The 121,896-nt window shown below is 48.6% G+C and overlaps 4 protein-coding genes across 4 annotated transcripts; 1 reads left to right on the top strand and 3 right to left on the bottom strand.

Annotated features, from left to right (window-relative positions):
* Window positions 1-2,935: 2,935 nt before the first annotated feature.
* Prox2 (prospero homeobox 2) lies at window positions 2,936-26,032 on the bottom strand. The gene is made up of 5 exons (XM_052185412.1): window positions 25,906-26,032; window positions 11,908-13,379; window positions 7,124-7,231; window positions 5,237-5,431; window positions 2,936-4,832 (listed from the first exon to the last, which is right to left on the bottom strand). Exons 2-5 carry the CDS (start codon window positions 13,195-13,197, stop codon window positions 4,647-4,649), a joined length of 1,779 nt encoding a protein of 592 aa, XP_052041372.1. The 5' UTR covers window positions 13,198-13,379; window positions 25,906-26,032; the 3' UTR covers window positions 2,936-4,646.
* A 5,790-nt stretch (window positions 26,033-31,822) lies between these two features.
* Dlst (dihydrolipoamide S-succinyltransferase) lies at window positions 31,823-56,989 on the top strand. The gene is made up of 15 exons (XM_052185406.1): window positions 31,823-31,936; window positions 32,456-32,489; window positions 35,985-36,033; window positions 40,479-40,534; window positions 40,661-40,735; window positions 40,915-40,970; window positions 41,335-41,446; window positions 44,500-44,652; window positions 45,330-45,406; window positions 46,287-46,384; window positions 50,887-51,017; window positions 52,370-52,443; window positions 53,009-53,092; window positions 53,609-53,776; window positions 55,453-56,989. Exons 1-15 carry the CDS (start codon window positions 31,874-31,876, stop codon window positions 55,585-55,587), a joined length of 1,365 nt encoding a protein of 454 aa, XP_052041366.1. The 5' UTR covers window positions 31,823-31,873; the 3' UTR covers window positions 55,588-56,989.
* Window positions 56,990-57,624: 635 nt separating this feature from the next.
* Rps6kl1 (ribosomal protein S6 kinase like 1) lies at window positions 57,625-74,195 on the bottom strand. Its single transcript, XM_052185407.1, has 11 exons — window positions 74,127-74,195; window positions 72,587-72,871; window positions 70,600-70,724; window positions 69,542-69,634; window positions 63,124-63,171; window positions 62,662-62,794; window positions 61,404-61,997; window positions 60,984-61,076; window positions 60,779-60,861; window positions 59,402-59,497; window positions 57,625-59,125 (listed from the first exon to the last, which is right to left on the bottom strand). Exons 2-11 carry the CDS (start codon window positions 72,849-72,851, stop codon window positions 59,015-59,017), a joined length of 1,641 nt encoding a protein of 546 aa, XP_052041367.1. The 5' UTR covers window positions 72,852-72,871; window positions 74,127-74,195; the 3' UTR covers window positions 57,625-59,014.
* Window positions 74,196-89,180: 14,985 nt separating this feature from the next.
* Window positions 89,181-100,050, bottom strand: Pgf (placental growth factor). Its single transcript, XM_052186771.1, has 7 exons — window positions 99,674-100,050; window positions 98,533-98,572; window positions 94,305-94,501; window positions 94,028-94,107; window positions 92,213-92,242; window positions 92,072-92,131; window positions 89,181-89,924 (listed from the first exon to the last, which is right to left on the bottom strand). The coding sequence occupies exons 1-7, from the start codon at window positions 99,749-99,751 to the stop codon at window positions 89,921-89,923; spliced, it is 489 nt and encodes a 162-aa protein (XP_052042731.1). The 5' UTR covers window positions 99,752-100,050; the 3' UTR covers window positions 89,181-89,920.
* Between the last annotated feature and the right edge of the window lie 21,846 nt (window positions 100,051-121,896).

Raw genomic sequence — 121,896 nt, 5'->3', positions numbered from 1 at the left:
TGGCTCACAACCATCTGTAATGAGATCTGACGCCCTCTTCTACAGTGTCTGAAGACAGCAACAGTGTACTTACATATAACAACAAATCTTTAAAAAGAAAATCCCTGTGCAAGGGTCATTTGACACTCTCCCCTCCCAAAGGGGTGACATCCTACAGGTTGAGAATGGCTGTTCTAGGTACTTGTTTATTCTCTTCAGGTTAGTATCATCTAATATAGAAATTGTAGGTGAGCATTTTATAGATATATGTGTTAAGTGCAGGTACCCAGGTCTTGTAGGGATTGTGACCTTGGTCTTGGTAGTCAACTTGACTGGACCCAAAACCATCTAGGAGACTCATCTTTGGGCAGGCATGAGAGAAGTTATCTCTATTAAAGTTAGCCTCTGTGAATGTCTATGAAGGGCCAGCCTCTGTGAATGTTTATGAAGGGCCATCTTAGTTTGGACTGCACCAACCCCTGAGCAGGGATCCCAGGACTGTCAAGTGGAGAGACAGCTGGGTACTAGTATTAGTTGTTCTCTGCTTCCAGTCATAAATGAGATAATGTCCTGCTGCCGTGACTTTAGTGATGATGAACTATACCCTTGAATTGTGAGCCAGAATGAATCCTTTCTTTCATTGCTTTTGTGAGGGTATTTTATTACAGCAAAAGAAACTAAGACGGGGCTGGAGAGATGACTCAGCGGTTAAGAGCACTGACTGCTCTTACAAAGGTCCTGAGTTCAAATCCCAGCTCACAACCATCCGTAATGAGATCTGATGCCCTCTTCTGGAGTGTCTAAAGACAGCTACAGTGTACTTAGGTATAATAAATAAATAAATCTAAAAAAGAAAAAAAGAAACTAAGACTGTGGTATTACTAGTTACTAATGTAGGTCACAGAAGCTCTTTGTATTAGTGCCTGTGACTTATTGTATATCAGACTGAGAATATTATGAGAAATACCATGTTCACTATATTGTAAGCTCTTCCCTAAGCTCTAATCTAAAGGAGGTTAGAAACTGCAGAAAATTTGCAAAGGGTGTAGCTCCGTGGTGGGGGGTGTGCTTAGCATACATGATGCCCAGGGTTCAGCTGCTGGAACTCCTCTCAAAAAACAGGGAAGGAGGGAGTAGAGAGCACTTTTCAAATGTGAGTGTACATTGTTCAGTCAGCCTGACAGACCCATCACTATAGCCCTCAGAGTTCTTACCTTCTCAGTGTTGAGAAATAATGTTGCACTATGTGAGGTCCATGCAAATACTTCACAGCTTGTATGAATCCATTAAAAGATTTTGAGTTTCACTTGGGGATGTGCATATCCTGAAACTTTAAGCTACTTTACAGAACCAGTGGTTGCACCTCAAAACGGGATGGGGACTAGAGTGGATAATTATGAAAATTCAGACTATAACTAAGTAGGAAGAAAGACAGACAGACAGACAGACAGGAAGAGAGAAGATAACTTCTGATAACTACCCAGGAAACCAATGAAATTTCAGTTAGTTGGATTCTATTTTTGAGATAAGATCTTACATAGCCCAAGCTAGTCTGGAACTTGCCCAGACTGGTGGTATCCAACTTGCTGTGTAGCCAAGTGTGACCTTATATTTATAATCTTCCTATCTCCCAAGTGCTTGAATTTCCAACTGTGTGCCACCATACTAGGTGTATGTAGTGCTAGAACCCAGGGCCTCGTGAGGATAGAAAAGCATTCCAACTGAACTAAATCCTCATCCATGAAACTAGTTTAAAATAGACCTTCAAGCTGGGCCTGGTGGTACACACCTTTAATTCCAGCACTTGGAAGGCATCCTAGTCTAAATAGTCCCAGACCACCCAGGACTGCACCTAGGAAGACCTTCTCTTGGAAAAAACTGTCTATATTGGAGCCACGATATAGACCTTTATTAAAGAATATTCTTTTATTCCTGCCCTTTCTTTGATAAAAAAAAAAAAATGATTCAGGTACTTACATACCTAGGAGAAGCCTTTGGCTTCCTACTGTTTGAGTCTGGCCAGAGTTGTACATATGATAAAATGTGTGAAATAAAGGCTTTCATGTCTGGCAGGGTGCCTGTCACCCCTGCCCTGGAGAGGTGGAAGGATCCCTGCATATTTAAGGCCAGCTCGCTTTATATGGCTCATTCTAGGCAGTTAGGGTTCCTTAGATAGACTTGCCTCAACAAAAAGTTTCCTAGTGGATCTGTTCTATGGAAGAGCGTCAGAGAACTGCCTGCTTTTGATGGGTGATTGAGCACACCCCACAGCCTATGCCTATTGTCTGCCACTGAAGGAGTATAGCACTATGAGTGCTTGAGTATGTCTGATTGGGGAGAGATTCAGCACCCACATACACCTTAATGGAAAAATTGACCAGACCTTTGGCAGTATTGTGACTCCTGAAGGAACATAACTGGCTCAGCTCTCGCTCACAGTAAGTTCCCAACACCGACAAAAACATACTTGGTAGAAACAGAAAACTGGAGTAAGACAGAATTCTTGAGCTGGCAGGGCATACATATTTATACATTCTTCTGTATCAAGCTCAGTGGTTAGAGTGTGCTTCCTGGCAAGGCTGCAGTACACAGCTGTTTTCAATTTGAGCTAGCATATTTTTCCTTCATCTAATTAGCATTCAGGATAAAGTCTGCAGCCCTGGAGATGGCCTGGCTCAAGTTTTTAAGACAAGCTAATGGAGCCCAGGTTTGGGACAGGGCAGTCATACCAGCTTATGGAGCTGTCCTCTATGAATGTCTTAGTAGGTGTGTAATATTGCTCTGGAAAGCTATTTGTTTCCAAACAACTGATGCCTTTGCACGGGCTACTCTGTGCTTGTGAGTATTCAAACCTTAAGTTTGGCAAATTCTTTGGTTTTGATGAAGGGGGAACCTTGTGAACACAGTAATAAATGAGAGCAGTACTTGTATATAATTAGGTTTATTGAGGGGCATTTCAAATAAGACTTGCCCCAGGTGTGCTGGTATGTAACTTTAATCCCAGCACTCTGGAGGCAAAGACAAGCAGATCTCTGGGAATTTGAGGACAACCTGTTCTACATATTTCTAAGACTACATAGACCCTCTCTCAAAAGACCACACACACAATTCTTAACTGGGAGTAGAGTTCAATGGAAGTCAATGATAGAACATATACTTACTAAGAGGGAAGGAGGCACTAGGATCAACAGCTAGTAAAACAAATGCCCCAAAACCTTAAGTAATCTATAAAGATTAGATTTGCTTAAGTATGTTTTGTTTCTTCTCTCCACTATTGAACAGAAAACTCAGAGGAAAGACTTTGCTCATATTGATAGTCTGACAGGTCCAGCAATAGCCAACACCACCATCCATCAAGTCACAAAGGTAGGGGAGCCAGATGGGGAACTTGTTCTAGGTTGATAGCAGGGAAGGGAGCTACTGTAGGCACAGTTGCCCCTCAGTTAGCACTGTGGAACCTGAAGTATTTTCCACCCTGCCCACCTTCAGCAGTGCTTACAGGCGTGGTTCTGACTAGAAGACAGTTGTTCCACTATGTGGGTGCCTTGTCTAGGTGCTCAGAGTCTATCACAATTGTGTTGGACCCGAGGGGGACTATGGATGTCATCTGTTCATCTGTGCGAGTTCAGTCATAGACTGTAATCATTTTGGAGTAGGAAAATCTCCATTTCTGCCTTTGTCCAGCCCTGTCATCCATGGCCTGTGAGCCCTGTAGAGTTTCCTCCACAGGGTAAACAAGGTAGACCAGATGGTCCCCAAGGCCCTTTCTGGCTTTCTCATCATGAAGTTCCGTTTTTATTTATATATATTTTTGTATGCATAGGCAGTTGGGGCACCGGTACATAGGTCAGGTACATAGGTAGGACTGTCAGGACTGCTAGCTGACCCAGTGCTCCAGCAGACAGATGCAAGCTGCAGCCGCAGTGCTGACCGGGGAAGCCAAGAGTGAATGCCCTGGGTGATGACACACTCCTGAGTGCCAGCCTGGTCAGACGGCAGTGCCGCCCGGCAGGTGCCCTGCTGGGATGGGTTTTCCTGTTGGAGATGCTGAGTGGCAGCATGAGTCCAGCGTACCCAGCCTCTGGTTCCTCCACAGTCCTAACCAATCCCATACCCTGGTGTAAAGATCAGTGAACTACCCACAGTCCAAAATTTCTTGGGTTTTTTTTTTTTTTTTTCAAGGTAGAGTTTCTCTGTATAGCCCTGGCTGTCCTGGAACTCACTCTGTAGACCAGGCTGGCCTCTCCAGTGCAGGGGTTAAACCTGTTTACCACCACCACTTGGCTATAAATCTCCTTCCAGAGTTGCAGAACTACCAGGGAATTAATCAGTGTCACAGCACTTAATGACTTTTAAGTCTGCTGATTCCAAACTTGTGTTCCTTTCCCAATAGACTACAAACACACTGATAGACTTAGTTGATGCACTGTGGTTAAGTCTCTGATGATTCAATATGGCAGTTGTGCCTGTGGGCGGGGCTCCTCTTGTGCTCTTATGTGACTACAGCTAAACTGCCATTTATGACCAAACGTAGGCCACCCTGAGCCTGTCTGCTCATTTTGTTTGATCTTGTCTTTGCAGCCAAGGCTGATCCCCCTGCCCCCACCTCTCTCTCACCTTGGAATCCCAGGCCTGTGCCATCATACTTGCCTTCATTGTGTTTGATCTTAACTTGGAAACAGTCCTGGGGGATAGTTGGATGATTTGAGTATCTCTGGGATATCACTGTCCAGTTTTGAAATGATTTTGTAAATGGGTTTCTTCCAGGAAGGATCTGAATCTTTCCCTGCCAAGACAGCCCTGAAGAACTCCTGTAATGTCAAGGTGGCAATTTCCAAGAAGCAGTCTGGGACCTGCAGCCCCAAAAACACCCCCAAGAAAAGAAAAGAAATGAGCTTGGAAGTGCTGGCACCATGGAGAGCCCACTGACTGCTGCTAGCTGTTGCTCCCTGCTGCTGATTCAGAGTATCCCTGCCCTGCTACCCTGGGTTCTGCAGCCTAGGACTGCCCTGTTCCCTAGTGGAACACAGACCTTAAGTGACCATCTAGGGAGACAGTCTTGGGAGCGGGTATTAGAGTCTTTGAGGACTTGTTGGTTCCACCAGCTGGGTGTTTTAATAACTTCGAAGTGAGAGATTTGAAGTTTCTCTTCCTTAGCCCTGTCGTGAGAAAGGCTGTCCTCAAGCTTATGCCTGCCATCTGCCAGCCATTCTGAGAGCACACATCGTAGATCTGTGGGACCCAGTGCATGTCTTACCTCTATGTCATTCCCCTTGTTATAGTGTGTATTGAGAACTCGAAAAAGCTCCGAGTCTCGGAGTACTGCCAGCGCCTGGGCGTTTGTGACACCATCTGAAAGAGCTTGCCGGGCATACTTCTCCATCTGGATGTAATAAAATTCACGAAAGTTGCTGAACCACTTGATCATCTGGGAGGTGATGCAGCGGTTGAACTGTGAACAAAGGGTTCATCAAGTCAGATGTTTGCCACGGCGTGCTCAGAGTCAGAACTGCCAGTGTCCACTTCAGTGCGAGATTAATGTGAATTGGTCTCAAGCACTAACCATTTTTCCTTCAGAAAAAGAAGCCACGGGTATCGGCCAATCCCGTGCAAACCCAAAAAAATCCAGGGTTTACTGGAAAATAGATGTTATGTCTATAAGAGGATTTTTAGGCTTTTGTTCATGTGGCTAAGCATGACTTTGGGTTTGTCCCTTAGAGCCCAGAGGGGCAACTGGTCAAGGGGGACGGTAAGGATGTGGATCAGGGAGAGGTCCCCTGACAACTGGAGTTTCAGAACAAATGGAAATGTGAATCAGTGTTTACCATGGGGATCGCAGAGACTGGTCTGAGGTATCCCAAGTGCCCTTACCTCACAACTTAAGAGTAGTGGGTCTCAGAAACTGCCTGTGGGTCAGCAGTGTTTGGCTCTTACATTCGGTTTGACTTTCCTTACGGTTGCACTTGATCTGTATGCATTTCTACTCCGTTTTGAGACACAGCAGTCTGGATGTAAGTCTGATGATGACTTATATTTTGAGTAGGGTTCAAACCCATGTCTTTATACACACTAGACTCGTGCTGTGCCACTGAGCTACAGCCTTAGCCCCTACATGTTAGATATTTCCTCGCCTCCCTCTCTCCCCCCCCCTCTTTTTTTCCCAGTCAAGTTTTCTCTGGATAGCCCTGGCTGTCCTGGAACTCACTCTTGTAGACCAGGCTAGCCTCAAACTCAGAGATCTGCCTGCCTCTGCCTCCTGAGCACTGGGATTAAAGGCATGCACTACCACCACCATCTGGTTCACATTCTTTTTCTTAAAATAAAATAAAAAAAAAATATTTGGACTGAGCCTATAGGTGGTGGAGCTCTTGCATACTATGCCCAAGGCCCTGGGTTTAACCCTCAGTTGTTTTTTAAAGATTTATTTATTTGTATGTATATGACTAAACCTGCATGTATGTATGTGTGGCACACATGGCATGTAGTGCCTACAGAGACCAGGAGAGGCATTAGCTCCTCCTGTACTGGAGTTAGGGATGGTTGTGAGCTGCCATGGGGGTGCTCCCAGGAGCAGCAGCAAGTGCTCCTAACCCCTGAGCCACCCCTCTAGCCTCCTTCATTCCTTATCTAAGGGCTCCACCAAAAAGTAATTCCGAGACCAGAGTCCACTTGCTGCCATCACTTTCCTCCTCTGCCTAAACTTCCATTTACTTCTGGGATTGTCACCTGCCCGACAGCTTAGGCATTGTGAAGCCCACTCTTTCCTAGGGCAAGGAAATCCCAGGATTTTTTTTTCAGGCAGTCTTAGAACTGGAGATTGCATCTGCTAAGCCTGGCTGCAGAGCTCCGCCAGGTCTGGTGTGAGGAGAGGCGAGCATTTCCAAGGGGAGACAGTAAAAGGGGGAAATGATCCACTCTAAGCCAATTCTGTTATTATGACAATAAAATCAGGAGGTTTACTTTTTTGTTGTTGTTGTTGTTGTTTTAAAATGTGGTGATGTACACATGTAATTCCAGTAATTAGGAGGTAGAGGCAGGCAGTACCATGAAGGGCGCATGAAGACCTAGGACTTGCCTCACACTGGGAACAACACGCAGCCCCTGAGGAGTCAGACAGAGGCTGCAGCACAATGTGTGACTTTACCTGGACATCAGGGAAATAAGCTCTCAGGAGGCTGGAGCTGGGGTACCTTGTGAAGAAAAACATTAGTTTGGCCTTCTTCAGGTGTCCAGGACTTAGGCCTTCCTGGATGTGTTTTGGTGTCAAGGAAAAGAGCATTTTTAAAACACGAGCTTGCACCCTGTGCCAGTGGCATCTCCACAAACATGGGGAACGTTTCTGCAAGACATGTGGCAAGCACCAGCCCTACTGAGTGCCGTGGCCTAAGAAGCAGGGATTCCTGCCCAAGGAAAGCAGCCCTTGTGACTGGAAGCAGCATGGATTACTAGAACTACCAAGACTGTCGAGCCTGTTTTAAACTGTGGTGATGTACACATGTAATTCCAGTAATTAGGAGGTAGAGGCAGGCAGATCAGAAGAAGTTCAAGGGCATCTAGAGACCTTGTCTCCAAAAAAAAAAGTTAATAAAATAACCTGTTCATCAAATAAGTTTACCAGATTATCAAGCCGGGTGATGGTGGCGCATGCCTTTATAGTCCCAGCACTTGGAAGGCAGAGGCAGGTGGATTTCTGAGTTTGAGGCCAGCCTGGTCTACAGAGTGAGTTCCAGGACAGCCAGGGCTACACAGAGAAACTCTGTCTCAGAAAAAAAAATTTTTTTACCAGATTATCCAAGTAATGATTGTCTATTCCCTGTGGTTTCTATCTTAGTTTTTTCCTTGACAGACGGGGCATTTCTGTAATTTCTTTATCTGGAAGCTGATGAGATAAGCCAGAAGCCATCCCATCTTCCTGTTGCTCGGTTCTCAAGTGTCATGGGGTGTAAAAGTCACACCTCATGGCTTGATTAGCCCTGGCACAGGTTCTGTAGCCTGGGTGCTTTCTCAGAATGGGCTGGGAGAAGACAGCTCTGCCACAGACAAGCCACTTGGAAACTTTAGGTAGAGACTTTCTTCCACTCAATATTCTATAAATAAGAGAGAAGTGACTTTGTGACTTCCATTCTGGCCTTGGGAAGTGTGAGCCAGTAGACATCTAGCCAGACAGATGTCAGGTCCCATCGTGCTCCTGCTCTCCTGAGAAATCTGTGCCCTGGGCTGTGTTTGCCATACCTAGCACATGGCAGAACTTGCCCTTGTCTCCTGAGCCACAGCTCCAAGGTTGGGTCCCCCATGATACCTACCTTTCCTTTCAGAATTAGTTTGTGCTCAGCCAGAGCTCGCAGGCTCCCTGTACAAAACTCTATTGTGACATTAAACTCAATTACTATGGACGTTGTCTCCCCTCTAAGGCTGTGAGCTCCCTGAGGGCAAGGGCTTGATCTTATCTCTGCATGCTCTACTTACCCTTCCCAGTGCCGGGAATGTAGCAGAGGTTCAATAAATGCACATTAGAGGAGTGAGTGGATGGTCAACACTACTATATACTTATGGGAAGTTATACTTCAGGGCCACCTCTTCCCCAAAGACAGTTTGCTTCCTTTTAACTCTAGCAGGGGTTCTGTCGGGCTACCCCCTAGTGCATGTGAATGTCTAGTGTATGCAGGGATGGTCCTAAGGCTGCTAAGGAACATTCTACAGAGTAACCTTGGGTATCGCATCCATTCATTGTAGTTGTAGGACAGTGGTCCCAGGATGAAAAATCCACAGAATGTAGCTGGCTCAGGTGACTAGTCTGTCTGTTAGAAGACCCTGCCCCTTCTTCCCCTAACCCATTGGTTCATAAAAACTGAAAATCTAGATTTAGGAACCCAAATTTCCTACGTTATGGTGCTACTGATTTGTCCACGTGTTAGCTGTGTGAGTTGGGCAAGTCACTTCACTTCTTTCGGGCTCCTTTCTAAAGTGTAGTTAAATAGTGGTTAGAATTTGAGCTGGGCAGTGGTGGCCCAAGCCTTTAGTCCCAGCACTTGGAAGGCAGAGGTGTATATCTGTGAGTTCAAAGCCTGGCCTTCGGAGCAAGTTACAGGACAGCCAGGGCTACACAGAGACAAGTACTGTCTCAAACAAACAAAAAACCCTCGTGCGTGGCCACCAGATCCTGGGTTTGAAACCTGCATCATTTGCCTGTTTTGTGACCTTGGACAAGTTAGTCTGCTCCTTGCCCTTGCCTGTCAGATACCTGCTCCTCAGCCATAGCCCTTATCTGAGACTCTGGGCCAAGTGGAGTTGAGTTCAGAATTTCTGTTATTTTATAAAAGGCTAATGTGGCCATGGGGTGGCAGCGGTGGGGGGGGGGAGCGGGGGAGGGTGCTAAATGGGAGAAAGTCTATAAATAGCGTCTAGTGAGTTGCACCACCAAAAATATTTGTTTTGATCTTAGGGCTTTTAGAGTGTGGTGTGGTGTGATGGTGATCATGTTTGTGATCCACGTGTCACAGAGAAAGCCCTCGCTAAACACTGCCATCATTATTATCCTGCCCGGCTGCGAGGGATGCATGGGCACTGCACACTTCCACTTCCTGTGGCTTTCGTGGCCCATAGAAAGCAGAGTGCATACTCCAGGCAGCGTATTCAGGGAAGGAATGGTTGCAACCACACTGGAGCTAGGGCTGTCTTAGGATCGGCCCCCAAACCCTAGCCTCGTCCTCCTTCACCAAGCAGGGACAAGCACACATAGGTGCCTACAAATATTGGCAAATTGAAGGCTGTCTTCTGTGGAGGTTGAGGATCTCTCATTGAATCAGAAACTCAGCATTTCTGCTAGGCTAGCTAGCCAGCAAGCTCTCAAGCAGGATCAACCTGACTAGTCACTGGGTTACAGGCATGGGCAGCTGTGCCTGGCTTTGTTACGTGGGTGCTGGAGATTCCAGCTTAGGCCCCATACTTGAGGAGTGAACCCTCTTGCCCAGAGAGCCAGCTACCCATTCCCAAGAAATTAGTCTTTTAAGGAGGGTCTTTCAATAGGGAGTGTAAGCCAGTAGTATCTTACCAAAGGCTCAGACAGGTAGCATTTTCTATACCCAATCAGTATACAGGATATTCTTAATCCCATAGATGGAATGGTGGAGAATAAAGTGATTTTTAGCATTGCTTTTAGGGTTTTCTAGCCTTCAGGGAAGCCTGGGCTTTGGAGTGTCCAGTCTATGACACCAGTTGTGAACCAGCTATGAACCAGCAGGGGGCGCACATAGCACTTATGAAACAATGACTGGGCCTGGCCCCCAGGCATTAGGGACTTGTAGCCAGCTGCTAGGCATAAAGGTTTGTTTACAACTTCAGCGATATGAACCTGAAGGCTGGGCTTCACAAAGCCACTGAGAGGCTCTCTACCCACAGCTTGCTTTAAAAAAAAAAAAAAGGCAATCCAAAATGTGCTTTCAGGTACACTAATTCTAAATGCTGGTTGGAAGGTTCTTTAGCTCTTAAGAGTTCCGGCTTCCTATATTTTCTAGAAGCTTCGCCTCTGACTTGAACACAGTAAAGGCTCTGTGAAGTCTCACAGTTAAGAAACTAACCAAGCTTCCTATTTTTCTAGTTTAAACTTCCAGGTGGGTGGTGGTGGGGCACGCCCTTAATTCCTGCAGCCAGACGGGAGACAGGGACAGGTGCACCTCTGAGCTTGAAGCCAGGTTGGTCTGTAGAGTTCCAGGAGAGCAAGGACCGCACAGAGAAACCCTGTCTCAAAAAAGAACAACAAAAACCAATATGCCGAGGATTATTAAGGGAAACACTGAGTGGGAGCTGGGGTGTGATAGAACGCACCTTTAATACCAGCTCTTGGGAGCAGGTGGGTCTCTGAGTTTGGGGCCAGCCTGACCTACAGATTAAGATCCAGGATATCCAGAGGTACTATCTTGGGGGGGGGGACAATACAAAGGAAGAAAAGTGGGGGAAAGCTACAGGCCAGCTTAGATGGCATGGGGTTCCCCAAGGAAAGTCTTTTCTGTGCCCAGCCTTTCAGCTGCAGTCCCTGCCTCCTCTTTTGTTGTTGTTGTTGTTGTTGTTGTTGTTTTTCAGAGATAAGGTCTCTGAATATTCCTGGCTGTCCAGGAATTCACTCTGTAGATCAGGCTGTCCTCAGACTCTGCCTGCTTCTGCCTCCCAAGTGCTGGGATCAAAGGCCACACCACCACCGCCCCAGAAGGCCTCCGCCCTTCCAGCTGCTCGGAGGGTGGGAGCGGGGAGCATCGATTCTCTGAGGGAATTCCCTTTCAGCCCTTGGTTCTTGGACCCTTATGTATTCATCACGACTACCAGAGAACTGTGCAGACCTTCTGTGTGGAGGACTATGAGGTTGGGGAGGTCAGACCTCAAATGAGGTCGCCCTTTGACCGTCTCTGCCTGGGAGAATGGACAGCTGGTAGCCCAATTATATAGAGTTCTTTCTTCCGCGGGGTGTTTCTCTTATTTTTGGAAGCCCATTTGAGTTTAAAGTGAGCAAAACAAAACCATTTCAGACCCAAAGGAGCAAGCAGGTCGACTACCGCAGACTCTGATGGGCATAAAGTAAATGAATCGTCCTGAGATACTCCAATCCTAGAATACAGTTTCCCCTTGGTTATGAAATTAATAGGCTTCGAGGCTCGAGAAAGGGGGCCCCCATCAGCATATTAAGGAGAACCTAAAAAGCCAGGCACCGTAGCTCATGCTTCCAAGCCCACCACTTTGGAGGTTGTAGTTCTAGAACTGCCAGGATCGGGGCCAACCTGGTCTAAAGTGAGCCCCTGTGAACAAAACAAACCAAGAACCACGGGGAAGTTAAAGTCATTCCCTGTATAACTGCGACACGCCCCCTCCCTCCTCACATTCTGGTTTCCTGTTCCTCTGGGCGGGGACCACGACACATCCATGACCAGTAAAGGATATGTGGATGGAAGAGAAAGGAAATGAGTCAGCCAGGCCCTGCAGCGTGCCCTGCTCCATCTTCACAGGCGGTAGGAGAGGTTGGCTCTCCAGGTGGACCGGGGTGAAAGACAGGGGGCGCTGCTGCTGGCTCAGCCCCCACGGTTGCTGGCCAGACTCTGGGGAGGTGTGACTTTGAGGGGACGCATCCTGGGGAGGGCTGCTGCTCCAATGGCCATCGGGCCCACGACCCAGAAGCTGCCTAAGAATCTGATTTTCCCAGATGTGGGAAGGTACAGTTGTCAAGGGACAATTTGGTAGGGGACTCTGATATGATCTGGGGACTTCTCTTGGAGAGATAGGACAGGAGAAAGAATCTAGAGGCCTAGGCAGTGTTGAATTGCCCGAGGGAACCCCCGCTTGTGGCTGGACCTTTCTGGGCAGGGTGGCAAGAGCAAGTGGGTCCTTATAGGCACTTCCCCCTGGAGGCGAAGGCTGGCTTCTGCCCTCTGATGTTGGCCGCGGGCAGCTTCGATCCTGCTGCGTGAGATGGCCCTGCGGATCAAGTAGCACCTGTTGTAATACGGAGTCCACAGCGTGGGACACAGCCCTGCTCAGTTCTTTCTTCAGAGTCTCCACCAATGCCCGAGGGCCAGAAGGACAGAGCTTAGGCTCCTCTGCCTGCTGTGGGACCTCAGCTGCTCCAGGCTTTACTGCTCCGCAGATGTCCTTGCTAGAACTCGGGTGAGGTTTGTGCTCCACGGTCCACGCACTAGAAGGGAAGCCGCTCCTCGGCTTGGCCCTCGGGGAGCTTTTCTGCTCAGTGCCTCCGGGGCTCTGCGCTGGGGCTCTGGGCTCAGCGGCCTGGAGGACATGCTCCTGCAAACGTCTTAGCTGTTGCTTCAGCAGATGAAGCTGTTCTTTCACCCGGGTTCCCCGCTTCTTGGGCCCTCGATCCCGGGCAGGGCTAGGTTTCAGGGGACCTTGGTGCATAGGAAGGCTCTGCTTTCTCTTCCGCTCCCGGACCTTTTCTGGACAGAGTGAGCGCTCCCTGGCTCTGCCTGACACCAACGAACTAGGAGAGAGACACATGCCTCGGACAATGGTCTCTACTCTGGCCCTCTTTGCCTGGATATGCTCATCCCAAAACCAATCAGCATCAGTGAGGCTGGAGCTGGGCACCTGACCACTAGGAAAGGAGTCTCCGCCCACCTCTACGGTGGATGGCCTCCTCTCCTGTTCCATGCAGATTTCTTCTGCCAGGTGGGTGCAGCTCTGAGACTGAGGAGGAAGCAAGACAGCAGGTGGATCCATCTCTTGCCTCTCCGGATGCTCATACGGTGCTTCCAGAAGGAGCCTTTGAGAGTCCTGCTAAATTGAGCAGCGGGAGGTGGGCCACACCGTGTTGAAAGGTCTTCTTCACTCGCAGGAGGGTGAGAATCAACTGCTTCTGAGATTCAGGAAGACCAGAATGATGGACCCTCTGGGGCAGACTCCTGAGGCCAAAGACAAGAAGAAAACTATAGATATCAGTTTGAGCTATGCTTTTCAAACTTGAATAGGCAAAGGAATCACTTTGGAAGCTTGATCAAGTACGGGTTTCAATTCAGCCAATCAGGAACAGGGCAGAGATTCTGCATTCCCAACTAACTACGCCATGTTCACTGGGGCCTCACTATGAGAAGCTTCCAGAAAACTTCTTGGGGAAGAATATCTGTTTGGGCAGAATGCTAAATAATGATAGCAGGGTGTGGTGCTGCACACATTTAATCCCAGCCCTCATGAGGGAGAGGCAGACGGATCTCTGTGAGTCAGAGCCAGTCTGGGCTACATAATGAGTTCTGGGACAGCCAGAGAATGCCACACAAGGAGACCCTGTGTCCACACAATGACAAAGGATGATGACGGGGCCAACTGAACAACTTACCCAACATCCCCGGGCTCTGAGCCATGGAGAGGTTACTTGGCTACACCATCCATACACAACTGGCAAGAGGCAGGTTGAAGTCAAACTAAGCCTGGTCAGACCCACAATGAGTGAGAGCTACAGAGCCACCTGGGTGCTCCTTTAAAATAGCAAAGTCCATTGGTTTCGTTAGAATAAATAGGGCCCTGGTAGTGGGCCAAGAACTCCCCACCCCAGACTGGGTCTCCTGTAGCCCAAGGTAGCCTTGAACTTACTATGTAGCTCAGAGTGAACCTGAACTTCTGATCCCCCTGCCTCTATCTCCTGCATGCAGAGATGACATGTGAGCACTCTTACCAGCAGAGCTACATCCCCAGATTTGTTTGGGTTTTGAAACAGTGTCTCTCTGTGCTAGCCTTGACCTGGAAATCTGCTGCTTCAGGAGCCCAAGTACTGAGAGCTACCACACACCTGAACCCAAGAATCCTATTTGAAACAAGTTTGAGAGTGATTGATATTTTCCTGCAATGCTGGCCTGCATCTTTGAAGCCAGATGATGCACTGTTAGCTTAACTGTCTATTCAGCTGCTACGTATGGAACACCTGCGTGGGTCAGGCCTCTGCAGTGGAAGGGCTGCAGTGAGTAAGACCAGAAGTCTGCTCTCAGGAAACTGTGGGGCTAGGAAGGGAAGCAGAAACCTGCTCTGAGGTTATGAGGCCTCCTATGAAGAAATCACATAAAGAGCAGAAACTGGGAGAAGACGTAAGAAGAGAGGTATCTTGGGAAAGGCACTCGGAAGTGCTCTGCCCACCCAGAGTCGGCCAAGGAGGTTTCTAACAGAGGCAGGACAGACGAGAGCACAAGCGCTCAGAACTGCCAAGCCTTCCCACATGGCAGCTCACTGCGTCTCACGCCGATCTGGTTTCTGGATTCTTTTCCCTCTTTTGTAGACAAGTAAACTTGGGCTTTGTGATGTCAAGAGCAGCTCCTGGTTACCAGAATCTTCTGACCCCAGCCGCACTTCAGCCCCCTCTGTTTGATTGGTTTCTCTGTCCATTAAGCGGAATCACCATTTTCTACAGGAGATAAATGGATTTCCCTTCTACAGATTTCCACCTTTGTTTGCCCCTCTTGAACCAAATACTGGCTGAAGGAGCTGAAGAGGTGTGAGCAGCAAAGTACTCCGCACACGAGCATGAGGGCTCCCAGCCCCCGCATCAAACCCAGGTTTGGTGCTGTGGACCTGTAATCCCACCAATGGGGAGGCAGAGACAGGAGGATTTGGAGGGCCTGGCTGGCCAGCCAGTTTAGCTGAATCAGTGAGGTCCGAGTTGGATAAACACAAGCGCGCATGCGCACACAAACACACACACACACACACACACACACACACACTGTCGACAGTGGAGAGCTGCCTTATTTCTGCCTCCTATTCCCCTGAGGCGGGCTCTTCTGTTGTTTGCAGGCTGCCAGTGATATCTGCCCCTGGCTTCAGCCGCCACCCCAGGCTTCCGGAAGACTGGCAGAGACACTCAAGTTCCCCATGCTCTGCAAAGGAGCAGAGGGCAGTGGCATCGTGGGGAAATATACCACTGAGAGAAAGCTGGGCTCGTGGGTCAGATTAATTAGGGGATTTTCATTTTGAATAAGACATTCGTAAATTATTAAATAGCCAGGTATGATAGCTCAAGCCTTTAGTCCCACTATGTAGTGAGTTATCCAGGGGCTACACAGTGAGACCCTGTCTCAAAAATATTTTTTTTAAGATGTATTTATTATTATAGGTAAGTACACTGTAGCTGTCTTCAGTCACACCAGAAGAGGGCGTCAGAGATCTCATCATGGTGGTTGTGAGCCACCATGTGGTTGCTGGGGCCTGAACTCAAGACCTTCAGAAGAGCAGTCAGCGCTCTTAATCTCTGAGCCATCTCTTCAGCCCTCAAAAAAAAAAAAAAAAAAAAAATATATATATATATATATATATATATATATATATATAATATATATATATAATATATATATTATATATTACAGGCGTGCGCCACCACCGCCCGGCTCAAAAATATTTTTAATTAAAACAAAATTAAAGATTTATTTAGGTATGTGAGTACACTGTCACTGTCTTCAGACATACCAGAAGAGGGTATAGATGGTTCTGAGCCACTATATGGTTGCTGAAAATTGAACTCAGGACCTCTGGAAGAGCAGTGATTGCTCTTAACCACTGAGCCATCTCTCCAGCCCTAATAAAAAAAATTAAAAATAGCCGGGCAGTGGTGGCACATACCTGTAATCCCAGCACCCTGGGAGGCAGAGGCAGGCGGATTTCTGAGTTCGAGGCCAGCCTGGTCTACAGAGTGAGTTCCAGGACAGTCAGGGCTATATAGAGAAACCCTGCCTCAAAAAAAAAAAAAAAATCCAAAAAAAAACCAAAAAAAAAAAAAATTAAAAATAGCCAGGTGTGGTTGTGCGCACCTTTGATTCCAGCACTTAAGAGGCAGAGGCTGGCAGATCTCTATGAGTTTGAAGCTAGCCTGGTCTACAGAGCAAGTACTAGAGCAGCCAGGGCTACACAGAGAAACCCTGTCTCAGAAAAAAATATATATATATATAATATAGTTTTTTTCGAGACAGGGTTTTTCTGTGTAGCTCTGGCTGTCCTGGAACTTACTCAGTAGACCAGGTTGGCCTTGAACTCAGAAATCCTCCTGCCTCTGCCTCCCAGAGTGCTGGGATTACAGGCGTGCGCCACCACCGCCCAGCCAACAAAATAAATATAATAAAAATAGATGACTTGAAAAACTAAGACAGACTGAAAACTTCATTATTGTTACAATTGTAATAATAAATGTTTGCCCTTGTTGAAGAGAGAAAAGTTCCTTAACTTGTGATAATTTGACAATTTGACCATGAATATTATAATATATATATGAAAAATTTTAAATGTTTACCTTCTTTCTAGTTATGTGTGTGCACATGTTACATTTATGCACAAGTGCATATGTACTTGTGCGTGTGTGAGTATATGTGAGTGTGTGTGTGTGTGTGAGTGTATGTATGCATGAGTATGTATGAATGTGTGTATGTTCATATGAGTGTGTGTGTGTGAGTATATGTGTGTGTGAATGTGTGTGAGTATATGTGTGTGTGAATGTGTGTGAGTATGTGTGTGTATGCATGAGTATGTATGAATGTGCATGTACACATGAGTGTGTGCATGAGTGTGTGTGTGTGTGAGTATATGTGTGTGTGAATGTGTGTGAGTATGTGTGTGAGTGTGTGTATGCATGAGTATGTATGAATGTGTGTATGCACATGAGTGTGTGCATGAGTGTGTTGTGAGTATATGTGTGTGTGAATGTGAGTGTGTGTGTGAGTGTGTATGCATGAGTATGTATGAATGTGTATATGTGCACATGAGTGTGTGCATGAGTGTGTGTATATGTGTGTGTGTGTGTGAAGGTGTGTGCTAGTCTGTGTGCATGCACATGTGTGCATTCACAAGTCAGGAGAGGGCTTTTGAGCTCCTGGAGCTAGAGTTACAGGCAGTGGCAGTTGAGAGCCTGCCTGATAAAGCTATGAAGAAGTGAACTCTGGCCGGGCGGGGTGGCGCACACCTTTGATCCCAGCACTGGGGAGACAGAGGCAGGCAGATTTCTGAGCTCAAGGCTAATCTGGTCTACAGAGTGAGTTCCAGGACAGCCAGGGCTACACAGAGATATCCTGTCTTGAAAAACCAAAATAATAATAATAATAATAATTTTTAATTTAAATGTATGAATACTGACTAGAGTCACCTTCTTGGGCAGTAAGGAGGTGAGCTCTCTTTCATATGTGAAGAGAATGGCTTAGCTTACCCTCGCAGCACATGGGAGGGTGTCATGTGGTCAGGTGTGTGCTGTAAGTTCCCTTGTGGTTGATGCTGCTTTCTCGGTGATGTTAACCATGGCATTAATTTTCTTTTTGTTCTTTTCTTTCTTTCTTTTCTTTTCTTTCTTTCTTTCTTTTTGGATTTGGTTTTTCAAGACAGGGTTTCTCTGTGTAGCCCTGGCTGTCCTGGAACTCACTCTGTAGACCAGGCTAGCCTCGAACTCAGAAATCCCTCTGCCTCTGCCTCCCAGAGTGCTGGGATTACAGGCGTGCGCCACCACTGCACGGCTGGCATTAATTTTCTAAAACGTGGGTGTGTTATGTCTGTCCATGGAGTCAAAGCATCCCTGGCTTCCCACCGACTGTCAGCTGTCTCAGCTTCCTGTGAATGTGGCTCCAGGGTGCCGGCCTCTGCTCTTGAGCAGTCATAGCCATCACTTTCCTTGTCTTTGGGTGAATTGGTCCTTCTGCTCCTACTCTTTCCCCTGGCCTTTTAGAAACTTACAACACAAATTGTGTCTCTAAAAACATCAACTCTCTTCCATATAGGTTTCGAGCTCCCTCTTTGCACCTCCAGGAGAGCCTGATCGCCAGTTTTCATCAAATGGATGCTGGGTAATCAGTCTCTTCATCTTCTCAGTGTGGCTCTGCAAATCCTCATGCTCCACATCCATAGATTCAATCACCTGGATTGAAATCGTCCTTTTGAGAAGGTGTCTGACAGGGCCTGAGGAGATAACTTAGGCGTTGAGAGCCCTGCTCTTGCAGAGGACCTGAGTTTTGTTCCCAGCAGCCATATCAGCTGGCTCACAAACACCTATAATGTCAGCTCCAAAGATTTAATGGCTCTGGCCTCCGTGGGAACCTGCAGTCATGAGGATGTAACCACAAACCTGGTCTCATATGCATACACACGCACTTGTGTGCATACACACCCAATTGCCAATTAGAAATAATAAAAATTTAAAAAGCATCCAAGGCCAGGAGAAGAGAGTCACACTGGCAATCTTGGTACTTGGGGACATCGAGGCAGGAAGCTAAGGAGCTAGAGTCTATCCTCAGGTACTTAGTGAGTCTGAATGCAGTCTGGACTACAAGAGACTCTAGCTCAAGACAAACTGAATTTATATTGAACATGTAAAGTTTTTTCTTTTCATTATTCCCTAAACAGTACAGTTTAACAACTCTCCACGAGGTGTTCATATTGTTCTAGGCATTGTATGTAATCTGACAGCTGGGGTTGGCGTGTTTGGAACCAGTCCCTCAGCAACCCAAAGGATTGCTGTCCTTTATTTCAGTTCCCTTAAGCATCTACCCCAGAACCCTGTGATGAACAAAGCAAGCCTTTAGTCTCAACATGTGGGAGGCAGAGGCAGGCCATCCTGGTCTACATAATGAGTACCAGGCTAGCCCAGGCCTATATGTGAAACTCTGTCTCTAAAGAAATGTTTAATTAAAAAATTTGAAAATAGATGACTTGGAAAATTAGCAGAAAGATGAAGACAAGTAGATGGATCCACTGAGTACACACACATACACACACATGCACACATATACACACATACACATGCACACATATATACACATATACACACACATACACACATGCACACATACACACACATGCACATATATACACACATACACACATACACACATACACACATGCACATATATACACACATACACACATACACACACATACACACATGTACACATATACACACACATACACACATACACACACATACACACATGCACACATACACACACATGCACACACATATGCATACATATATACACACATACACACATACACACATGCACACATATACACACACATGCATACATATACATGGCCTTTTGCCAGATCTCTTTTTCGATCATCGGGCTTGGCAGTGAGTGCCCAAGGCTCGAGTTTGTTAATGAGGCAACAAGGAACAGAAATACTTTGAGACTGAAAACTGAAACTCCGCTTAGACTCCACATGGTCAGATGTCTAGACATGTTTACAGCCACGTTTGCAGGACGGTCATGGAAACAGAAGAGCTCTGCATACTGAGAAAGCAGGGGCCTCTGTGCAGAGGTCGGCACACTGCCCTGAGCCTCTGTCTGGCTGAGCATGGACAAAGCACTGATGATCTTTGAAAGTTCACTGGCAGTGCTCCCATATGCAGTGACATGGGCAGCGCTGTAATAGTCACAGACTCAGAAACGGCTCCATTGCTCTCCTGAGATCAGGAGAACAACAGGGGATCAGCTTACTTCCCAAACACAGAAATGTATTAGGAAGAAAACAAAAGCCCTCTAATGTCTTCTCTCAGAGAATCGCCGTGACCATTGTGGTGTGCATTGCTTTCACCCAAATTTCTTTCCCTGTGTGCATAGAATTTTACATAATTTCTTATAATAGTGTCATTTTGAAAATTAAAATATTATTACAGATAAATTCTGTAGTCTCCCATTTTTTCTTTCATGCCCATGAAAGATGACAGTAATTATAGCTATTATATATGATAATAAATATTATAAGGTAAAGTTCTCTCTTAGTCACACGTAGTGGCCCATACCTTTATAGCAGGTGAATCTTTGTGAGTTCAAGGACAGCCTGGTCTACTTCGTGAGTTTTAGGACAGCTAGGACTACATAAGGAGACTCTGTCTTGAAAATAAAACAAAACAGCTCTCTCTTTGTAGCTAAACTCCTTCCTGCCTTTTGCTAGCATTGAAGTACAATGTGCATTTTGGTCTCAGTACAGTGTAAGCATTGATGCCCTCCAAGCCATTTCACTAGCTGTGAGAACTTACAACTTTCCCATTTGTCTGCTGGGGAAAACCCTAACTTCTGAGAAGTTTTTCAGGATTCTGTGACCTAACACTGGCTTGTTTTAGAACAGCTCCCAACCCATACTGATTACACGGAAGTGTTAACTATCCTATTATGAACAATACAAGCCTTAGCATTCACACATGTATGGTTGAGAACTTCACGTGTGTGTTTGTTTGAGACAGTGCCTTACTATGCAGTCCTGGATGGCCTCCCAAGTAATGGGATTAAAGTCCTGAGCCACCGTGCTCACCTTCAAATCGTTTTTATTTTTAGATTGATTTATTTTATTTTTTGGGCCTGAGTGGATTTGTTTGTTTGTTTGTTTGTTTTGTGCACTATATATATGCCTGGTGCCTGGTCAGAAGAGGCCAGTAGATCCCGTGGAACTGCTGTTACAGACGTGAGCTGCTATGTGTGTTGGAAACCAAACCTAGATCTCAAGTGCTCTTAAGTGCTGAGCATGCTCTGGTCCCTCTATTTACTAGGTTTTTTTGTTTGTTTGGGGTTTTTTTTTGTTTTGTTTTGTTTTTCAAGACAGGGTTTCTCTGTATAGCCCTGGCTGTCCTGGAACTCGCTCTGTAGACCAGTCTGGCCTCGAACTCAGAAATCCACCTGCCTCTGCCTCCCAAGTGCTGGGATTACAGTCCTGTGCTACCACACCTGGCTCTATTTACTAATTTTGATACATTTCTAGAAGTAGTAATACTGTATCAAAAACTAAATATCTATTAAACTTTCATACTTTTTACCCAACTGCCCCCCAGAAATTTACCAGCAGACCAAGAGGAACTGAGGAGTGGAGGGAAACTTTTAAGCCTTTACTCTAACTTGGTTGAAATTTTATAATGTGTCCAAGTGCTGGGGCAGTGGTGGCACATGCCTTTAATCCCAGCACTTGGGAGGTAGACGCAGGTGGATTTCTGAGTTTGAGGCCACCCTGGTCTACAGAGTGAGTTTCATACAGTCAGGGCTACACAGAGAAACCCTGTCTTGAAAAAAAAATGTGTCCAAGTGTTTGCTACTTTTGTGTATAAATGCACATGTGTGTGCAAGTGCATGTATGTGTGTGTATACTTTTTTTTTTGATTTTTTTTTCGAGACAGGGTTTCTCTGTGTAGCCCTGGCTGTCCTGGAACTCACTCTGTAGACCAGGCTGGCCTCGAACTCAGAAATCCGCCTGCCTCTGCCTCCCAGAGTGCTGGGACTACAGGCGTGTGCCACCACTGCCCAGCTGTGTGTGTATACTTTTAATCAGCTCTCAATTTTCTCTGTTAACATGTCTCTATCAAAGAACCTGCCACCTCTACTTCCTCAGCAACTCAACTGACAATGTCATTTAAATCTTTGTCACTTTGATGGGTGAAATTTTAAGGCATGAAATCCTGAGTGAATATGTATTGTTGACCTGGGTACAACCATACCGAGGACCCCAATACCCCAGTCCCATGGGAGTGGCAAAGCCTCCCCTGGGTAAGCCTCAAGGGGGTGGCAAAGCTTGCTCTGGAGTGCAAATGTTGACAGTATGTGCAGAAAATTTCACTGTCACCTCCTCCTTCCAGATGTTCACAGCTGGCTCCTTCCAAGATTAGCTAAACCTTCCCCTTGTTCAGCTGTGTACCAGAAGCGCCACCTCGTTGTTTGTCTGTCCGTAGTAACCTGCCCTCATTTTTCAGCTGAATGCAGTAAGCCAACCCCTCTGTTCCGATGGATTGCATAAGCATGCTAAGCCTCTGGGGATGCTGCAGCGGCTCCATCCAGGAGCTCAACCCGCCCAATTCTAGATGTCCTATGTTTGACATTTCTTCACTGCCTTACTGCCTTCCTTAGGTCAAACCCAAGCTGTGCACACGTGCAACACAGATTATCTCATCAACTGTGCTTCTTTTGTTTTCCTTAACCTTCATCATATATTTTTAGGTAACTATGCGGCATATATGAAGAAATCTGGGGCTGGTGAGTAGCTCTGTGGTTGAAGAGCTTGCTACTCAAGCATGAAGATCAAAGTTCATTTCCCCAGAACCCTCATAAGTGCCAGGTGGGTGTGGCAGCTCACGTGGAATCCCAGGGTTCAAGAGGCAGAGATTAGACACCCCAAGCAAGCTGGCTAGCTAGACCAACCAAATTCGTTATGTTACATACTGTGGGTAGCAACCGAAGAAAACAGTCAGCATCAACCTATGACTTCCACATGCACATGAAACCACACACAAACATGTACCCACATACATGTAAACATACATACACATATGCATGCACACTGTACAGTTAGACATACACACATACACACTTGCATAAGTCAAAAAGAAACTTTAGAACATTTTTACTTTGAATGATTTTATGCATACAAAGTTAAAAGAAAATTATGATGAATTCTATGAATGTATGTCAAAGATGAAAATTAATCCCATATTAATTTAAAGCAAGGGAATAGGTTGACTTTATAAGCATGACAGTATCTGATGTAACCATTTAAAAAATTATACTTGGAGCAGAGTTTATATAATACTATTTTATAATAGCTTGGAGGTTAAGAGAAAATTAGATATTGAAAACACAATAAAGGGCTGGAGAGATGGCTCAGCGGTTAAGAGCACTGACTGCTCTTCCTGAGGTCCTGAGTTCAAATCCCAGCAACCACATGGTGGCTCACAACCATCTGTAATGGGATCTGACACCCTTTTCTGGTGTGTCTGAAGACAGCTACAGTGTACTCATATACATAAAATAAATAAATCTTTAAAAAAAAAAGAAAAGAAAACAAAATCTGGGCATGGGTGTTTACACCTTTAATCCCAGCACTCAGACGGCTAAATAAAAGACAGTGAGTTTGAGGCCAGCCTGGACTAACAGTGAGTAGCACCATCCTTATCTCAAAAATACGAATAAGGGTTGGTCAGATAGCTCAGAAGGTAAAGGCGGCTACCAAGCCTGATGACCTGAGTTTATCCCCAGGATCTACATGGTGGAAGGAGAGAATTAGTGAAGCAATTTGTGAAATAGTGGGAAATGAACACAGGATTTTGTAGCTAAGAAGTGAAGAATGTAGCTGAGGTTGAATGTCAAGGGAGTGGTAGATAAAAGAGAGGCGGTGTGCATTTCCCCGCAGCTGATGTGCTGGGGACCCCTGGGCAGGCTGTGCAAAGGAGCATCTGGAGTCTTGAGTGCTGCAGTTGCTCCCCTATACTCCAGCCCAGGGCCCCTCGGGGAGTCTGCTCATCTTTCAGATATTCCTGGCGAGCTCCCAGAGCTCTGCCCAAGCTGGGGGACGGGATGGCTGCTCAGGGGGCCAGCTCAGGCTTGGGCGGCTCCTCTCAGGCTGTGTCTCCCTTCTGTGGTAGAGCAGCTTTAAGCCACAGCATATTCCAACCAGGACATGGGAACCAACTGGAAAAGCAGATGGGTTCCGGGGATCCCTTGGGTGAAGGGCATCTTGGGAAGCCCGAGAGATGCTAACTCATTCCCATGACTGTCGCTGAAGTGAGATTCAAATTTATACAAAGAAGTTTATTCTTATTTCCTTGATGAAGCTCCTGCCAGATTCCTGTTAGAACAAATTAGGACTTGCTTTTGCTCGTTCCTTCCCTTGACTCCATTATATTTTAACTGGTCTAGCCTTGTGTCTTGTCAGTTGCCAATCACGATTGCATTCTGAGAAATATGGAGCAAAGTGTCTTACCCCATTCACATGGCAGAAGACCAAAGGACCCCTCCTCCATTGGTGATTGACTCATGATAATCGCCCTCCTCCATTGGTGATTGATTCATGAAAATCACTCTTCTCCATTGGTGACTGACTCATGATAATCGCCCTTCGACCACACTTACATGAATGTCTGTTTTCTTCACCTGTCTGCCTAACAAACCTCTCACCTAAATAGCCAAATACCAGGCACAGCTAACGGTAGCTGACGACATAAGACCTGCTCAGGGTAGCACATCTCAAAGTCCTGCGGTGCCTTCTGGCTGTACTGAGGTGTTTTCATTCATAACCTCATCTCTGTCATTCTCCACAGTGAGATGCCCTTGGCGGTGTCCTCACTCCAAATTGCATGCACTGATGGTAGGAATGGGGTTCCTACCTCCGGGCCTCATCTGCACAGCCCTCTCCACAGGCAGGAATTGATTCAACTAAGTGAGAAGTCCTGGCGGCCTGAAGTCCTGTTGACCCTGATTTTTAGAGCAATCTAGGCTCCTGGGCTTACATCAGAATGGTTAACTCTTTCGTGACCTTATGCAAGTCCTTTCTTCCTGCCTGTTTTTTGTTGTTGTTTTGTTTTGTCTGTAAAACAGGGTTGACCGTAGTCAGTCTCCTAAAGCTGTGACTCCTCAGGATACCATGTAGTCAGTCATGTCTAGGGCCGGGGCTGGGAATAGGTGCCTCTTCCATTGCAGTCTCTTCTCTTTCTGTGGCGGTTCAGAGACCCCCATAGCCACAGAACTGTGGCACCCATATGGGCTTAAGGAGCAACTGATACAGCAGTTTCCAAGTCTTACAAACACTGACCATTAACAAAACGGAAAGGGGGGAGGAATCGCTGACATTTTATCTGAGCGATAAGGGCACAAAAAAATAAGCATATACAAAAACTATAATCTTCTAACACCTAGATCCCATAAAGGAAAATCTTAACCACCCCATTTGTCACAGGAGGGAGAAGGACATTACATACAGATAAACTTAGCTGGGGGAGCACGTCTGTCCTGCCTTTTGTTATTTCCCTGGAAACTGATACACGCACCATAGACCCTGGGTCGCCGTGGCATGTCTCACTTTACAGGAGCCCACAGAGCCAGAGCGGCATGTGAAAGATACGACCTACGACGATACCTCTGGACATCAGAGATGCTTTGTGCGGCTGTGTGGGAGACATACGGGAATCTGGGATAGAAGTAGGGGTCTGGGCTCTGCCCTCAGGAATTGGCCCTGGAGCCGGCACTTTCTTTCAGTTCCATTTTTCTGAAATGGAGATGTGATCATCAAAAAGATGGTGTGAGACCCTAAGGAAAGAGGAGCTTCAATTTGTCCCAGATATTGGATATGGCATAGTTTGAGGAAGTAAACTCAGTGACTAGAATTCACTTGAAAATATTTCACCCCTCAAAAAATAAAGCAAATGTGATACAATAAGTTAATATTTGAAAAGGTTCATAATAAGGCCAGCCTGGTCTACAGAGTGAGTTCCAGGACAGCCAGGGCTACACAGAGAAACCCTGTTTCGAAAAACCAAAAAAAAAAAAAGAGAGAGAGAGAGAGAGAGAGAGAGAGAGAGAAAGAAAGAAAAAGAAAAAAAGAAAAGAAAGAAAAAGGTTCATAATAAGCATTCAACAATTAATAATAATAATAATAATAATAATAATAATAATAATAATAATAACGGACCGTAGCAAGGCAAGTGGAAGGGATGGCATTACTTACTGAGAAGTCCTCAGTGAGGCCTGATCTCCATTAGTGTCTTCACCAGCCTGGGCAGGCTGGGTGAGGGTCAGGAAGTGATTTTGGTTTCCTTTCTTCCTCCCCCAAGTCAGCCAGGTGCTGTGGCTGGTGAGGGGAGCCTCCTGTCCCTTCTCAATGCAAGTCACTATCTGACAGACCCAACCCTACTGGGGCCCAGTGGGCTGCTTAGCACAGCCAACCAGCATGGGGGGCCTTATGAATATGCAAATTGGAGCCCCCGAGCTGGTTGGCTGACCCCTGTCATTTCCCACCTCCATGGCAAATCAGGTTCTCTGAGAGCCCCGCTCACAGGGTTTCTTGAAATGCCTTCTTTTCCATCTTTGCTAAGAATTTTCAGAGCCCTTTGAAGGTTTGGAGTGGATTGCTAAGCGTCCCTCACTGCTCTTTGTCAGCTGCAGACCTCTGCCTCCAAGTTCTGCTGTGAGACACCTCCAAAGTGACCATCTTTCTTCAGACCCCTCCAGCAATCTCCGGGGTCTGAATTCTATCTAACACCAATATCTCACACCTCGGATCTCACGAAGAGCAGGATGTGAGGCCTGCCCCAGCAGTAGAAGTTGGAACACTGGCTGGTTGTTGATGGGCCCCGGCTCTGATGGAGTTGAGGAGAACCGGCCTACATCCAAAACATCACCCAGAATTTTCCATCTTCTCCACTTCATTCTGGGAAGTGAAATGAGTGTTGTAAAGTTCAGCAGTGAAAGTCAGTGCACCAGGCTGTTAACGATAACTCCACAGTTAAGAGCATCTGCTGCTCTTCAGAAGTCCCGAGTTCCATCCCTAAATTAAACTTTTAAAGCGTAAAAGAGAGAGAAAAATCAGTGCACTCTCGCTCATCTTATCAACATGAAGTAATCCTCAAAACATAACGCAGAGTGAAAAAATCGGTCACAGAGTGGTACAAGGACTGCAATTCCATTTCTATTATAGTAAAAAAAAAAGCTCCCTCCCCACAAAGGATGTGGGCTTTCACTATAGATAAATCTATTCATTGTTTTAAGTTATAACTGCATATATCAACAGATGAAATCTGGGTACCATTGGTATACACAGTGATCCTATACAGGCTATAGTCCATATTTTAAAGGAGCCTAGATTTGGAAGGATAGGCTATATAGTCCCATCCAGTACTATTCATATAGACACACACACATACACACACACACATATATATATATGTATATATATATACACACACATATATATGTAAAGGTATATATGCATATATATAATATATATATATGTAAAGGTGTGAAGGTGTGGTTCAGACCATATACAGAGATATTAGAGGACTTAAGGTAAAGAGAAAGAACGTTGTGTGTAGCCGGGCAGTGGTGGCGCACGCCTGTAATCCCAGCACTCTGGGAGGCAGAGGTAGGTGGGTTTCTGAGTTCAAGGCCAGCCTGGTCTACAGAGTGAGTTCCAGGAAAGCCAGGGCTATACAGAGAAACTCTGTCTCAGAAAAACAAACAAACAAAAAAAATGTTTTGTGAATTATTCAAGGTGAACTTACCACTGAGCTGTTTCCCATTCATAGAACTAGTTAATCCTATCTAAAGATCACAAAATTTTTGTGTTGTTTGAAAGTGTAGATATTGGGGACTGGAGAGATGACTCAGCGGTTAAGAGCACTGACTGCTGTTCTAAGGTCCTGAGTTCAAATCCCAGCAACCACAACCACATGGTGACTTACAGCCATCTGTAATGAGATCTGATGTCCTCTTCTGGTGTGTCTGAAAACAGCTATAGTGTACTTACATATAATAAATAAATAAATCTTTAAATAAATAAATCTTTTTTAAAAAAGGAAGTGTAGATATTTAAAATTTTTTAAATATAAAAAACTTAGAACAAAAAATTATGTGTATGCGTATGCAATATTGAGGCTGTAGTGGAAACTTGAACTCAGAACCCTGGATCCTGCTAGCACTTGTTTCCATGGGTGCCTGTCCCTGTAGGCCAGTGGATCTCAGCCTGTGGGTTGTGACTCTTTGGAACCTGAACAACCCTCTCACAGAGTCATCCAAGACCATTGGAAAGCACAGACATTTATGATTCGTAATACAAATTCAAAATTATAGCAAAATTACAGTTATGAGAACCGCAGCTAAATGCTGTGCTTAGAGAGACTCCAAACTAGGAGAATGTCCTAGCTTATAGGATTGCACCTTGCAGAGAGTGGAAGCTCATGGGTTAATCTCAAGGAAATCAATTTCAACCTTTATTCTCGAAGGAGGACTTTGAATGCTATTTATCACTATAGATTTCATACAAAGGTTTTCGTATGGATTAAAAAAACATTTTCTGCAGTCCTGGGGATTAAACCTAAGGTATTAGACACGCTAGGCTTTGGTAAACGGTCTACTGTCTTCCCAGTCTACTCTCTTTTTTGAGAAAGGATCCTGATACATTGCCCCAACTGGCCTTGAGTTTATCACTCTCCTACTTGGATCTTCTTAATTCTTAGATTATAAGCATGCGTGAACATGCCCAGCCCAAGACTATAAAATCAAAGATGAATTTGGGTGATCAATAAAACTCCAGGAGATATGCTTGCCATATTATACCTCAGCTTGAGCTTCTAAACCTTAGAAAGAATCTCAAAAATAAATAATAGGAACCATGAAAAAAATTATGTAACTATGAGAGGGAGGCTGGAGTGTCAGAACTTAGCATGCAGGAAGTGCCATGTCCAACCCCCAGCACAAAACAAAAGGATTAGGCAACCAAGAAATGTTAGCAGCAACCTCAGCAGCTAGAGATAGATGTATCTCCTGGCTAGTCTTGGATTCCTCAAAAAGTGTTGTGAGCACGGGAGTATGTAGCCATTCCTCAGTTACTTAGTGGCGAGCTTCGAGCACACAATGTAGAAAGAGAGTCATTTCTTCTTTGTTCCCCTCCTGATTAGTCAATAGAAGTGACAGGTTTGTTGGTTTTGTTTTGTTAATTTTATTATTTTTAATTTTGTGTGTCTGTTGGAGGGGGGAGGATGTGCAGGTGCCCATGGAGCCAGAGGAGTTTGATCCCCTGGAATCTGAGATAAAGGTGCTTGTAAGCCACCTCATGTGGTGCCAGGAACAGAACTCTGGGCCTCTGGAAGAGTAATGAATGCTCTTAAGCACTGAGCCATCTCTCCAGCTCCAAGACAGTTCTAAGCAAGTCATCACAGTAGCAATGCACTGTAGTGATAGAGACACACTACTTTGGAAGCACAAAGTACCTGCTCACTTTGCCAGAGAGGAATAGGACAGGTTTCAGGAAGAGATTTAAAGGGGAATGAAAAAGCCCCTAGATAAGTAGGAAGGAGCAGCCCACACAGACATGGGGAACGAGGGGTGAGGTGGAGCAGATGGCCAGCAGGGAATTATGGACAATGTTCAGCATCTGTGAAAATGAGGACGAAGCTCAGAAGTCGGATTATCAGGTGCTGAGGAGTCTGGGCTTTATAGTCAGGCAGTTGCAACTGGAAGATTTTAAGCAGGGGAGTGACAGGATTAGCTCTGCACCGCGGTCTTTAACAGAAGTGTAAAGGCCGAATGGAGAGAGTGAAAGTGGAGACTTAAACCTGCTAAGGAAGCTTTGGAACGAACCAGATGAAGGGCATTACAGGCCCAGTGAGCAGCAGCTGGGAACGGATGGCTTCTCTATTTCTAGTCAGAGATTCTGCCCAATGCTCCAAGATTCCAGTGCCATTGTATCCAGGGTTTGGTGAGTGGAGGCTTTGTGAAGGTTTTGAGAATTAGGCAAAATAACTCAAGTAAAAGAAACCAACGGCACTAAGTGGTTCGTTCATTCACTCATAGATTGATTTGATATTTATTCAACTGAAGCTCATGGAATACTTCTGTTAGGAAGTCAGGGTTAAAGGCCTAGGGATTTAAGAGCAAGCAAATAAGGTGGGATAAGGGTAATGTTAGGATTCTGTCTAAGGATTCTCCACACCACCATTACCTGGCAACAGCCAGGTAGGCCCGGCCTACTATAAAAAGGGCTACTTAGCCCCTCCTCTCCCTCTTACTCTCTCACCTCTCTCACACTCAGCCTCTCTCTTGCCCCTCTTGGGCTCTCCTCTCCTCTCTCCATGAGCTCATGGCCTGCCTCTGCTTCTCTGCTCTCTCCCTCTCTCTGCCTCTACTACCCCTTAACTCCCATCCCACGTGAAGGGGCTTAAAAAGAGTGTGGCACAGCAGTGTGGGGGAAGGGGGTGCCCAGGCAGGCCCTTGTCCAGGCACCTCTTCCCCCTGAGGGACCACACACACACAGGCATGGTATCAAATAGAGTTTTTTCAGGGTAGAGGGTGGGAGTTAGTGGTAGAGAAAGGCAGAGAGAGAGAGAGAGAGAGAGAGAGAGAGAGAGAGTAGTGGAGGCCAGCCATGACCACATGGAGAAAGGGGGAGGAGAGGAGAGCCCAAGGGGCAGAGAGGTGAGAGTGGGATGGAAGAGAGAGGAGGGGCAAGTGTCCCCTTTTATAGTGGGCCAGATCTATGGGGCGGGGCATACCTGGCTATCCAGGTAGGTGTGGGGTGAAGCTTAGACAGAATACCAACAACACGCCCTGAATAAACTCAATTCTTTTTTTTTGTTTGTTTGTTTTTTTGTTTTTTGGATTTGCTTTTTTCAAGACAGGGTTTCTCTGTATATTCCTGGTCCTGGCTGTCCTGGAACTCACTCTGTAGACCAGGCTGGCCTCGAACTCAGAAATCCGCCTGCCTCTGCCTCCCAGAGTGCTGGGATCACAGGCGTGCGCCACCACCGCCCGGCTAATAAACTCAATTCTATACTGTGCCGGTGTGTGTCTGGTCCCTCGGGGCAAGGGATGCCTCGGCATGGGCCTGCTGGGGCACCCCCTTCCCCCACCCCGCCGCAGAATATATTCTCTAACGTCTTTCTCTTTTTATGATCACAACAGGTACCATGTGCTTTCAATTAAGGCAATGGGCAGACTGGTTTAGCCAAAGCTGGCGAGCAGGAAGCCTACGAGTGTTTCTACAACCTCTGCCAATGGGGTATGGCATTGAACAAAAGCGTAACCCTCCTAAGATTCGTATGTCACATTCCCAGAGTTGGGTAAAAATCTCAACTTCCAGAGCGCACAGGATGGGTGGAGGACAGTTAGCTTGGCTGCAGAGTTTGTTTACGAGCAGGAGAAGATCAGGAGATGAAACACAATGAGGGTAGTTGGTGAACTCTTAGATCTTCTTCAATGCGGTTCCTCTTGTTGTGGTGATCCCGGGCCATAAGATTATTTTGTTGCTACTTCATAACTGTAGTTTTGCTACTGTTACGAGTTGTAAGTATCTGATATGTTGGATATCTGATATCTGATTCCGCTGAACGAGTCCTTGGGCCCTCCAAAGGATTGCGACCCACAGCTTGAGAGCCGCCTGTCGTGAAAGGATACGTGAAATGCCCTTTACACGTTCCAAGTACTATAGTCTCTTGAGGGAATGGGGAGCCAGGAGCCAGGGCAGTGAAAAGTGCGTGTATATACTTGAGTTCCAGGCTCAGAGAGGCAGCGTCAGATGCCCCAGTCCACATAAGTCTAACCACCAGCCTGAGGTCCGAGTTCCTAGCCAATGACCTCTCTGCCTAGGGTGCAGAGGCAGAAAGGCTGGGGGGGGGGGCAGCAGAAAACGGCGCCAAACACAACTAGCTCTGTGGAAAGGTAGGGAAGGCTTAAACCTGGGGGCGCTCCGATGGCCGGATGGTTGTCCTCAAAGAATACAAACCCCAGCTGGCCTGCTTTTGACAGCGCCACGGATGCCCCGCGCTGGGACCGCTAAAGATGCTAGGCCGGCACCCGACACGGTTAGTGGTTCGCTCCGAACACCCCTCGCTGCTGGGCTGGTGCTGCGGCCGGTCTCACTTCCGGTTGTTGCCGGGCCCTATATCCGGTGTCCGCCCGCCCTCCATCCCGCTGCCTCCGCGATGCTGTCCCGGTCCCGCTGCGTGTCCCGGGCGTTCAGCCGCTCGCTTTCCGCCTTCCAGAAGGTACTGTCTGGCGGGGCCGAAGCTCCGATGGGTGCCGAGCCTGGCTGTGGGCGGACGGGCAGGCTGAGGGCAGGGACGCTGTGCGCTGGCCAGGCCGGGCACCAAGGGCACCGGGACGCAGAGGCTGCCGACGCCCGCGGAGCCGCCCAGCCGCGTGTACGGAGCCCCGGAGCCCTTGTCCTCTCCCAGGCAGCCCGCGCCGGCCGTTTCCTGCTGTCCCGGACCCTTTGCTACGGGACTGGGAGCGGCGCCCGCAGCGACATTGACTTAGAGCTAAGAGAGGAGGCACGGCCCCCAACCGTATTCCGCGGCCTGAACCCCCCCACCCCCCGCGGTCTCCAAACCAGCGCTTGTCAGTCTCGTGGGGAGGTTGACATAGTTTGGTCGACTCGGTGTTCTGCATTTACTTTCGGAGTTAAGAGATTCACCTGTCAGCAGCACGATAAACGTGCACTTAAAGAAAATGTTTTTCCCTCTTTTCATTTTGGGTGACGTCGATAATGTCTTCTTTCTCAACAGGGGAACTGCCCTCTAGGGAGACGTTCCCTGCCTGGTAAGTTCTGCCCTTGCGGTCACCTAAAATGCTCTTCCCGTGGGCAGAGCAGTGTGTGAGGAAATCTGATGTTTCTTCTCATGGTATTTAAAGACAATGAATTCAGATAGGTGGGAAGCAAAATACTCTTTAAGTGTAACGGCTGTCGTGTATTCGCTGGGCGCATGCTTTACTGGGTTTTGTTCAGTTTTTGTTTTTTGTTTTTTGTGGTGCTGAGGACGGAACCTAGGCCATGAGGGGTGAGCACTTAACCACTGAACTACACTACCGGCCCCTGGTTACTGAATTCACGCTGTCATGCACTGAGCTAGGCACTCATTAGAGATACAACAATTAAAACGTCTTCTCTTCCAGGAGCTTAAGGCTTAAGGGAAAGGCAAGGTGTAAATTGTTGATCAAGTGATAATCAAATCTGTAAGTGCTTGGAAACTTGAGTGTGGACAGAACAGGTTTCTTTTTAGTAGGTGACATTAAAGCTGTGGTTTGAAGTATGTGACAGAGTCAGTGAAGGGTAGGAAAAAGATAAAGGGGAGGAATGTATAAAGGCAGTGAAGAAGAAAACAGGTGTGGCATCCTTTTGGAAACAAAGTGACTTGCCAGAAGCCATTCCTTAAAGGAAACAGTATCTGGAGGTAAACGGTGGGGTTGGGGCTGTTGGAAGTTTAGATGTGTCGTGTGCCCCCCCCACCCCCCACCCCCGTATTTATATTTCTTTGTGTGTATTGTGTGTGTGCTTCCTTGGCATTATGTGCCCATGGAGGCCAGAAGAGGTGTGGGATCCCCCAGTAATTGGAGTTACAGGTTGGTTGTGAACTGCCTGATGTGGGTGCTGGGAACTGAGCCTGGGTCTCTGCGGGAGCAGTACTGGTTCCGAATCCCTAAGCCTGGAAGTTTTGATTTTCATTCTCATAGCTGGGTGTGAGTGGTTGTCTTTTGTAGAGGGAGAGAGAAAGTTATTAACAATCTTCCGTAGCTTACTTTTAATCAGGTGTCTGGCAGATATGTATTTATCCACCTATCCACCCCCCTCTTTTATTTTTGGGGACAAAGTCTTGCTGGGAGGACTGGCTGACTAGAGCTCACTGTGTCTATACCAGGCTGCTCTTGAACTTCTCTCTGCCTCAAAGAGCTGGGATTACAGCCTTGTGCTACCACATCTGGCGCTGGCAAAGTATTTGTTGAACGATTCAATCTTACTGTATGTAGGCTTTCTTGTGCCAAACGTTGTTCTGAATGCTTTCTGTGCAATTTTGGGTTAATCATAACCAAGTGAGATTTAGTAGCATATTCCTAGATTTCTAGGCCAAGGTCACTCAGGCAAAACTATTGGATAAATAAGGCCCACCTAACTCCTTCCGTGGCCCAAACTGCTTTGTTGAAAGAAGTGTTCTCATTTACTTGTGGACTCAACAGAGTATGGCTGTCTGAATGATAGGGTCTGATCTAGCCCAGGCTGAACTCAAACTAGGTAAGTAGTCGGAGGCCGCCATTTTACTTTTGATCATTCTGCCTCCCGATCACAGGATTGCACCACCATGCCTGGTTTTATGTAGTGCTGGAGATCAAACCCAAGACTTTGTACATGCTATGCAAGACTCTTACCAGTCATCTGAGCTGTGTCCCAACAGACTAGAGTGCTCACTAGGTTAGCTGCTAAGCTAGGTGGTAGGGGTACAGACGGTCTCTGTCTTCAAGAATCTCTTGGGCTAGCTGGATTTACAAAGCAAATACACATTTGTGTACACAGAGGGAGAAAATAACATTGTGGTTACTAAGTACGGCTGAGACATGAGGGCAGCATGATAATAAAGCCCAGCTTGGGAGGTTAGAGAAGTGACATTTAAGATGAGACTTAAAGAATGCATGAGTTAGCCAGGGAAATGCTATTCCAGGCAAAGGGAATTGCTTGTGTTTCCAAGCAGGAAGAGACTCGACCAGGTGTACAAATGGTAAGCTGGAAATCCAGAGAAGGCTAGGCGGAGGGCCGAAAAGTGCTTGGACTTTATCCGAAGCCAGGAGGACGTAAGGTATCAAGCACAGTCCATAGTGCACTCTCAGTTGTGACCTTTCTGTTCAGCTGGGAAGGCTGGAAGACGCCACAAGTATTTTCTCCACTTTTTAAGCTGTGAGGGAAAGGAAAAGCCTTGTGCTTAGGGGTGGGCATCTTGACTCAAGTGTTCTGGTTAGACTAATCACCAACCTAGTTGTGTATGAAATAGAAATAATGGCAGGTGGCCATTCTACTTCAGGGAGTTGCTACTGAGGGTGGAAAATGAAGAGGCCATTGTGTGAACTCTCCTTATAAGCCTAAAGTACTGTACAAATAAAACTTTTTGTAGGATAAATTTTGTACGATTCCAGTTTCCAAAAAGCTGTGTGGGCCGCTGTGTTCTAGTTCAAAGACAGGCTCGGCTTAGACTCAGCCCTGCACTCATTGGCTGCTGGTCATGGAGATGACTGGCTGACCTGACTCTGGCCATGTTTGTGAGGGAGTGTATGCATGTGAGAACCAGATATCACTCAGTTGATGTCGTCTGTACCCAGAGCGTAGGAAGGGTTATTAATAGACACAAATAGCAAAAAAAAACATAAATAATAATATATTCTGAAGAAGCAGCTGTGGTTAGTAGATATTGGGGAAATGAATTTGTGATAAGGACAGTTGGTTTAGTGGGTAGGGACTCCCCCCTCTCCTTCTCCCTCCCTCTCCCTCTCTTGCTCAAGAATCATTTTATTAGAATTTGAGAGAAAAATGGCAGGTCAGGCAAGCTGAATCTGGCAGCTGCCACATGGAGGGAGATGACCAGGCCTTTTGCAGTAGGGTCCAGGGAAGCACACATGTTCAGCAGTGGAAGTTGTGGGCTAGCAGCTATAGGAAGGGCAGGGAGTCTTCATAGAAACAGTAAGAAAACCCAGAGTGTCATGGAAAGCATACCATGCTTAGACCTTTGGGCAGTGTCAGAGAAAAGGGCAAGTTACCCTTTTTGAATTGGAACTCACAGGGACTCATCTTTTATTAGGAGTGAGTAGGTGGAGACCGTACAGCAGAGGAAGGTACGCTGACAGGGAGGATGCTTTTTGCTCAGTTGTGGACAATGGAAGACCCTAGGCCTAGAGTCACCTATATAGTCTTTGCTGCCAGTTCCCTTTGTAGCCTCATCCACTACACCCAGATCAGCTCCTGCCTCAGGTTGTATGAAGTCACGGGACAAGATGTCATATGTCTTACTTTCCAGTTCCAAAGATAATAGAGACATTTTATTAAAAGGCTGTGCATCAGATTGCTTTCCCCTTCAAGTGCACGTCCTCTCTTAATCACCCATATCTGTTTGCTGCTAAGAAGGCAGGTAGAAAGTTTGAGAAGCAGGATTCTAAATGATTATGTTATTGCCTGAAGTGGGTACGCTCTGCCTGGGATCTGTAGGATGAATAGTTCTCTTTAATATACTGTATAGATTAAGAGCTGTTGATTGAGAGTTGTTTTGTTTCTTGCAGGGGTCTCCTTATGTCAGGGACCAGGTTACCCTGACAGCAGGAAGATGGTGTAAGTATCACTGGGTAATGCAGATATGTGGCCATGGTAGATTTATTTAGACACAGATTCTAAATTTAAACTAGAGAATTTCTAGAACTGGAGGATGTTTTCACAGACCTCCAGTTCTAGAAATTAAGGGCATTAGGTTGAATCCATAGACCCAGCCTGGATGGTCATGGTCATTTTTTTTAAAGCTGCAATTGTGCAACTCTCTGCATTTCTTTTTCTTTCTTTCTTTCTTTCTTTCTTTCTTTCTTTCTTTCTTTCTTTCTTTCTTTCTTTCTTTCTTTCTTTCTCTCTTTCTTTCTCTCTCTCTCTCTCTCTCTCTCTCTCTCTCTCTCTCTCTTTCCTTCTTTAAGATTTTTTTTATGTATATGAATACACTGTAGCTGTCTTCAGACACACCAGAAGAAGGCATGGAATCTCATTACAGATGGTTGTGAGCCACCATGTGGTTGCTGGGATTTGAACTCAGGACCTCTGGAAGAACAGTCAGTGCTCTTAACCCCTGAGACATCTCCAGCCTCAGTCATTTTTATTATAATCTACCTTTTTCATCAGTTCAGTGGTCAGGTGTTGGATCAAAAGTATATTGGACCTTCCCAAGTAGTTAAAGTATAATGAGTGTTAACTTGAAACTATCTTTCTTCTTATTCTTTTTCTCTTTTCTTCTTCTTCTTCTTCTTCTTCTTCTTCTTCTTCTTCTTCTTCTTCTTCTTCTTCTTCTTCTTCTTCTCTCTCTCTCTCTCTCTCTCTCTCTCTCTCTCTCTTAAAGTTTTCTGAGACAAGGTTTTTCTGTGTAGTCCTGGCTGTCCTGGAACTCACTCTGTAGACCAGGCTGGCCTTGAACTCAGAAATCCGCCTGCCTCTGCCTCCCAAGTGCCGGGATTACAGGCGTGCGCCACCACTGCCCGGTCTTATTCTTTTTCTTAAAAATGAGAATGGGCATCTCAGAGAACCTAATCTTCTAGTTGGATGCAGTGTCCCTGAGGGCTGTAAGTCACATCATGACAGAAATTGAGAGAATTCTCTTTCTTGCTAGCACGGTTACTCCTCTTCAAATCAGTAAATGCCAGAGACCAGTTGAGCCCAGGGTTTTGACTAATGCAGAGTTTGGAGGAGGGCCATCCACGTGGTCCAGATTAACTTGTACTTAGGAATGTTGTTTTGAGTTACTTTGCATTCCAAGTATTTTTAGGGTGCTGAGAGGCTGCTTTCTAGTACCTCTTGAGGAACTGTGGGGCTGCCTTGTTACAGGGTGAAACATTGGCAGGAACAAGAGCTTTCTCTTTATGCAGCACAATACACTTGCTTTCATTCCAAAATGTTTTATTAGCATGCTGTTAAAAGTACAAAACTCTTGAAATTTTTGTTGTTCGTTGGGTCTTTTTTTTTTTTTTTTTTTTTTTTTAAAGATTTATTTTATATATGTGAGTACACTGTTTCTGTCTTCAGACGTACCAGAAGAGGGCATCAGATCCCATTACAGATGGTTGTGAGCCACCATGTGGTTGCTGGGAATTGAACTCAGGACCTCTGGTAGAGCAGTCAGTGTTCTTAACTACTGAGCCATCTCCCAAACCCTCGTTGGGTCTGTTTGTTTGTTTGTTTGTTTGTTTGTTTGTTTGTTTTTCAGGACAGGGTTTCTACTGTAGAACTAGCTCTATAAAACATGCCTACCTCAAACTCAGATCCTCTGAGTGCTGGGGTTAAGAGCATATGCACTATGCCTGGCTCTGAACTGGCACTGCTAAGAATCTTTACTGAGGAATTTATATATTTAGATATCTTTCAAAAAGGACAAGCAGCCAGTGGTTAAGCTATAGTGTTTTACTATGTTCCCACTATGATAAGGAAGAAATAAAATATTCCATTTTTTTGTTATATAATTCTGTTATAAAGTTCTTTTTTCTGTTTTTAAAACTCAGCAGTAAGCCAGTAATGCTTTTATAATTTAAAAAATGATTCAGAGTCAAAACTTATTACTCTTTCAGTTTAAATGGAGAGTGGGGTAATAAGGAGAAATCATGACTTTATGTAATAAACACAAGACATAATTAAAGTTAATTATGGAAAACTCTGAACTTACGCTTGAGTCACCCTCAACTGTGTCATGCTAGTAACACCGTCTGTGTCACATGCTGTCTTTTCTTCTATGCATGTCTATTTTGTTTAAAAGATCTTTACACAAAATTCTTTGACTGCATTTATCTGTGTAGTAGCAGTGAAGGGGCACAGCATGTGGGAACCGCGGGAAGTTGGTTCTCTCTGTCCACTACGGGGCCCCAGGGAGTCAGACTCAGGTCACCAGGCTTGGCAGACCTTGTCTACTGAGCTGGCTCACCTGCTTAAAAGATCTTTTAATGTAAAACTTTTTTACTTTGTTTTTACTTAATAGGTAATTTTGTGTTTCTCCACCTGCCCTTCCCTTTTCCCTCTTGCTCTAGTCCCTGCTCGATCTGGCCCATAGGTTTTTTGGTGTGTGTGTGGTGTTTCTCATCACGGATGGTTATGAGCCACCATGTGGTTGCTAGGATTTGAACGCATGTCTTCCGAAAAAGAGCAGGCAGTGTTCTTAACCGCTGAGCCATCTCAGCAGCCCAGTTTCATGTTTCAAAAGTCAAAAAAAGGCTATCAGTTTTATTTTTTGTTTTCCAAATAGGATTTCTCTGTGTAGCCCTGGCTGTATGGGAGCTCCCTCTGTAGGCCAGGCTGGCCTCTGCCCCGAGTACTAGAAATGCAAACATGAGCCACCGCTGACCAGCACTAAGTATTTCATCCTCAGCACCTCTTCCTCGACGCAGCCAGTGCACCAGCGTCCTAGGTGTCTGCCAGAGCAGCCCTTCTTTTCCACATTAGCCATTAATCTTTGCCCGGGAACGTTTTTGTTACATTTTTATGTATGTATACAGACTTTATACAAAGTATTCTGTGTTCTGTATTTTTGTATTGTTCCCCTTGATACTACATATATACATTTTAAAGTTATCCTGATATAAAAGAAAAAAAGGCCAAAAGGCAATTAAATCTATTTATGCATTGTAGAGCTAACCTGTTAAGGTATAATTCCTCATGCCTTTAATCCCTGTGTTGGCTGACCCCAGTGAGTTTGAGTCCAGCCTAATCTACAGATGGCCAGGGATAGTAATACTTAGTCTCGAAAAACAAAACAAAAAAACCCGTTGAGAAGATCCCCCTAAATCCTGTGTAAAAAAGCAATGTTTTCATCACTTTAACTCATTCTCTCAAACTATATAACCATTGAATGGCAGATAGCCTTAGTAACCAGCTCTGTCTCCTTCTTCACTCCCCAGAAGTAACTTAATGAGTTTGCACACAAGGTGATCGATATCGCCCTCCAGTTTATATATCCCATGTTCAAATGGCCTGGTTTTAAAGTTCCTTTGCCTGAGTCCAGGGTAGGCAGATGTGCTGCCTCTTTGCAAGGGAATAAATACGACAGGAAATACGTAGGTGGGGTTTTGGGGGCGGGGTTGAGGTTTTTTGCTTTGTTTTGTGTTTTGTTGCTGTGGAGGTGGGGTTAGTGGTTGCCTAAAACTCTGCTTTTTGCTTCTGAGTTTACTATCATTTTGTGCCTTATCTAAGTCTAGTCCTGGGGATAGTAACATACCCGAATTTGGCATATCTGTGCCCTGCTGAGGATTTGGGTAAAGAAACCTAATCAGGAAGAAACATCATTTTGGTTAGTTTACAAAGGACCAAGATTCTTTTTACTTAATAGAACCAGTGTATCTCACTTTTTTTAAAAAAAGATTTATTTACTATTATATGTGAGTACACTGTAGCTGTCTTCAAACACACCAGAAAATGGTACCAGATCTCATTATGGATGGTTGTGAGCCGCCATGTGGTTGTTGAGATTTGAACTCAGGACCTTCGGAAGAATAGTCAGTGCTCTTAACCGCTGAGCCATCTCTCCAGCTCCCTGTCTCACCCTTTTGAGAAGCAACATTTTATTATAGTACTGAGCACTATTTAAGGCACCTAGATCATCAGGCTTTGGGGTCCTACTTGCTAAGTCAGAATCTGTCCAGGTCTGACCTTACATGTGCTGTGACAAGTTCCCCTGCATAAGAATCTGCTTAAGAGTCACCACTTTAAATAGGTAACCCTTCATACCTGGACCAGACTGAAATATTAGTGGTTCACATTAGTGGTTCACATTCTTTTTTTTTTTTTTTTTTTTTTTGTTGTTGTTGTTGTTGTTTTTTGTTTTTTGTTTTTTTGGATTTGGTTTTTTTCAAGACAGGGTTTCTCCGTATAGCCCTGGCTGTCCTGGAACTCACTCTGTAGACCAGGCTGGCCTCGAACTCAGAAATCCGCCTGCCTTTGTCTCCCGGAGTGCTGGGATTACAGGCATGCTCCACCACCACCACCACCGCCCCTGCTAGTGGTTCACATTCTAAGAGTTAACATTTATGTTTCTTTTGTAGCATTAACAGTGGTAGCGTCTTCAGTATTCGCTTCTTCCAAACCACGGCTGTGTGCAGTTAAGTACCTGATTTCTTGTGAATGGACTTTTACTGGGAAGAGAAACAACTGATTGAGTTTATTAAAGAAAACCGTTAAAAAGGCAGAATGAGCACTTGTGGTTTTCCTGTTTTGTTTTTCCTAGAGAATGATGTGATTACAGTCCAAACCCCAGCGTTTGCAGAATCTGTCACAGAGGGAGATGTCAGGTGGGAAAAAGGTGAGATTTAAGTTAAAAACTAAGGTCTCTTGAAGTGCAACAAGTGGAAACTGGCTACACCTTTTTTTTTTTTTTTAACATATGCATCTTCTTCCCGCATGCATCTTGTAGGAAAGTGGTCTTTTCACACAGTGGGCTGAAAGAGGCTCCCAGTAACAGGTGTCCTTTGACTCTTTTAGCTGTTGGAGATGCAGTTGCAGAAGATGAAGTGGTGTGTGAGATTGAGACAGACAAGGTGGGTTTATCCTAAAGATCTATTACAGATTAATTTTGATAGTTCTGTTGGCACCAGTATGCACACTAGTAACTTAAATTGGTAGCTGCTTTGTTTTCCTTGTGACTCCTGGGCTGCTTTCAGCCTTCTTCCTTGTTTCACTTGGAAATATAGTAACTAAAGTATGTTTTAATGTTTCTAAGAAAGGACAGAAGGTGAATCCTCACAATAGCAATGCCTTGTCTTTTTCTGACTGAAAACAAGGCCTTCGGTGGAGGAGATGTATTATCCAGATGTAACAGTGTTGTAACTCTTACTACTCATCCTACTTGACTAATGCCAATACGCAGCACGTGGACTCTGTCTCCATCTCTTTCTTTTCCAGACTTCAGTGCAGGTTCCATCACCAGCAAATGGCATCATTGAAGCTCTTTTGGTACCCGATGGGGGCAAAGTTGAAGGAGGAACTCCTCTGTTCACACTCAGGAAAACCGGTGGTAAAGAAGTTCTCCTGGTGGTCAAGGTCTCCAGTGTTTCCTGGTGGGGTCGAGGCTGAGCATACTGTCCTAGCAACTCCCCTGCCTCAGACTGGCATTCTAGTTACACCTTTAGTTGAGGGCTAGGAGAAATCCTGTAGATGAATGGTATTGTCAAGTTCTAAGTCAACGGGGTAATTTAAAAAACCCACAATACTCCGTTCTTTCCATATTTCTCAGATGGGATCTTTTTCTTAAAGAACTAGCAGGGGCTTGGGGGTTTAGCTGAGTGGTAGAGAGCTTGCCTAGCAAGCACAAGGCCCTGGGTTTGGTCCTTGGCTCCCAGGGGGTGGGGATGAGGGGGGGTGGGGGGGCGGGGGGGGGTGAGGGACACACACACACACACACACACACAAAACAGAGGTCAGGAATCTGAAGAGAGTAATTCTCCACACTGACCTGGGTCATGTGAGGCTTTACAAACAATACAAATGAAAAGACTTCGCACTTCTGAGATTTCTGCTATCACCTCGCTATAACAGTTGGGTTGTTGCTAGTTTTGTAGTATTCCCCTAAGTGATTCTGACATACTTCCGACATCTTGAGAGCCACTGTGTCTACAATTGAATGTAGTTTCCTTTTTTTTTTTTTTTTTTTCTTCAGCAAATGTTCCCAGCAGGTTAACTGCTAGTCAAGCAGCATATGGAAAACCTAATGGGGATTCTTTTTGTTGTTGTTGTTGTTGTTGTTTCCTCCCCCCCCCCCCCCCTGCCCCCGAGACAGGGTTTCTCTGTGTAACCCTGGTTGTCCTGGAACTCACGCTGTAGACCAGGCTGGCCTCGAACTCAGAAATCCGCCTGCCTCTGCCTGGGATTTTTCTTTATGGGCATGTCCATAGTAGTTTCCTCTTTTTTACAATTACATTTGTGTGTGTGTGTCTGTGTGTAGAGGTCAGTGGATAGTTTGAGTCTTTTTTCTCTTCGTGTCACGTGGGCCCTAAGGCTTGAACTCCAGTTGTCAGACTTGGTAGTGTGTGTCTCTCCCACAGAGTCATTTCCTTTCCGTGTAGTTTCTGCTCACATGTGACATCTTAGGAAAAATTAACGTTTCTCTTTGGAAGAAATGCCAAAGAAAGATGTCTGTACTGGACCATATAGTCAATATTGAGATTAGAAAATCTGTTTTTCTGACTTGTAAGTGAAGATTTTTGTAGTTACAGCATTTAACTGTTAAAATAGGCAGAACGATGGTAGATTGGACCATTAAGGTTGGTCAGGGCAAGCTCAGGTTCAAAGTAAGGGGAAAGGAATCTAAAGTAGCTAGGACAAATTAAACTATTGGTGTTAATGCTGAGATCCCTGAGCCATCTTTCCAGGCCCCCAAATAAAAGTTTTATCAAATGCTCATTTAAGATTAAAGAGTTCAGGGGCTGGAGAGATGGCTCAGTGGTTCGGAGTAGGCACTGCTCTAACAGAGGAGCCAGGTTCACTCCCCAGTGCCTGCCTACGTGGCAGCTCTCTTGTCTGAAACTCCAGCTCCATGGGATCCAGTGAGCCACTCTAGGCATCTGCACTCATGTGCACACCCTCATGTATATACACATATACACAGTTAATAGTAATGAAAATGATGCTGATTTGTTTATTTATTTAAAATAAATGTTCTTTTAGGAATTATTTTATGTATATGAGTCCCCTGTCACTGTCTTCAGGCACACCAAAAGAGGGCATTGGATCCCATTACAGATGGTTGTAAGCCACCATTGTAGCTGCTGGAAATTGAACTCAGGACCTCTGGAAGAACAGTCTGTGCTTTTAACTGCTGAGCCATCTCTCCACTACCACCACCCCTCCTTTAATTTTTATTTTATTTTATTTATTTATTTATTTTTGGTTTTTTGGATTTGGTTTTTTTGAGACAGGGTTTCTCTGTATAGCCCTGGCTGTCCTGGAACTCACTCTGTATTCCAGGCTGGCCCCGAACTCAAAAATCTGCCTGCCTCTGCCTCCCAGAGTGCTAGGATTACAGGCGTGCGCCACCACCGCCTGGCTTATTTTTTTTTATTTTTTATTTATTTATTTTTTTTTTGTTTTTTGGATTTGGTTTTTTTCAAGACAGGGTTTCTCTGTATAGCCCTGGCTGTCCTGGAACTCACTCTGTAGACCAGGCTGGCCTCGAACTCAGAAATCCGCCTGCCTCTGCCTCCCAGAGTGCTGGGATTTCAGGCGTGCACCACCACCGCCCGGCCCCTTTAAATTTTTAATGGTTAAGATTATTCCTTTTGCCTGGTGATAGCAGTGCACACCTTTGACCCCAGCACTTGGGAGGCAGGTAGATATCTGTGAATTTGAGGCCAGCCTGGTCTACAGAGAGTTCCAGGACAGGGTTACAACACAGAGAAACTTTGTCAAGAAAAACAAAAGAAAAAGAGTATTTCTTGTACATGTTATGTTAAAATAGAAGATAGTTAGCAGTATGTCACATTTATGTGTGCATTTTAACATTTTCAATTGCTTTGTTGTTTTTGCTTAAAGCAGTGGTTCTCAAGCTGGTCACAACTCTTTTGGAAGTTGAATGACTCTTTCACAAGGGTATCCAAAAACCTCGGAATATCAGATATTTATATTATGATTCATGACAGTAGCAAAATTATAGTTATGAAGTAGCAATGAAAATAATTTAATGACTGGAGGGGGGGTCACCACAACATAAGGAACTGTATTAAAGGGTTATACAACATTAGGAAGGTTTAGAATCATTAGCTTAAGTTTTATTTCCTTGGGCTTAGTATGTGCTTCAAAAGTACTTGCTGAGTTTGAAAGTCAGTAGATGTTAGTTAATACTGGTGAAATCAGGAAGGCATCTAAATTGAACCAGCAGGACATTTAGGGAGACCTGAAGATAGAGAGCAGCTTATATCAATGTGTATTACTTGGTGCTTTGCCTGTGGCAAATACCTAGGAGACATTGGTTTGAGGACTGGAAATAGACCTTTGTCTCTCAATCCTCTTTAGAAGCTGCAGTGAGTTGCCTTCCACTGGGTGGGCCAACGGCATCTCTTTTTTTTTGTGCAGCTGCTCCTGCTAAGGCCAAACCAGCTGAAGCTCCTGCTCCACCCCACAAAGCAGAGCCTGAAGCACCAGCGGTCCCTCCTGCCCCTGCAGCACCTGTGCCCACTCAGATGCCACCAGTGCCCTCACCCTCACAACCTCCTTCTAGCAAACCAGGTAAGGCCCTGTAACAAAACACCCCACAGAAAGCTACTTGGGAAAGTTTTATTTTGGCTTGTTTTGAAGATGTGAGTCCTTGATGTCAAGGAAGGTGTGGTTTCAGTTCAAGGCAGATGGTCACATGGCCTTTGCAGCCAAGAAAGATTATCTGCTGCTCCATTCACTTTGTTATTTAAAAGCTACCCACTCCAGACCCCAGCCCATATTTTAGTGCTGCCTGTATTCACAGTAAGTCTCCCCACTCTGAGAACAAGAATTCAGTTTCTCTGGGAACTCTGTCATAGACATAGCCAGGGTTTTATCTTCCCAGTGGTTTTAAATCCTGTCAAATTGACAGTCGAGATTAATCCTTGCAGTCTCTGACTCCTGGGTGTCTCTTGGGGAGAAGGTACTTCGTGTGACACCATGTTCCTCACAGGTACAGCCTCTGAGCATACCAGGTTGGCTGCTTTGTAGAGAGCTATCTAGATGCTGAAGAACTGGCGTTGCAAACCAGCCTTCTATTTATTTGCTAGCCATCCGACACTAGTCTCATTACTTCTCTGAGCAGATTGTTTATCTGTGAGTTTGGAATGATGCTCATAAACTTCAGTGTCTTGAGGGTAAAATGATAATACGGTGTGAAAGTGTTGTTTTCCATGTCCAATGTAGCTGTGCCCTCTCTTCATTCTCAGTGTCTGCAATAAAACCCTCTGCTGCCCCTCCACTGGCTGAGGCAGGAGCTGCTAAAGGTCTGCGTTCAGAACATCGGGTAAGCCTCTGACAGCGTCCAGGAAAGTGCCAGAGAGTCGCTGTGGAGAGTAATGGAATGTGGTGCTCACTTTAGAAAGGGCTGGGACCTCTTGGCCTTGGCCTTGAGAAGGGGGAGAAAATTACTTGTTCGTGGTCTCATAACTGTCAGAGGCTATAACTAGAACACAATGTCTTCTGAACACAATGGGTTTTCTACTGTATTGTGCTGTTGGTGAAATGCTTCAAATGAGTAAACTATCTGCAGAGAATAGTAGCACATCCTTTTTCTCCCCACAGTGACATGCACTTCACAGAGGCTGTCCGCTCAGCGCTCTTTCTAGACTTCCCTTGCTGCAGCTGGGGAGCCCCAGGGCCAGATTGTTGCATTGTAACAATACTCTATCAGCAGACAAAGCCCTCAAGGAAGTATGGCCAAGAGTGTTGCCTGAGAATGCGTCCTAAAAATACCATAGCCTCAAAAGCTCATCTTCGATTTCCGTTCCCCAAGTAGCCGTCCTCACGCCAGCCAGTAGTTATTAGGAGAAGCTGCCCTTTTTGAAGTGACTCTTTCGCTGGCTGGATCTACACCACAGTCTTCCTTTTGTTAATTGGTTTTGGTTTTTAAATCACACTATTTCCTGAGCCTCTGTTCTTGGTCAAATTTCAGGTACAGCTGAGTTAAAACTTTGGTCTCTGATTCTGTGCTTTTGCTGAGGCCACTCCAGAAAGGGAAAGCCTCTAGCTTGAATTGTGGTGATTGGGCCCAGCATGGTGGCACATGCCATGAGTCCCAGTACTTAGGAGGCAGAGGCAGGTGGATCTCTAGAGCTTGTCATCCATCACTGGCAGGCCATCCTCTCACTGACTGGGATGGTCAACTTGTCCCACTTCCCTTTCAGGAAAAAATGAACAGGATGCGGCAGCGCATTGCCCAGCGTCTGAAGGAAGCCCAGAACACATGCGCAATGTTGACGACTTTCAATGAGGTTGACATGAGGTGAGCTCTCTAGTCTGTCTAGTCCTCCTGTTCCCCACATCTGTGCTTCTAGAAGCAGGCCACAGGAACTTACTCTAGCCCTGATGCCTAAACTAGCTTGACCTGGCAGAGGTATTTCTCTGCTCCTTGTTGACTTAGGCAACATGACCTACGGTTTGATTTGCTAGTTTATTTTTCTAATACTATGGAATGAATTAGAAAATATGTAAGAAAATAGTGAGCTTTACTGCAACTTGTAAAAGCTTAGTTTTTTTTTAACTTTCATGCCTAAACAATTATAGTCTCTGATAAATTAATGTAGTGTAATCATTTTTGTTTAGGTTTTTATATTTATTTTTGCTTATGTATATGTGTGAGTTCAGGGCGGGGCGGGGGTGCCCACAGAGGACAGAAGAGGACATTAGATCCCTCTTTTTTTTTTTTCCTTTTGTTTTTTTGTTTTGTTTTTTGAGACAGGGTTTCTCTGTGTAGCCCTGGCTGTCCTGGAACTCACTCTGTAGACCAGGCTGGCTTCGAACTCAGAAATCTGCTTGCCTTTGCCTCCCAAGTGCTGAGATTACAGGCATGCGCCGCTATGCCCAGCAACATTACATCCCTTAGAACTGGAGTCACAGGTGCTTGGGAGCTTAGTTCTGGAAGAGCACTATGTTCTCAGAACCGCTCCAGTCCTTGTTTGGCTTTTGAGACAGGGTCTCAAATATATAGTCCTAGCTAGCCTAGAACTCACTATGTAGACTAGGCTGACCTTGAACTCACAGAGATTTGCCTGCTTGTGCCTCCCAAGTAATAGGATTAAAAGTGTGTGCCATTATGCCCAAGCTGGTTTTTTGTTTGTTTATAGACAGTGCCTCATGTTGCCTGGTCTGAGCTTGAATTCTCTTTGTAGCTGAAGATGATGGTGATGGTGCTACCATGTCTTGCTGCTACTAATGGCCCACTTCTTGCCACCCCGTGGGATGGGAAACCCTTCACAATGTGGCTTGAAGGACACCACACTCTGCTTCTTTCTAGCAGTGACTATTTCTTGTATATATTCTCAAGCAACTCAGAATCCAGCAGGCAAAAGGACAGAGACCTGCCACCTCTTACTCTACCCAGTTTTGATTATGGAATTGGAACTAAATTGAGTTTCTTACTCTACCCAGTTTTGATTATGGAATTGGAACTAAATTGAGTTTGTGTGTGTGTGTGTGCGTGTGTGTGTGTGCGTGTGTGCACGCGCGCGCGCGTGTGTGCACTCGTGTGAATGCACATACATATATACACATGTGGGAGTGTGTAGGTGTGCATACATGCATATAAAAGCCAAAGGTCAACTTCAGTAGTTGTTCCTGGGAGTCATCCACCTTGTTTATTGAGGCAGGTTTCTACTGGCCTAGAGTTTGTTAAATAGGCCAAGCTGACTAGCCAGTGAGCCCCAGGGATCTGCATGTCTGTAAGATTTCATGTTTCAAACCACCAAACCCAGGTTTATTTGTTTAGTTTTATGTGGATTTTGGAGTTCAAACTCAGGTCTTCATGCTTATCTGGGAACAAAGGTGTCATCCCTAGCCCCAAAGAGTTAAATTCTAAAGTATACAACCTCAGTTCACCAAACCCACTCCTGTAATGGTCTGTTGGTTGATTTCCTTGTTTTCTTCAAAATTTTAATGTATCCAAGTATCAGCATTATGGGGAAGAGAAAATAGTTTTATTTAACAAGTATTTTAAGTGTTTATCATTGCAAATTATTAAAGTCAAATTCAGGGAGTTATGGAGATAAGCGTAAAAGCCCTTTGGAACTTGCTAACCCATTTTGGTGAACACTAAATAAAATCTAGAAAAAAAGCATCAAAAAGATAAAAATGAGTATGAAGTGGAGAAGGGAGTGTGTTTGCTTTCGCTCTCTAGAAGGACAAGCACTTAAGCCAGGTATAGTGTGTACATCTGTTATCCTGCTGCTCAGGAGGTGGAGGCAAGAGAATCAGCAATTCAGGGTTATCGTTAGCTACATGAAGTTCAAAACCAGCCTGGACTTTATGAGAGCCTGTCTCAACTTAAAACAAAACATGGAAATGCTCAGTAGTGTTACAGAGAAAGTAATTCCAAATAGTTTTAGCAATTTGGATCATGCCACTGTCAAGAAAGTGCAAGAAACAGAAAAGATCGTGTTTTGCCACCAACAGTCCACACTGTATAGAATGGTGAAGGTTGGATCTGTGTCTCAGTGGGGTTAGAATGTCAGTGAGAATGATCATGTCTCCAAGGTGCCCATCTCCCTTTGCTTTGAGTGTTAAGTCTCTCCCTCTGCTTCTCAATGAGGAAGTTTGTTTATTGAAGTATGTGGGGGTCTGGCTAATTTCCCTAGTGTCATTATTTTATTGGGAAGTCCATAATGTAGGGAAGGACTTTTCCTAATGAATCACAAAGGCTGCAGCTGTGTTTCCTGGATTAGGAGCAAATTGTACACAAATTAAATTGGACTTTGAAATTTTACCCAGTTTCTTAAGACGAAGCATGTAAATATTTATGTCTCTAAAAGATGCAGTTGGCCCAACATCCTTGACTGCAAGTCTGTGTAATGGCTGGATCTTCTTTCAGTAGCCAATCTAGTGTCACTTAGCAGTGGCTGGAGGCTTCACTGTAGCCCCTAATGTGGTTTAGATCGAGTGCCCTTTGGGTCGCACGCCCATCAGCTGACCCAGAGGAGCCTTTCTGAGACTTGCTCCTTCCTCCTTTGTCCCAGCTTTGCCTCCAAGGACTGAGCTCTGAAATAGAAACTCCTTAATGACCAGAAAATGGCATTCAGGCAGGTCTGAGAACAGAGACACCCACCACGCCTCTTTCCTGCAGTAATGCCTTTAGGGTGGTAATTCTAGCACTAAATGAGGTTAGACTCAGGAAAATAAACATTTTAAACCCAATCAGTCCCCTTAGGAAAATTTCCTTTTTTCAGAAACAAAAGGTCTGCAGTGGGCAGTTAAAGGGTACCACATCTTATCTTTCCTGCTAATGTTGAATTAAGCCATTATAGGGGGAGGGAAGACGTGAGCATTTGGGCCTGAGATAAAGTTAAATTCAATTTTCATCATGGAATGTTATTCCTATATCATGGAAGTTCCTGTGGGAAAACAGTGGGAGAGACGTTTCTCACTAACTGCAATGTGTATGGGAGGGTGGGGGTGGGATGGGGGTGGGATGGGGGTGGGATGGGGGTGGGATGGGGGTGGCAGGCTAGCTTGATAGACCAAAGGATGTTCAAGTTGCAGAGTCTTCTCAGGCAAGCCCAGCGCTGAATCTGAAAGACAGGCCACAGCCCACACGGAGCCGCTTTCTAAATACCAAGGAAACCACAGTCGGGGAAACTAATCTTAAGAGCAGACACTGTGTTGTTGTATCTTGGTGTCCCACCCCACCCCCACCCCCCACCCCTGTCACGTGTGATGGGCATTAGTAACTGTTTCATGAGCAAATAGAAAAAACTGCTAACTCAGAGGAAATAGTGAGTCTGCCGACTTTGCACGAACTTGGAAGAATATTGGACTCAGCTCCTGCATATGGTTATGATTGCTTGTGGAGCCCACGTGTCACAGGTGGCAGGTTTTCCTTTTTCTGCTAGTGAGGTAGGAGAATTATTACAAAGTAAAAAGCTTTAATTTTTTAAATATAATTCTAACAAAAGGAATAGGGTTTTTTTTTTTTAGCGTTTTTGCTAATAAACTTAATTTGAAATTTAAATTTGTTTCCAATGTGGATAATTCAAAATTTTAGTGTAGGGAACTATACTATTTGGTCTGGTAGTATTCAACGTGATCTTTAGATTATCTGTCACTGAAGTCTGTGACTCATAGAACTAAAAGGATTGCCTTAGAAGGGCCCAACCACCTTAGGACAGGTTGGCCCTGATTTTTGTTTGTTTGTTTGTTTGTTTGTTTGTTTGTTTGTTTTGGTTTTTGAGACAGGGTTTCTCTGTGTAGCCCTGACTGTCCTGGAACTCACTCTGTAGACCAGGCTGGCCTCAAACTCAGAAATCCACCTGCCTCTACCCCCCCAAGTGCTGGGATTAAAAGGTGTGGGTTGCCACCGCCCAGCTGGCCCTGATTCTTCTAGGTCCATATTTTGTGACAGAGCACATTATTGCATTGACCACTAGAGAATGTTTCAAAACTTGAACTTAGATGGTCCAGGCTAAGGAAAAGCCTATCCATTTGTACACATGGGTAAAAATTTGTGAAAGTCCAAAATAGGGCTTTAGCTGTTTCTGGTGGGTAGTACAGGTCCGTAATCCCAGCTCATTGGGAGACTGAGGCAGAGGAAGTGTAAGTTTAAGGCTAGACCATGCAGTTTCAAGACAGCTAGTCTTGAGACTTTAAAGGGGTGGAACGCAGGGGTCAGCCTGTGTGTGTGTGTGTGTGTGTGTGTGCGTGCGCGCGTGTGTGTGTGCGCGTGTGTGTGTGCGCGCGCGTGCATGCGCGTGTGCAGCAGAGCTTTGTTGACAGTTTCTTCGCATCTTATATTTACAGTAACATACAAGAGATGAGAGCTCGGCACAAAGATGCTTTCCTGAAGAAACACAGCCTCAAATTAGGCTTCATGTCAGCGTTTGTGAAGGCCTCGGCATTCGCCTTGCAGGAGCAGCCTGTTGTAAATGCAGGTAAGTTTCTCGAGACCAGTGTGGCAAAGATCTTTGGAGCTGAGTATGAATGCAGACCTGCTGTCACATTTAGGGGTCACCAAGGCTTTTTATTCACAATCTGTGGAAACATGATCATCTTTACCAAATACTAAAAGAAATAGTAATGTGATTCCTTCCTCTGCCCCAAGTGGGCAGAAAGGTTCCCCACTGTGTAGCTGGGCAGTTGCTTTGGCAGTAGACAGCTCTGGGATGGCCCAGCTTCCTAGGCTGTCTTGTGTCATGGGAAATCTCAAGTTCTGGCTGTTCCCCACCACCACCATGCACCCTTTCCTTGGAGACTTGACTGTCATGCTTGGCCAGGCTCAGGTTGATCTTGGACCTGGGGTTGGGGCCTCATTGAGAAGGCCTGGGGTTCGGTCCCGTTCTCCTTCTGCTTCTCTCAGTGTGGAAGTGCTGATCTAGCTTGTATTTCTTGTTTCCTATTGAGGCACTTCTGTCTTCCCTGGAAGATAAGAGAGGGAACAGTGACACTTAGCAGTCCTCAGCCTAAAATCCCTAGTCTCTCCCCATTGAGTGCTGTGTTCTAGGTACACAGGAGGGGGCTCTCTTTGCTCATGGCATCTCAGAGTTCTCATTCACTTGACATGTACTCTAACAATCCACTGTAGACTCTTTGGAAAATTCCTAGGCCTACTTTTCTTTTCTTTCTTTTTTTTTTTTTTAAAGATTTATTTATTTAATGTATATGAGTACACTGTAGCTATCTTCAGACACACCAGAAGAAGACATCAGACCCCATTACAGATGGTTGTGAGCCACCATGTCGGTGCTGGGAATTGAACTCAGGACCTCCGGAAGAGCTGTCAGTGCTCTTATCCATTGCACCATCTCTCCAGCCCCCACCCCCCCCAGAACCCCCAAGCCTGCTTTTCTTATAGGTAGGTACAGAGTTTTCAGCAATTGGTTTTCTATTTTAAGATCGTGTGTTTAAAAGCCAGACCTCCACTTCCACCTGGATCTCCAGAGAGAGCAGATGTGCAGCACCCTCCACCCTCTGCCGTCCACAGAGCACTTAACCTCTAGCCATTCGCTGCTTGGGAAGGCATGCATAGATAAGCCGATAATGTGCTTCTACTGTGTGCCCCTTCTGTGAGCTGTGGAAGAGCATGCTCCTATGTTCAGGTTGACTCATAGGCTTGGGAAATATTGATATGAATTGAGATGGGAGCCAAGAGAGTGTCAGTTACTTGTAGTTATTTTCATGTTGATTAGTCAGCCCACACTGCATTGGCCACTGAAGACTTTTACTCTGTTAACGCCTTAGCCTTGGCTTAGAGGGTTGTATGTAACATCCATTTTCTCTTTCATAGTGATTGATGATGCAACCAAGGAAGTGGTGTATAGAGATTATATTGACATCAGTGTTGCAGTTGCTACCCCAAGGGTATGTTGGGGCAAGAGTTGAAAGTGCTTGCTTAGATCCTGTCTTAGTTATTTCTGTTTCTGAGCTGAGACACCAGGACCTGAGAGAAGGAAGAGATTGGGTGGGCTTCAGCCTCAGAGGGTCAAGAGTCCAGGTATAGTGCAGCAGGGGGCAGCAGGCATGATACGGAGCAGTAGCTAAGAACTCACTAACTGGGAATAGCGTGGCTTCTTTAAAACTTAAAGCCCGCCTTCAGCGACACACCTCCTAATCCTTCCCTAACAGTTCCACCAACTTCAGACCAAGTGTTCAAATAAATGATCCTGTGGAGGCCATTCTCATTCAAACCACCATAGATCTCACCTTATTTATATTAAAAAGATGATCATATGGAAGGGGTTATTTCTTTAGTTCTATATTTCTAGGAGATGGTTAGTAAAAGTACATTAAAAAAAAAACTATACCACATTCCTTTATCTTAGTCTTAAGTCTTTTTAATCACAGTGAGTTTAAGGTGTTCTGGTTGGGGAAATTGGAACTGTAAAGACGACTGTTATTTGCAACTTAAAACAACTTTTTACTCCAGGGTCTCGTGGTTCCTGTCATCAGGAATGTGGAAACTATGAATTATGCAGATATTGAACGGACCATTAATGAACTAGGAGAGAAGGTACAGTAGAGGGCCGCGTCACAGGGCTGCTGGGCTGCTGAGGGAGCAAAGCCTGCAGAGGTTGGCGCTGCTCAGGCTTCTGGAGCAGGGGCCACGTGAGCTAAGGAGAGGCATCTGGCAGGGCCTAGCATGCTCCAGAGACTGGAGTCTCCACAATCAGAATCTTCTGGAGAAAGAAATGGTGATTGTAAGCCAGGCGGTGGTGGCGCATGCCTTTAATCCCAGCACTTGGGAGGTAGACGCAGGCGGATTTCTGAGTTGAGGCCAGCCTGGTTTACAGAGTGAGTTCCAGGACAGCCAGGGCTACACAGAGAAACCCTGTCTCAAAAAAACCAAACCAAAAAGAGAAGAAAGAGAAATGGTGATTGTGGTTTCTCTGAAGGTGGTCACAGTCACCTTGGCTGAGCCACTGTCCTCTTTGCTGGAGTTTGCACTTTGGATCTCAGATAAGAGTTTTCTAGATTCGCTGTTTAGGAGCAATGAAACCTGGTTTGACTCAATGTTTCTTGTTCTTAGGCCCGAAAGAACGAGCTTGCCATTGAGGACATGGACGGCGGCACTTTCACCATCAGCAACGGAGGGGTTTTTGGCTCCCTTTTTGGAACGCCCATTATCAACCCCCCTCAGTCTGCCATTCTGGGCATGCACGGCATCTTTGACAGGCCTGTGGCTGTGGGAGGCAAGGTAGGAACCATTATTTCTGAGATTTTTAATCGCTAAATTGCTGTAAGAGAGAAACCTAACCAAATCCTTATTGTAAGGCATCCCCTGTAATTTCAGATGTAAGTTTCATTTTTTAATTACTAAATGATAGTTAAGGCGCTAGTTCTCAGACTGTGATCTGGGGCTGTTGACATCATCTGGGAACTTGTTAGCAAGGCAAGTGCTGGACTGGAGAGACAATCAGCAGGTAAGAGTACTTGCTGCTCTTGGCAAAGTACCTAGCTTCAGTTCCCAGCACCCACATAGTAGCCTGCAGCCCTCAGTAGTTCCAGTTCTGCAGCATCGTGTACCATCTTCTGCCATTCTTGGCTACGAGACATGCATGTAGTTACACATGCACACATGTAGGTGAGATGCTCATACACATTAAATAGTAATTTCCTTTTAAGTAAATAATTAGGCCCCACCCCCACCGCCTCTTAATCTACTGAAGCAGAAATGCACAGTTCCAATGCATGGTAACATTTTTTTCTGGGACTTGCTGATGCCTTGTCAGATCGCCTCAGGAAATCAGATGGGTAGAGTTGACCCTGGGAAACAGGGCACAATGCTCAGCTGTCTGTGGGCTATAGAATTACATGAGAAAGTTTGTAAGCTTTTTGAGAGTTTTACGTATGAGGGGGAGGCCAAAAGGCTTAAGTTAGCTATTGGAAGATAAGTTAGTTTAAAAAAATAAAGTTTTCTGAGACTTCTGTGTCTAGAACATTTCTGGGTCATTGACTCCCTTATAAATCCAAAAATCAGGTCTTTTTCTTAGAAAACTGTTAACACACCTAGCTTTACATATAATAGACGCATTTTTTTTTTTTTTATTCATGGATTTTTTAAGACAGGGTTTTTCTGTAGCTTATTTGTTCTGGAATTATCTCTGTAGACCAGGCTGGCCTTGAACTCAGATCTGCTTCCCTTTACCTCTGGAGCGCTGGGATTTAAGATGTGTGCCACCATACCTGGGAGACAGGAGACATTTTATACTCAAGATTAGTTTTTTTCTCCTCAGACTGGGGATGTCAGGCAGTGGTACCGTGCTTGCCTGGCCTGTTCAGAACCCTAGTACATGCTTGTGGCTCCAGCACTCAGGAGGCACAGGCTAGAGGATCAGTGGGGCGGGGTCTCCCGTGGTCGTATAGTTGAGCTTGAGAACACTCTGTGCCACATGAGACCAGTTTCAAAAGCAAATACAACACGGTTTTTAAACTGTAACTTCAAGGCGGTGCTGTTGCTTAGTAGGAAGTTGGCGTGCTCAGCATACACAAGGTCTAGTGTTGGATCTGCATATTGCAAAAAATAATAGTGATAAAGACTGAACTTCCAAGTCACTCCTACAGGCTACCACAACTGCAGACCAGACCTCTGTAGGTGACAGCAGCTGGTAGAGCGGTGCTACTTCCTCTGTAGGTGACAGCAGCAGGTAGAGCACAGTGCTGCTTGCTTGTGTCAAGGCAGTGTTGAGTGGCCTGCTTCCTTGTTGAAACTTTGGTTCTAAGTCCCAGAGCTTTGCACAAAAGCAAAGAATCTAAGTTATCCAGAGGCAGCAGTGGGAGGGACACTGGTGTGGGCTTTGCTTTCTCGCTTCCCCTCAGCAGGACTTTCCATGGATCTACTGCATACAGACTGTTGACCTCTCCTCTCTGCAGGTGGAAATCCGACCTATGATGTATGTAGCCCTGACCTATGACCACCGGCTGATCGATGGCAGAGAGGCCGTGACTTTCCTCCGAAAAATCAAGGCAGCAGTAGAAGACCCAAGAGTCCTTCTCCTGGACCTTTAGGAGGAAGCTACACACCCTACCTATTGATCATGCAGGAACTGAAAACCAGTCTTCTCCCTGTCCCTCATCAATCCCAGGTTAGCCTGATGACAGGCAGGCACACACTGTTGGCCTCAGCGAGGAAGCCAGGGCGCCAGCTTTCAGGGTCTTCTCTAGTGCTCCTTCTAGGCTCCTCCTCTCTCTAGTGCTCCTTCTAGGTTCCTCCTCTCTCTGTGTAACTTTTACCCTCTGCTGTCTTGGGCCTGAGAGACGAGAGAGAGAGAGAGAGAGAGAGAGAGAGAGAGAGAGAGAGAGCCTTAATGGATGCTCATTAATATTCCTGCCTTTATTCCAGTCCACTACAAAGGCAATTTTACTTCTCCCCAGTAACAGTATACTATAGGGATACCACCAGGGACCATGTGATCTGAGTTTCTATCTTTGGAAAGTGTTCTCCAGAAACGCCTAGGGGGATGCTTTGCCTCCGAGGCTCAGAGCAGCCTCTGTCCCAGCTGTGCACTCTCACTCGATGCCACCTATGTGGAGGTATTGACCATGGGCAGAGGTGTTGCTTTGCTTCTTAATGCACCATCATTCTGACCTGTCAGTGGCTCCAAGGTGCTTCTCTACCTCTTCCAGGAAGCACAGGCTGGGGGATTTGGGGATAGGCAGAGTTGTGCAGCGACCCCCGAGGTTACCTGTTCGAATCACAGATGGGAGCTGAACCCTGGCTTGCCCTCACAGGCTCCATTGTATGCTGGCACTGGAAGATTCATTTTGGCATAATTACGTACAAATGCCATCATACCGATCCTTTCCAGCTTCTAGGAATCATTCTAGGACACTGTCCTCTCTTAAAGCAGATTTCAGCACATCATGGCAGGGGACAGCCTGGTGAAGGGACTGTTCTCACCACATCAGGCTAATGAGAGCTTTTAAAGTCAAGGTGGTTCAAGCATGTGTTGGGAAGAGGCTGATCTCTCCCTTCCTGGGATGCGGCCTGTGGGGAGCAAGGTCTTGGCGCCTCTGGTGCAGGACACAGATACAGGGGAGGATGGACTGTGGTGGGAACCAGCCTCAGGAGGTAGGACAGTGCGGAGATGATGATGTCATCTCTAAGATCACCCTTCTGTGCAGCTACAGTTGTTGGAAGATTCTCGAAGCATGGTAAAATGCAGTTAATTTTACGAACGCTCCTCGACCTTGTATCCTGCACTGAGCCTGAGACTGCTGACAGTTGGCCGGGCGTAGCGCTGAGTGCCCTTTATCTTGTAATCCAAGCCGAGTGGGGGGAGGGGAAAGGTCAGTGTTGAGTGCCTGCAGCATCTGCTACCGCATCTACATCTACGTCGTTCAGAACTTGTAACTAAAATATTTAAAGAGACTGATTTTGAGTGAAAATTAAAGGGCAAATGTTCTCAAACAGGGCTCCAGGGTCTGTGCTCCTTTTGACCCTTGAGGCTCCACAGCCCCATCACTGTGGGCAGCCACAGTGTCGTTATCACTGAAGGCTACTTCGTCCTGGGTTGGCTCTCTTGGTGGAGCTGCTGGTGGAACCCAGATCTTTGTATAGTTTTATCTCTGAGCAGCATAGCAGGCCCCACCCATACCTTAGACATGTTACTTTAACAGCCAGCCAGGGGAACCCTCTAATGTCTCAGTGCCCTGGGTTCCTTTCAGGGAGCCCCGTGGATGCCCCAACAAGCCAACTCTTGAAGTGTCATTTCCGAGGTAGAGTAGGAAGGTGTGAATACTCCCAGTACTGTTTGGACTTGGTTGCTGCATGCACACCATTATAAGCACATCTGGTTAGGAACAGGAGTGGTCACCGGCCCAGGATGACCCCAATGGGTAGGCATGATGGAGTAGAAGCTTCAACACAGCCTTATTTCCCCACACCTCATCTCTGATCCTGTCTGCAGTGAGGCCCTCCCTCTGGTGGCCTGTCACAGGAAGAAGTAGGGTCCTTGAGCAGGTGCCGCTGGTAGGTAAATTCAGTGGATTATGTATCAGGTCCAGTGTTTAATATGCTACAAGTTTTAAAAATTTCCACTAAACTTCTGCCGTAGCTGTTCTATTTTATTGAAAGGCAATCTATAAGCCCTGTCAGAACTAGGACCGTGGTATTCCACACTGATGGCTCGACAGTGCCAGATGTCCAGCCTGGAAGTGACCTGTACTCCATAAAGCAGTGGCTAAAGTTGTCTGGCATTATGGGTTGGTTACCACAGAAGGTCTCTTATCAGGTTCTAAGTTAAGCTCTCAAGAACCTCTGTTTTCTCGGGAGAATCTTCCGTGAGCGGCCTGTGTGATTCATAAGCTCGGGCACCATGACTGGCTCAGGTGTCTGTCGCCTTTCCTTCCTCCCTTTTTCTGAGGCTGTGCCTCAGGCTGCTACCTTCCAGGCCACTTGCACTATGTTAATGATGCAACGATGCCACAGAAAGAAGAGGCTTTTTTCTCAGGCACTTGGAGTATCAGCGCGTGTAATCGGCACAAACACGGGCACACAGGGATTGGTCATGTGAAATTTGTTGCATGTGCCACGCCCCAGCAACTGGGTTGTCTTGAGGCAAGCCCTCGGACCTAAGGAGGGCCTGTCTTTGGAGAGACCACTTACTTCAGAGACCAGGAAGTGTCTGAAGGCACTGGGTAAATTGGTCTGTATGTTCTTTGGTATCTCATTCTAAAAGTCAGCGGCAGTGATGGATAGAAGCTCACATCAAAATGCAGAGTGGAAACTAACACTTGAGAAGAGCCGACTGCTGGTGCTGTAGAGGAACCCACTGACCCACGGGAGCCAGCCATTGAATAAAGCGCTTTATTCTGTTTTCAGAGTCCGTCTTAAGTGGTGGAACCACTTTCTGATCCCGTTCTTAACCCCACTGGCTTCTCTCCCTTGATTTTATTCTCCAAAATCAGAAGTTAAGGGCCAGAAGTGGGGAGTGGATCATACTATGCCCCACCCCACCCCCACTTTACCCGACAGACTAACCACCTTCCTGGCACCTGGACCCTGTAGGAACAGTGTCTGGCTGTAGCCGTCTACTGGTTGCATGACTAAAGTAGACCCAGCACAGTCCTGGTTTGGGTCTTCTGAGCCAGAGGCTCAGTGTCCTGAGATGTCTCTAGAGATGCCCTATGTGGTGTACAAATGGCAGTGTTCCCCAGTTCGTCAGTTGGCTCAGCAAGTGCTGAGCCGGGGCAGCAGAGGCACCCTTCGACATGCTAGGCCTCAGCTGAAGTTCCGAGCTGTGTGCTGAGCAGGTGACTGTTGGCCGGCCGGTGCAGCTCTGCCCTCCCAACAGCTTCTGCAGTCTGAGGCCCAAGCAGGTTGTGAGCAGAAAAGGTAGCTGCTGCCCCACATTCTTCCCCTGAAGTCCACTGCAGAGAGGGGCCAGCCCAGCTGAGAGACCTGGGCCAGCTGTGCTGTCCACTCCCCCACCTTCTACCCCGTTAGCCGACTCCACTGGATAGTACTGAAAAAGGGGTGGGACTTAAGTCTGCGGGTGCCACCACCTCCTGCACCTAGGCGCCGCTGGGGATCAAACTGCAACAGCTGTGGGCAAAGATTCAATCAGCATAGCAGCCCTTCCCCACCCTGGAGGGAGACCCCCCCCCCGGGGGGGGGAGGGGGCTACTCTCACCCAAATCCCTAGGGTGTTCTTCCCTTGCTAACTCAGTCAGAAAGTTGGTGGTAGTACAGGCATTCATGGGCATTCCTGTGTTCCAGCAGGAACACGTGTTAATACACGTTAGTACGTGTTAATATGTACAAGCAGTTCCTCTCATCCCCACCCATATACCAGTAAGTCATCGGCAGCAAGACCCTCACCTCGGTCAGCAGAGAGGCTGCGGGCCCACTGAGCCACTCAGGCAGCTGGAGCTGGGTGTGGGCCTGGAATCCTGAAGGGTGGCTCTGGGACAGTGCCTGGAGAGGTGGGGGACACGGAGAGGCCACCTTAGGGAAGCTTGCAGCCTAGTGGCAGCCAACACACACACACACACACACACACACACACACACACGCCACAGTCCAAGAAGATTTTGATAGCTGCCTTTTGTTAGGATCTATTAATGACTCAGACTGAGCTAGACCCCAGACATGAAAGGGTTAGCACTGGGGTTGGTACCTGCAGCTTTTTAGAACCATTGTCTCCACTGTCTTGAGAGTAGACACCATTGGAAACAGCACTGGACTTTTTTCCTACAAGTCTCCACTGCCTGCTAGAGAGGCAATGGCAGGCCTATTGGTATATTTTTATTTTTTTATAAAGGGTTCTTAGAGATCCTGAGTTGTGACGAAGAAAGGCCTGTCAGGTCTGACCTTTATGTCACTCACACCGTTGCCTCCTCAAATGTAGTTTGTCTTCTCCCCTGCTTCCCAGCCTGACTGGCACCGCATGTCATTTTGAGCTCATCTGCGTGGAGTGCAGAGGGTAAAACCTGGTCAAGTGGGTGGTGTGTGTGTGTGTGTGTATATGTAGTATGTGTGTATGTATATTTGTGTATGTATGTGTGTATATATGTGTGTGTATGTATATTTGTGTATGTATGTATGTATGTATGTATGTATGTATGTATGTATGTGTAGTGTCTTACTGAACCCGATTGGCTGACCAGCATGCTCTGGGACTCTGCTCTCTCACCCGAGCCTGTTGTGGTGTTACAGACGTGCATCATCACACTGACTTTTACACGGTTGCTGGGGACCAGTCTCAAGTTTTCATGCTTGAGCAGCAGGCCTTTACCAGCCGAGCCCCTCCCCAGCCTGCCAGCGGGCCTGGCTGGCCTGGCTGACTCCTATGAAAGCCACCTCCTATCTCAAATTGAGGTCCAACGATTACAGCCTTGAAGAGTAAGGGGACTGGATAGTAGGAAAAAGAGATTTAGGTTATAATCCAGAGGCCTTCCAGGGAAAGGGTGCTGCCTCTCCAAACCTCAGGCTAGGCACGCTCTTCCATAAGCCTCTGGTTATGCCAACTCACATAATTCATAGACGCCAACAAATCCCCTTAGCCACCGGCCCTCACGCGGTAGGGGTTCCATTGCTGGCGGCCTGATGGGTGGAAGGACGCCCAGCCAGGTCGTCAGGCACGGAGAACCAGGCAGCCTCTGTTTCAACCCTGGCTGGCTGGCTGGCTAGCCTCTGCTCAGCCTAAACCCAATGGTCCCCACCAGCGCTCGACACCCTCCCTGCCCAGCGACTCACCATTCCTGTGAGCAATTCATACAGCAGCGACCCATAGCTCCACCAATCACAGGCCTCCGTCAGCTCAGAAATCCCCCCAACCTCTGCAAGAACAGGAACAATACATCCCCACCTCACAGAGGGCCCTTCTGTTCTCATTCCAGCACCCACTGCCCGTCCCGTCTTTAACCCAAGGTCTAGAAACCTCTCCCAACTCCCTTCTTGCCTGGAGCACTGTACAGACAGTCCACAGCCTCCTGGCTGCACTGGGGCTCCACTTCTGACCACTGGCCAAAATATGTGAGTTGGATGTGACCTTCTTGTCCAGTGTGCAGAGAGGAACGGTGGGACAAAGTTGCATCACTGAGCGGCAGGAATCTCCAGACAGTCCCAGGGCTTCCCCCAATACAATCATGTCAGGGGTCGAAGGTCATCCCAGGTGGAGTCTCCCTAAGGGTGCGGCCCCTTGCTGCCCAGGGCCCAGGGGTGTTCCTGAAGCTTCCCCCCACCCCAGGATCGTGTCTTCTCTGAAGGAAGGGGAGGGGGAAGAACAGCATGTAGCTTTATAGTCTTGGGAGTTCCGTTGACTCCGGGCTCCCACGTGAGGTGAGGAGTGGGGTTGGTGCAGGGAGGCTGGGGCTCTTACCTGCCTGGTCCAGGAGCAGGTTCTGTGGGTTGAGGTCCCGGCACAGCACCCCCTGCTGATGCAGCGCCTCCAGAGCCAGCAGCATCTCAGCTGCCCACTGCTTCACCTGTCCCTCCCTCAGGCTCCAGGCAGCTCTTCCGGTCCCCAGGCCGGCCCTGTTTGCTGACAGAGGGTTCTGACTCCTGCCTCGGCCGTAGGCCCCTAGCACCCGGTCGGCCCCTTCTCGTACCCAGTGGAGCCTCTGAGTGGGTGCTGAGTTCGAACTCTGACCAGCTCGCCTGACTTGACGACTGTGCAAGTGGCCACACGGGGCCTCTGTGAGGTCTGAGGAGCAGACAGCACTGGTCCTGGATGAAGGTTCAGCGCCAGCCCCTTTCTGAAGTTGGAGGGCTGGGGTAAGGCTCTGGGAAGTCCATGGAGGCTCCGCTGGGATTCTGTCCTGCCTCGAGGTGGGGCCTGGTGGGAGCTTCGCTGGGGTCATGAGGCTGAGGCTGGGCCCGAGCTGGGCTTTCGACTTCTCCTGGGCAGAGCCAGACTTGAGCCCAGAGTATTGCAAGTGGGCCTGGGAGAGTAGATGTGACCAGAGGGTGCCTCCTGGGCCAAAGAGGGAGCGGGAGGGTAGGAAGGAAGAACACTAGGCCCAGGCTCAGTCCTACCTTCCCTCCATTTCATCAGCCTCCTCTGCCTCCTCAGAGACCTGATCACCCTGCTCTGACCAACCTCCGGGGAGCCCAGACTCACAGCCTGCATATCCGATTGTTGGTGAACTTGGATTGCATTTGTTTAAACACCACATGATACACTTCCTCTTCACAAAAGGTAAAGGCCACACACGGATTTACCGTGACCTCATCATGAGCCAAGGATGTGCCTCACATTTTATAATCACTAAGGATCTGCTGCATGGCTCAGTTCCTTGTCTTTACAGTTTTAGTCACCAGGCTCACCTGTGGCCATTCAGGTATATGCACTGACCAGAAAAACCAGGACTAGAGGAAATGGTAACAAAGACAGCTGAATAAATGTCCCCCTTCACTTGCCTAGGGTGGAGACATCCTCCAGAGGATGTCCCCTGCTCTATCAGCACCATGCAGAGGTCCACAGCAGCCTGGCCCCACCCTCAGCCTTCAGAAACTCTGAGCTCCCCGTGTGGGCCACACGTGTGAACCAAGCTATATTCCTCCTCAGAGCTCAGAGCTGGGGAGAACAGTAAGGCCCTAAAGCTCAGAGGAATTGATGGGCCCTCACAGGTCCCCACCTTGCACATACTCCAGATGCAGGAAGATGGAGTCCTCGCTCATGAAGTATCGCAACAATTTTGTCATGTAGGGGACACCACGTGGGATGATAGTCAGTCGCTCCCGGCTCACCATGTGACACCTGGGAAGGCTCTGGGGAGGGGACAGGGTATGTCAAGGAGCGCTTCAGGACACCAGGATGTGAATTGGGAGCCAGGCCGAGTAGCATCTGCTTCCACCAGTTCCTGGCCCAGCCCTCACCCCTGTAATCCCATGAAATCCATGTCCTAGGATGAGCTAGTGTGCATGCATGTCAGTCTTGGAGCCCTGGGCATTGCTCAGAGGAATTGGCAGGTTTGGGCTTCAGAGGGAGCATGGGCACATTCTGGGGTGGGGGGAAGGGGTTGACAGGGGTCTCAAGAGCTCTGAGAAAGTTCCAAGAGGAAGGCTGCATAGCATGGCAGCATCTGGGTAGCACCTGCCTTCAGGATGAAAGTTCCTCCAGTTGCTGGGTCCTGGACCACCTGCACCTGCCAAAGGTCAGAAGTCGCTGGTCAAGGTGGGCGTCAGTCCCCGGGCTTCCCATGTCCTGAGGCCAACATCCATCCTGCCCCAGTCATCTACCCTTACAATTCTCAAACATCTAAGCGCAGGTGCTTTTTTTTTCCTCCAGCATCTGGGACTCCTACCCTATGTCTAGTGCTCTCTGGACTCCCGCTCTGGGGAGCTTTCTAACCTCCTGTCTCCCCTGGTTGTGAGCTCCACGGGGGTATGGGGGCAGGGACCATCCTATCCATCTTGGAATCCCCACAGTCCTGCATAATGCGAGGATAAAATCAATATTTTACCTAAGATGGCAAGATGCTCTAAGTACCCTTTGTTGGGTTTGCCGTAACCCTCTTGAGAACGTCTCTCCTGCTCCCTGCCTACACTAGCCAGGCCCTGTGTGACCGGAAGAGGGCAGCCAAGATCAACACTTCAACTGCAGCCTTTGGCCAAAGGGGGGAGGGGGTATCGTCCCAGGAGGGATTGAATGTGGCATGGCTGAAGCCATCTTGGAGTTAGTCAATTCTTCAGAGCTTTGCTTACAAGTGAGGCTAGGCAAGGCGAGGTTGTGCACACGTTTAATCACAGCAGCGAATGAGAGAGGCAGAGGCAGGCAGGTCTCTGTGAGTTCAAGGACAGCCAAGGTTACATGGTGTGCCCTTTCCTCAAAACAGAACAGAACAAAACAAAACAATAAAACCCCAGAAAAACGAAACAAAACAAAAACCCCAAACTCATGAAGAGCCCGAGGCTTCTGAGAATGTGGTTCCTGATCGGGCAGGCTGACTGCAGCGGACTCACTTAAGGGATTTCTCTTCTTTGCTATACTTCTTTTTAAATAAAGCACTTCTTTGTGCACACCAGTCACCTGTCCTTTGATAGTGGCCCTCTCCTTCTTGGAGTGGCTGTAGTTGGTGGAGAACTGGGTCCGCACTAGACAGAGGTGGAATCGCAGCCTAGGGCCAGAGTAGGGCAAAGAGCCCTTTCTTTCTTTCTTTCTTTCTTTCTTTCTTTCTTTCTTTCTTTCTTTCTTTCTTTCTTTCTTTCTTTCTTTCTCTCTCTCTCTCTCTCTCTCTCTCTCTCTCTCTCTCTCTTTCTTTCTTTCTTCTTCTTTTTTTAATGGTACTGGGCCTCATACGTACTAGGCTAGAGTTGTTACTGATTTACATCCCCTAGCTCAGGGCTCCAGTTTTAGAGCTTGGGCAAATAAACTGACTTTGTTTGTTTGTTTGTTTGTTGGATTTTGGTTTTTTCGAGACGGGGTTTCTCTGTATAGCCCTGGCTGTCCTGGAACTCACTCTGTAGACCAGGCTGGCCTCGAACTCAGAAATCCATCTGCCTTGGTCTCCCAGAGTGCTGGGATTACAGGCATGCACCACCACGGCCCGGCTATAAACTGACTTTCTTAACTGCCAAAGAGGAATTATAAATGTCCACCTTTGCTATATCGCTGGTTTGTAAGTAGGAAAGTCTTTAATGAAAGCCATGACAGTATCACATGATTGCCAAGTCACGCACCTTCTCTGAACCTTGTGCTTGTTTCTGTGTGTGTGTGTGTGTGTGTATGCAGGATGTGTATACACAGTATGTGTGTGCATGCATGTGCGTATGCACAGTGTGTGTGTGTGTGTGTGTGTGTGTGTGCGCGTAGAGGCCAGACTTGATGATGATGTTGGATGTCTTCTTCCTTAGCCGTTCATTCTCCATCTTACTTTTTGAGGCAGTCTCTCACTGAGATTGCAGCTCCCACTTTCAGCTAGGTTGGCCGGCCAGCAAGCCTGTTTACCGCCTCGGTACTGGGGTTATAGGCATGTACCCTACTGTGTCTAGCTTTGTGTGTAGTTGCTGGGAATCAAACCCAGGTCCTCATGTTTGCGTGGGAAGTACTTTGCCAATGGAGCTGTTTCCCTAAGCGGCCCAAAAATGGGGATCACAGCAGTTGATACTTTATAACATCATTGTGCTTGCTGGTAAAAACAGAGACTCCAAGTGTAAATCCTCCTCAGCCCTGGTAATCAGTGCGAAGGGCTTTAAATGGCTTACTTCACTGCGTTCTCCTACCAGCTTTACTGGTGAAATTGAGGTTCTGAGACATGTAACCATTCACTTTCAAGCCTACGGCTAAAAAGCGATAGCATCAGAATTTGAATACAGACAGGCTGGCCCTAGAGTGGGGGTGAGTCGGTGCCTGCCAGGCTGTTCCGGAAGCAGAGGGCTAGGCTCGCCCCACCCCTCCTTCCTATACCAGGGCTCCCGCACCAGAGCCGCAATATCCCTTTTGACCACAAGAGGTCTCCCTCTCATGGCTAGAGACCTAACTCAGGCTGGCCTTGGCTTCCTGACCAAACTTGTGCAACGTTTTGCAACGTTTGAAGAGAGAGGCAGAAAAGACTGGGTTCATTTAGGAAAAGATTCCCACAAGTATTGCCTCCCAGATAGTTCCGCACCATCCTTCCCCAAGTGGTATTCCCCGCCACCACCTCGTTGGCCAAGTCCTCTGATTTATAGTCTGAAAACTCAAGTCGAGGATGGGAACCAGAAGTTAGAGGATCCATGCATTAAAACCTATGTATTCAAAACATATTATACCCTATTTTCTTTCGGAAGGGTTTAGACCTAAACGTTAAACAACTACTCTGAAGTTAGGTAGGGTGGTGAATTGATTTCCTTCTTCCTTTTACTTCCTCTTTTACACGACTCTCTCAGTATCTTTCTAGCAGAGGGAGCATTTTCCCATTGATACAACCAACCAACCAAGCATGCACATCCTCTCCCTATGATAAGTGGCCTGGGGGACAGAACAATAGCCAACACCTGGCTCCCTTGGATCTGTCGCTCTCTCTTGAGATAATTGTCAAGGGGCTGGTGGAGTCTGCACAGCACACGTGAGTCCCTGGCTTTGCTCCCCAGCCTTGCATAAACCGGGAGTAGGGACACACGCCTGTCCTCCCAGGACTCGGGCTGTGAAGGCAGCAAAATCAGGAGTTCAAGGTCATCCTTGACTGTGTGGCAAGTTTGAGGTCATCCTGGGCTACATGAGATGCTGTCTAAAATCTGTCAGAAATCCGCCTGGCTCTGCCTCCCAGAGTGCTGGGATTACAGGCATGCACCACCACAGTATGTGTGTGCATGCATCTGCAGGGGCAGTTATTAAACTACGGCACTGCCAAGCACAGCTCTCTGTGGGACAGAGATGTAGTCCTGCCCTGTACAGTGGGGAAGCCGTCGACCCCAGTGGTGGTGGAGCCCATGTTACTGAGACACAGAAAACTAGGTTTTAATTAACCCACAAATGGGAGATTAACCTTATAACTGGGAAGATGGAAGGCAATTGTGGCTACTTTTGAGTGTGTGCACATGTACATATACACACACACACACACACACACACATACACACACAATGGGAACAAGATTGCTCACTGCGGAGGTATGAGACCTGGGTTCAAATTTTCCACAATATGAAGAGAGCATCACTGTTGAGCTGGGATAGGAGGCTCACTGGGGCTTCCTTGCCCCCGGGCAGCTCAGTGAGAGACCCTGAGTCAAACTAGTAGAGATGAAGGGGGTGGGACACCTGGCACCCTGTGTGCGTCCCTGAGGAATTCTGGGGCATTGAGATACACCTTTGGTGAAAGGTATGATATGACCTAACCCTAACCCTAGCCCTGTTTGTTTGTTTTTAAATACATCTTATTTATATACTTATTTTATGTGAGTACACTGTAGCTGTCTTCAGACACACCAGAAGAAGGCATCGGATCCCATTACTGATGGTTGTGAGCCACCACGTGGTTGTTGGGAATTGAACTCAGGACCTCTGGAAGAGCAGCCAGTGCTCTTAACCTCTGAGTCATCTCTCCAGCCCCTGATTAGGCCTATTTTTAAAGACACACAGGAAATCTAAATCCTGGGTGGCATCTCTCTTGAAGCAGGCACACCCAAAGCTCCAAAGGTGTTCTTGATTTTTGTTTAAGACAGAGTCTCTTTATTATAAGCCCTGACTGACCTAGTAGTGTTATGTAGACCAGGCTGGCCTCGAACTCACAGAGATCTATTTTCTAGAGTGCTGGGATTAACGGTATCTACCACGCTCTGCCCAGGTCAAACAGGTTGTTAAAGGCTTAGAGGGGAAGACACAGTTGAGCCGAGTTGGAACAGTGAGTCGGCAAGGCCAGCGCTCCATTCGAAGTGGGCAGCTCCTCCTCAGCTCCCCAGAGCTACATGGGAATGGGAGCTCCACATCTCAAGATCTGAGTTTTGTTTTTCATGAGACACTTGACATGTGGACTTTCATATGAAATGTACCCATTTGAAAATGTTGATAACAACAATGACGAAGACAACAACAACATCAAGCCCAAACCCTGAAAACGAGAAGCATCTCAGAAGGCTTTTCTTCCTCACGCCCAGTTCAGAGCATGAGTCTCTGAGAAGGTCCAGAGAAGGGTGGGGACAATCACTGACAAAAGCCCCCAGGTGTCCTGGCTGCCTACCTAGTCCCTCACATGCCCACGGCACCGCGCCCTGCCACCTCTCTCCCTGCCAGCACTTCTGCAGCCCTGTGGGCCCCACAGACAAAACCTTTCTGGGCTCCAGGATTGTCCTGAGCAAGGCCTTGGCTCCCTTCCTGGGCCTGAGGGTGGCCACTAGCAGGCACTAGCACGACTCTGCTGCCTGGATCTGCCTGGGCAGAGCCCTGGAATGGGACTGATGGGCCTAACGCCTTTCCTAATTTGGGGAAATTTCTGTCCTTGACTGAGACAAAACCTAGAGGAGGAAGAAAGACTCCGGGAAGGAGGTGGCATCCACCACTTGAGAATCTGAAAAAGGGAGTGAAAAGGGGAAAAGGGCAACCCGAACATCTTAATGTGGTCCCCCGCCCCCACCCCTGCACAGGCCTCAGGGCACGGAGGTTTAAACTCTTTGCCTATGTGTATGTCCCCAGGTTGAATAAATCAGAGAGTTCTGTCACAGATTTCCTCTTGGGGAACTTCTCTTATATATGCATGTCCCCAAAGCTCTGAGAATGTCTAAAGTTAAAGTACCGGGGCTGGAACTTTCATTGAGTGTTTCCCAAATGTATTTAGTTCAAAGCGCCTCTCTTCAAGCCTAGCATCTCACTCAGAGATATGGTGTCAGTCAGTCTGTCTGTGAGAGCAGCTGTGCTTAGCCAAGGTCAGCTTGTGGCCACTGTGCAGTTCAGTGGGGGAGGGGGGGTTGCAGCAGACGGGAAGCTGGCTGGACCTTCCCTGAGCCTGGGGCCTGTTCCAGGGAAAAGCAGCTGGGGGAGGCCTGGAGATGGGAACTCAGCCCGCCCTGCTCCTGTTGCTCCTGAGCCGTCAACCATGCCTTAAGTGTGTTAGCATGTGCCAGGCCTTTCCCAAAAATCGTTTCATTTCCTTCTCAGATCACCACTTTGGGGGATGGAAACCAGCTCTCAGAGCCGTGAGGGGATTTGGCCATGGCTCACCGGTCAGACCCAGTGCACGCTGCCCCCCACCCCCTCTGTAGGGCAGAGAGGCACACACCGCTGCCCTCCCTTTCTCTATGGCCTCCCAGACCCATCGCAATCGCCCAGTGCTTTAAACTCCACACTTTGGTTTCAACCCTAGAAAGTCTGACTCCACAGGCTGGGCACGGATGGGGTCCTGATAGCTATGTTTGAGAAATTCACCCGATGACTCTTAGAACTGTTTAGGGAGCCCTGGGCTAGAGGCGAGGGCAATCTAATAGAGGCTCAACTCTTACATGACCTCTTTGTCCCGCAGATTTCTCCACTTTAATAGGGGTTGGGATGTCATCTCCTGTCTTCTGGTCTGCTCCGGATTAAGGGAAAGGGGAAAGGTGCAAGATGGGCGCAGGACCACCAGAAGGGAAAGGGTGGAGCTGCCAAGGTCCTGGACGAACCTCGCCATCTCAACGTAATGCCAATGTCCACCGGACAGGCTGGAGATGGGAACCTTTCAGTACAGGAAGTGCTCGGCTGTGTGCCGCAGCCTGGGCGGGCAGACTGAGGGTAAGGAGGAGGGCTGTGGGAAATGCGCAGAGCAGCGAGTGCAGGGCGGCTCCCTAGCATAGCTCCTCCCACAGTCTCTGGGCGCTTTCGTCTGAGCAGGCCGGTGGAAGGAAACGGACTGTCTGCTTCTTCTCATTCTCCTATTCCTCTCTAGAACCTGACAGATGCATTTTGAGAGAGAAGAGGAGGCACTGGACCGGGCTGCTCTCCACTCCCATGCAGGCAGCACTATAGACGCCTTCCATCCTATCCTATCCTACCTCTCCCTCCTCCTCCTCTCCCTCCTCCCCACCCCAGACTGGACGCATCTGCGTCCCTTCCCCAGTACTCACTCACCTTCTTGATGATCCCGACGACCCTGCACCCCTTCAGCTGCTCCAGAGCAGAGCTCAGTGTGCGGATGGGCCGGAGCCTCAAGCTACTGAAACCCTGCGGAGGAGAGTCCAAGACCTCAGCTGTGGCTGTGGGCAGGGTTTCTGGATGTCAGGAGAGGACTGGGAGTCACAGTGGCGAGGACTTGCGGTCCAGGCAGACCCTGTCTCACAAGGTCAGACTGAGCAAAGATGGTGTTCTTGATTCAGAGTTTGGGGCACACTGGCTCAAAGCACCGCCTGGCTTGTGCTCAGCCCCTACCCAGCTGTATTAGGACTGCTTCTAGGGACTTCAGCATCTCCTTTTCAAAAGTTTTGTCTATGAGAGGCAGTGGTGGTACACGCCTGCAATCCCAGCACTTGGGAGGCAGAGACAGGCAGATTTCTGAGTTCAAGGCCAGCCTGGTCTACAGAGTGAGTTCCAGGACAGCCAGGGCTATGCAGAGAAACCCTGTCTTGAAAAGCCAGAGAGAGAGAGAGAGAGAGAGAGAGAGAGAGAGAGAGAGAGAGAGAGAGAGAAGAGGGGGGCAGATGCTCTCAGGGTTTGTGGTGGGAACATGTGCGTCTTGGCCTCAAAATTCAGACAATCTGCTTTTGTGAAAGGCAAGTTACAGGATGCAGTAGCTTGGAGGGGCGTGGCATGGGTTAGAGAAGTAACAGGAGGAGTTAGATGCAAAGTTGTGTGTGTGTGTGTGTGTGTGTGTATGTGTGTGTGGCTCAGGGTTATATTACAAATACCTGCATTGTGCCCACTCAGCAGAAACAGAATCTGGAGACTGCTTACTCCTGTGAGAATGGTACGGAGTCCCACACAAACTGGGGTGGGTGTTTAAGTCACGTGTGCCAGGTGCTCTGAGAGGCTGAATGAGGTGTGAGGATGTGGGAGACAGGGGAAGGATGGGTGGGCAACCCCGGCTCATGCTCAGACTCACACCCTCTGCTATCCACTCTTCCCTGCAGCGGGAAGGGAGTGAGGGCTGTGGCCGTGGCTATCTCTCCCCGGAGTCCTCTTTCTCTCCTCACCGTGTTGGGGCTGGCTCCACTGCCCAGCGTCCGCTGCAGGTGGCAGTTGAAGATCTCCTCCGCCCTCCGCAGGTACTTGGTAATTTTCAGCTTCACAGCTTCACATCTCTCCTTGTTGGGGTCAACTGTGGGGAACCAGAGGTCATCATCTGTGCCCGCCAGACTGTACTCCACCCTCTATCCTGGGCTCACTGGTGGCTGAGATGCCAACTACACCTGCCTGTCACCGCTGATGGCTCCTATTTCCCCAACGGCTTTAACTGGTTCATCCCCGGGCTCTGTGTTTGGGAGCAGGGCTGAGAAGAGAGGTGCATGAGAAACGGGGAACCCCACCACCCTCAGCCACCTGTTCCTTACAGCCGGTACCCAACCGCCTCACGGGCTGTTCTCACACCCGGGAAGGAACAAGGTGGAGATTTTCATGTCCCTTTCCCTCAGAAGAGGACAATGCTCTCTCTCTTTCTCTCTCTCTCTCTCTCTCTCTCTCTCTCTCTCTCTCTCTCTCTCTCTCTCTCTCTGCCTCCCAGTATGAAAAAGGCCAGGGTGGGGACCAGAGTAGATAGATAAGGAGTGCTTCCGGCACTCCAGAAGCCTGGCCAGGGTCTCCTCAACAGGGACTCTGGTGACTTTAGTCTTCATAGCCTGCCACAGGCCCTTAGGTCTCAGAGTCAGCATGAAAACGCCTCATGTGGCCCAGATCAGTGCCTCCCTCTCCCCTACAAGCCTAGACCTCCCTTCCTCCCTCCCTCCCTCCCTCAGTCTCTGTGCAGCACTGCTAGGCCTTTAATGGACAACACCCGTACCATCATCAGCATTCACATCTAGATGTCCCTTGCTAGGCCCCTCTGACCCCGTTCTCCTCTTTTCTCCCTTTGCTGCCCCTCTTTGCTCTTCCCACCCAGGATTATAATTACATATCCACCTGTCAGTCAGCCCCGCCCCCCTCCTCTGGAGTGCAATTCCCAGAGGGCCACTGCCCAGCCAAGTCAGTGGGTCAAGTGCATAAGCAGCAGGAGCTGAAACGACTCCACCTTCCGGTGTACCCCTCTGTCGCTGCGGAGCCTTGAGCAAGCCCTTTAACTGCTCCATGCCTCAGTTTCTTCACCTGGAAAATTAGTTCCTGCTGGCATTGGAGAGATGATTCGGTGGTTAAGAGAGCGGGCTGCTCTTCCAGAGGACCAGGGTTCGATTTCCAGTACCCACGTGACAGCTCACAAGTGTCTGTAACTTCAGTTTCAGAATATCTGACACCATTACACAGACATACAGTCAGGCAAAACACCAGGGCACATAAAATAGATAAACAAATGAATCATAAAAAAAAAAAAAGAAGGACTGGAGAGATGGCTCAGAGGATAAGAGCACTGACTGCTCTTCTAGAGGTCCTGAGTTCAAATCCCAGCAACCACATGGTGGCTCACAACCATCTGTGACGGGATCCAGTGATGCCCTGTTCTGTTCTGGTGTGTCTGAAGACAGCTACAGAGTATTCATAGATATAAAATAAATAAATTTAAAGAAGAAGAAGAAGGAGAAGAAAGAGGAGGAGGAGAGGAGAGGAGAAGAAGAAGGAAGAGAACAAGAAGAAGGAGAAGGAGAAGGAGAAGGAGAAGGAGAAGGAGAAGGAGAAGGAGAAGAAAATTAGTTCTCACCCAGAGCAACATACTTGTAGCTTAAGCAGTCAGGAGGCTGAGGTAGATAGGTTGCCTGGACAACAGCAAAAGGCTTATCTCAAATAATGATGATAAATGATATTACTACTAATTCCTGTATACCTGTAACTATTACTGTGAGACTTGAATGAGTTAATACAGTTAAAACCTAACGGGGTGTGCCAGGTAGAAATGCCTTAGTAAATTCACGTGTTCATTACTGTTCGTCATGGAGGCCCGGCAGGGTTAACACAATGCTCTGATATGGACAGAGACAAAGGATGCTTCCCTGGCCGTCTCCTGTCCACTCGGTCCACGCACGTCCCCACCCTCACCGTGCACACCGCGGAGCAGCGCGTCCACACCGTTCTGGTAGTGGTTAAAGGCAGCCTCGTAATCTTCGCTGACATCTCGTTCCAGCGCCAGGTGGATCTGTGTAGCCGCGTCGACCAGGTAGTCACGTTTGGTCACGTCAGCTGTCCCTGTCGATACCCGGTTACGAATCTGTTCCAGGTACACGCAGGCCTGGGACCGGGCCCGTGAACAGGGTTCTGGCTCCAGGCCTGGGCCAGGTGGACATTCACAGGCTACCAGGCTCATAGTGGCCTGGCTGCTGTGACCTGCAAGAAGCAAAGGCTTTAGGGAAGGCACGAGTTGGGAGCCACACCCCTGCCTGTACTGCAGCTTCTTCCCAGAACATTGGAGAGGCTGGTAGTCACATCCAAAAGCTGGAGGGACAAGCGATGGTAAGGTCCCTTCACTCACTACACTGGGTCCTACCTCAGTGAGGCAGTGATAGAATAACAGTCCATTCAAATTCAGTCCCACAAATATCTTCCCATCTTGTATGTACAAAGCACGGAGTGCTGGGGATACCTGTGACCCACAGAGCATTTAAGGGGTGTCCACAGAGCAAACCCAGTGTCAAGTACATAGCAAACATTCAGAAGTCACACACGGCTCAAAGCTTCTGGTCTCGCCTCTCCTCCACCTCGGTCTCCCCTCCTCCCTGCCTGCTTTTTCTTCTCAGCCATACCTCTCCCTCGAAACAAAACATTGTTACCTTTGGCCCCTAGAGGTCATGAAGTCAGTGAGTGGGGAACGCCCCTCCCCCGCCCCTACCCAGGCACCAAGCCTGGAATGGAAAGCTCATCAAAGCCCCTCGGGAGATGAGGTGACAGATTAGATGCCAGTTCGCGTGGAGTTCAGTGAGAGTGTCACGGTGACCCAGCCCTATGGAGGCTATCCCAGAAGTCCAGGGGCCAGTGAGCCCTCCCAAAGACCTGACAGTAACTCCTCCTCCCCAAGCAATGTGTGACCCCAGTGGCCCAAGGGATAAGAGTGGCAGCTGCCACAGGGGAAGGGGCAAAGAGAAGGCAGCCAGCTGCACGGTCTCTGTCCCTCACAGCAGCCTAGCAGCCACCGGTGCTGTCTCCCGTACCCTGGACAATGGCCAGCGGGGTAGCTTTAATCCCTGGATCTTTTCCCATCTCAGCAAGGAAAGAAACACAGGATAAAGGAAGAGGTGGGGGAGGAATGTCACATATCCAAGCAACCAGGAGCTGAGAGTCTTGACCAAGATGAGGCCAAGAGATGGAGAAAGGCCGCCTCCCGGCTCTGCCAGGCCCAGCGGGACAAGTAGCTTCCAGGCCTGTGCTGGGGCATCAACTCCTGCTGCGCAGGGCTGCGGGCTTCGGTCCACCTCTCCGAGCCGCAGGCCCCAGACTATACCTGTCAAGCAAGCAGCCGCGTGCACAAGCCCGGCACACAAGGTGCATCACTGCAGCGAACGTCCAAGGAGGTCGAGCAGAGGCAGGGAGGAGAAGGCTCCTCCTCGTCTGGGAGGATGGCTGAAGAGAGGAGCAAATACTATACCTGTCCGCGTGCCAGAGCTCCGGGCCTTCCCGCCAACCTTGTCCCTCCACCTCTGCAAGGCTCCGTCTGTGTCTATCACCCTTCCGCAGGTGCGGGGGGGGGGGGGGGCGGGGGGGGGCGTCTAGCGGGTGCCTGCCTGCCATTGGCTAAGGATGAGCTCATCCTCAACCCGTTAGAATAAACCTCCAATCATCGTCCTCCTTGGCTTCTGACAGCCCTTAAAGCCCTAGAGTTTGCAAGGCCAGGAACTCGGAACTGGGAGTGGGAGACAGTGGGGATGGAGTGAATGTAGGGTGGAGAGAAGAGAGCTATTGTCACCCAGAGATGTAGGAGGGGCTGCCTCAGTCCTCTAAGCCAATGAAATTTGCCACAGCCCTTCCAAGAGACTTTCCTCATTCACTACTTCAGTTAGTCAATGGCTCTCTGTTGGGTGTTCAATGTTACGCTGCCCCAGGGCCTAGTGCAGGGATGCTTCACAGCTCAATCTGCCCAGGTCTTCCTGGGCTCTAAAGTCAGGCGAGCAGTTCGGAGTTTAGCAGCACTGAATCCTAACCTGGAGTCAGAAATGCATTCCCAAGAAAGTCACAAATGACCCGCCCGAGCCCCTTGCTTGTCAGAAGTTTTCCCACATGGGTCTCCTCTGGTTCCTCTTTCTCCCCCACGCCCCGTCTTGCCCAGAGCTGTCGCCTTCTCTGGGGATCAAACTCAGGTCACCAGGCTCAAATAGCAGCACGTTATGCACCAAGCCACCTCAACAGCTCCAGGTTTATCTCTTTATTAATACAATAAAACAACTTTTTAAATTTTGAGTTATTTTTTATCTCATGTACATTGGTGTTTTGCTTGCGTATATGTCTATGTGAGGTGTTCGATTCCTTGAAACTGGACTTACAGACAGTTCTGAGCTTACAACAGACAGCTGTAAGCTACCATGTGGGTGCTGGGAATTGAACCCTGATCCTCTGGACAAACAGCCAGTGCTCCCAACCATGAAGCCATCTCATTAGCCCTAATAAAACCTCTTAAATCCAACAATCTAGAACTAAAATAAAACATAGCCCACAGAAAGGGAGGTAATGTTTGGAAATCATGCATTTGATAAGGGTCTGGTATCCAGAATGTATGATAAAATTCTTACATTTTGTCTTAGTTACTGTTCTGTGGTTGTGAAGAGACCTCATGACCACGGCGACTCTTTTGAAAGAGAACATTTAATTGGGGGCTTGCTTACAGTTTCAGAGGTTTGGTCTCTTATCATCATGGTGGGGTGCACGGTGGGAGACAGGCAGGCACTGGAGCAATAGCTAAGAGTTATATTCTGAAGAAGACAGAGAAGACAGAGGGGGGAGGGAGAGGAAGGGAGAGGAAGGGAGGGGAGAGAGGGGAGGAGGAGTGGAGGGGAAGGGAAGGGAAGGGAAGGGAAGGGAGGAGAGGAGAGGAGAGGAGAGGAGAGGAGAGGAGAGGAGAGGAGAGGAGAGGAGAGGAGAGAAAAGAGAAGAAGAGAGAATTAGCCTGGGTCTGGCATGGGTTTTCAAAACCTCAAAGCACACTTCCTCCAGTGAGACCACACCTCCTAACCCTTCTAATCCCAGCAAAGAGTGGCTGTTGCTGCTGATGGCATTTATGCACAGACTTTCACAGGAGTGAAACACTGGATCGTATGTAACTATAAATCTAACTTCGTAAGCATCTGCTAACTCACTTTCTGCAGAGCCGTGTCATCCACATCCTCAACAGCAGGGTGAGGTCCCAGTCCCTCCAGAACACTGTCGAGCCTTGTTATTACCATAACAAGGTAATTTTCCTTACTCTGGCCATCCAGTGGATATCAGCGGTATGTTGTGATTTTAAACTGCATTCCCTTAGGACCAATGATGCTGAATATCTTCTCATCTATTTACTGGTTGTTTTCATATCTTCTTTGAAGAAATTATTAAAATCCTTTGCTCAAACTTTTTGTCTTTGGCTTGTTAAAATGTGTAGTGGTGCAGGGCAGCGGTGGCCACACACCTTTGATCTCAGCGCTTAGCAGGCAGAGGCAGGCAGATTTCTGAGTTCGAGGCCAGCCTGGTCTACAGAATGAGTTCCAGAACAGCCAGAGCTACACAGAGAAACTCTGACTGGAAAAAACAAACAAACAAAAAAATGTGTAGTGGTTTGAATAAAGATGGCCCCCACATACTCCTCTATTTAAATGCTTTGTTACAAGGGAGTGACACTCTTTGCTGGGATTAGAAGGGTTAGGAGGTGTGGTCTCACTGGAGGAAGTGTGCTTTGAGGTTTTATTAGATTTTTAAAACTTATTCTTTATTTCTCTCTCTCTCTCTCTCTCTCTCTCTCTCTCTCTCTCTCTCTCTCTCTCTCTGTGTGTGTGTGTGTGTGTGTGTGGTGTGTGTGTGTGTGTGTGTGAATGTGCCCAAGGAGATGAGAGAGGTATTGGCTTCCTGAAGCTGGATGCTACCAGACAGTTGTGAGCTGTCTGAGGTGGGTTCTGGGAACTGAACTCAGGTCCTCTGCAAGAACCATTTCTCCAGCGCCATTGCACATATTTTTTAAATGACAGGCATGTGTGTTTGTATGTTTGCATAATGCCCCAGCATGCACTGGGAGGTCAGAATGCAGCTTGCAGGAGTCAGCTCTCTCCTACCATTTGCATTTCTGAAATCAAACTTGGGTCATTAGGCATCGTGGCTAATGTCTGCATCTGCTTTTTGCTGAGCTATCTTGTCTTTGCTTGTTTGCTTGTTCGTTCGTTTGCTCCTTCCTCCCTTCCTTCTAGCATGCTGTCTTGGTTCTTTTCTTTTCTTTTTTTCTTTTTCTTTTTCGTTTTTTTTTTCGTTTGTTTTTTGGATTTGGTTTTTTCGAGACAGGGTTTCTCTGTGTAGCCCTGGGTGTCCTGGAACTCACTCTGTAGACCAGGCTGGCCTCGAACTCAGAAATCCGCCTGCCTCTGCCTCCCAGAGTGCTGGGATTACAGGCGTGTGCCACCACTGCCAGACTTCTTTTATTTTTTTTTTTTAATGATTTGTTTTAATTATGTGTCTGTGGCTATGTCAACATGCCTGCAGGTGCCCATGGAGGCCAGAAGAGGGCATCAGATCTCCTGGAGCTGGAGTTACAGACAGTTGTAAACTGCCCAACATGGGTGCTGGTAACCAAACAAGGCCTCTGTAAGAGGAGCCAGCATTCCTGATGGCAGAGCCATCTCTCCAGCCCTTTACTCAATTTTCAAAAGTGATCATAACAAAAAGCGAAGACTCACTGGACAGTGGTGGTGTACGCTTTTAATCCCAGCACTTGGGAGGCAGAGGCAGGCAGATTTCTGAGTTCAAGGCCAGCCTGGTCTACAGAGTGAGTTCCAGGACAGCCAGGGCTACACAGAGAAACCCTGTCTCTTAAAAAACAAACAAACAAAACAAAAAAACAAAAACAAAAAGCAAAGACTTCTTGGTCCTTTAAAACTCTTTCTATCTACACGGGTCCCAAGTCCATCCTGTGCCCATCAAGGTCATGCACGGCGAGGTTCTCACTGTTTTGGTCATTTCAGCTCCCCCATCTTCTTTTCACACACCACCGTTTTAGTTTGAACATCATGATGGTTTTTCCCTCCAAATCCAAACATTTCTTTTCCATCCAATACAATGTGTTTGATGAGAATATCTGTATCTGCTACTCTATTAACTATAAGAACATTTTCAACTCTTTGTTTCTGTCTTATTTTTCATTTTTTTATTGTATGTGTGTGTGTGTGTGTGTGTGTGTGTGTGTGTGTGTGTGTGAGTGCGTGTCACAGCCCATATGGAGCTCAGAGAACAACTTACAGAAGTAAGTTCTCTCCTCTGCCACACAGGTCCAGGATCACACAGCTCAGGTGGCCAGGGTTGGCAGCAGTTGGCATTCCCACTCTGAAGCAGCTCACGATCTCCAAGGACAGGATTTGCCTGTGTTCTCCAAGCCGGTTTCCAGCTTATTGTCTCCTGACTCTTGAATGTTGAGATTACAAGCGTAAGTTACCTGGCCTAGCTGTATCAATATTATTTTTCAAAAACATGAATAAATTGGAAGATGCAGAGATGGATCAGTAGTTGGGAACACTTGCTGCTTTTCCAGAAGACTCAGTTCCCAGCGCCTACAAGGCAGTTCCCGAGGGTCTGTAACTCCAGTCCCAAGGGTTCTAATCTCTCTGTCTCTAAGGGTACAAAACATGTTCGTGGCACACAGACATATGTGTATACAAAACACCCTAAAACATAAAATAAATAACCATAAAATGTGCACATATTAAAACTCACGAATCAGAGCCAGGCTCTGCATACTTAACTGACTGTCAGACACTTCACCTCATCCTCCTCTTTCTTCTCTTGTCCTAAATGCAGCGGACGGACCCTGCCAACCTGGGGAGCCTCTCCAAGCACTAGTCAGATTCTGCCCTTCCTTGCTCAAACCTGGGAGAGGTCCCTTCTTGCTCCAAGATGTACTCAGGGCCTCCTGGGGCCCCCAAGGTCTTCCTTCACTGCCCTTCCTCATTTCTTCTCCCTAACGGACCTCATCCTTCCAACTTCAGCTCCTCATCATACCAAACATCTCTCACCCTAGAGCCCCTACCCTGGAGCTGCCCTTTCTAGGACAGTCTTCTTCAGAAATCTGCCTAGCTCTCCTCCCCCCATTTTGAGTCCATTCCCTGAAACGGTTTTCTTCTCAGTCTGACACCCACTCCCTGCCTCTGTCTCTGTCTCTATCTCTGTCTCTGTCTCTCTCTCTCTGTGTGTGTATGTGTGTGTATATGTGTGTGAGTGTCTTTCTGTGTGTGTGAGTGTGTGTTTATCTCTGTCTCTTTGTCTTTGTCTCTCTGTGTGTGTGTGTCTCTGTGTGTGTGTGGTCTCTCTCTGTCTCTATCTCTGTCTTTCTGTGTGTGTGTGTGAGTGTGTGTCTCTGTCTCTGTCTCTGTGTGTGTATGTCTCTCTGTCTCTGTCTCTGTCTCTGTCTCTGTGTGTGTGTGTGTGTGTGTGTGTGTGTTCCCCTTCCCTCCCCTAGATTGACAGCATGGCCTCTAATCTACGCATTCCTTTCTCTGTGCCGTTTCTTTCCTCCCTCTGGTATGACATTCACATGCACAGGGGCTTCTGTTCCCTGCTGTACCCCAAATGCCAAGCACAGCATATGTCATGTAGGATCACTCAGGCAATGCTGTCAAGGGGATGAGTGGGCTCTAAAGCTTAAGAAGAAATTAACGAGGGAATGCAGTTGAGGAGGGCCATGGAATAGAAGGCTCTGGACAGAGACAAGATAGGGAGGAGTGCCCTGTCTAAAGTAAAGGAGAGGATCGCCTCTGCTGACCAAACAGAAGGCATGAGGTCACTGACAGACATCAGTACCACTTCCTGAGGGAGACAAACACTTCTTCACAAGCTCTAAGCAAAGCTCCCAGATTTTCTTCTTAACGCGATAATGAGTTATCTTCCAAGCACAGAGCAAACCCCATCTGTAACTCAGAAGCGTTCCCACAGTCCGTCATCCTGGCTCGAAGCAGGGTCATACATCTCCACCCCTTTGCAAGTCGGGCTGAGTCACAGAACTTGCTCTGAAGTGCTCAGGGATGAAACATGTGGTATTTTAGGGTGGTAGCTTCAAAAGCCAGTGGATAATTCATCTTTCCCCTTCCGCCCACCAGAGTGAGCTTAGAAGAAGACAGCCCAGATCTCTGGGAAATAGCGGTATGTAAGAACTCTTTCCTCCAGCCATGACGTGTGTTGGATATGAACTGTGAGTGACAGAGAAGGTTTTATTGCAGGAAGCAACTGAATGGAGATTGTGCAGCAAAGGGGTGCCTTTGATTTCCGTGGCTCTTGCTGTTTTTAGGAAGCAAGAGATTTCTGCATGCAAAGAGTTGTCTATAAAAGGACGTCTATTGCAGCTTTTTTAATAGTAACCACCACCAAAACCTAGATGTCCAATAGTGTGTCTGTTATCAGAATCCTACATGATAAAACACAAGCCAGGATTAAAATGGTATCGTAGGAGATAGATAATGTTATTGGAAACAATTCAGACCAGATGGTGTTTACGGTTTTACTTATTTTTATTTTATGTGTATGAATGTTTTGTCTACATGTGCTTAGGAGTACCACATACATGCCTGGGAGGGACAAAGAGGCCTTAGATTCCCTTGATAGGGAGCTAGAGAGGGTTTAGTGCCGTTTGGGTGCTGAGCAGCCACATTCCTAAGCACTGAGCCATCTCTCCAGTCCCCAGATTACGTTTTAAAAGCAGGCTATGAGATAAACAGTGGATCGATCTCACTTCCACTTAGGTCTTAAGATAAGAAGACTTGCAAGGATTCTGCACGTCTCGCTTCTTCTCTGCCTTCACCTGATGATGACGATGGTAATAGTGGGGAATTTTGACATGAAACATTCTCATAAAATCTATGGCTTGGCCGGGCAGTGGTGGTGCACGCCTGTAATCCCAGCACTTTGGGAGGCAGAGGCAGGCAGATTTCTGAGTTCGAGGCCAGCCTGGTCTACAGAGTGAGTTCTAGGACAGCCAGGGCTACACAGAGAAACCCTGTCTCGAAAAAAACAAAAACAAATCTATGGCTTGGCCTGCTTTGTTCAGAGAGGTTGAAAGTGATGTTTGTCCTGTAGATGTTCTACAAGGGGGCAGAGGAGGGTGGGCCATGGTCAATCTGTCAGAATTGAACAAGGTTCTGGTGGAGAGGGTGGAAGAAGAAAGAGACAGACTGGGGAATAGCTTTTGTCTGCAACCTAAACCAGTTTAGTTTATTTTAAGATTTATTTATTTACTATGTTCTGCTTACATGTATGCCTATACACCAAAAGAGGGCACCAGATCCCATTACAGATGGTTGTGAGCCACCAAGTGGTTGCTTGGAATTGAACTCAGGATCTCAGGAAGAGCAGCCAACCTCTGAGCCATCTCTCCAGCCCCTAAACTAGTTTTGTACCAAAGCTCTAAGACACATTTTCTTGCTTGTTCTTTGGATTTTGGAAGAATTTGTGGTAGATTGTAAGAAAGATCTTTGGAGGAGAATATTGAAAGAAGATATCACCACCAATTCTATAGAACAAGAAGCATCTGCTGCTTGATTAAGCGAGGGAGGGCATGGTCCTGGCAAGGCGCAGCATCTCGGGAGGGAGAGGACTGTTGCTATACAGTAGCCCCCTTTTCCTGAAGGGCTAGGGATGTGTTCCAAGACTCCCACCTGATGCTGGAAAATCTGACTAGTACCAAAGCTCATATATAAGCACTGAGACACCACCACAGCAGAGCTGGAAACTGACAGCAGACAGCTACTAAGTGACTACAGGCGGAGAGGGTAGCACATACAGTGTGGATACACTGAAGGCAGGGACAGTGCACATCCGGGTGGGGTGGTACGTGACAGCCAGACACTCCATCACATTACCAGGAACAGCCTACGATTTTTTTAAATTACTGATTGTTTATTTCTGGAATGTTCCACTTTATATTTTGCAATTCTAAGTAACAGGGACTCTGGAAAGTGAAAATATAGACTACTTACTGTGGGGGTTTGGGGAGAGGACAGCGTTCAGGAACGAGGCAACTTTTACTGGCTGTTCTTTGACCCTAGGAGCCCCGCTGGTGGAGTAGACTGTTGCTAAGTGGTTATTTTCAGAGGTGTGGCTGTTACGAACTGAGTGTGGGTTTCTGGAGCCTGGGTACTGGACCAAGTGACCATGTAAATCAGGTCTATAATCTGTCCTAAGAGATACCTATTATCATAGCCACACAATGATCAGACTTTCTTTTCTTTTTTTTGAGACAGGGTTTCACTGTATAGCCCTGGCTGTCCTGGAACTCACTCTGTAGACCAGGCTGGCCTCGAACTCAGAAATCCGCCTGCCTCTGCCTCCCAGAGTGCTGGGATTACAGGCGTGCGCCACCACCGCCCGGCTCTTATGATCGGACTTTCTTAAGAGTATTAGGTGTTCTATCCTCATGGGGAAGCAAGGTGAGGAGCAGAAAAGTCTCCACACATAGAAACACGAAGTCGCCGTGCAACATTGTGGGTCTTTTCTTTTTGAGACAGAGTCTCCCTATGTTGTCCTGGCTATCTTGGAACTCACCTTGTAGAGCAGACTGACTCACTTACAGAAATCCTCCTGTCTCTGCCTCTCCAGTGCTGAGATCTCAGGTGAGAGCCACCACACCCTGTCACTGTGTGCCTTTGGTGGAGCTAATCTCCACTGGTCAGGGCTTCTCACTCAAGGAGGGGTCAAGGGCACCCAGGGCCACCTAGATATTCTGACATGAGAAGGGTCCTCAGGAGTCCGCAGTGTCCTGTGGGGTGAGAGGTTGTACTTCCAGTTTCCCCGGGAGCACTGATCTAGGATTTATGCAATTCTAGCCCCACCCCGTCTACCAAGCATGAACTCCATAGCCCTACAGGCCTGGCCCTGATGTTTGGGGGAGGGAGTCAGGACACTACGTGTGAGTCCCAGCCTGTTGGGCCTGGTTTTGCCTCTTCACACTGTGGCTTCTGTGTCTGTGCAGCAGCCAGCTGTAGCCAGCTGTCAAGTTTCTGACCCTCCAAGATGCTGGGGAAAGAATTTCTGGGGCTGATCTCACTCCTCTGGGACTTGTCTTGGAGGAGAAGACTCCACAGGCTTCAGGGACCCTCTGATGGTGCTGAGAGATGGATAACCCTGTAGGGGTTTACCTCAGGCTAACCCTCAGACCCCTGCTGCGCCTCCATGCTCTGTATCACTACCACTGGAAGGCCCTATGGTGCTGGGTGGCCCCGGCTGAGGCGTGAAAGGGTAGGGCCACAGAGGCCAGAGTAAGAAGAAAGACAGTATGGTCTCCTGCACTGAACAGCCTTACAGAGGGGCCAATAGTGCATCACCCGCCATCCAGGTGACCTTCCATAATCCAACTCAACAAGGGTGCCTCAACCCCTTCCCAGCCTGCTGGCCATCTGATGTTTTCCATGGCAACAGGGACCAGAAACACACCATCTTTTTGGCCTAGAGTCTTTGAGGTGGGGCCTCATCTGCCTCAGCCGAGGCCAAAGTCATGGGAGAGAGGCTTTTGGGCTTCCCTCAGGAAAGGGAGGGGTCCAACTTCTCCAGAAAAACAGCTGTTAAGCTTTGTTACTGACAGACAGCCATCTCTCCACACCAAGACTCAGTCCTGTCAACGCCCATCTGGAGTCTTGATTTCCCACCCAAGTTTGTGGGAAGGCCTTTTCTGCAGACCCACCCAGGCACACCTCACAGATGGTTTGGCCAGCTCCTCCAGTGGGGAGCACGGCTCTCTCCTCCTCCTGTGGAGGAGGTGCTGTATTGAGGGCAGGAGGCATCAGCTTCAGGTCCGGATTCTATCCCATCTCAGTTCTTCCTGGGAAATTGGAAAATTCTGGCTCATTCAATCTATGTAGCTTTTGACAACCCAAGCCTCAGTGTCTATATCTGTATAACAAGGAGGGGAAATTTCATAAATTTTCTTTAAGGCTTGTGTATTGTTTGTTTGTTTGAAAACATCAGCGACTCCACCTCATCAGCCCTAGAACCACTTGAGAATGGCTGTCTAACCACGACTTTCTCAAGTCCATCAACAGTTTGCCTTTACCCAGAACTGGGGGTAGGGGAGGGAGGAGGGGGAGGGGCAGGGGTGGGGTGGAGTTTTGCTTTGTTTGTTTGTATTGTTTTATTTGTTGAAACAGGGTGTGACTATATTGTCCAGGATGGTCTTGAACTTAACAATCCTCCTGCCTCATCCTCCTAAGTGTTCACGCCACCGCATCTGGTCTATAATGTGCTTGTTCTTTAAAGAACAACTCAAGTGTCACCAACTCTTCCTTCCTTCTAAGTATAATCTCAATCCTTTGACTAACTTTCTTCCCTAGTACTGAGAATTGGACCTAGGACTTTCTGTGTGCTAGGCAAGTGTCGTACCCCTGAGGTATACACTCAGCCCTTTAAACAAATATTAATATAACCATAATATTAATGTAAATATAATTTTAATAAATACATTTTATATTGAATATATAACACATTAATATTATATATAATATATTCTTCAAATTTTTTAAAGATTTATTTATTTATTTATTATTTATATGTAAGTACACTGTAGCTGTCTTCAGACACTCCAGAAGAGGGCGTCTTGTTATGGATGGTTGTAGCCGCCATGTGGTTGCTGGGATTTGAACTCAGGACCTTCAGAGGAGTAGTTGGTGCTCTTAACCGCTGAGCCATCTCACCAGCCCTATTCTTCAAATTTTTAAAAATTGAACTTTTATTTTATGTGTGTGTTAAGCCCAAGTGCACCATATGCACACCCGGTGCCCAGGGAAGCCAGAGGAAAGTGATGACTCCCCCAGAGCTGGAGCTAAGGATGGTTGTGAGCTACCGTGTGGATGCTGAGTTCCATCAGGAACAGCAGGTGCTCTTAACCACTGAGCCAGCTCTTCAACCCCTTTATCAATGATCCTGAGGGCAGGGTCAGTATCTCACCTTCCTCTGTGTGACCCTGCTGGGCTCAGCCTGTGTCTGGTCTCTTGCTGAATAGACTCTAAAATCCCACTAGCACACAGAGGAGGCCGGTGGATCTCGGTGAGTTCAAGGCTAGCTTGGTCTACAGAGTGAGTTCCAGGACAGCCAGGACTATGTAGAGAGACTGTGCATCGAAAAGGATAAAAAGGTATACAGTGTTGCTTTCTTCTATGGCTTGACACCCTTCAGTGGTTTCCTGTCACATTATACCAAACTTCAGACTCCCTACCCTGCCTTGGGGGTGAAGGTCTGACTCTTGAAGACTTCCTCTCTTTCCCTTCATCCATCACACTCCAGCCATCTTTCCTACCCTCAGCTTGGAGCATTCTTGACCCTGATCTTTATATGACCATAATGTCACAAATGGTGAGGCTTCTGTGATCTGGTCTACAGCATTTCCTTTGACCGCTGCCCCTTCGCCTTTTCTGTGTTTCTGTCGCTGTTACTTACTGTTACAGAACAAACTGCTCTAAAACAGTCTGTGGTTACGGCGTCTCCCGATTCCAGCAGTTAGGAAGGGAAGCAGGGCATGGTGGGAACAGAGTCTTTGCTCTGTGAGGTCTGGGAAGCCCTCAGTGGAGTCTTATAAACACCTTTCTAATTTTTATTTTTTTTTAAAGGTTTGTTTAGGGACTGGAGAGATAGCTCATCTGTTAAGAACACTGGCTGCTCTTTCAAAGGACCCAGGTTTGGTTCCCAGCACCCACATGGCAGCTCACAACTGTCTGTAATTCCAGTTCCAGGGGATCTGGCACCAGAACACAGATATTAATGCAGGCAAAATACCAGTGCACATAAAAAATAATATTTTTATATTAAAAAGAGATTTATTTGTTTTGGTTTTCATGTTTGAACATTTTGCTTATATGTAAGTCTTTCTTCCTTCTTTCCTTCCTTTTTTCTTGCCTGGTGCCTGCAGAGATGAGAAGATGGAATAGAACATGGGTCTCCTGCAAGAGCAACAAGTGCTCTTTCCCGTTGAGCCCTTGATCCAGCCCCATAGCCTTTATTTGTAATCATGCATCTCTGTGTGGATCTGTGCACTCCAGAACCGATGCCCTGGAGGCTGGAGGCCTTGTATACTTGTGGCCTGGGATCTCAGGCAGTTGTGAGCTACCCAGGGTGGGTTTTAGGACTTGAACCCAGGTCCCATGCAAGAGCAGCATGTGCTCTTAACCACTGAGCCCTTTACCCAGTGTGCCCTGAGGCGTCCATTGAGATGACCGTGATGGACAGAGGCAGAGGAGCTTGGGCTTGGCTGAGCATTTCCCTCTGCTCTCCATCTCTATGCTCAGTCTGAGCTTCCTTCCTGCATGGTGGTCTCAAGATGGCTGACACTGTAAGAGCACAGAGTTCCAAGTGACTGAGGTGGAGGGACCAGTGGCCTTAGAGACTGGCAAAAGAGCCACTGGCTGGGCCTAAGCAGGCCAGCCCCACTCAGCCAAAGGGAGGGAGCTGAAGGGTCACCTCCAGTGGAGCAGTGCCAGGGATAGTTCTGATGTTCCACAGCTGCATTTTGGAGAGGCAAAACCCTCCCTTCCTACCTTCCCTCCTTCCTTCCTTCCTACGTTCCCTCCTTCCTTCCTTCCTTCCTTCCTTCCTTCCTTCCTTCCTTCCTCCCTTCCTTCCTCCTTTCTGTTTATTTTGACAGAATCTTACTGTGTACCTCAGGTTGACATTGAAATCTTGATTCTCCTACCTTGGTTTCCAGAGCGCTGGGATTACAGGTATGTATTACCAGACCTTCTTCAACTGGTCTTCAATTTTGAATTGAAAAACTTCATATTTAAATATTTATTATTGTTGTTGTTATCATCATTAGTGTGTGCACATGCATGACATATGTATATGTGTGTGGCACATGTGGAGGCTCTAAGACAATTCTGTGGGACTAGTTAATTCTCTTTTTCTACCTTTCATGGGTTCAAGGATTGAACTCAGGTCACTAAGTATGGTGATTTGAATAGGAATGGCCCCCAGAGACTCCTGTGTTTGAGTGTTTGGCCTATGGAGTGGCACTCTTAGGAGGTGTGGCCTTATTGGAGGAAGTGTGTCACTGTGGAGGCGGGCTATGAGATCATACATGCTCAAGCCATGCCCTGTGAGTCTCCTTCTACCTGTAGATCAAGATGTCGAATTCTCAGCTCCTTCTCCATAACCATGTTTGTCTGCATGCTGCTATGTTGATAATGAACTAAACATCTGACACTGTAAGCCAGCCCCAATTAAATATTTTCCTTTATAAGAGTTGCCATGGTCACATCTATTCACAGCAATAGAAACCCTAAGACACATGTTTTCAAGATAAGCAACTTTACTTGATGAGTCATCTTGCTAACCTCTCTTAAAGTATCTTTCTGCCCCTACTCCCCACCCATCTATCTATCTATCTATCTATCTATCTATCTATCTATCTATCTATCTAACTAATGAATATGAGTGCTTTGCCTGTGTATATATTTGTATACCTCATGGGTGCCTAGTTTCTGAAAAAGCCAGAAAGAGGGTGTTAGATTTCCTCGAACTGGAGTTACAGACAGTTGTCGAGTGTGGTGCTGGGACTCAAACCCAGGTCCTCTGGGGGAGCAGCCTGTGCTTTTGTCTGCTGATCCATCTCCCCAGAGTCCTCCCCCATTCTCTTCAAGTTCTTAATCAATCTCTTAGGGAAGCATTTCCGGCCCCAAATTGTTTCTTGCTTTAGAATCTTGGGTGCGCAAGAGCCTCCCTCCCTTTTCCTTAGCTTTGAGTCCAGTCATCCATCTGAATGATTAAAATGAACCCCCATGCCCTCTAACTCACAACTCTCTGTGGAATGAGAGCCCGGGGATGGGAGGAAAACGTGCACGCTCCACTCCCCACTGCTCTTCAGAGCCTGTTACTAGATGGTATTCCACCAGTGAGTGGCAAGCCCATTACACAGGTCCCCGGGGACCCGGGTGACCCGAAAGGACCGGCAAGGGCCGGCAGTTTGGTCAAATGCGCCATCACAGTGTTCCTTCCCTAACTGTTCCTGCAGTGAACACCCTGGCCAAGGACAAGGGTTTCTTCTTCTAACCCAGGAACTGCCCTGCTCTCTGTCTAGTTACTGCCGAGATTGCTGCTCTGGGTAGGAACTGATGTTCTGGGTGGAGTTGGGGTCCTCAGAGCCCAGCTAGAGGCCTGAGGGAGAGAGGGAGGGGTACTTTCCTCGGCAAATGCAGCCAAAGTCTTTGAACAGCTGCAACTGAAGAGAGAAGTAAGAAAGTCGTTTCTTTAGCTGAGTCCCCTGGGGCCAGCCCACGCCCTCTCTGATCCCCAGCCAGGAGCACATGCTGACCCAATGCAGGACTCTCCTCCAGGGCTCCAGGGCTCCAGGGCTCCAGGACTCCGTGAACAGACAGGGCAGCGGCAGCGGCAGCCAGAAGGCAGCTGTCTGCAGAGAGCCCCTCTACCCAGTTCGTCATCACGGCCTCCGCCCAAAGCCTATAGTAGTGGTTCTCCACCTGCGGGTTTTGACCACACTTATTTCTAATGGTCTCAGGGACGGACATACCGGTGGCTCAGCAGCAGAAGCACAGTTAGGAAGTAGCAATGAAAATAACATTCCCAGGAGCCACAGCATGGAACTGATTCAAGGGTTGCAGCGTTAGGAAGGTTACAAAGGCCAGCCTTTAGACGGACTCCTCTCTGCCCCTGAGCTCTTGTCTGTTTCAACGTCAAAAGATAAAGCAGAGCTCTTCAAACCATCGCACACACCATGAAAAGGTTCTCACACCACATCATGGCCAAGAGCTGCTGGGTGTCTGTTAAAAATGGTTTGGACTCCATTTTTCCCTCCTAGGGAGGAAGGTGAAGAAATCGAGAGGCAAAAGAAAGAAGTTGACCACAGATCCAGAGGTCGTGAGAGGACATTGTGCTTCAGCCTAGGACAGGGTGTCCTAGGGACTGAGGACCCTGGGAAGCCCACTTATTGGCTATCCAGAGTCTGTGGTCCAGGCTGGGTGTGGGTGGCCTTGGGTTAGGGAAACAGGGTTCTGTTCTTGTGTTTGATGGGGCTTACAAGAGGTTCGAGCCAGAACTTTCCCCCAACTTTTAGAGGGGAGACTATATGTTTGAGGCAGGGTGGACTCTGAGGGCACCCTGAAATAGTCTCTGTAGGGACAGTCTCTACAGGAAGACCATCCAGGGCCACTGAGACATTAGCAGGGATCCTGTAACAGTATAACAGCTGGAGAGGTCTAGCCAAGCGTGAATGCAGGGAAACTCAGTGTCACTTGGCAAGTCTGGGATGAGACTGGCCCAGTGCTCCCTTACCTCTGCACCACCCATTTTGCTTTCTCAGGCCTCAGTTTCCCCAGCTGTCAAGAGGGAAACACATATGATGTCACCCGCTGACATGTCCCCTCTCAACCTGAGAAGGCTTCCTGAGATGAGGAACCGAGGCTCAGGTCTCCCTCTCCACATCCTCTCTCATCTGCCTTGCCTCTGTTTTCTGCTCTCCCCGGGGCTCTGAAGACATGTCGGTTCCAGACTAGAATGCTTTATTCAAGAGAATCTGGCTTGGCATTAGACAGTCCCGGCAGAGACAGCCGGTGGGCTGCAAGGGCCCTCTTTCACTAGGACACGGCCCAGACTTGCAGTGGTCCAAGTCCACGGGCTAGTATTCATCCGGCCTGCCCTCTGCTCTGCCCCAGGCCACTCTGCCTGTGTCCCAGAGAGGGGACGGGGTGGTAGAGCTTTGCAAAGGGTGAAGCATGAACTTCTACGCAGAAAGGCAAAGCCCACAGGCAAGCTCTGTTCTCCAGAGCTGAATGTCCCGTCCTGATCTCCAGGACACAGTAGACTGGGCCCTCTCTACCTGCCTTCAACGCAGCCAGGGCCAGAGCTGCTGTCTGGGTGGAGCTGGGGACCAGGGCAGGTTCTGGGCCTCCTCTTCTCGTCTCCAGTTCCCCGGAGACCCAGGGCTTCTGGAGTGTGGCTTGCCCCTCGTAAGGCCATGTCCGTGTCTTGCTTCTTCCCAAGCCGAAGCTGCCATGGATCTGTGGCTGGCTTCTTTCTTTCTCTCACGTTCTCTTTTAAGGCACTGAATTCCTGACGGTCTTGTCCTTCCATGCCCCTTATCTTGGAGGGAGCAAGTCATTCAGCAGGGACGAGTTGACTAATAAATAGAGGGTCGGTACCAGCAGGGAGGGTTCTGAGAGGGTGACGGTAATAAATATATGAGCTGGGTGTGGGGCTCTCCTCTGAGTGGCTGGTTACCTCCGGGAAACAGCATCACCTGCCAGAGACCAAAGGCAGACAAGTCAGAGAGAACAGGCTGCTGTGGAGAAGGAGGAGGTCCCCTCCTACAGAGAGGGCCGGACACAGCACGGAGGGACAGATCCTGAGAAGCCTGCTCAGTCCCAGACCAGCAAGCAGGTGCCTTCCTTGCCAAGCACCTGCTCAGGTGCCCAGTTTTGTGCCAGGTACTGCCTCGTTCACCCTTCCGGATAACCCACAGGAGTGTTACTCTTTCACAGAGGCGGAGCTCAGGCTGAGATAGTAAGAAACTTGCCGTTTAGTGGCAGAGACATTTGAAGCCAATCTGGCATCCTGTAACAGTGTCTCTGATTACCCATCCCAAGACAGCAGTCTTCTGATGGAACTGGTGGGAGTGGTTCTGTTGTTTGTACTTTCATACTGGGTGTTTTGTGGCACTGAGGGAGTTGAGCTCGGGTCTTACACAAGGTAACCAAGCTCCCTTTCACCGAGCAAAATCTCCATTCCAAAAAAAAAAAAGTGTTTTTAAAGAAATCAGTTTGTATTCGCTTAAACTTTGTGTGAGGAAGCGCCTGAGGCCCGCTGTCCTTGCTACAATAAATAGCCCTTCGCCCTTAAAGATGGATTAGGTGCTCCAAACCCAAACATTTGTTAATATGATTTTAAACATTAAAAAAGAACCCGGCAGTGGTGTCAAACGCCTTTAGCCCAGCGCTCAGGATGCAGGAGCAGGTGAATCTCTGTGAGTACAGCCTGGTCTACAGAGCGAGTTCCAGGACAGCCAGGGCCACACAGAGTCATCCTGTCTCGACAAACCAAAAAGAAATCCTTTTAAAAATTAAAGAAAGAAAGAAAGAAAGAAAGAAAGAAAGAAAGAAAGAAAGAAAGAAAGAAAGAAAGTTTACAGTGGCACATGAGGCAGGATTGCTGCGAGTTTGAAACCAGCGTGGACTATATAGCATCCTATCTAAAAAAAGAAAAAAAAAAAAAAAAAAAAGGAAAGGAAAACCCTCTCTGCAAACGTTCAAAGCCAACCTAAAATTAAGCCAGAGACACATGAGCTATTGAAATCCTTTTGGGCGATGCCTGGACAAGACCCCTGAAAACCCATGTCTGAGAGATGGCGTGGGGGCACTTGATAGTGGACCGACCGTTCAGCTCTGGCTAGCTGGTCTACCAGGTGGGAGTGTCCCTTCCTGATCCCTCTCTTCCAGCTGCACTGGAACTCTGTAGCCTGGGACCCCAGCCTGCTGCCCCTAAGGTCGGAGCGAGGAAGGGAGAGAGGAGAGGAAGGATGGGATCCAAAGTCAGAGAGAGACTGTTGGCCTGGGGGTTGTGATCAGAAAAAGAGAAAGAGGTTTGAGAATATGTCCTGCGGCGGGGTGGGGGAAGGGAGCCCCAGCGGGCCCACGCCCAGGCATCCCTTCCCCCGAGGGACCAGACACACACCGGCATAGTATAGAATAGAGTTTATTCAGGGCATGGGATGGGAGTTAGGGAGTAGTAGAGGCAGAGAAAGGAGAGGGAGCGAGCAGTGAAGCAGAGGCCAGCCATGAGCTCGTGGAGAGAGGGGGGAGGGGAGGAGAGCCCAAGAGGGGAGAGAGAGAGAGAGAGAGAGAGAGAGAGAGAGAGAGAGAGAGAGGCTGAGAGTGAGAGAGATAAGAGAGAGTAAGAGGGAGTAAGAGGGGAGAGAGGGGGGTGAGCAGCCCCCTTTATAGTAGGCCAGGCCCACCTAGCTACTGCCAGATAACCGTGTTGCCAGTTAATTGTGGGGTGGAGCTTAGACAGAATCCTAACACTGGGGACCCGAGAGAGCAGCACACTGCGCCTGCCCAGAAATGCCCGGAAGTGGCCAACTCCGTAGCAAAGGCATGCCCTGGAAAAACACCCAGTTGCCCGGCGCAACAGTGATGGTGGGTTCCTGCGCAAGAGCCTGTTGCTCGCTGTACACCCAGCCCCATCATTTTACAAGGAAAGTGATTTTCTTAGGACCACAAAGAGATAAGGGACAAGAACTAAAGCCCCTTGATGCACCTTAGACCTTAAAAGACATGGATTCCCTGTTCTCATCCCAAGCTTTGCGCTCTCCCCTCTGGCTGTCAGGGGCTCAGCCTTTCTGTTAGTTCTGGACCCGCCTCCCCCCTCCTCCCACCTCCGCATACTCACAGGTGGGGTTCCTCAGTCTGTGAGTTTCTGCTTCTCTTCCTCTTCCCCTTGGTTTTCCTCCTGCAATAAACCAAGCATCAGTACACAGGGTTCCTCGTGCTAGGCCAGCGGATGGCAGGTCCGACAATCTCCCCGACTTACCTTTCTGCCTTTGTCGTCTCCAGAATAGGCCTAGGGAAACAGACAGAAAGATGCAGGTGAGAAGAGTGAATGGATGTTTTCCTGCTATCAGCCACTTTCCCCGAGTTCCCAGGTCCTGGTAAGGCGGTTGCTCCAGTGCCACTAGGGGGCAGCACGGAGCTGGTGAAGACTTTGTGGCACGGGCCCCAGCGCTTGCGTTCCTGCCCTTCCCTAGGTCCTGGCAATCCCCAGAGAGGTTGAAGTTCCCCGCTGGGGTTTTTCATCACATGTTTCTGTTCGCCCCAGCCTCTTGGCATCAAACCTGGGATCTTTTGATTCTGCTTTCTGCTATTTGACTTTTTCTCTGGTCACTTTGCCCGTTCCTTCCCGGGGTGCATTCTGGGAGTCCCTCAAGAAATTAAATGATGACCAAGATTGTGGACAGGGCAATGGTGACTACCAGCTAAGGCTGCCCGCCTGGGCTTAACCCCGCCCCACCGTGGCAACAGCAGGGAGCCTGCTTCACAGTCTCCAGGCATGTCCCAGCTCTGCCTTCTGGGACCGTGGCTTTTGGCCCAGAAGTAAAAAGAAAGGTGTCCCTGTTGCCTGGCCTGCTGGAAAGAGACCTCTTCAGTAGTTCCCAAGAGCAGTGTTCCAGACAGGAGGGGCAGCGTGGGCCCTGAATGTATGCTGTCCTGGGCTGGCCCACTTTCCCCAGCCGCACCTCTGCCGATGGGCAGTCAGGGTAAAGCCGGTAGAGAAGGTGAAGGTGGGGTTGAGGAGGGACTCCTGCCTGAGCTATCGGTGTCTGGCTGGAAGTCAACAGGTTGAGTCAAGGCCTCTAATACTGGCATAGTGGGGAGGGCCTGGAGCCAGGACTTAGGTTCAGAGAGGGCAGCTAGAGTCCTGGGCAGAGCCAGGCAGTGTAGCTAACTGTGTCTATGGAGACTCTGGTGACTGCCAAGACAGGCAGCAGGAGTGAGATAGGCCAAGTCCAAAGCTGGATCCCTCTTCCACGCTGGCTGGTGGAGCCAGTCACAGAACTCCACAGAGCCTGGCTCGCCTTAGCCGTGCGAGGCGGACAAGGCGGCACAACCTTGCTATCCTGCTCACCACTGTATCCCAGGCACTTGGGCCAGTGTGTAGCCTGCAGCGGGCACTGAACAAACATGTGGAAAGTGGTGGTCCTCCCCCTTTTCCCGCTCCAGACTAGGCTCCAAACCTCTAGTCTGGTCGGTGACACAGAGAAGCATCAGACCTATCTCATGTCTCCTGGATGGCATGCCAGGTCTCTGCTCCTTGCAACAAGGCTGCCAAGAGCCTGGGGAACAAGGCTGAGGCTTGGCCAGAGCTCCCAGGACAGTTACCAGTGTGCAGGACTCTACACATGCCACCATACCTCCTTTGTCCCTTTTCTTCTGCGAGGGTTTCCTGCTGTCTTCTCGTGCAGTTTGACCAACCCACTCCCCCCCACCCCCCACGGGCAGGCAGCCAGGCCCAGAATCAAGCACAGGCTTGTGATACCTTCATCTATAGACACCAGTTCCGAGGACCTGTGACAGTTGTGTGACCCATCTAGGAGAGACTTCCTTTCCTACTGTGACATCTTGGCAGCTGGGCTCCAGCTGCTGGGGCCAGCTCCTCAGGGCGAGTTGGCTCATAGGGATTAAATGAGAAGCGTCTCCCCAGGACCGCTTGCTTAGGCAAACAAATGCAGCCTGCTACAGAATGGCAGCCTCTCCTCTTCTGCCCCAGGGGCCTGGCTGCAAGAATTTGTTAAGGCCCAGGATCTGCTAAGTGATCAGGGTCTGTCCCTGCTGCCCGCCCAGAACCTACCTGCATTCACACAGCATATCCTGAGAAAATGTCATCTCCACGTAGGAATGTGGACCCCGATTTGGGGGGATCTTCAGGATCTGTGGGAAATAGCAAGTTCATGCCCAGTAAGGAGCCGGCGAGGGGCCCAGAGTTGAGATGGGGGCTCAAGGGACCCTAGTGTGGAGACCCCTGGCCTGCCTCCGTCCCTATCTGGGTAATTTGTAGAGGTTCTGTGAGGGTCTGGACACGGTGTGGTCTTAAGGCAGGCGGTAGCATGTGGGCAGAGATTCCCTACCTGCAGAGTGATGTTGGCTGTCTTTAGCGACACACAGTGCAGACCCTCGTCACCACAGCAGCCACTACAGCGACTCAGAAGGACACACGACGGACTGAATATGTGAGACACCTCATCAGGGTATTCATCCACTACGTACACCAGCTTCTCCATCGGCCGGCAGTAGCTGCGGCCCCATACCTCGTTGAAAGGCACCACTGCGGGAAGACAGAAGGGCCAGGTCAGGTCAGCAGGGATGTCCCAGACCGGGCTCACAGGTTCAGTTCACACCAACTTCACTTCTTCCACGAAGCCCCTGGCCCTATCTGGGGTCCCTCTGCTCTGAACTATTGCTGCCTTCACTCTGGGATGCCTTAACTGCTGCTGGCCCCTTAGCTCATAGGGGTGCAAATTCCACCCGAGCAGAATCTCTCAAGGTCCCAGCTTCTCAGTCTGTCTTTCTTGATGGTTCCAAGTTTTCCTTGCAGCTTTGACGACTATGCTGTGGCCACTTCTCAAGCTTCTGGGTCTTTCTCCAGCCTGACCTAGCGCTTCCTGGGCCTTGAGGAACTTGCTGAAAACAGTTCTCAAGTGTACCAGGAAGGGCTAGCCTTCCCTTGGCCTCTGCCCTAATCCCATTATGGTTACCTTGTGTCCCACCCCTTCAGCTAAGAGCATGCCTCGTCATCGGGTCCAGCCTCATGTCTCTTGGGTCCCGCCACCCTTCCAGGAGCCAGGACATAGCAGTATTGACTGCAGCTTTGGAATCTTGATCCGCATGATCCAAGGGAGACCATGTGCCTACGCACCCAGCCCCCCCCCCCACTCCTCCCTGAAGCCTTCTCCGGCCGTTCTCCCAGGAGCAGTGCTCCTTTCTGGAGCAGAGCTTGGGTTCCCCGGCTCACACCCTCCACCTCTGGTGCTTCTTATCTCTGCTGGAGCCAAAATGAGGCTCTGAGAGAGCAGGGGCTGACCCCGGTAAATACAGGCCAAGTGACTCCTGACTGATGAGGTGACAGTTGGCCTAGGATTACCAGGAACATCCCCGACCCCTGTGATGGCCTGGTGGTGGTAGTGGTATCTCCGCAGGACCCATCTGAAATCCCTCCAAAGGTGCTGCTCTTTCAGGGGGTAGCCTGGTACCAGGGCTCTGACCCAGGCTCTCAGGGAGCAGCTGATGCCAAGCCATCTGGCTTCAGTGCCTAGACTGGCTGCATGACCTTGGCCAGGTCACTTAGCCATTCCAGGTATATCGGTTTCCTGCACTTGGGAGGGAGACTCAGCTTGAGAATAGATGGTTGCTAAGGTCACTTACGCCCTGACAGACTGTCTGTGATTCAGTGCCCTGCAGCCCAGCCCTGGTCAGCCTTGAGACCATGCCTGGGTCAGCCTGTACCACATCTGATGACCACCCTCAACTCATGAACACTTGGGACCTGGGTCATCTACAAGCCTTTTCGCCTTAACAGAGAGCAGTGGTCTTTCCTAGCGGACCCTCATTTCCATGGTCCTTCCTAAGAGGCAGAGGGGGCCAAAGTCCACCTCACGGATCCTGTGTGGATATGTGTCTCCGGGTAATCTCAGAAGAAAAATAAACTTCAGACATAGCAGAGGCCCTTGGGAAAGGCTGCAGACTGGTGAAAAATACCCACGTGGAACTGGCAGAGCAGCCTCGGAGGCAATAAACCGTGCTTATCTAGACGTCTGGTGCTTTGTTCTATCCTGCTCTGCTTTGAAGGTGCTTGGGCTAGACCAGGGGCTGGAAGGGATGTGGGGACCTTCTGACACTACTTTTCCGGGCTACTGGACACTCTCCCTGGACCAGAGTGGGAAAAGCCAGGCAGCGAAAGCCTGCCTTTGCAACATGGGTCAGAGGCCACCTCCCTCCCTTTCACCAGTGTCACGAGCTGCGTGTTTAGTCTGAGAGCCTTCTTGAACATCAAATCACTGCTAACATTTGATCTCTGTCTTGGAAGCATAAATAAGAGAGAAGAGCAGCTCACTACAAAGTATCACAGAAAAACTCAGCTGCCAGGGAGGGGCAGCACTGAAGAGGGCCTAGCCCCTCCCCCAGCACCCAAACAAACCTCCTATCCCGCATCCTATTAGGTAAACATTTTAGAGTCCAGGACCCCCAACATCCCAAGACCCATGCCTTAGTGGCCTAGAAAGGTGGAGAATGAGCTGAGCTGAGGCCTGGGAATACGGAAGTCCATCCCTGAAAGGAATATGGAAGTCCAGTCCCACCCGTCTGGGTGTACAGGAGAGATAAAGATGGGCCGGGGAGCGGAGAGATCACTGGCTCCCCGGTGTGGGATGTGCTCTTTGGGGCAGTGTTGTGCTCCATTGCTCCAAAGAGAACTTCCACTAACCCCAAACCTCTTCTGGGTAGGAAGTGGGTGGTGAGAGGCCCGGGAACCTGCTCCTGCTACGACTGGTCCCTCCTCCAAGGGCCTCTTTTGGGGCCAGGGTGGGTTCCTTCGCTACCTGTCTAGCCCTGTGAGCAAGCTGTCATCTGTCCTCAGCTGCATGCTACCCAGACTGGAAGAACTCCTCCAAGAAGAACACAGTTTTATCCTGATAGGAAGTTTCTGGAAAGGTCTCTGCAGTAGCCACTGGCTATCAGCCGGAGCCTAGCTGGTGTCCTCCTCACTGGCAAGGCACCCAGCCAGCCTGCCACAAGGGATACTCTCCTCACGCCTCTTCAGCTCCTGTGCAGCTGGGAGGCCTGGGACTGAGGATGCCGGCTCTGCCGGATACACTGAAGAGTGCTTAGGGCTTTGACTGGTTTCTGGGACTCGCCCCCCCACCCCCAAGGCCTCATATACATCATCTGTGACACACTGGGACCTTCCTCCTTCATAGTCTATGGTCAGGCCAAGTAACAGAACATGCCCATCCCTGGAACTGAGAAGAACAGTGGTACAAAAAGAAAAACAAAATTGGTGCCCACGGCTGTACCATGCTGCCTCTGACCCTGGTGTTAGCAGGAGGGGATGGCAATGCCAGATTTTAACAATTGCTGTTTCCTTGGCCACAATGCAGGCCACTCTTTTATTAGGATTACAGGTGAGCTGGCCTACACTCTGAATATCCACCCCCAAGCTTTCTCACCCATGATCTTGGGAAGTATATACACTCATGTTTCTCCCAAGGACTCAGAATCTCACAACCTTGGGAAAAGAGTCTTTGACATCAAGTATTTAGCTAATCTCTCCCATTTCACAGATGAGGAAACAGAGGCTGAGACATCTTTGGAAGCTGCTGCCCGAGCTACATACAAAAATCCTCAGTAACAGATATGCTGTGGGGGGTGGGAGATAGGACCCTCCTCGTGTCCCAGGGAACGTAGCGCTGTGCCAATTCCAGAGGGCTCAGAACATGGGCAAGTCCCTGACGCTGAAGCAGCTACCTCTCTAACCCATTCAGTGGTCTGGGCTTCAGAAGTGAGGGCAGGCAGAGGACCGGCTGCTCCCAGGGGGCTGGTGAACAGACAAGGAGGCAGCCAGCAGAGGGTGTTCCCAGCCCAAGAAAGTAATCCAGCTAGTATCTGTGTCTAGGACACTGCTACGAGTACATCCTTTCTCCCATGCTGTGGACGCCTCAGCAATGGTATGTGGCCGTCCTCCATGGCTCTCAGGCGGGGAGGGAGAAGGAGAAAGACCTGGCATGAGCTCCTGCCTTCAGCGCGCTCGCTCGCTTGTCTCTTTGGCAAAGGTCCTCTTGCCCTTTGAAGATTATAGCTTGACACAACCCAGGGCAGAGAGTGAAAGGGCCAGAGAGGGTGTGACAGAGCCCGCCTGTTTGTAATCAATGGAAAGGCCTGGTCAGCGCTGCACAGCTCCACCAGGGTTGGAATGGTAGGGAGGACTCTTCGTCCTGACCAAGCCCCTCGACTGCTTCCTACTATATCCAGTTCCCAGACTCCAGTCTGGCCCCTGGCACTCAACACAAATCCTGTCCACCGAGACTCCATCTGCACCCGTACAGCATGCTGGGCAGGGGCCCTGAGCCAGCTGGATGAACCCTTAGCTATCGGGTTCTGCTTTCTGTGCGCCTGGTGACCCTAACCCATGACTAGACCTCTCTAGGCTGCTGGGTCACAAGAGCTGGATGTCTAGCTTGCAGACCCTCCCCAGCTAGCTACTGGCCTGCTCCCACCCTTCAGACCAATCCCCTCTCCTCTGCTGGGGCTCCTGAGGAAAGGAGTGAGGGGGCTCAGCTTGCATAGCTGGCCTGGCTGGCTTACCTTCCATTTCTGTTGAGTTGTTCCCAGCAGACAGGGCCCCCTGCGGTGGACACAAAGGTGGAGCTATGAGGAGGGAGCTGTCTTCTTGGGGCTCGGCTCTTTGAGCCCACCCTGAGCTCCTCCCCATCCTCTGCAAAAAAAACCACCTGACTCTCGGGCCTCAGTTTCTTCAGTTGGAAAAAGGGTAAGGAGGCTTCTTGGGTTCCAAAGTGTTTGTAATCCTGTGGGGTCTCTCTTCTACCCAGCCCCCAGGCCGGCCCTGCTGGGCCTACTACAGCCCGCCTTGGCTGGGCGCCAGAGCCCAGGGGGAGGTGATCAGCTGGTGGGAGCTCAGGGGCTGGAGAAGGCGGCGCCATGCGCTGGTGCTGCCTGCCAGTAACGTTACACCTCGAGCTAACACTGCAGCAAGCAGGCTGATGGCCCGGCTGCTCTGCTCTGCAAGGGGACTGTACAACCCACCCACTCCTGGGCTGGGGCTGAGGACTCCCAGGGCAGTGGGCAGTGCAGCAGGAAGGGAATGTATTGGCTTTGTCAGGGTTTTGCTGCCCAATCTGGCTCCCAGCCAGACTCACCCAGCTCCTGGGAAAAGGGCCCTGCTCACTTCCCCAGGCCTGCACTCAGGACCTTCTGACACCCACCACACCAGGAGGAAAGGGCATGGCAGGATCCCTTGTCCTATCTGAAGCCCACCCAAGAACCCCCTGCTCAATTGGAGGGGTGGTGGGGGAAGGGCCTCACCTCCCCAGCACAAGCTTCTATAACCAGCTCCTTCCCTACTAGGCCAGGTCAGAGGTCCTGGGGGCGCCTGGTTGGTCATGGGGCCACAACCCTGACCACAGGGCCAGGGAACTGACTGGGATTAGTTGGACGGATGCTTTTTGCAAAGCCACTAGGGCTCCAGGGGCCAGACAGGAAACCTTCCTCATTCCCTGTGGCTTCCCTGCCCCCACTAAGACAGCCCCTAGGAGTTGGGGACTGCCCAGCCAGAGGTCTCCTCCCTGAGGTCCAGCCCAGCCCCTGGGAAATATGTGGGCATCCTAGCAGAAGTTGTTCTCTAAAGCGAATCTGTAATTTAAGACCATAGCCCCTGTTTCTATGGCTGGGATGAGAAGGTCAAGAGGAAGCCAGGCCAGATCCTTACCTGGGAATGCACAGCCAACCCAGCTACAACCTGCAAGAAGCAAGTGAACAGCTTCATGGCCAGCATCTTCTCAGACATCCAGAGCCAAGGTCCTTCAAGGCACAATCACCATGCTCGGCCCCCTTGGGGGAGACCCTGATACCAGAGGAGAGGAGATGGGTGCCCCTCTCACTGCTGTCCTAGGTCTCTGCAGTCTGCCTGAGCATCCACTGGGAAGCTGGGGGAAGTCCGGAGCTCACAGGTAGGGCTGTGGCTGAGGAAACTGGTGAGGAGAGTCCCGGCGACTCAGAGCGATGCGAAAGGATCTCAGGCGTCCGATGACCCTAGCTCTTCTCGTGGGTGAGCATAAGTCTGAAGATGCAGTTTCCTTCTCACACTGCAGCTTCCCTACGAACTGAAGCTAGTCCGCCGCTGGTTTTCAAGGCTGTGCATGGGGCGGGGCTGCAGCCTGCCCCGCCCACTGAGTCCTGAGGCCCCAGGAGCAGCCCCGGAGCGCTGAGAGCCGGTTGGCGGCGAGACCCGAATGCGCTGGCCCCGCAGGGCGCGGAAGCAGTGTTGCCTGCGCAGATCTCCAGGCCCCTCGGAGCTAGGCGTTAGCTTGCCCCCGGGTCAGCCCGCGGCGACGGCCAAGGCTGCACCTGGCTCTTTTGGAGCCTCCAGGTCTCGACGTCCAACATCTGCCGTGGAAGATGCCTGGGTACTTTAATGACCTCTGCAGGGATGGCAGCCCTAAGAAGGCCCCATCTTGCTCTGGTCCTTCATGACTAGTGCCATCCCTACACAACTCCGGGAGGAGGGGGTGAAAGGATTACTAACTCCATTTTATAGACTAACAACCCGATCCTATGAGAGGGCACCACCTGCAGATGCTGAACAATGTTCATATTCACACTAGGAAAGTGTATGTGTGCCCGCGGGCATCTGCCTGCGTGGACAGGGAGCTGGCAGAGAAAGAAGACAAGCTACGTGCTTCCAGAACCGTCCTTCTATTCCATCGACTATCTGACCGGGTAGGCAGGCACAGGGCAGCCCAGCTGTGGGTGGCACACAGGAAACACCCCGGGGGCACCTGGCTAGACCTAGGTCCACCACTTCCTCCTGTCAGACCAGGCCAGCCTATTAGAGGTAGGGACTGGACCAACCTGGCATCACCTCCTGAGCCCAAGTAGAAGAGGAAGTGTTGTAGAGTAGTGGGGACGTGCTGAGGGGAGGTGGTGTCTGCACAGGCATTTGTGTGTAACTATGAAACTGTGTGTCTATGTCACCCACTGAATGTGCCCAGATATTACACTGTGTGTCACAGATCTGAGTCTTTGGGTATCTCTGTGTACTTGTGTGATTGTGCGTGCATGATTGTGTGTGTGTGTGAATGCTGTGGCACTGAAGATGTTTAGAAGTGTGTCCGCACATGTGTCTTGATGGGATAGTGAGTGGTTACCTGCCAGTGTGTGTCCTGTGTGTGTGAATATCTGGGCATGAAGGTGTGGCCATGCATGTCTGCGTTTTTGTGGTAACCTCCTGTGCTCCTGCATTGTTTGTCATCACCTACCACTCTAACAAACTTCTGCGACCAGCTTGTGGGCTGGCTGCAAAAACCTGGCAGCGTTCAGAGTCAGAAGCTGGTGGGTGGCTGGGGTGGGGGGAGGAGATGGGCCTGGGAGGTGACTCTTGGATCACATTCCATTCAGAGGCAGGGAGGCCAGGGCAGTCCTGGCTCTCACCCCCAGTGACCTCTGTGTCTATGGCCTGCTGCCCACCCACAAGGGGCTGCCAGAGATGCTGCCTCTCTGTCTGGTAGGCCCTGGGCCTGCAGGTCCAGGAGCCAGGGGCCAGTCACTGGCCAGCTAAGCGGGGGCTGTAAAGAACGTTCTGGCATGCTACAACATGCTGGGGATTGTACAGTAGACAGATTGTCTCTCTGGCTCCAGAGCATGGTGCGGGGTCCCTGTGCCTGTGGATGAGGGTGAGAAGACCCCAGGATGCTGTGGGTAGCCAGGATACACACCTGCTCACAGCATTGTGTGCACACATGGGCACTGAAGTGTCTATTCCCAGATGGATTTGTGTATGTGGGCACAAGTGTGTGCCCTTTAAACATTATTTTATACTTAGTTTATTTTGTGTGTTGCTATGGTGCACATGTGGATGGGAGCGGTCAGAGGACGTTACCTTCTGATGGTGGCTCTCTCCTTCGACTGTGTGGGTTGCTGAAATCAAACTCAGGTTGTCAGGTTTGGACAAGCGCCCTTATCCGTTGATCCACATCACCAGCCCAGGTATGTATTCTTAATTATCTGTGTACTATATACTTGTGTATACTGTCTATCTTGCACACTCATAGATCGGGCATATTTGCCTGTGATTGTACCTGAAGATGGATGTGTGCATTGCGTGTGTGCCTTTTTTCATCTGGTATGTCATTTGGCTTACTTTGGCTCTACTGTACTGTAGGCTGTGCCCCAAATGCTGGGGGATTCAATCCAGATGACCCCTCCACATTTCCATTTGCACAGAGGGCTGCAGAGGCTCAAGCACCCCTCTTCTCCTGCATGAACTAAACCCCTTGAGTAACATCTGGGTTCCCTACCGGTGTCTCTCAGTCTCTAGTCCCTAAACTTCAGACCCGTGTGTTCTGTTTCGTGGAATGAATTTGCTAAAGCCGTAAGGTATCAGAAGCCAGGACGACTCCAAAGCCTCCAAGGTATGCGGATAGCTCTTCTCCCTCAGGACAGATGAACGGACACCGCTGTTCCTGTGTCCTGAGGCCCTACTTCTCGACAGACATGTAACTAACGTCAAGCTGTGGCTTTTGTTTCCTGAGTCCGTCTTTCCGTCTGCAAGGCAGGAAAGATGACAACTCAATAGGGTCATGGAAGACTATAACGGTGCTGTGTGTGTGTGTGTGTGTGTGTGTGTGTGTGTGTGTGTGTAGAAGAGCTAATGGTAGTTCTTGGCCATGGTCTCTAATTCAATTTTGGATTTGTATTAGAAAACTAGAAATACTACAGTTATAGACTAGAATCTTTCAGAGCTCAGAACAAGACAAAAGCAAAATGATGACTCTATGCTCTGCCAGCTTGGGACGAACCAGTGGATACAGGGATTTGTTCACACTAAAGCACATGCGCACACACAACTGTCCTATCACGATCCATTCCATCGGCTCTCCACACAATCCTGGCCATCCACTGTCACTGAGATCCTTTGAGTAGACTAACCTGCTGAAAGGATGGTACGGTCCATTTTCCCAGGTCAGCCCTTAACTGTTTATCCGTATGCTTGATGTTGTTTTAAGGGAGAAATGGTATTTATTGAATACCAATAATATGCCAAGAAGCAGCTTTCAACACCATAACTCGCTGAATTCTGCCCACAATCCCATGATGTAGGTTTTAATTACTCCCATCCCTTACCTTGTCCTGGTGGTTCTGCAGACAGTGTGTGGGAGGGGAAAGGCCCTGGTCTGAGGTGCTGGGCAAATGTGTGTTAACATTTGGGGTGAGGCGGTCCCCTGGGCTGCAGGTCAGCCCCTGGCTCCTCCGTCACAGAGTTTCTCATCATAGTCTTCCTCCCAGACGCCTGTCCTAGCCCCAACTCTACTTTGATACAAGGCTTTCTGATTCAGCTAGAGTTGGTAGTGTTGGTTTTTCATTCCAAACCTGGGTACACTGAGGCAGGGGGATGGCAAGCTGAAGCCATCTGGGCTACACAGTGAGGTGCTGTCTCAAATAAGCACCTCCTGACTTGTTTCTAGCCTTCCTAATGTCCCTATGAGCCTTACCCCTACTGTGACCTCTCTCTCCCTGTGTAACAGTTTATTTAGCTCCTGCCTCTGGCAATGTGTCATGACAACCCTGGAAAAGCACGTTGTCCTTCTGCTCTTGGGGCCTCCAGCCCAGAGCTTTTCCTGAGGCTTATCCCAAGCACCATTTATAGCTTCCTTCGTAGGTGACACCTCCCTCAGAGGTGGCATGACGTCCCTGAGAAGGCACTGTTTTCTCATGTTCTTGGACCCCGAACTCCAACCCAGAGTCCTTTTCCTGAGGCCTACCCCAAACACTATTGCATAGCTTCCCTCATTCAGGTTACCACAGTACCTGGGCTGCCCCCCAACAATGATACCCAACACCACTGCCCTGTTACATATCTGCTTGCCTCAAAGACCATAAGATGTATAAGAGCAGGCTGGAGAGAAGGCTCAGTGGTTACGAGCACAGGCTGCTCTTCCAGAGGTCCTGAGTTTAATTCCCAGCAACCACATGGTGGCTCACTACCATCTGTAATGGGGTCCGATGCCCTCTTCTGGTGTGTCTGAAGACAAACAGTGCACTCACGTACAATAAACAAACAAACAAACATTAAAAAAAAAAAAAAACCATGGCCAGGCAGTGGTGGTGCACTCCTGTAATCTCAGCACTCTGGGAGGCAGAGGCAGGTGGATTTTTAAGTTCGAGGCCAGCCTGGTCTACAGAGTGAGCTCCAGGACAGCCAGGGCTATACAGAGAAACCCTGTCTTGAAAAAAATAAATCAAATCCAAAAAAACAAAAACAAAGCAACAACAACAAAAAACATGCATAAGAGCAAATGCCGTCTCTTGTATGTCTGTCTCCAGCACCTTGCTCAGGAGTAGAGCACATACTAGGGGCTTTAATTAATAGGAACCAGCCCAGCCCTCTGAGGCTCCTCCCCTCCCCACGGGGAAGATGTCCGAGTCTGCCAAGGGGTCAGCTTCTACATTCAGGATGTCTTGCTATGGGTAGAAGTCTCTGGAACATGGGCAAGTGTGGGAGAGTCATCTCCCATTACTGTACAGTCATGCCGGGTGTTGGACACCACAGACTTGCTAGCCTCTAGAGGACAAAGCACCTGACGTCGACGTCAGCCAGAGCCGAAGCACAGTGGGAGGCTTGAGGTGGGGCTGAACCGGAGTGGGGCAGAGATGAACCCTTGGGTGACCAAAGGGTTCCCAGAGTGGAAAGCAAGATGGCACCCACCACAGGGTCGGGAACAAGGAGAACCAGGCGAAGTGCCCGAGCGAGGCCTTGTCCCCAGCCTCTTGGGTGATGTGCTGTCACCAAAGGAATGGTACCCTGTATTTTGGGAACTTGGCAGCTGGGGCTGGGTTTTTCGTGTTTTCTGTAATTATTTTCCTTTTGTTCTTCCTTGGTGTTTAGTAAAGCCCTTTGTGGAAATGCCAGCTGGTCTCAGCTGTGCTAAGAGCGGTGACAAAGGGAGACTGTGGACGGTTGGCCCTGTGTACTTTAGTGCTCTAGCTAGGAAAGTCAAGACCAGCCAGGCCGTGAGGAGGCTCTGGAGGTGACTGTCAGGATCGCGTGTCCAGATAGTCTCTGGATGCAGCTTCTTTCTAGACTCTCCCAGGCTCCGCCCGAGACAGTCAGCTTTACTGAAAGCTAGAGATCTGGCAGGCTAGCCCACCCTGGTTGCTTTGAAGGAAGGCATTTGGATTCCAGCCAGAGATGTGGAAAGCTCTGGTGAGACCCACAGGCCAGGCACCTGCTGAGTTATATCTACCCAGCAGTGGGGCGGGGGGCGGGGGGGGGGGCGGCGGCGGAGAAGGGGCCCTCCACAGCTGGAAGCTGCTGTCGAGGAAACAGGGTCCGGAGCAGACGCTCAGAACTGCTCCTTTGGTGCTAACTCGGTTCAGGGGTTTTTTGAGCCTGGGACCCCTGTCTGTCTGCTGTGCACGGGTGTGGACCCGCAGCTGACCTGTCCACCTGCCTGGGACCCACCGCATGCTCATTTCCTGCATCTGCCCCCTTTCCCTTCCTCTTCCACCCTCCCCCATCCCCGCCCTCTCCCATCCCGTGCTGGCTCTCAGCGATGCAGGAGAGGGGCCCGGAGACCTTCCCCCTGAGGAACAATCACCCCTTTCTCCGTGTTGTCAGTGATACGTGAGGAGGGCAAGGTCTCTGTAACTAATCAGCTGTGATGTGGAACGGAGCCTAAGGAGAACCCGATGCTGTCCCGCCTTTGTATGACAGCTGGGTGGCTCTGTAACTCAGTCTTCTGATTGGGACAGCAGGTCACCCCTTTCTCCTCTCCCCATTACCCTGCTGCCTCCCCCCACCGCCCCCAAGGATGCTGGCGGGTGATGGCTCATCTGGCCACTCGCTGGGTTTTACACATGCAGTATGTAGAAACCTCCCACCTTCCAGGGAAGAATTACTGTCTGTACATTTCAGAAAAGACAAAGAAGAGGAGAGGAGAGGAGAGGAGAGAAGAGAAAAGAAAAGAAAAGAAAGACGGGAGGTGGTGGTGCAAGCCTTTAATCCCAGCACTTGGGAGGCAGAGGCAGGCGGATTTTGAGGCCAGCCTGGTGTACAGAGCGAGTTCCAGGACAGCCAGGGCTACACAGAGAAACCCTGTCTCGAAAAAACCAAATCCAAAAAAAAAAAAAAAGAAAGAAAGAAAGAAAGAAAGAAAGACAGAAAGAAAGAAAAAAGAAAAGAAAAGAAAAGAAAAGAAAAGAAAAGAAAAGAAAAGAAAAGAAAAGAAAAGGGAGGTTTCAAGAGTGAAGTAAGTCTCGCAGGCACCACAGCCAGTCAGGAGAACAGGTGGGGGGCGCCGCAAGGCCTGGCCAAGAGGCAAGGTGGCAGTTTTAGGCAAGGATCAGAGTCTACTCTTTTTGAGATGTATAAACCTGGACAAGTCTTTTCATCTGTCTGTCTGTCTGACTGTCTGTGTCTCCTTCTCTCTCTCTCTTACTTTCTCTGTCTCTCACTCGCTCACTCTCTTGTTCTCACTCTCTCACTCTTCCCTTTTGCCTGCTCTCTCTTACTCATACTTTCTCTCTCTCTCTCACTCACTTTCTGTCTCTCTGTCTCTCTGTTTCTCCCGGTCTCTCTCCCTCCCTCTCTCTCTCTCTCTCCATCTCTCTCTCTCTTTCTCTCTCTTGTTCTCTCAAGTGCTCTCTTTCTCTTTCTCTCTTCTCAGAAACTGGCAGTGTGGCTTAACAAGGAAAGCAGAAGCTGATCACTGAGCTGGCAGAGCTTAGACACGTCAGCTGTCGTGACTGTTGCTGTAGGAGGGCGGTGGCCAGCTGGCTTCTTCCCGCCAAGGTCTAGCAGCCCCTGTGGGTGCTGAGCTGGCAGGGCTATCCCCACAAACTTCAGGCTTCTATGCATTTCCTTCACCATCAAGGGTCGAGGTTATCTCCCCATGGAGCAAGGAATTGAGGAATAGTGGGGTAAGAAGAGGTACCTAGGTCCCTTCTCTTTGATAAGCAGGTAAAGGGGCAGATGCAGCCCTGGCTTATAGACAATTAGAGTCAATTAATTAAGGATTCCATCTCGGACAGATATAGTGGCACATACCTGGAATCCCAGCACTTGGGAGACGGAAGCAGGAGAATTGTGAGTTTGAAGCCACTCTAAACTATAGAGTGAGATCATGTCGAGAGAGAGAGAGAGAGAGAGAGAGAGAGAGAGAGAGAGAGAGAGAGAGAGAAAGAGAATTTGAGGACTGTCAAGAGGGCTCATTGGGTAAAGGTGCTTGCTTATAAACCTGATAATCTGGGTTTAATCCATAGGATTTATACTGTAGCAGGAGACAGTTGACTTTTGTAAGCTATCCTCTGATCTCCAAACACACACACACACACACACACACACACACACATTAATTAAATAAATAAAATGTTGGGCTTCAAGATGATGCCTTTGAGGGCCTTGCTGCCAAGCGTGACCTCCTGAATTTGGTCCTCAGATGCACATGGTCCTACAAGTTGTGCTCTGACCACTGCACGCACACAGAGATGGGGAAATGAAATGAATCCAAATCTCCCCAGCTTAGTACTTCTGATTACTTCTCTCCCAGGGAAGATGACTCCCTCTGAAAGGCTAGGGAATCAAGGCCCAAGGTCTTAGCCTTCTCCAGGAAGGAGGTCTAGGCATTCCAGACATGTCTTCAGGTAGCAAAATACCTCTGTAGCGTGAAAACCAGAGTCTCCATGAGCAATTCATCCTCAGGGAAAGGAGAGCAGGCTCTCGTCTGAAGAGCACTGGGCCAGAGGCCAGCTTGGTGGCTAACCCAGAGCCAGCAGGGTGAAGCATCTGACTCTGGGCAAAAACCACAGTGTGCTGATGTCAAGAGGCTGGGAAGTCAGGCAGATTTAGGCAAGTCACTGGTACAGCCTCAGTGACCAAATGGAGCATCATTCCTTGGATAATCAGCCCTGGCTGATGTCTGTCCTTTAAGGATAGGGGGACCAGAATGCCCCTTGACCTTGCTCTGAGACTGTGCCCATTCCTCTGGATGATCTATGCTGTCAAGTGGGTGGGCTGGATCTCCTAGGAGAGAACATCTTCCACTCAGCTCCTGACCGATGGGGATGCCAATGTAATAATGGTGATCAAGGCTCTTCCAGTTCAGAGGGAGAGATTGAGTGTTGCCTTCAAAGATACCAAATCTCCAGGGCTTCTGATACAGATCCCTGGTTCCGGCAGTGACCAGCCCCACACCTTCCAAATACCTGACTCTGAAGCAATTTGGTGATGTAAAAGAATGTTCTAGGACTGGGGTGTAGCTCACTTGAAACAGTACATGTTATCAATGCATAAACCAGGTGTAGTGCATGTTTGAGGTCCCAGGACTCAGAAGGTGGAGACAGGGGGATCAAGTTCAAGGTCATTCTTAGCTACATTGCAAATTCGAGGCCAGCCTGGGCTATATGAGCCCCTGAGTAAAAGAAAGGGAGAGAAGGAGGGAGGGAGGGAAAGAGGGAAGGAGGGAGAGGGAGGGAGGGAGAGAGAGAAGGAGGGAGGGGGAAGGAGGAAGAGAGGAAGAGAGGGAGGGAGGGAGGGAGAGAGAGAAGGAGGAAGGGAGGTAGGGAGGGAAGGAGGGAAAGGAAAGGATAGAATATTCCAGAATGTTCTAGAAACTTCCAGAAGATAGAGAAAACAGAGCAGACAAAATAGGTGGAAGAAGGCTTTCCTACGGTGAAGGTAATGTGTTGTTAGCATTCTACAGGATGAACCAGGAACAGAAGGGTAGATTGGTCAAGGATGGGCTGGCAAGGTCTGGACTGTTTAAGGGATGTGGTCATCTGTGCGGGAGCTAGAGAGTATGCAGGGAAGCCAGGGAGGGTGAACTGTGCATGGATGTGAGGCTGGAACGCAAAGCAGGGCCGTGTTTTGAGGACCTTGAAGACCGTGTTGAGATTCTCTGGTTCTTGAGCAGAGGAGTAGGGGGTGATGTGACCACATGTAGCCAGGCATGACCGCACGTACCATTTGAAGACACATCTGGGGGCAAGCGGGGAGCTTAGCCTAAACACAGGCCTAGTCCCAATGTCTCTTGGGTAAAGGATTTCACGTCTCAAGTGTCTCGAGGTGGGCTATGACCTAGTCCTAGCTGATCCCTACTTGTTAGGTCCTCTTAGAGTTATAGTTGGATGTGGCAGGGTTAGATTTTAACCTCTTGAAAGTTTCCTTAAAATTTCTGCCAAGTTTTTCTGACACTTGAGCATTCTGGTAGGAGCTATGGCAGTCATCTTGGACCATGAGTTGCAGACAAAGTAGAATTACCCCCCAAATATCATGAAGTTTTCATACTTTCCCTGATCTACTTCCATCCAGAGTTAATTTATATTAAAAAGGCAATAAACGTCAATGTTGTTAAAGCTGGTATTATGCTGTAGTTTTCTATTAAAATGTTCTGTTTCACATTTGCTTCCCCAAGGTGGGACTTTTAACTCCTTTGTTCTATATGAGTTTTACAGGAGAAAAGCTGGATTGCCTTTGACGTATCCTGGGGAATGAGTCATATCGCTGTCTCTTGGGAGGAATGGGGCTGTCCCATCCCCTCCCTGCTGGAAGCGGGAACGAAGAGGCCACTGTAAGGATACAGATATTGGGGCCCAGCTGAGCTGGACCAGCCCTCCCAGATGCATCCCTCGTTTCCCAGCCCTCATCTCCACCCAGAGAGCAAATGAAGGCAACTGGTGCAGGCACTAGGTGCAAAGGGGAGTCAGATTAGTTCATCTTGTGCTTGGATTCCCAGGGGTAGAGGAGCCAGAAAGTCTAGCAGCGCCTTCAGCAGACAGACAGCGGACCTCCAGCTGGCCCCTCAGGCCCCAGACTCTTCTGAGTCAAGGAACACTTGGCTGCTCCTTCCACCATCCTTTCTGCCTTCAGCTTCCCTCAGCTCGAAGAGTGGGGCCTAGAGTCTGCCCCAGGAGCCCCCTGGGGACAGCTCCGGAAGCCTCTTTGGTGTAGTGAGGGATGGCTGGAAGGCCAAGATGGTTTGTAAGCAGATGTCTGGGATACTCCTCTACCATCCAGCCTTGGGCTCACGTAAAGAATGCCTCAGAGAGTGTTTCCCCCAAAGATGACTCGCACCCTGGAGATGACACCTCACACTCCAGTCACTTCCTCATCTCTTCAGGAACCTGAGGAATTCCCTGGAATCCACATTCACTGTGTGCTACGTGGCAGACCCTGTGTGTGTCTGTGTGTGTAAGTGTGATCTCATTCAAGCCTCACAGGAGGCCCTAGAGGTTGACATCAGTTCTGGTTTAGCCACGCGAAAAATATGTCACATACAAAATAAGCAACTTGCCCTGAGTTACCCAGTCAGTAATAGCTCGAACTGGAGTCCTGATCAAATGACTCTAAAGACTGGGTTTCTAAACTAGACATCTATGGGAGCCTGAGGGCCAAAGATGGTGGTGTCAAAAGTTCCAGCTGGTGGCTTCTGTCAAGAGGTCCCGGGCCCTAGACTGAAGTGGGGAGAACCTGGCACTTTCCACATCTTTTTCTTCTTCTCCTTCTCCTTCTCCGTTTCCTCCTCTTCCTCCTCCTTCTTCTCTTCCTCCTCCTTCTCTTTCCTCTTCTCTCTCTTCCTTCCTTCCCTCCTTCCTTCCTTCCTTCCTTCCTTCCTTTCTTTCTTTCTTTCTTTCTTTCTTTCTTTCTTTCTTTCTTTCTTTCTTTCTTTCTTTCTTTCTTTCTTTCTTTCTTTCATGTGTATGCATGACTGCTGACACCGATGTGCATATATGCTAAGGCTATAAAAAGATATCTGGTATCGTCCACTATGACCCTGTATCTTATTCATGACCACCACCACCATCACCCTGTGTGTGGTATGAGTGTGTGTGTGTGTGTGTGTGTGTGTGTGATTGTTTGTGCACATGCCATGACAGATGTGTGGAGGTCAGAGGCCTACTATTCGAATGCCAGCTCTTACCTTCTATCATGGGTTTTGTTTCTGGATCTGAAACTGCAGCTCAGGTCACCAGGATTTTACCTGCTGAGCTGTCTCACCTTGTTTATTGTTTTTGGTTTTTGGGTTTTTTTTTTTTTTTTTTGAGGCAGGGTCTCTTAATGGATCTCAAGCTCACTATTTTTTCTAGGCTAGTTTTCTTTTTTTAAGAAAAGGTCTCCATCTGTTGTCCAGAATAGCCTGGAACTTGCTATGTTCCCCAGGTTAGGCTTGAACTCGCGGCTCACTTGAGTGCTGAGGTCATAGGTCGGCACACCATAAAGGATTATTTTGTCTTTTAGCCCTTGCAAGTTGAAAATATTTTTTTCAAGTTTTTTAAAAAGATTTGTTTATTTTTTGTATATGAGTACAATATCTATGTCTTCAGACACATCAGAAGAGGGCATCAGTTCCCATGACAGATGGTTGTGAGCCACCAAGTGGTTGCTGGGAATTGAACTCAAGACCTCTGGAAGAGCAACCAATACTCTTTACTGCTGAGCCATTGTCTCTCCAGCCCTTGAGAATATTTTTTTTTTAAATGACATTGTGTCTTTACCTTAAGTAGAGGGCCCTGTGTACAAATCAATTAAATTATGACTAGCTGTCCTGGTGAAGACATCCAGCCTGAGGCTGGTTTATTTTTGTGAAAGAAAACTTGGCATGACTTAGAGAGGTGTTAGAGGCTAGCCCATTAGAAGGCTGAGAAGAGGACTGGAAAGGGGTCGGTTTTTTCATGTGTGATTCCATGTTATGGAAGTCTGTGAGTCCAGCTAAACTGAATCTCTGCTCCCTTCTCCTTTATTTCTACTCGAGACAGAAGACACAAGATTGGATGATTCGTAAAGAGAAAAAGTAGATTTTTTGCTCATAGTTCTGAAGACCAGGGATGTGGCATAAACATTTGTGTGGGTGTGTGTCCCAGTAGTATAATATAAACCTCATCTTAATTAAATAATCAATATAGCCGGCAGTGACTGTGCATACCTTTAATCCCAGAACTCAGGAGGCTGAGGCTCTGTGAGTTTCCAGCCATCCTGGTCTACAGAGCCAATTCAAAGACAGCCAGGGCTATACAGAGAAACCCTGCCTTGAAAAACCAACCAACCAACCAACCAACCAACCGCAAACAAAACCCACAACGTCCCAAAATAATAATTAATATATACTTACTTCAGAAAATACAAATTAGCATAAAGAATAAAAGTTTTAGAACCACAATCTGATCACCCAGCAAACTCCTACTGTTGTTTTATAGGTGGCTGGAGAGCTGCTTCAAAAGTGAGCATTGTTGCCAGGCGGTGGTGGCGCACACCTTTAATCCCAGCACGGGAGGCAGAGGCAGGCAGATTTCTGAGTTCAAGGCCAGCCTGGTCTACAGAGTCAGTTCCAAGACAACCAGGGCTACACAGAAAAACCCTGTCTTGGAAAAAAAAGTGAGCATTGTTGATCCGGCAGAGGACCTGGGTTCAGATCCCAATAATCATACAGTGTTTCATAACTCCAGTTTCATAACTCCAGTGTTCCATAAATCCAGTTCCAGGGCCTCTAGTGCCCTCTTCTGGCTTCCAAGAGCACCAGGCACACAGATGGTACACATACATACTTGAAGGTAAAGTACTCATACACATAAAATAACTCTTTGAAAACTTAAAAAAAATAAGCCGGGTGGTGGTGGTACATGCCTTTAATCCCAGCTCTTGGGAGGCAGAGGCAGGTGGATCTCTGTGAGTTCGAGGCCAACCTGGTCTACTTAGGATAGCCAGGGTATAGAAAATAAAACTGTGTGTGGTGTGTGTGTGTGTGTATACGTATACGTATACATATACGTATACACATATATACAAACACACACACACATATCAAGGAAAACATTGCTTGTACATGTTTTCCTTATAAAATGGAAACATATTGCTTTGCAATGTACTTTCCTTCATCTAAACACACCTGTGGGGCTCAGGGGGAAAACACTTACCTAGCACACACAGAGCTCTGGGTACTGTCCTGAGTGCTGCATAAACCTGGATGTGATGCTGTGCACCTGGGTCCCAGTGCTCGGGAAGTGGAGGCTGGAGGCTCCAAGCACAAAGCTCATCTTTAGCTACATGGCCACACTGCGGTACCTCAAGACTCTGCCTCAAAGTGGTGGGGCATCTTTCTGTGCTGATACAGCTCTTGCAAACATGGTGAATGTTCCTAAGACCTACCAGCCTTTCTGCAATAAAACATGGTATGCAGCAAAGTGACACAGTACAAGAAAAGCAAAGACTCTCTGTCCACCAAGGAAAGTGGCCCTCTGACAGGGAACAGAGCGGGTGTGGTGGCCAGTCTACGTCTGTTTTCTGCCAAAAAAGGTTAAAATGACAGAGAAGGCCTGCTGCAGCTTGAGTGTGTGGAGCCCAATCACAGACCAAAGAGCATGCTGGGAGGCAACAGGCAGAGGCGGGGCCATGGGTCCAGTCCTGAGTGATTGTGTTATTAAGACAATAAACTCATGAGCATTAACTAACACAGAAAGGAGGAGGAAGAGGAGAAGGTGGTGGTGGAGGAAGAGGAAAGAAAAGAAAAACAAAACAAAACAAAACAAAACAAAGGCCAAAAGGGAGCTGGAGAGGTGGCTCAGTAGTTAAGAGCCCTTGTTAGTCTTCCAGAGGACCCGGGTTCAGTTTCCAGCACTCACATGGCAGCTCACAACTGTCTGTATCCCCAGTTCCAGAGGATTTGACACCCTCTTCTGGTCTCTGTGGGTACCAGGCACACATGTGCTACACATACACACATGAAGGCAAAACACACATATACCATAAATAAATAAGGCAAACCCAATAACATAGTTTTAGAGTGTCTCTTCCTGTTAGCAGTGAAGGCGGTGCAGCTCTGCAGATCAGAGACTGGATACAGGGGTCGAAGCTTTGGAGGGATGGCTCAGTGGCTAGGAGCACTTGCTGTTCTTGCAGAGGACTCGGGTCCCGTTCACAGCACCCACATGGTGGCTCACAACCATTATAACTCCAGTTCCAAGAGATCTGACTCCCTCTGCTGGTCAGACATTACATATATACATAATCTAGGCAAACGCTCATACACATAAAAAATGAAAATAAATAAATCGTTAAATCAGGCATGGCCACACATGGGCCAGTAACTACTTTACTGTGAGGGTCAGAAACAGGAGGGTTTTCTAGCTGTGGCCTAGTTCCAGGTTTGTGAGAGGCCCTAACTCAAGGGAATTTGGCAGTGATTAAAGCAAGACACCCAAAGTCCTCCTGAGGTCTCTCCTCACTTCACACACACATATAACACACACACACACACACACACACACACACACACACACACACTGATACTGATATACATACTCTCACATAAATAACACACAGAGATACACTCACACACAAACTGAAATACACACTCACACATATAACACACACACACACACACACACACACACACACACATGCCTCACAGGCCTATTGAATCAGGATCTGAATTCTAATAAGATTCCTGGGCAATTCTTGTACATATTAACCTTGAAGCTTGTCACTATTTCATTTTTGTGGCTCGGCACTCAGGGAGGATGTATACTATATGATTAAAATGTATCTTTTCAAGTCTTTCCCACAGCTGGGCATTTAGGTCTTGTCCAATGCTGTGTGTGGCCTGTGTCCCTTAAATTGTATTTGCTTGTTTTTTTCTTTTCAGGACAGGGTCTCATGTAGCCCAGGCTGGCTTCGAACTTTTGATCCTCCTGCTTCAACATCCCAAGAGAGTTCATGAGAAGGATGTAGTACCACACTCAGTTTTATGCTTGAGCCAGACACGAGGCTTGTGCACACATTGTTAGATACACATGGTGCCAACGCAGCTGCATCCTACCCCTCCCCCTTAAATTCTGAAAAGTGGAATTTTTGAGCAAAAGGGTCTTAAAAGTTTTGAAAGTAACAGGAGGTGGGGAGGATAGGGTTATAGTTCAGGTGGCGGAGTGTTTGCCCAGCAAATGCAGAGTCCCTAAGACCCTAGTTCTGTTCTAGTGCTGTTGAGGAAAAAAGTCTCAGTTTACCTTTCCGGAACTTTCCACACTGCCAGGCCCTGGTTCTCTCGAATCTTCACCCAGCAGATGCAAGAAAGTCTTTCCTCAGAGCTGGTGTTAGGCCACCAACGCTCTGGTGCAGGCTGTCGACTCATCAGGTTGACATTTCTCTACGTGATCACTAGCTATTTCATGGCTCCTGGCTGCGCATCCACTACAAGCCCACCAAGAGAGCGAGGGGCGCTGCCAGGGAGGAGACCACGCCCAAGCTTGGTACAGAGTCTGGCACTTGGAGGACATTAGTGTTGCCGTCTGGCTTAAGCACAGAGAGCGAGAGCCAAAACAGCCTGAGCCTCGTGCAGAATCCAGGCTCCAGCACAAGGACCCAGCCAAGGCCACACCTCCTGGTTTGGCAAGGTCTGGGTGCCTGCCGGCCGGGCCGCCACCCAAGCAGGGCACCCTGTGGTCCCCAAGGCTAGCAAGCAGGCCAACCAGGTGTGCTGGGGGAGCAGGCAGTCAGGACAATTCAGGGAAGTGGCCCTCCGCTTTTTAGAGCGCCTGCCCCAACAAGCTTTGTGAACCACCCCCTGGCCACAGTTGCTTGGGGGGCGGGGCGGGGCGGGGCGCAGGAGGAAGTGAGGTGCTTACTCAGCCCTCTAACTGCACGTGGCTCTGTTTGCACTCTGTCCCCTCCTTCCCACCACACAGCTGGGGGAAACAGCCTGGGGAGGAAACAGGAGGGGGGGTCACACCCTTACTCCCCCATCTTCTGCAAAGCTGCACCTGTGCCCCAGCGACCCTGCCCAACTGAGCATGAGTTGGGTCCCCAGTTCCTGGGCAACAGAGCCAGGAGAGGCTCAGGAGGTGGGCAGGCCTGTTAGACTGTGTCCTAACCTCATGGGTCTCCCATTATCTAACCTGTCCACTCCAACTCTGAGTTTTGTTTTCTTTCTCTGGCAAACAAGGAAATAATAGCTCAGAGACTATGCCAACCTGGAGACTGCAACCTAAAGATGCCAGCACCGCTGCTGGAAAGTCCCATACACAGTAGATACAGAGCTGAGAAGATGGATCTGTCACTAAAGTGTTTGCCCTGAAGACCAGAAGGCCTGTGTTGGAGCCTCTGAATTCATGTGAAAAATCGGGACATGGCAGTCCTGGAGATCCCAGTCCCGGAGAAGGGAGGACAGACAGATTCCTGGGGTTTGCTGTTCGGTCAGTCTAGCTGAGCTGGTGAACTCCAGATTCAGTGGAAGATCTCATCTCAAAAAATAAGATGGAGTGGTTGAAGAGGTAGCCTCAGCAGTTAGAAGCGCTATTGCTCTTCCAGAGGACCTGAATTTAGTTCCCAGCACCCATGCTGGCAAGTCACAACTGCTTGTAACTCCAGCTCTGAGGTGTTTGATGCTGCCTTCTGGCTTCCTTGGGCAAACACACAGTGCTCCATGTTCATTCACGAAACTATACCACATGCACATATGTTATGTGTCCCTCCACCTGCCCGTGCGCGCACACACACATGCACACACTCATTGGGGGAATGAGGGAGATTAGTAGATACAATAATGGTTCATTTCCTAGATGAGGAAAAGCCTAGATAGGTGAAAGAAAGCACTTGCTCTATTCAGACGGTCTCATCCTCAGTGTTTGGTCCCAATGCCCACACCTTTAACTGCTCCTGCTTCACCGGGTGATCCTCTCAAAGCTCAGCGGCAAAAGTCCCTCCCAGTGTCCTCTGAAGACCCAGATCTAGCCGCCCATCTTCAATGTGAGACCCCAAGCTGCCACGGTCCAACAGGAATCTCTGAACACGGGCTTTCGTCTCGCATCCTCTTCTGGGTGGTCAGGCATCGTCAGGGGATGATCCCTAAGACGGGTGTCTCTGCCTGGCTCTTTGCCACCCCTGCTCTAATTTCATTTGGTGTGTGTTTCAGGTTCCCCCAGGGACCAAGAGGACATGTGTATGAAGTGTGACAAGTTCCTTGTCAGTGGGCTTTCTGGAGGTATTTCTTCTTGGGGAAACTCAGTTACCACAGAAAGGAGGATAGCATCTCCAGGCTGGTGAACGGAAAGGGATGAACGAGAAGATGAGTGTAAAAGAAACAAAGACTTTTTTAGGGTTGGTGGCTGAAGTCAGGGCCTAAAGAGGGACAGGGCATGAGGCAGTCCTGGCCCCTCCTTGTCTTCTACTATCAGGGTGGGCAGCCCTGGGGCTGTGATAGCAGCTGCTGCTGAGGCAAGCTGTTGGCTTCTCTGGAGAGCAGGAGAAAGGAAGAGCTGCTCTTAAGAGTCGGGGGCACTCTGCATCTCTAGTCTCTCTAGTCGGCACAACCATCCATCCTCTGGGTTCCTAACCAGAGTCCCTCCTGTTCCTAGCAGGGCTCCAAGCCAGGCCTCCAAGGCCTTTTGCAATCAGGATGAAGTCAGCCACCAGCTGTCATGGTAGCATGCATCTCTTTAGCACATCCCAGAAAGAGTGCCAGGAGCTCAGAACTGTGTAGTGATGGGTAAGCCCACGGGTGTGCCAGGAGCAGTCTCACAGACCAGGCCTCAGAGAGGGGCCCTGTTTGGCCCACTGCTTTCTTCCAGTTCTTGCTCTTCCCGGCAAAGTCTCCTGGGTCTGGCCTAACTAAGTTGGATTCCAGCCAAACTGGCTGGCCTCCAGGTGGATTCGGGACAGACAGCTGGGATGTTGTGTTTCCCGCTCCAAAGAAATGGGGGCTGGAGATGGGGCCACAACAGGGCTGCTCAGTTCCAGCCGGATGACGAGGTCAGGGATGGGTGGACTGACTCCAGTGGAAGTTTCCCAGGGAGGAGGTGTCAAAGGGTCAGAGGCAGGTTGACCTGGGCACCTCTACCTGTTCTCTGTCTGGATAAGGAAACACCACGTGTCTGCTGCCTCTGAGACCTGAGTGGGTTTCATGGTCTTGGAACACACTCTTCAGTCCCATGTCTTTCTGATGACTCTCACTCAGGAAGACAGTGTGGCCTTCCCTGTGGTCAGGCCAGTGAGGCCTGGGGTAGTATCAGGCACAGTTTGTAGCCTCTTTCTCATTTGTCTCTGGGGACTTTGTCATAGCTGCCTGGACTGCACAGTTCTGGCATAGACGCAGTGTTCAGCTCCTCAGGACAACCTGTGCTTGGCTCATAGGGCATACACAAATGAGTAACATTGTTGCCCCCCCAGCCATGCAGCTGCCAGGTTCAGTTTGGGTCACCCTTCCTGTCCCTTCTTGCCTAGACACCTCTGCTCCATCTCTGAGGCCATTCTCAGGAGGGAAGCTGTCCTTCCCTCTGTTATTCCAGGCCCAGCCTCTCAGTCTCCTCTCACGCGCCCTTCTCCCTGCTGCCCAATCTCAGATCCCTTGGCCCAAAGCACAGGGCAGGCACTGTGGGACTGAAACCTCCCAAAGAGCCGCTTGGATCCTGACGCTGTTGCTCCAGAATGCCCCAGGCTCCCACTGCAGAAAGTCCTTTTATGTTCTTCAGCTTGGTCAGCCTGTGGAACTCACCATCCCAACCAGGCCTCCACTAAGCGTGGCCTCTCCGGTGGTGCATGCCCCTGCCCCCTCCCTCTTGGAATGGCTGTGACCATGCTTCACCTGTTAAAACTCTCTCTGCTGCAAGACCTGGGCTCTCCAGATCCAGGGAAGCCGCTGGCTCCCAGGTCTGTGGAAATCCCTCTTCAGAGTCCCCGTGTCTCTCTCACCTTAACCACGGTAGCCAATGGGTTCTTTTGAACAACCTCTACTGCATTTTCCGAAACGTTGAAGCTGGAAGCTATTGCTTACCACTAGTGTTTTTCTCCGTGTGTATGTGTGTGTGTGTGTGTGTTGTGTAATAAGCCACTGTATTGGGATGAACATATGATACGAACAAGCATGCACATGTGTGTTTAGAAGTGTGTATGGCAATAAGGTGCCTGTGGGGCAGTGGGTGTATACATACATGCACATGTAAACATGTATGTGCAGGTAAGTATGAGCTGGGCATGCAGGTCATAGACTGTGCGTGTGTTTATATACATTGAGGGGAGGTATTCATTTGTGGAGCGGAGGCGCTGCATGCCTGTGGGATATGCCAACTGATGTGCTTTATTCAGCCCCGCCGCCCACGGGAGGAGGTCAGCCAGCCTGTTCTCTACCCTCCTCCCTCCAGGAGAGAGGGGAGGTATGTGCAATGTGTCCTGCCCTTTGACAGAGAGAAATAGCATTCTTGTTAGGTTACAAGGCTGCAGCCGTGAGCAGCTTGGGAATGGCAGAGGGGTGACCTCACCATGTCCTGGTCCCTGGCCTCCAGCCCTCAGCATCCCTTCCCTCAATGCGCTGGCAACCAGACTAAATGCATATAGGTTAAGTCCAGCAGGAGATGCCAGCACTGCCCTGTCAGTCCCCGGGCAGCAGGATCCTTCTCATAACCTGACAGGAGTTTTGAGTGGATGTTGACAGGTCAGAGTACCTGGGAGGCATAGATTTATGACGTCTATTCTGGGGAGTGAACTTCAGAAGAACAAAGCAACCATTTAATGCTGGGGAGGGGCTTGTGCTAAACCACCTTAGACAAAACAGGAAAAGTAGTTTAAAAGGATGTTAAGGAGCCGAAACTTGGTGGTACACGTTGACTGCAAGGCAGCACCCAGGAGGCCAAGGCAGGAAGATCAAGAGCTGGAGGCCTGCAGGTTCAACACAGCCATATCCTGGCTCTGACTGATTCACTATAGGAAGTTAGACCTAAGGAAGAGACCCTGCACTGACAAAGGCCACAAAGTCTGCGCCTACAGAGATCTAAGACCGGATCTGTATCCACCCAGAGCAGGCAGCCGACTAGCCCTGATGACCTTCGGAGTGTGTCTCCCACCATCCCTAACCCTGGCTCAGCAGGGCCCAGAGTGGAGTGTGGAGTGTGTGTCTGACAAGCACACTTCTGTGGACTGTCCTGTGGACTGTCGTGAGAGTCTCTGACAGGGCCCTTGCTCTCTGTGAACCTCTCAGCACCTGGTGACTGCCCCAGCTATGCCCTCCCTCCCTCCCTCCCTCTCTGCCGCTTCAGGGTTCACTAAGGAAGCCACAAATCTTCCCAGCAGACCACCCCAAAGGCCTGGCTGCACCCAGCCTGGTCCCTGGAGTGTAGCCTTCCACCCACTTGAAGTACTCAGAAGCCTCGGGGGTGGGGCAGGTAGCTCTGTGGGCGCCATCCTTCTTCCCTGGTGGTCCTGATAAGATGGGGCAAGATCAGAAGACCCTTGGGGGCCCCACTTTCACTGAGGTCTCGCTTTCCTTCAGGGCTTTAGGAGTTCCATCTTGTCTTTCCTGGTAGCTTCCGTTTACTCCCCGGAGAGTGGCCTGTGAGAGAGGCCAGGCAGAAGTGCTTGAAGGGGGCGCCCTCCGCTTTGTGCTCTCCCGAGTCTCTTCAGCTCCCATGCTTTCCCTGGGAGGTCTGACCCAGGAGAGTCCAGAGACAAGGGGCGGAGGTCGTTAATCACCATTATTTATTATTCCTTATGTAACAGTGTTATGAAATATGAAACCCGTACCAGGCAGTACTGGGAATATAGAAAAGAGGTCCCTAATGGTAAGAGCTTCCCGTGCGTGGGTGAACAGGTGGGCCCAGAAGCCACCAGACCAGTCTGGGGAGGAGCGTCCAGCCTGGCTCTGCGGCTGACAAAGGAGAACAGTGGCCAATGTGATTGGAACTCATCATTTTGGGAAGCCCTGGGGTTGGGTGGGGAGAGAGGGGCTGTTTTGGGGATCCTTGCTACTCTATACCAGGCCTAGACTAGCCCTGGCTCCAGGGTGGCCTGGGTCACAGCTGGAGTTGTCACAATATTGACCCAGGAGGAGATAACATCCAAAGAGCTTAAAGTCCCAGTCAGACAAGGAGGAGGATGTCGCCGGAAAAGATCCCCGGACCCCAGGGGAATCAAACTAAATGGGACTTTAATAGGTCTCTTCCAGCTCAAATTTCATGGATAATTGGAAGCAGGTCCCGAGCTGAGCAGAGTGGGCGGTCCTACTGGCCTGCTGACAGCCACTCCATCTAGGAGATGAGTGGGGACTGAGACGGGCCAGAGAGGCCACCTCTCTGCCACCCACCCACAGCCACAGCTGTGGGTTCACCCTTACTTTGAGATGGAGTTACTGCAGTTTTACCTGTTTCCAAGGGGGAAAGGTGGACACATGGCAGAGTGGATCTGAGTCAGTCAGCCAGGGAAACGAGCTTCCGGTCTTATGTCAGACATACACTCAACCTGAAGCCATCCATCCATCCATCCATCCATCCATCCATCCATCCATCCATTCATCCATCCACTCACATATCTATTAATCTGGCCTTCCCATCCATCTGTTCATCCATCCCATCTCATCTATCCTGCCAGCCAGCCCACCAGTTCACCAGTCTAACAGCCCACCCACCCCCATCAAACCAACCCACCCCCATATCCATTCACCCACTTAGCCATCTAGCAAATACATAGTAACATTTAAAGTTGCAGCAATTCTTTTAAACCACAATACTTACTGTTTTAAATTTATATTTATTTATCTTATGCTGCATGTATGAGGGTTTTGCCTGCGTGTGTGTATGTGTACCACATGCATGCCTTGTGCCTGCAGAAGTCAGAAGAGGGAGTCAGATTCGTTGCAAATGGATTAACAGATGTTTGTAGGACACCACGTGGGTGCTGAGAATCAAACCTAGTTCCTCTGCAAGAACGACAATTGCTCTTAACCATTGCGCCGCCTCTCCATCCCTTTCCTTGCTGTTTTTTTTTAAATTACAAAATGATAAGTAGTTCTTAAATATTCAAAGTCTACTGATATCAAGACATAATAAGAAAAAAAGTGATAGCATTCCCAACATACCCATCACCCTGCCCCTCCTGCTCCACGCCTGTCCTCTGGGGTGACCCCTGCCTATGACTTGTTGAGCATCCTTCTAGAATGTCCTCTGCACTTGTTATCACACCCTGTT

Source organism: Apodemus sylvaticus, chromosome 6, assembly GCF_947179515.1.
Source record: "Apodemus sylvaticus chromosome 6, mApoSyl1.1, whole genome shotgun sequence".
Lineage (NCBI taxonomy): Eukaryota > Metazoa > Chordata > Mammalia > Rodentia > Muridae > Apodemus > Apodemus sylvaticus.
Note: the sequence above shows the minus strand (reverse complement) of the source record. Positions and strands in the feature narration are given on the sequence as shown.

What these genes read in the sequence shown, in the direction of transcription:
- Dlst (XM_052185406.1), top strand. Translation starts at nt 31,874, where the DNA reads ATGCTGTCCCGGTCCCGCTGCGTGTCCCGGGCGTTCAGCCGCTCGCTT. An exon ending in AGGGAGACGTTCCCTGCCTG is followed by an intron (nt 32,490 to 35,984) that starts GTAAGTTCTGCC and finishes TGTTTCTTGCAG; the next exon opens with GGGTCTCCTTATGTCAGGGA. An exon ending in GCAGCCTGTTGTAAATGCAG is followed by an intron (nt 51,018 to 52,369) that starts GTAAGTTTCTCG and finishes TCTCTTTCATAG; the next exon opens with TGATTGATGATGCAACCAAG.
- Rps6kl1 (XM_052185407.1), bottom strand. Translation starts at nt 72,851, where the DNA reads ATGAGCCTGGTAGCCTGTGAATGTCCACCTGGCCCAGGCCTGGAGCCA. An exon ending in TCGTCGGGATCATCAAGAAG is followed by an intron (nt 63,172 to 69,541) that starts GTGAGTGAGTAC and finishes GACCTTTGGCAG; the next exon opens with GTGCAGGTGGTCCAGGACCC. An exon ending in CCTGCTCCTGGACCAGGCAG is followed by an intron (nt 61,077 to 61,403) that starts GTAAGAGCCCCA and finishes ACACTGGACAAG; the next exon opens with AAGGTCACATCCAACTCACA.
- Prox2 (XM_052185412.1), bottom strand. Translation starts at nt 13,197, where the DNA reads ATGGATCCACCTGCTGTCTTGCTTCCTCCTCAGTCTCAGAGCTGCACC. An exon ending in TTCCTTTCTCTTCCATCCAC is followed by an intron (nt 7,232 to 11,907) that starts ATATCCTTTACT and finishes ACACCAAAACAC; the next exon opens with ATCCAGGAAGGCCTAAGTCC. An exon ending in ACAAGGGGAATGACATAGAG is followed by an intron (nt 4,833 to 5,236) that starts GTAAGACATGCA and finishes TTGGGGCTGCAG; the next exon opens with GTCCCAGACTGCTTCTTGGA.
- Pgf (XM_052186771.1), bottom strand. Translation starts at nt 99,751, where the DNA reads ATGTCTGAGAAGATGCTGGCCATGAAGCTGTTCACTTGCTTCTTGCAG. An exon ending in CAACTCAACAGAAATGGAAG is followed by an intron (nt 94,502 to 98,532) that starts GTAAGCCAGCCA and finishes GTCTTCCCGCAG; the next exon opens with TGGTGCCTTTCAACGAGGTA. An exon ending in CAGCCAACATCACTCTGCAG is followed by an intron (nt 94,108 to 94,304) that starts GTAGGGAATCTC and finishes TATTTCCCACAG; the next exon opens with ATCCTGAAGATCCCCCCAAA.